Genomic DNA, 139,952 nt, shown 5'->3' with positions numbered 1-139,952 from the left:
TGAGCTTGGAGCAAGGAGCCAGGAGCTTGGAGCCTGGAGCCTGAAACCTGGAAGAAGACCATGAGCCTAAAGCCCTGAGCCCGGAGCCAGGAAATAACCTCGTGCCCGAAGCCTGGAGCTTTGAGCCTGGAACCCGGAGCATGAGGAACCAGGAGCTTGGAACATACCTCGAGCCTGGAGGATCTATTCAGTAGCCTGGAGCATGGAGCCTGGAACTGACCAAGAGCCAGGAGCCAGGAGCCAGGAGCCAGGAGCCAGGAGCCAGGAGCCTGGAGAACGGAGCCTGGAGCGTGGAGCCTAGAACTTAGAGCTTAGAGCTTAAAGACTTGAGCCCAGAGCCTTAAACTAAACCGGAGCCTGGAACCTGAAGCCTTGAAATGACCCCGTGCTGGGAGCCTGGAGCCGGGAGCCGGGAGCCTGGAGCGCGGAGCCTATAGCCCGGACCTTGGAGCCTGGAGCACGAAGCCTGGAACTGACCTCGAGCATGCAGTGCGGAGCCTGGAGTCTTGAGCCTGCAGCCTGGAACCTGGAGACCTGAGCTCAGAGCCTTAAACTAAACCGGAGCCTGGAACCTGAAGCCTTGAAATGACCCCGTGCTGGGAGCCTGGAGCCGGGAGCCTGGAGCGCGGATCCTATAGCCCGGACCTTGGAGCCTGGAGCACGAAGCCTGGAACTGACCTCGAGCATGCAGTGCGGAGCCTGGAGTCTTGAGCCTGCAGCCTGGAGACTGGAGTCTGGAGCCTGGAGCAGGGAACTGACCCCAATCCCAGAGCCTGGATCCTTGATTCCGGAGCCCGGAGCCCGGAGGCAGGATCTGACCAAGAACGAAGAACCTGGAGACTTTAGGCCATAGCCTAGAACTGATCAAGATCCCGGAGCCTTGAGCGCGGAGCCTGGAGCCTGCAGAACGGAGCCTGATGCCTGGAGCCTGGAAGTGAACCCGAGACTGGGGCCTGGAGCCCGGAGCCTGGAACTGACCAAAAAGCCTAGAGCCTGGATTCTGGATTGTGGAGCCTGGAGCCCAGAGCTTGAAGCCTTGAACTGACCCCGAACCCAAAACCCTGAGCCTAGAGTCCGGAGCCTGGAATTGATCCCGAGCCCGGAGCCCGGAGCCCGGAGCCCGGAGCCTGGAACTAAGCCCCGAGTCTGGAGCCATGAGACACCCGGAGCCTTGAAATGACCCCGTGCCCTTAGCATGGAGCCTGGAGCCTTGAGGCTTGAGCCTTGAGCCTGGAGCCTTGAGCCCGTCGCATGGAACTGAGCCCGAGAACGGAACCTTGATCCCGGAGACTGGAACTGACCCCGATCCTGCATGGAGCTCGGAGAATAGAGCCGTGAGCCTAGAGCCTGGAGCCGGGAGCCTGGAGCCTGGAGCCTGGAGCCTGGCGCCTGCAGCCCTGAGCCTGGAACAATGGAACTGACCCCGAACCTGGAGGACTGAGCAAAGAGTCTTGAACCTGGAGCCAAGAGCCTTGTATACGTAGCTTTGAGCCTGGTTCCTTACCCCGGAGCCAGGAAGTGAACCCGTGACATGAGCCTGGAGCCTGGAGCCTGGAGCCTGGAGCCTGGAGCCTGGAGCCTGGAGCCTGGATCCCTGAGCCTGAAGCCTGGAGCCTGGAGCTTGTAACTGACCAAGAGCCTTGAGCCTGTAGTCTGGAACGTCTGAAGCATGGATCTGACCCCGAGCCCGGAGCACTGAGACCGGAACCAGGAGCTTGGACCCTGGAGCCTGGAGCCTGGAGCCTGGAGCCTGGAGCCTGGAGCCTGGAGCCTAGAGCCTGGAGCCTGGAGCCTGGAGCCTAGAGCCTAGAGCCTAAGGGCCCTGAGCATTGAGCTTTCCCTGGAGGTTTCCCCGAGCAGAGAACCTATAGGCTTGAGCCCATAGCCTGGACTGACCCCAAGCTTTGAGCCTGGAGACCAGAGCCTGGAGCTCGGAGCCTTGAGCCTTGAAATTGGAGCCTGAAGAAAAGAGCCTGGAGCACGGAGACCAGAGACTTGACCTGACCACGAGCTCGGAGCCTCGAGCCCAGAGCCTGAAGCCAGGAGCCTTGATAATGGAACTGACCCCAATCCCTGAGCCTGGATCTTTAAGCCGGGAGCCTGGAGGCTGGAGCCTTGAGCCCGCACCCTGGAGCCTCAAGCCAGGAGCCTGGATTCTGGATCACAGAGCCTGGGGCCAGGAGAACGGAGCCTGGAACTGACCCCAAACCAGGAACCTTGAGGCTTGAGCCCGGAGCCAGGAACTGACCCTGTGACTGGAGCCTGGAGCCTGGTGCCCAGAGCCTGGAACTGACCCCGAGCCTGGAGCCTGGAGCCTGGAGCCTGGAGCCAAGAACTTGAAGCATGGCACCTTGAGCCCGGAGCCCGGAGCCCAGTGACTTCAGCCTGGAATTGACCTCAAGCCTTGAGCTTGGAGCCTTTACCCTGGAGAATGGAACTTGCCCTGAGCCTGGAGCCTTGAGCTTGGAGCCTTCAGCCTGGAGCCTGGTGCTGGGAGCCTTGAGCCTCGAACGCGTAGCATTGAACCTGGACTATGGGGCCTGTAGCCTGGAACTGACCTCGAGCCCGAAAAGTGGAGCCTGGTGACTGGAGCCATGAACTGACCCTGAGCCTTGAGCCTGGAGTCTTGTGCCCGGAGCATGGAACTGACCCAGAGGCTGGAGCCTGGAGACTGGAGCCAGGTGCCTGGAGCCTGTAACGGGTAGTCACGAGCCTGGAGCATAGAGCCTGTAGCCTGGAACTGAGCCCGAAATATGGAGCCTAAAACCTGGAGCCCAGAGCCACGAACATACTCCGAGCCCAAAGCCTTGATCCCTTAGGAAGGAGCCTGGAGCCTGGAAATGACCCTCAGCAAGGAACCTGGAGCCTTGAGTTTGGGTCATGGAGCCTTGGGCCCGATGCGCAGTGCCTGAAACTGACTCCGAGCCTAGAGGATGGAGCTTGGTGCCCGGAGCATGGAACTGACACCAAGCCCGGAGCCCTGTGCCTGGAACCAGGAGCGTGGAGCGCGGAGCCTGGATCCTTTAGCCCGGAGCCTGGAACTGATCCCGAGCCTGCAGTCTTGAGCCTGTAGATTGGATAACTGACCCTGGAGCCTGGAGCCTTGAGCCGTGAGCCTGGAGCCTTGAGCCTGGAGCCTGGAGCCTTGAGCCTAGTGTGCGGAATCTAGAGCCCAGACCTTAAAGAATGGAGCCCGGAAACAAGATACTCGAAGTGACCCTGAGCCCGGAGAAAAGAACCCGGAGTCTTGAACTGACCATGAACATTTAGCCTTAATCCCTGAGTCTGGAGCCTGAACCCTGGAAATAACCCCAAACCTGGAGCCCGTAGCATGGAGCCATGAGCTTGGAGCCTGGAGCATAGAGCCTGGAACTGACCTTAAGTCCGGAACTTGGAGCCTGGAGCAAAGAAATGACCCTGAGCCCGGAGCCCTGAACATGGAGCGTGGAGCGCGGAGCCTGGAACTGACCCCGAGCAAAGAACCTTGAGCTTGGAGCCTGGGGTCCGGAGCACGGAGCCATGAGCCTCGAGCCGTGAGCCCAAAGCCTTGTACTGACCCCGAGTCCAGAGCCTGGAGCCTGGAGTCTTGAGCCAGGAGCCTGGAAATGACCCTGTGCTAGGAGCCTGGATCCCGGAGATTAGAAGTAACCCACGAGAACGGAACCTTGAGGTCGGAGCATTGAGCCGGGAGCCTGGAGGCTGGAGCCTTGAGCCCGCACCCTGGAGCCTCAAGCCAGGAGCCTGGATTCTGGATCACAGAGCCTGTGGCCAGGAGAACGGAGCCTGGAACTGACCCCAAACCAGGAACCTTGAGGCTTGAGCCCGGAGCCAGGAACTGACCCCGTGACTGGAGCCTGGAGCCTGGTGCCCAGAGCCTGGAACTGACCCCGAGCCTGGAGCCTGGAGCCTGGAGCCAAGAACTTGAAGCATGGCACCTTGAGCCCGGAGCCCGGAGCCCGGAGCCTAGAGCCCAGTGACTTCAGCCTGGAATTGACCTCAAGCCTTGAGCTTGGAGCCTTTACCCTGGAGAATGGAACTTACCCTGAGCCTGGAGCCTTGAGCTTGGAGCCTTCAGCCTGGAGCCTGTTGCTGGGAGCCTTGAGCCTCGAACGCATAGCATTGAACCTGGACTATGGAGCCTGTAGCCTGGAACTGACCTCGAGCCCGAAAAGTGGAGCCTAAAACGTGGAGACCAGATCTTGGAACTGACCCCATGCCAAGAGCCTGGAGCCCGGAGCCTGGAGCCTTGAGGGGGGAGCAAAGAGCCTGGAACTGAGACTGAGCCCGGAGCCTTGAGCCCAGAGCCTGAAGCATGGAGCCCAGAGTCTTGAACTGACCTCGACCCTGGAGCCTATAGCCTGGAGCCCAGAGCAGGAAGCACGGAGCCTTGAGCCTGGAGTGTAGAGCCTGGTGACTGGAGCCATGAACTGACCCTGAGCCTTGAGCCTGGAGTCTTGTGCCCGGAGCATGGAACTGACCCAGAGGCTGGAGCCTGGAGACCGGAGCCAGGTGCCTGGAGCCTGTAACGGGTAGTCACGAGCCTGGAGCATAGAGCCTGTAGCCTGGAACTGAGCCCGAAATATGGAGCCTAAAACCTGGAGCCCAGAGCCACGAACATACTCCGAGCCCAAAGCCTTGATCCCTTAGGAAGGAGCCTGGAGCCTGGAAATGACCCTCAGCAAGGAACCTGGAGCCTTGAGTTTGGGTCATGGAGCCTTGGGCCCGATGCGCAGTGCCTGAAACTGACCCCGAGCCTAGAGGATGGAGCTTGGTGCCCGGAGCATGGAACTGACACCAAGCCCGGAGCCCTGTGCCTGGAACCAGGAGCGTGGAGCGCGGAGCCTGGATCCTTTAGCCCAGAGCCTGGAACTGATCCCGAGCCTGCAGTCTTGAGCCTGTAGATTGGATAACTGACCCTGGAGCCTGGAGCCTGGAGCGGTGAGCCTGGAGCCTTGAGCCTTGAGCCTGGAGCCTGGAGCCTTGAGCCGAGTGTGCGGAATCTAGAGCCCAGACCTTAAAGAATGGAGCACAGAAACAAGATACTCGAAGTGACCCTTAGCCCGGAGAAAAGAACCCGGAGTCTTGAACTGACCATGAACATTTAGCCTTAATCCCTGAGCCTGGAGCCTGAACCCTGGAAATAACCCCAAACCTGGAGCCCGTAGCATGGAGCCGTGAGCTTGGAGCCTGGAGCATAGAGCCTGGAACTGACCTTAAGTCCGGAACTTGGAGCCTGGAGCAAAGAAATGACCCTGAGCCCGGAGCCCTGAACATGGAGCGTGGAGCGCGGAGCCTGGAACTGACCCCGAGCAAAGAACCTTGAGCTTGGAGCCTGGGGTCCGGAGCACGGAGCCATGAGCCTCGAGCCGTGAGCCCAAAGCCTCGTACTGACCCCGAGTCCAGAGCCTGGAGCCTGGAGTCTTGAGCCAGGAGCCTGGAAATGACCCTGTGCTAGGAGCCTGGATCCCGGAGATTGGAAGTAACCCACGAGAACGGATCCTTGAGGTCGGAGCATTGAGCCGTGAGCATGGAGCTGTGAGCCTGGAGCCTGGAGCCTGGAGCCTGGAGCCCGGAGCCTGGAAATGACTCCGAGTCCGGAGCCTGGAGCCTAGAGACTGGAGCCTGGAGCCTGGAGCCTGGAGCCTGGAGCCCGGAGCTCGGAGCAAAGAACTAACCACGAGGCCGGATCCTGGATCCTTGATCACGGACCCTTGACCCCGTAGCCTGGAGCCTTGAACTGACCTCGAACCCCGAACCTAAAGCCTGGTGCCTGGAGCCTGGAACTGGAGCCTGGAGCCTGGAGCCTGGAGCCTGGAGCCTGGAGCCTGGAACTGATCACGAGTCTGGAGCCTTTAGTGCGGAGCCTGGCACTTGGAACTAACCCTGAGCATGGAGTCTAGAACCTATAGCATGTCGCACTGGGCCTGGAACTGAAAAAGAGTCTGGAGCCTGGAGCATCGAACCTAGAGCTTGGAGCCAGGAGCCGTGAGCCTGGAGCCCAGATCCTGGTGCACGGAGCTGAGAGCCCAGAGCTTAAAGACTTGAGCCCGGAGCCCAGATCCTCGAACTGATCACGAGCCAAGAGCCCGGAGCGCGGAGCCTTGAGTCTGGAGCTTGGAAGAAGAATCCGAGCCCAAAGCCTGGATCGCGGAGCCTATAGCCTGGAGTGAGGAGCCAGGTATAAAGAGCCAGGAGCCTGAAACGGACCCCAAACCCTGAACCTGGAGCCTGGAGCCTGGAGCCTTGAGCCCAGAAACTAAAACTAATCACGAGCCCATAGACTGGAGCACGGAGCCTGGAGCTTGGAGCTTGATGCCTGGAGCCTGGATTCTGGAGCGTTGAAGAGGACCCCGAGCCCAAAGCCTGGAGCCAGGAACCTCGAGACTGGAACTGAACCCGAGAATGAAACCTCGAGCCCAGAGCCTGGAGTTGAGCCAAGACCCGGAGCCTGGATCCTGGATTGCGGAGCCTTTAGCCCGGAGCTTCGAATCCGGAACCTTGGGCCTGGAGCCCGGAACTCGGAAGTGATCCCGAGCCTGGAGCAATGAGCTTTGAGCCAGTAGCATGGATCCTGGAGCCTGGAAGAAGACCCAAAACCCAAAGACTGGAGCCCGGACACTGGAAAGAACCAAGTGCCTGGAGTCTTGAGCCCAAGGTGTGGAACCTGGAGCCTGGAACTTACCCAAAGCCCGAAGCCTGGTGCCTGAAGCCTGAATCCAAGAACTATGAACTGACCCCATGCCAGGAGCCTGGAGCCTGGAGCCAAGAGCCCGGAACCCGGAGCCCGGAGCCCGGAGCCCGGAGCCCGGAGCCCGGAGCCCGGAGCCCGGAGCCCAGAGCCTTGAGCGCGGAGCCTGGAGACTGGAGCCTGGAGATTGGAGGTACAAACCCGGAGACCGGAGCCTGGAGCCCGGAGCTTGAAGCCTGGAAATGAAACTAAGCCCGAAGCCTGGAGCCCGGAGCCTGAAGCCATGGACCCGGAGCCTGGAACTGACCCTTAGCCTTGAGCCTGGTTCCTGGAGTCAAGAGCTTGAAGCGTGAACCTGGAGACTAGAGCCTGGTGCCTGGATTCTGGAAGTTACCCAGAGCCTTGAGCCTTGAGCATGGAGCTTGGAGTCTTGAGCCTGGAGCCTGGAGCCTGGAGCCTGGAGCCTGGAGCCTGGAGCCTGGAGCCCGGAGCTTGAAACTGAAACCCAACATAGAGCCAGGACCCTTGACCCTGAGATTGGACCCTGGGGCCTTAAGCCTTGACCCATTAGCCCGCAGCCTGGAGTGTGGAGCCCGGTGCCGGGATCCTGGAACTGACCCCGAGTCTAGAGGCTTAAACCCAGAGAATTGCACTGACCCAAAATCGGGAGCCCTGAGCCTGGATCAAAAAGCCTAGAGCGCAGATCCTGTATCACTGAGCCCGGAACCTGGAGCCCAGAGCCTGGAACTGAACCCGAGCCCGGAGTCTTGAGACTGGAAGAAGACACCGAGCCCAAAGCCTGGATCGCGAAGCCTGGAGCCAAGAGCCTGGAACTGACCCCGAACCCTGAACCTGGAGCCTTGAGCCTGGAGCCTGGAGCCTGGAGCCTGGAGCCTGGAGCCTAGAGCCCGGACCCTGAAGCCTTGAGCCTGGAGCCTGAAGCCTTGAGCCGGGAACCTCGAGAGTGGAACTGAAACCGAGAATGGAGCTTGGAGCCCGGGGCCCGGAGCCTGGAAATGACACCAAGCCCAAAGACTGGATCCTGGATTGCGGAAAATGGAGGCTGGAGCTTCGAGCTTGGAACTGACCCCGAATCCAGAACCTAGGGCCCGGAACCCAGAGCATAGAACTGACACTGAGCCTGGAGCCTGAAGCCTGGAGCCCGGAGACAGGAAATGACCCTGAGAAAGGAACCTGGAGCCTTGACCCGGAGTATTGAGCATGGAGCCTGGAGCCGTGATCATTTAGCCTGGAGCCTTGAACTTACCACGAGCCCTTAGCATGGAGCACGGAGCCTAGAGCCTGGAGCCTGGAGCCCGGAGCCCGGAGCCCGGAGCCCGGAGCCCGGAGCCCAGTGCCTGGTGCCCGGAGCCTGGAACTTACCCTGAGCCTGAGGTTGGAGCCTGCAGCCCAGAGCATGGAACTGACCCCGAGCCCCGAGCCCTGAGCTCGGAACCAGGAGCCTAGAGCCCGGAGCCAGAAATTGACCCCAATTCCAGACCTCTGAGACTGGAGGCTAGAAATGACCCCGTGTATTGAGCCTTGAGCCTTGAGTGCAGAGCTTAGACGCAGGAGGCTGGAACCCAGAGCCTGGAACTGACTCCGAGCCTTGAGCACGGAGCCAGAAGTACAGAGCCTGGAACTGACCCTGAGCCTGGAGCTTGAAGCTTGGAGCCCGGAGCCCGGAGCCCGGAGCCCGGAGCCCGGAGCCCGGAGCCCGGAGCCTGGAGCCTGGAGTATGGAGCCTTGAATCTGGAGCCTTCAGCCCGGTGTCCGGAGCCTTGAAATGACCCTGAGCCCAGAGCTTTGAGCCTGGAGCGTGGAGTCCTGAACCTTGAGCCTGGAGCCTTGAACTGACCCAAAGCCTGGAGTCTGGAGCCTGTAGCCTTGAGCCTCTAGCCTGGAAAAGACCAAAAGCTGGGATTCTGGAGCCCGGAGTGCGGAGCCTTGAGCCCGGAGACTGGAACTGACCCACAGCCGACGGTGCAAGGAATGTGGAGCCTGCAGCCCGGAGCCCGGAGCCAGGAGCATGGAGCCCGGAACCCGGAACCCGGAGCCCGGAACCCGGAGCCCGGAACCCGGAACCCGGAACCCGGAGCCCGGAGCCCGGAGCCTTGAGCAGGGAGCCCGGAGCCTGGAGCCTGGAACTGACACTGAGCCCGGAGCCTTGAGCCTGGACCCTGAAGCATGAAGCCCGGAGCCTGGAACTGACCCCGAACCTGGAGCCTATATTCTGGAACCAAGGGCTTGAAGCATGGAGCCTGGAATTTAGAGCCTGGTCACTGGAGTCATAAACTGACCCTAAGCCTTGAGCCTCGAGTCTTGAGCCCAGAGAGTTTTACTGACCCCGAGGCTTGAGCCTAGAGCCTGGAGCCTTGAGCCTGGAGCCAGGTGCCTAGAGACTAGAACGCAGAGCCACGAGCCTGGAGCATAGAGCCTTTAGCCTGGAACTGAGCCTGACATGTGGAGCCTAATACCTGGAGCCTGGAGCCAGGAACTGACTTTAAGTCTGGACCGTGGAGCCAAGAAATGACACCGAGCCCAGAGCCCTGTGCCCGGATCATGGAGCGTGGCGCGCAAAGCCTGGAACTGACAAAGAGCACAGAACCTTGAGCTCAGACCCTGGAACCCGGAAGCAGGGAGCCCGGAGCCAGGAGCTTGGAACCGGGAGCCCAAGGGAGTACGAGGGTACTGACCCCGAGTCCAGAGCCTGGAACCTGGAGTCTTGAGCCTGGAGCCTGGAAATGACCACGAGCACGGAACCTTGAGCCAGGAGCCCGGACACTGGAACTGACCCCAAGCCTGGAGCCTGGAGCTACGTGCTAAGAGCATTAAACCGTGAGCATGGAGCCTGGAGCCCGGAGCCTGGAAATGACCCCGTTCGAGGAGCCTGGAGCCCAGGGCGTGGAACCCTGAGCATGGAACTTACTCCGAGCCCGAAGCCAGGAGCCTGAAGCCTGGAGACCGAAACTTGGACCTGACCCAATTCCCAGAGCCTGGAGCCTGGAGCCTGGAGCTTGGAGCCTGGAGAATGGAGCCTGAAAGAAGACCCCAAGCCCAAAGCCTGGAGCCTGAAGCCTTGAGCCTTGAACCTGGAGCCTGGAACTGAACCCGAGACTGGAGCCTGGAGCCTGGAGCCTGGAGCCTGGAGCCTGGAGCCTGGAGCCCCAAGCCCGGAGCCTTGAACTGACCAAAAAGTCCGGAGCCTGGAGCCTGGATCCTGGATCGTGGAGCCTGGAGCCCAGAGCTTGAAGCCTGGAACCCCGAACCCAAAACCTGGAGCCTGGAGTCCGGAGCCTGGAATTGATCCCAAGCCCGAAGCCTGGAGCGCGGAGCCATGAGCTTGGAGCCTTGAGCCTGAAACCTGGAAGAAGACCCTGAGCCAAAAGCCCGGAGCCTGGAAATAACCCCGTGCCCGAAGCCTGGAGACAAGGGCGTGGATGCCGTAGCCTACAACATACCCAGATCCCGAAGCCTTGAGCCTTCAGCCTTAAGCCTTGAGCCTGGAACTGACAACAAGCCCGAAATGTGGAGCCTAAAACCTGGATCCTGGAGCCTGGAACATACTCTGATCCTAGATGAAGGAGCACAAAGCCTTGGGCATTGAGCTGGAGCCCGAAGCCCGGAGCCTGAAACTGACCCCGATCCTGGAGCCTTGAGCTTGGAGTCTAGAGAGCCTTGAAATGACCCCGTGCCCTGAGCATGGAGCCTTGAGCCTTGAGCCTTGAGCCTTGAGCCCGTCGCATGGAACTGAGCCCGAGAACTGAACCTTGTACCCGGAGACTGGAACTGACCCCGATCTTTGAGCATGGAGCTTGGAGAATAGAGCCATGAGCCTTGAGCCCCGAGCGTTGAACGGATTCTGAGCCTGGAGCCTGGAGCCTGGAGCCTGGAGCCTGGAGCCTGCAGCCCTTAGCCCGGAACCATGGAACTGACCCCGAACCTGGAGGACTGAGCGCAGAGTCTTAAGCCTGGAGCTAAGAGCCTTGTGTACGTGGCTATGAGCCTGGATCCTGTAGCCCGGAGCCTCGAACCTAACGCGGAACCTGGAGCCTGGAACTGATCAAGAGCCCGGAGCCTTGAGTGTGGAGCCTGGAGCAATGGCCCTTGAGCCTGGAGCCCGGAACATGGAGCCATGAGCATGGAGTTGTGATCCTGGAGCCCGGAACCTGGAACTGACCCCCGAGTCCAGAGTCTGGACCGTGGAGTATGGAGCCTGGAGAGTGGAAATGACCCCGTGCCTTTAGCCTGGAGCCCCTAGCCAAAGCCTGGAGCCTAGAGCCTAGAGCCCAGAGCCTAGGCCTCGAGCCTTGAGCCTTGAGCCTTGAGCCTTGAGTCTTGAGCCTTGAGCCTGGAGCCTGGAGCCAGGAACCTAGATTCTGGAGCCTGGAACTGAACTCAAGACTGGAGTCTGGAGCCCGGAGCCTGGAATTGACCCAAAGCCCGGAGCCTGCATCCTGGATAGCGGAGCCCGGAGCCTTGGGTGCGGAGTCATAACCTTTGAGCCTGTACCCTGGAGCCTGGAGCCCTTAGTCTGGATCCTGGAGCCTAGAGACTTGAGCCTGAAGCTTGGAAGAATATCCGGAGCCCAAAGCCCTGAGGCCGGAGCCTCGAATTTACACCATGAAAGGAGCCTAGAGCCGGAGCCTGGAACTGACCCCGAGCCCAGAGCCCGAAGCCTGGAGCCCGTAGTCCGAAGACCTGACCATGGAACTGACACTGAGCCGGAAGCCTGGATCCTGAAGCCTGAAGCCTTGAGCCCGAAGCCTGGAACTGACAGCGAGCATGTCGCCTTGAACCTGGAGCTTGGAGCCTGGAGCCCGGACCCTTGAGCATGGAGCCTTGAGCCTGGAGCCTGGAACCCTGAGCCTGGAGCCTGTAACTGACCATGAGCTTAGAGGCTGGAGCCTGGAACTCGGAGCATGGAGCATGGAGCATGGAGCCTGGAGCTCGGAACTTGGAGCCTTGAACTGAACTCGAGATTTGAGCATGGAACCCTGAACTGACTCCGAGGCTTGAGCCTGGATCCTTGATCACGGAGCCTGGACCCCGGAGCCCGGATCCTTTAACTGACCCGGAAACTGGAGCCTGGAAACTTTAGTCTGGAACTGACCACAAGCCTGGAGCCTTGAGCCTGGAGCCTGGAAATGACCCCGAGCACGGAGCACTGAGCGCAGAGTCTTGACCCTGGAGCCTAGAGCCTTGTGCACGGAGCCTTTAGCCTGGAAGCTTGAGGCCGGAGCCTCGAACTGACCCGGTGACTGGAGCCTGCAGCCTGGAACTGACCCCAAGCCCAGAGCCTGAAGCCTGGAGCCCGGAGACCAGAGCCTGGAACTGACGCTGAGCCTGGAGCCTGGAGCCTGGAGCCTGGAGCCTGGAGTCTGGAGCCTGGAGCCTGGAGCCTGGAGCCTGGAGCCTGGAGCCTGGAGCCCGGAGCCTGAAACTGACCCTGAGCATGTAGCCTTGAGCCCTGAGCCTGGAGCCAGGACCATGGAGCCTGGAGTCCGGAACTTGGAGCATGGAGCCATAAGCATGGAGTTGTGATCCTTTGAGCCTGGAACCTGGAGACTTGAGCCCTGAGCCTGGAACTAAACCCCAAGCATGGAACGTATAGCCAGGAGCACGGGGCCTGGAACTGACCGAGAGCCTTGATAATTGAACCTGGAGCTTGGAGCCTTGAGCTTGCAGTACGGAGACTGGCGCACAGAGCCTAAAGCCCAGACATGAGCCCAGAGCCCAGATCCTCGAAGTGACCCAAAGCCTAGAGCCATGAGCCCAAAGCCTGGAGCCTGGAGCCCAGGCCCGTCTGGCTAATCAGGAGGACCAGGACAATTCCCGGTGGGCCGGTATAATATTTAGGCCGCGAGGGCTGGCGTTCACTTTAAATATTTATTTAATATTTTATTTATTTATTTTTTGGGGGCCGGTGTTCAGTCATAGCACTGAGTTGATCATGTAATCTGCAGCTGCTGTTCCTGGGCCCCACCCTCTCTACTAGCAAACTGTTTGTTTTCTTCCTCTTATTTGCGGACGCACCGTGACCTGGCATAACATGTCCTTGCATTCGGTTAGTAGCTCTGTACTGTAGCTGTGGAGCATATACTGTGCTCCTTAGGTCAGGTGTGTTTGCGGTTTGAAACATGGATAATAGAAAGAGCAAGGGTGGTGTGGAGAAGGCAAGAATTAAAAAGAGGAAAGCTCTGGAAGCAAACGCAGCCAAATGTGACAAAATCTGCAACTTTTTCACAAAACGACCTCCCGGTTGGAAACAACTAATGAGGACGATGAACCGGGTAAGGTGAGCTGTTGGAACAGACTGTGTGAACAAGCATTAGTTCCAGTAAAACCACTTTCTATACCCAAACGATAGTACTGGCCTATTTTAATTTTTATTATTAAAAGTGAGACAGTAAATACACAAAGCCCACAAATGAAAGGCAATAGCATAAAGTAATATTAAATAAGCCTGCATATTTTGCCAATGTAAATATCTTAATTAGTTAAGTAAGTCCAAATGTCTGTAGATATTATTTTTTATGGTGATCCAGGTGCAGGCAAGTCCAGGGAAACTGGAGGAAGTGTGAAAGGGAGAGCAGAGTCTACTGATGACAGAGGAGCAGCTCAGCAGCACAACCCTGAACCACTAGGCACAAATGAGACAAATGAAGATGAGTCTGTTGTTAGCTTTGATTGCTTTGCTCGCCCTAAGTCACAGGATACACATATATTTTTTTCTTATCATCCTCATCAAACCCCTAATATATACCAAAAGTTTTCAATAGCAACGATGGAACAAATCGCAAGTAAGTTGTGATGGAAATCTTTTGTTGCAGAGGATACAAAAATAATAGTTATTAGAAAGTGTAGCAAGCTTTTTTTTATGTTTTTATTATTTTTTTATTTAATATTTTTATATATTCTTTCATTTGAAACATTTTAAAGGTTTGAAAAATGTTAACACTTATAAGAACAAAAATATAGATTCTGTTATTGTTGTGTTGTGAGGAATAATAATGTTGGAGATGTCGATGTGCATTCACTGTTGAAATAAATCCACACTGTGAAGCAACCTTTACTTGCACTGAATTGGAAATATTTTAGAAAATACACTGAATTGGAAGGCTTTGTAGAACAGTTTGTAGACCTAACATGTAAGGTTAGAATTGCATGATTTTAATATTAATCGGTCGCGATCTAAAGTGGGCCGGTCTGAGGTATGAAACTCCAGGGCTGAAAATGAGTCTAAGTCCGGCCCTGCTGGAGCCTGTAAATGACCCTGAGCCTTGAACCCGGAGCATGGAGCCATGAGCATGGAGTTTTGAGCCTGGAGCCTGGAGCCTGGAGCCTGGAGCCTGGAGCCTGGAGCCTGGAGCCTGGAGCCTGGAGCCTGGAGCTTTGAGCCTCAAGCCTGGAGCCTGGAGCCTGGAGCCTGGAGCCCAGAACCTAGAGTCTTGAACTGAACCCGAGACTGGAGTCTGGAGTCTAGAGCACGGAACTGACCCCAAGCCCGGAGCCTCTATCCTTGATTGCGGAGCCTTGACCCCGGAGCCCGGAGCCTGGAACTGACCCAGAACCCAGAACCTGGAGCTTTTAGCCCATAGCCTAGAACGTATCAAGATCCCGGAGCCTTGAGTGCGGAGCCTATAGCTTTGAGCCGGGAGCCTGATTCCTGGAGCCTGGAACCTGGAGCCTGAAAGAAGACCCTGAGCCCAAAGCCTGGAGCCCGGAGCCTTGAGCCTTGAGCCCGTAACCTGGAGTCTGGAACTGAACCCGAACCCTAATCCTGGAGCCTGGAGGCCTGGAACTGATCATGAGCCAAAAACCTGGAGCGCGGAGCCTGGAGCTTAGAGCCTGGAACTTGGAGCCTGGAGTCTGGAACCTGGAAGAAGATCCTGAGCCCAACGCCGGGAGCCTGGAGCCTGGAGCCTGGAGCCTGGAGCCTGGAGCCTGGAGCCTGGAGCCTGGAGCCTGGAGCCTGGAGCCTGGAGCTGACCCTAAGCCAAGACCCTGGATCCTTGATTGTGGAGCCTTGAGCCCGGAGCTTCGAGCTTGGAACTGACCCCGACCCCGGAACCTGAGGCCTGGAACCCGGAGCCTTAAACTGATCCCGAACCCGGAACCATGAGCTTTGAGTCGGAAGCTTTGAGCCAGGAGAATGGAGCCTGGAGCCTGGAAGAAGACCCAAAGTGTGGAGCCCGTAGACTGGAAATGACCCTGTACCCGGAGTCTTGAGCCCAGGGTGTGGAACCCGAAGCCTGGAGCCTGAAGCCTGGATCTCAGAACTTTGAACCTACCCCATGCCCAAAGCCTGGAGCCAGGAGACTAGAGCCTGGCGCCTTGAGCGCAGAGCCTAGAGCCTTGAGCCTTGAGCCTTGAGCCTTGAGCCTGGAGCCTGGAGCATGTAGCCTTGAGCCTGGAACTTGAAGCTTGGAGCCTGGAGCTCTGAGCCTGGAGTCCGGAGCCTGGAACTAAAACTGAGCCCGGAGCCCTGAGCCCGGAACCAGGAGCCTGGAGCCTAAAACTGACCACATATCCGGACCTTGGAGACCGGAGCCTAGAAATGACCCTGTGCCTTGAGCCTGGAGCCCGGAGCTTTGAGCATGGAGCCTGGAGCCCGGCACCCAGAGCTTTGAACTGACCCCGAACCAAGAGCTTTGAGCCTGGAGCCTGGAGCCTTGAGCCCAGAGCATGGAAATGACCCCGAGCCTGGAGCCTGGAGCCTGGAGCCTGGAGCCCGGAGCCCGGAGCCTGGAACCTGGAATCTGGAGCCTTGAGCCCGGAGCCTTCAACTGACACCAATCCTGGAGTCAGGAGCCTTTAGCCTGGAGCTCGTAGCCTGGAAAAGACCAAAAGCTGGGATTCTAGAGCCCAGAGCCTGGAGCCTGGAGCCTTGAGCCTTGAGCCCGGAGTCTGGAACTAACCACAAGCCCGGAGCAAGGAATGTGGAGCCTGGACGAAAGAGTGGGAGAGAGACAGAAAAAAAGAGTAAGACCAGGGCAAGGAGGAGCAGAGTTCTGAAAAATGGCCACAGACGGTTTGAGTTTTACCGTTATCAAGCTCCACGTGAGAAAAGCACCAGAGGTCAAAAAGGGGTTAGGCTTACAGGGGTTGTCTCTGGAAAAATAACAATGTCCCACACGGGCTGGAAAAAAGATATAGTCCACACCGTCCACCAGCTGTCCCGGTCTAACCCTGAGAAGGGTCAGTGCGACATTTCCCAGTGCTCTTCCTCGTCCATGCACGCCAATGTGCAGCTATAAGGGGGTCTAATCAGGACCATGGACAGAGTTCTCCCACTAGAGAGTGGCTGCAATGTGAGGCAGTTTTCCATCTCCACGGGGCGGTTTGAGAAATGCCAGAACTAAGTGTGAAGCTTTACGTTCTGCTTGAGACAAAAGTTCTTTGTCTCAAAAGTGACCGAATCAGCTTCTGCTTGCGTGAAACGCTCAAAAATTACATTTTTACCAATATAGTCAGAAAAGCATGAAAACACTAAAAAACAAGTCAAAAATATGTGTGTTTTATGGCTATTTTGTCCAATTCTTTTCAGGTCTTGAAAAAACGTCCATGTCTCAAAGTGACAAAAAAAAGCTTCTTTTCGCGTGAAACGCTCAAAAATGACATTTTGTCCTCTTCTACTCAGAAAAGTAGAAAAACGATAAAAACAAGCCAGAAATGTGAGGTTTATGGCTTTTTTGGTCGAGTCTTATCAGTTCATTGACGTTTTGCTTTAGAAAAAAAATCCATCCTTATCTCAAAGTGACAAAAACTGCGTCTTATCTCGTGAAACGCTCAAAAATGACATTTTTTCCTGTTCTACTCAGAAAAGAAGGAAAACACTGAAAACAAGTACGAAATAATTGGTTTATGGCTATTTTGTTAAAATCTTATCAGGTCATGAAGTTTTGCTTGAGAAAAAACTACTTTGTCTCAATGTGACCAAAACAGCTTCTTTTCCCCTGAAACGCTCAAAAATGAAATTTTTGCCTGTTCTACTCAGAAAAGCAGGAAAAATCCTTAAAAAGAGTCAGAAATAATTTGTTTATGGCTGTCTTGTCAAAATCTTATCAGGTCATGAAGTGTTGCTTGAGAAAAAAACAACCTTTTCTGAATGTGACCAAAACAGCTTCATTTCGCGTGAAACGCCCAAAAATGACATTTTTTTCCTCTTCTAGTCAGAAAAGTAGGGAAACACTAAATACAAGTCAGAAATAAGTGTTTTATGGCAGTTTTGTTAAAGTCTTATTAGGTAATGAAGTTCTGCTTGAAAAAGAAAAAAAACTTGTCTGAATGTGACCAAAACAGCTTCTGTTCGCGTGAAACGCTATAAAATGACATTTGTGCCTTCTCTACTCAGAAAAGCAGGAAAACACTTAAAACAAGTCAGAAAAAAAATGGTTTATGGCTGTTTTGTATAAGTCTGATCAGGTCAATTAAGTTCTCCTTGAGAAAAAAAACTTTGTCTCAATGTGTCCAAAATTGCTTCTTTTTGCGTGAAACGCTCAAAAATGACATTTTTTTCCTGCGCTACTAAGAAAAGTAGTGTAACAAGTCAGAAATCAGTGTTTGGCGGCTGTTTTCTTAAAATCTTATAAGGGCATGAAGTTCTCCTTAAGACAAAAATACCTTGATAAAAAAATACTTTGTCTCAATGTGACCAAAAGGGCTTCTTTTCGCGTGAAACGCCCAAAAATGAAATTTTTGCCTGCTGTACAAGGAAAAGCAGGAAAACAATTAAAACAAATCAGAAATTTTATGAAATGGTGAAATAATCTTTTTTGAAATAGCTTTATGGCTGTTTTGTATGAGTCTTATCAGATCATGAAGTTCTGCTTGAGAAAAAAACATCCTAGTCCCAAAGTGACCAATAAAGGTTCTTTTCGTGTGAAACATCAAAAAATTAAATCTGAGTCAATTTCATCTCAGTCTTCTTTCAAATTTATTTATTTTTCCCAATGGTTATCCAAAAAACGCAGGTCATCCGCTACCGGGGATTTCACCGTTCTCGGTTTCACAGCGAGCAGTGCTGAAAGTGTGTGGTCCATGGGTTCACCGAGAGGTCTGGGCATTGGGGTGAGCCTTGAGCCCAGAGCCTAGAGCCCGACGCCTTAAGCCCTTTAGCCTGTAGCCCGGAGAAAGGAGCCCGGAGCCTGTATTGAAAACGAGCTTGGAGCCAGGAGCCTGGAGCCTGGAGCTCTGAACCTTGAGCCTGGAACTGAACCCTAGACTGGAGCCTTGCAGACTGGAGCGCAGAACTGACCCCTTGGCTGGAGCCTGGATCCTTGATCGCGGAGTCTTGACCCTGGAACTGATCAAGAGCCTGGAGCCTTGAGCGCGGAGCCTGGAGCAAGGACCCTTTAGCCAGGAGCGTGGGGCCTGGTGCCTTCAGCCCTGAGCCTGGAACCATGGAACTGACCCCGAACCTGGAGGACTGAGCAAAGAGTCTTGAGCCTGGAGCCAAGAGCCTTGTGTATGTAGCTTTGAGCCTGGATCCTGGAGCCCGGAGCCAGGAACTGAACCCGCGACTGGAGCCTGGAGCCTGGATCCCTGAGCCTGGAGCCTGGAGCCTGGAGCCTGGAGCCTGGAGCCTGGAGCCTGGAGCCTGGAACTGACCCCGAGCCTGGAGCCTGAAGCCTAGAGCCTGGAGACATGGTTCTGGAACTGACACAGAGCCTGGAGCCTGGAGCCTGGATCCCTGAGCCTGAAGCCTGGAGCCTGGAGCTTGTAACTTACCAAGAGCCTTGAGCCTGTAGTCTGGAACATCTGAAGCATGGATCTGACCCCAAGCCCGGAGCACTGAGACCGGAACCAGGAGCTTGGACCCTGGAGCTTGGAGCCTGGAGCCTTTAGCCTGGAGCCTGGAGCCTGGAGCATTGAGCTTTCCCTGGAGGTTTCCCCGAGCCAAGAACCTATAGGCTTGAGCCCATAGCCTGGACTGACCCCAAGCTTTGAGCCTGGAGACCAGAGCCTGGAGCTCGGAGCCTTGAGCCTTGAAACTGGAGCCTGGAGAAAAGAGCCTGGACCAGAAACTTGACCTGACCACGAGCTCGGTGCCTCGAGCCCAGAGCCTGAAGCCAGGAGCCTGGATCATGGAACTGACCCCAATCCCTGAGCCTGGAGCTTTAAGCCGGGAGCCTGGAGGCTGGAGCCTTGAGCCCGCACCCTGGAGCCTCAAGCCAGGAGCCTGGATTCTGGATCACAGAGCCTGGGGCCAGGAGCACGGAGCCTGGAACCGACCCCAAACCAGGAACCTTGAGGCTGGAGCCCGGAGCCAGGAGCTGACCCCGTGACTGGAGCCTGTAGCCAAGAATTTGAAGCATGGCACCTTGAGCCCGGAGCCTAGAGCCCAGTGACTTCAGCCTGGAATTGACCTCAAGCCTTGAGCTTGGAGCCTTTACCCTGGAGAATGGAACTTACCCTGAGCCTGGAGCCTTGAGCTTGGAGCCTTCAGCCTGGAGCCTGGTGCTGGGAGCCTTGAACGCGTAGCATCGAACCTGGACTATGGAGCCTGTAGCCAGGAACTGACCTCGAGCCCGAAAAGTGGAGCCTAAAACGTGGAGACCAGGGGCCTCATGTACAAAGACTTGCGTGGATTTCATACTGAAACCTGCCGTACGCCCAAATCCAGAAAAGTCCGAACGCACAAAAAAATCCAGATGTATAAAACTGCGTACGCCCGAATCCAAGTACATTTCCTTTATACATCTCAATCAGCGTGGAATTGAGCGCATATTTTGGAGTGCCTGACTCCTCCCTCTCCACGCCCATATTTAAATATGCAAATTAGTATAAACAGGGTCTGCAGGTGGGGTTCCCTCTGGGATTCCCCTGTCTGCAGGATTAGACGATGACGTCAAGGTGGACGCGAAGCGGAGACCGAAACAGGCGGAAGGAGAAAAGAGACGAACTGAGACTGTTTGAGGAAAGAGTCGCCGATATTGTGACACTTTCCTTACAGGGCTGATGCGGATCACCCCCAAGATAAATATATATTTAGTCTTAGTGTAAGTCACACATTACTTCATTCTACAGGTCATCCAACAGTCTGATCGCAGACAAACTAGATAAAGGTTCATGTGTGATCATGTCAGGAAATCAAAGAGGAAATCATAGACTTTGACTCATGTTTAATCACTCAATTTATTATTTTCCAACAATGAGAAAGAAGACAGTCAGACCCAGTATCATCCTCCTGTCACAGAGGTTTCTTGTTGACTCCCCAGCGTTAGCCGGTCCTCCGGTCCGCTACAGCCTACTGCTGATGCCCGTCCGACCGGCATGGGCCTGTACTGACCCGAGTCACATTAGGACATCGTGAGGACAATCGGTGGAGTCAATGAGCGACTGGACCGACTAAAAAATGTTCTCACAGACATGAACACTATATTTATCAACCTATGAATTTTATGTCCTTGTCTCTTTGCTGTTGCTGAATGTCCATCTGGACAGGATTGGCATTGATGGATACAGGGTCTAATTGGTTCTGGTTCTGGTTCTGTTGGTGGATGTGCTGCTCTGACAGTAGGATCTCATGCCGGTGTGTTCATTGTTCTTCTGTGTATCTCCGACGTGCACATCAATCGGAGGAATGACCTTTTTCGCATTACTAACAGTTTCTCAGTGTCACCTCTAAGTGTCGCCAATGGTTCCAAAGCACTGGAAACGTGCGTACGCCAGCTGTGGACTTGGCGTGAAGGACCGCACATTTCCACGGTCACTTCACTCTTTATACATCTGAACGTGAGCGTGGAAAAGGGTGTACGCCAGGTTTTTGTGCGTACGCACGCTTTATACATGAGGCCCCTGATCTTGGAACTGACCCCATGCCAAGAGCCTGGAGCCTTGAGGGGGGAGCAAAGAGCCTGGAACTGAGACTGAGCCCGGAGCCTTGAGCCCAGAGCCTGAAGCACGGAGCCCGGAGCCTTGAACTGACCTCGACCCTGGAGCCTATAGCCTGGAGCCCAGAGCCTGGTTACTGGAGCCATGAACTGACCCTGAGCCATGAGCCTGGAGTCTTGTGCCCGGAGCATGGAACTGACCCCAAGGCTGGAGCCTGGAGACCGGAGCCAGGTGCCTGGAGCCTGGAACGGGTAGTCACGAGCCTGGAGCATAGAGCCTGTAGCCTGGAACTGAGCCCGAAATATGGAGCCTAAAACCTGGAGCCCAGAGCAACGAACATACTCCGAGCCCAAAGCCTTGATCCCTTAGGAAGGAGCCTGGAGCCTGGAAATGACCCTCAGCAAGGAACCTGGAGCCTTGACCTTGAGTTTGGGTCATGGAGCCTGGGGCCCGATGCGCAGTGCCTGAAACTGACCCCGAGCCTAGAGGATGGAGCTTGGTGCCCGGAGCATGGAACTGACACCAAGCCCGGAGCCCTGTGCCTGGAACCAGGAGCGTGGAGCGCGGAGCCTGGATCCTTTAGCCCGGAGCCTGGAACTGATCCCGAGCCTGCAGTCTTGAGCTGGTAGATTGGATAACTGACCCTGGAGCCTTGAGCCGTGAGCCTGGAGCCTTGAGCCTTGAGCCTGGATCCTGGAGCCTGGATCCTGGAGCCTGGAGCCTGGAGCCTTGAGCCTAGTGCGCAGAATCTAGAGCCCAGACCTTAAAGACTGGAGCCCGGAAACAAGATACTCGAAGTAACCCTGAGCCCGGAGAAAAGAACCCGGAGTCTTGAACTGACCAAGAACATTTAGCCTTAATCCCTGAGCCTGGAGCCCGAACCCTGGAAATAACCCCAAGCCCATAGCATGGAGCCGTGAGCTTGGAGCCTGGAGCATAGAGCCTGGAACTGACCTTAAGTCCGGACCTTGGAGCCTGGAGCAAAGAAATGACCCTGAGCCCGGAGCCCTGAACATGGAGCGTGGAGCGCGGAGCCTGGAACTGACCCCGAGCAAAGAACCTTGAGCTTGGAGCCTGGGGTCCGGAGCACGGAGCAATGAGCCTGGAGCCGTGAGCCCAAAGCCTTTTACTGACCCCGAGTCCAGAGCCTGGAGCCTGGAGTCTTGAGCCAGGAGCCTGGAAATGACCCTGTGCTTGGAGCCTAGATCCCGGAGATTGGAAGTGACCCCGAGAACGGAACCTTGAGGTCGGAGCATTGAGCCGTGAGCATGGAGCTGTGAGCCTGGAGTCTGGAGCCTGGAGCCCGGAGCCTGGAAATGACTCCGAGTCCGGAGCCTGGAGCCCAGAGACTGGAGCCCGGAGCCCGGAGCTCGGAGCAAAGAACTAACCACGAGGCCGGATCCTGGATCCTTGATCACGGACCCTTGACCCTGGAGCCTGGAGCCCTGAACTGACCTCGAACCCCGAACCTATAGCCTGGAGCCTGGAGCCTGGAGCCTGGAGCCTGGAACTGATCACGAGTCTGGAGCCTTGAGTGCGGAGCCTGGAGCTTGGACCCAGGAGTCTGGAACTGACCCCGAGCACGGAGCGCAGAGTCTTGAGCCTTGAGCCACGAGCCTTGAGCCTGGAGACTTGAGCCCGGAGCCTGGCACCTGGAACTAACCCTGAGCATGGAGTCTAGAAGCTATAGCATGTCGCACTGGGCCTGGAACTGAAAAAGAGTCTGGAGCCTGGAGCATCGAACCTAGAGCTTGGAGCCAGGAGCCGTGAGCCTGGAGCCTGGAGCCTGGAGCCCAGATCCTGGTGCACGGAGCTGAGAGCCCCGAGCTTAAAGACTTGAGCCCGGAGCCTAGATCCTCGAACTGATCACGAGCCAAGAGCCCAGAGCGCGGAGCCTGGAGCCTGGAGCCTGGAGTCTGGAGCTTGGAAGAAGAATCCCAGCCCAAAGCCTGGATTGCGGAGCCTGGAGCCTGGAGTTAGGAGCCAGGTATAAAGAGCCAGGAGCCAGGAGTCAGGAGCCAGGAGCCTGGAACAGACCCCAAACCCTGAACCTGTAGCCTGGAGCCTTGAGCCCAGAAATTAAAACTAATCACGAGCCCATAACCATGAGCACGGAGCCTGGGGCCTGGAGCTTGGAGCCTGATGCCTGGAGCCTGGATTCTGGAGCCTTGAAGAGGACCCCGAGCCCAAAGCCTGGAGCCAGGAACCTCAAGACTGGAACTGAACCCGAGAATGAAACCTCGAGCCCGGAGCCTGGAGTTGAGCCAAAACCCAGAGCCTGGATCCTGGAGCCTTTAGCCCGGAGCTTCGAATCCGGAACCTTGGGCCAGGACCCCGGAGCTCAGAAGTGATCCCGAGCCTGGAGCAATGAGCTTTGAGCCAGTAGCATGGAGCCTGGAGCCTGGAAGAAGACCCAAAACCCAAAGACTGGAGCCCGGAGACTGGAAAGAACCAAGTGCCTGGAGTCTTGAGCCCAAGGTGTGGAACCTGGAGCCTGGAACTTACCCAAAGCCCAAAGCCTGGTGCCTGAAGCCTGAATCCAAGAACTTTGAACTGACCCCATGCCAGGAGCCTGGAGCCAAGAGCCAAGAGCCAAGAGCCAAGAGCCAAGAGCCAAGAGCCAAGAGCCAAGAGCCAAGAGCCAAGAGCCAAGAGCCCGGAGCCTTGAGCGCGGAGCCTGGAGCCTGGAGCCTGGAGCGTGGAGCCTGGAGCCTGGAGCTTGGAGGTTGGAGCCCGGAGACCGGAGCCTGGAGCCTGGAGCTTGAAGCCTGGAAATGACACTAAGCCCGAAGCCTGGAGCCCGGAGCCTGAAGCCATGGACCCGGAGCCTGGAACTGACCCTTAGCCTTGAGCCTGGTTCCTGGAGTCAAGAGCTTGAAGCATGGAGCCGTGAACCTGGAGACTAGAGCCTGGTGCCTGGATTCTGGAAGTTACCCAGAGCCTTGAGCCTTGAGCATGGAGCTGGGAGTCTTGAGCCTGGAGCCCGGAGCTTGAAACTGACCCCCAACATGGAGACAGGACCATTAACCCTGAGTTTGGACCCTGGGGCCTTAAGCCTTGAGCCTGTAGCCCGCAGCCTGGAGTGTGGAGCCCGGTGCCGGGAGCCTGGAACTGACCCCGAGTCTAGAGGCTTAAGCCCAGGGAATGGAACTGACCCAAAATCGGGTCCTGATCCCGGATCCAAAAGCCTGGAGTGCAGATACTGTATCACTGAGCCCGGAGCCAAGAGCCCGGAGCCCGGAGCCCGGAGCCTGGAACTGAACCCGAGCCCGGAGTCTTGAGACTGGAAGAAGACACCGAGCCAAAAGCCTGGATCACGGAGCCTGGAGCCAAGAGCCTGGAACTGACCCTGAACCCTGAACCTGGAGCCTGGAGCCTAGAGCCCGGACCCTGGAGCCTGGAGCCAGGAACATCGAGAGTGGAACTGAACCCGAGAATGGAGCTTGGAGCCCGGAGCCCAGAGCCCGGAGCCCGGAGCCTGGAACTGAAACCAAGCCCGAAGACTGGATCCTGGATTGCGGAGCCTGGAGCTTCGAGCTTGGAACTGACCCCGAATCCAGAACCTGGGGCCTGGAACCCAGAGCATAGAACTGACACTGAGCCTGGAGCCTGAAGCCTGGAGCCCGGAGAAAGGAAATGACCCTGAGAAAGGAACCTGGAGCCTTGACCCGGAGTATTGAGCATGGAGCCTGGAGCCGTGATCCTTTAGCCTGGAGCCTTGAACTTACCCCGAGCCCTTAGCATGGAGCACGGAGCCTAGAGCCTAGAGCCTGGATCCTGGAGCCCAATGCCCGGTGAAAAAGCCTGGAACTGACCCTGAGCCTAGAGGTTGGAGCCTCAAGTCCAGAGCATGGAACTGAACCCGAGCCCCGAGCCCTGAGCTCGGAACACGGAGCCTGGAGCCCGGAGCCAGAAACTGACCCCAAGTCCAGACCTCTGAGACCGGAGGCTAGAAATGACCCCGTGCATTGAGCCTTGAGCCTGGAGCCTTGAGTGCAGAGCTTAGACGCAGGAGGCTGGAACCCAGAGCCTGGAATTGACTCCGAGCCTTGAGCACGGAGCCAGGAGTACAAAACCTGGAACTGACCCTGAGCCTGGAGCTTGGAGCCTGGAGCCCGGAGCCAGGAGCTTGGAGCCTGGAGCCAGGAGCCTGGAGCCTGGAGCCTGGAGCCTGGAGCCTGGAGCCTGGAGCCTGGAGCCTGGAGCCTGGAGCCTGGAGCCTGGAGCCTGCAGCCCAGTGTCCGGAGCCTGGAACTGACCCCGAGCCCAGAGCTTTGAGCCTGCAGCCCGGAGCATGGAAATGACCCTGACCCCGCACCTACAAAACCTGGAACTGACCCTGAGCCTGGAGCGTGGAGGCTGGAGCCTGGAGCCTTGAACTGACCCCAAGCCTGGAGTCTGGAGCCTGTAGCCTTGAGCCTCTAGCCTGGACAAGACCAAAAGCTGGGATTCTGGAGCCCGGAGAGCGGAGCCTATAGCCTGGAGACTGGAACTGACCCAAAGGAACGTGGAGCCTGAAGCCCGGAGCCCGGAGCCCGGAGCCCGGAGCCCGGAGCCTGGTGCCCGGAGCCCGGAGCATGGAGCCCAGAACCCGGAGCCCGGAGCCTGGAGCCTGGAACTGAGCACGAGCTCGGAGCCCTAAACTTGACCCTGGCAAAAGCCTTAACCCTAACCCTGGAACTGAGCCTTTGCCCGGAGCCCAAACCCTGGTCTTGGAACTGAGCCCAAACCCTAACCCTTGAACTTAGCCCGAGCCTGGAGTCCTAACCCTGGCCTAAACCCTAACCTGAACACTGGAACTGAGCCTCAGCCCGGAGCCCAAACTTTGGCTCTTAGAGCCAAGAGCCTGGAGCCCGGACCTTAGAGCCCGCAGCGCAGAACCTGGAGAGAAGAGCCTTGAGCCTGGAGCCTTGAGCATGGAAGCCGGAGCCTGTAGCCTTGAGCTTTGAGCCTTGAGCCTTGAGCATGGAAGCCGGAGCCTTGTGCCTGGAGCCTGGAGCCTGGAACTGACCCTGAGCCCGAGCCCCGAGCCATGAGCAAAGAGCTTGAATCATGGAGTCTTGAGCCTGGAGCCCGGAGCCTGGAACTGACCCCGAGCCCCGAGCCCCGAGCCCCGAGCCCCGAGCCCCGAGCCCCGAGCCCCGAGCCCCGAGCCTGGAGAAAAGAGCTTGAAGCATGGAGCCTTGAGCCTTGAGCCTGGAGCCTGGAGCCTGGAGCCTGGAACTGACCCCGAGCCCCGAGCCCCGAGCCCCGAGCCCCGAGCCCCGAGCCCCGAGCCCCGAGCCCCGAGCCTGGAGAAAAGAGCTTGAAGCATGGAGCCTTGAGCCTGGAGCCCAGAGCCTAGAGCCCGGTGACTTGAGCATGGAACTGACCCCAAGCCATGAGCTTGGACCCTTGAGCCCGGAGCATGGAAATTATTCCCAGCCTGGAACCCAGAGCTTGAAGCATGGAGCCTGGAATCTAGAGCCTGGTTAGTGGAGTCATAAACTGACTCCACTAACCAGTGGAGTCAGGAGGTGAAATTCTTGGACCGGCGCAAGACGGACGAAAGCGAAAGCATTTGCCAAGAATGTTTTCATTAATCAAGCCTTGAGCCTCGAGTCTTGAGCCCGGAGAGTTTAACTGACCCCGAGGCTTGAGCCTAGAACCCGGAGCCTTGAGCCTGGAGCCAGGTGCCTAGAGACTGGAACGCAGAGCCAAGAGCCTGGCGCATAGAGTCTGTAGCCTGGAACTGAGCCCGACATGTGGAGCCTAAAACCTGGAGCCCGGAGCCAAGAAATGACACAGAGCCCAGAGCCCTGTGCCCGGATCATGGAGCGTGGAGCGCGAAGCCTGGAACTGACAAAGAGCACAGAACCTTGAGCTCAGACCCCGGAAGCAGGGAGCCCGGAGCCAGGAGCTTGGAACCGGGAGCCCATGAGAGTACAAGGGTACTGACCCCGAGTCCAGAGCCTGGAACCTGGAGTCTTGAGCCTGGAGCCTAGAAATGACCACGAGCACGGAACCTTGAGCCAGGAGCCCGGACACTGGAACTGACCCCGAGCCTGGAGCTTGGAGCTAAGAGCATTAAACCGTGAGCATGGAGCCTGAAGCCTGGAACCCGGAGCCTGGAACTGACCCCGAGTCCAGAGCCTGGAGCCTAGATTCTGGAGCCGGGAGCGTGGAAATGACCCTGTTCCAGGAGCCTGGAGCCCAGGGCGTGGAACCCCGAGCGTGGAACTTACCCCGAGCCCGAAGCCTGGAGACCGGAACATGGACCTGACCCAATTCCCAGAGCCTGGAGGCTGGAGCCTGGAGGCCAGAGCATGGAATACACCCCGACCCCGAAACCTGGGTCCTGGAACCAGGAGCCTTGAATTTGATCCCGAACCCAGGGCCTGGAGCTTTGAGCCTGGAGGTTTGAGCCTGGAGCCTGGAGACTGGAGCATAGAATCTAGAGACCAGAGCTGAAACACTGGAGCCCGGAACCCAAATGCAGTGTGCAGCTCTTTTGGAGGAAAGAGGGAGAGAGAGAGAGCAAAAGAGAAAGAAAGACAAAGAATCAGGACCATGGACAGAGTTCTTCCACTAGAGAGTGGCTGCAATGTGAGACAGTTTTCCCTCTCCACGGGGCGGTTTGAGAAATGCCAGAACTAAGTGTGAAGCTTTTACGTTCTGCTTAAGACAAAACATCCTTGTCTCAGAAGTGACGGAATTAGCTTCTACTTGCGTGAAACGCTCAAAAATGACATTTTTACCAATATAATCAGAAAAGCATAAAACACTAAAAAAAAAAAAAAAAAGAAAAAAAAAGGCAAAAATAAGTGTTTTATGGCTATGTTGTCATAATCGTCTCAGATCTTGAAAAAACGTTCTTGTCTCAAAGTGACAATAAAAATTCTTATCGCGTGAAACGCTCAAAAATGACATTTTTTCCTATTCTACTCAGAAAAGCATGAAAACACTTAAAACAAGTCAGAAATGAGTGTTTTATAGCTGTTTGTTCAAAGTCTTATCAGTTCATGAAGTTTTGCTTGAGGGAAAAACATCCTTGTCTCAACGTGACAAAATCAGCTTCTTTTCGTCTAAAGGATCAAAATCACATTTTCTACACTTCTACTCAGAAAAGCATGAAAAAAATAAAAAGAAGTCAGAAATAAGTGTTTTATGGCTGTTTCTTAAAAGTCTTCTCAAATCATGAAGTTCTGCTTGAAACAAAAATATCTTTGTCTCAAAGTGACAAAAATAGCTTCTTATAGCGTGAAACGCTCAAAAATGAAATTTTTGCCTGTTCTACTCAGAAAAGCAGGAAAACACTTAAAACGAGTCAGAAATAATTGGTTTATGGCTTTTTAGATAAGTCTGATCAGATCATGAAGTTCTGCTTTAGAAAAAAACATCCTAGTCTCAATGTGACCAAAACAGCTTCTTTTCGCGTGAAACGCTCAAAAATGACATTATTGCCTGTTCTACTCAGAAAAGCAGGGAAACACTTAAAATAAGTAAGAAATAATTGGTTTATGGCTGTTTTTTTTAAATCTTAACAGGTCATGAAGTTTTCCTTGAGAAAAAAAAACCTTGTCTCAATGTGACAAAAAAATAGCTTTTTTTCACGTGAAACGCTCAAAAATGAAATTTTTGCCTTCGCTACTCAGAACAGTAGTGAAACAAGTCAGAAATCAGTGTTTGGTGGCTGTTTTGTTAAAATCTTATCAGGGCATGAAGTTCTGCTTGAGACAAAAATACCGTCTCTAAATTTAACCAAAACAGCTTCCTTTCGCGTGAAACGCTGAAAAATGACATGTTTTCCTGTTCTACTCAAAAAAGAAGAAAAACTCTTAAAACAAGTCAGAAATAATTGGTTTATGGCTTTTTTTTTTTATAAGTCTGATCAGATCATTATCTGAACTCTACTCTAGAAAAAAACATCCTAGACTCAAAGTGACCAAAACAGCTTTTATTCACGTGAAACGCTCAAAAATATTTTTTTTTTCTTTTCTACTCAGAAAAGAACGAAAACACTTTTAAAAAGTCAGAAAAAATTGGTTTATGGGTGTTTTGTTAAAATCTTATCAGGGCATGAAGTTCTGCTTGAGAAAAAAAAAACCTTGTCTGATGTGACCTTCCTATCGCGTGAAACGCTCAAAAATGACATTTTTTCCAGCGCTACTCAGAAAAGTAGTGAAACAAGTCAGTGGTGGCTGTTTTTGTTACAATCTTATCATGGCGTGAAGTTCTGCTTGAGACAAAAATACCTTCTCTTAATTTAACCAAAACAGCTTCTTTTCGCGTGAAACGCTCAAAAATGACATTTTTCCCTTCTCTATTCAGAAAACTACGGAAACACTAAAAAAAAAACTAAGAAATAAGTGTTTTATGGCTGTTTTGTTAAAATCTTATCAGGTCATGAAGTTCTGCTTGAGAAAAAAAAAATACTTTGTCTCAATGGTACCAAAACGGCTTCTTTTCACGTGAAACGCCCAAAAATGAAATTTTTGCGTGCTCTATAAAGAAAAGCAGGGAAACACTTAAAACAAATCAGAAATTTTATGAAATAGTGAAATAATTTTAAAAAAAAATATATCTTTATGGCTGTTTTGTATGAGTTTTATGAGATCATGAAGTTCTGCTTGAGAAAACTACATCCTTGTCCCAAAGTGACAAAAAAAAAGGTTCTATTCGTGTGAAACATCAAAAAAATTCAATCTGAGTCAATTTCATCTCAGTCTTCTTTAATATTTATTTATTTTTCCCAATGGTTATCCAATGGTCTTCCGCTACCGGGGATTTCACCGTTCTCGGTGTCACAGCGAGCAGTGCTGAAAGTCCATGGGTTCACCGAGAGGTCTGGGCATTGGGGTGAGCCTTGAGCCCAGAGCCTAGAGCCCAAAGCCTGAAGCCTGTAGCCCGGAGCAAGGAGCCTGGAGCCTGTATTGAAAAGGAGCCCGGAGCCTGGAGCCTGGAACTGACCCCGAAACTGGTTCGTGGAGCCCGGAGCCATGAGCATGGAGTATTGAGCGTGGAGCTTGGAGCCTGGAGCCTGGAGCCTTGAGCCCGGAGCCAAAGCCTGGAGCCTGGAGCCTGGAGCCTGGAGTATGGAGCCCGGAACATGGAGCCTTGAACTGAACCCTAGACTGGAGCCTGGAGCCTGGAGCCTTGAGACTGGAGCGAAGAACTGACCCCGAGGCCGGAACCTGGAGCCTGGAGCCCAGAGCCTAAGCCTGGAGCCTAGAGACAGGAACATGGAGCATGGAACTTAACCCTAGACTGGAGCCTGGAGACTGGAGCGCAGAACTGACACCGGGGCCGGGGCCGGGGCCGGAGCCTGGATCCTTGAGCCCGGAGCCTTGAACTGACACCTAACGCGGAACATGGAGCTTGGAACTGATCAAGAGCCCGGAGCCTTGAGTGTGGAGCCTGGAGCAATGGCCCTGGAGCCTGGAGCCCGGAACATGGAGCCATGAGCATGGAGTTGTGATCCTGGAGCCTGGAACTGACCCCGAAACTGGTTCCTTGAGCCCAGAGCATGGAGCCATGAGCATGGAGCATTGAGTGTGGAGCTCGGAGCCTGGAGCCTGGAGCCTGGAGCCTGGAGCCCAGAGCCAAAGCCTGGAGCCTGGAGCCTGGAGCCTGGAGCCCGGAACATGGAGCCTGGAACTGAACCCCTGACTGGAGCCTGGAGCCTGGAGCTTGGAGCCTGGAGACTGGAGCGAAGAACTGACCCCGAGGCCGGAGCCTGGAGCCTGGAGCCTGGAGCCTAAGCCCTGAGCCTTGAGACCGGAACATGGAGCATGGAACCGAACCCAAGACTGGAGCCTGGAGACTGGAGACTGGACCCGAGAATTGATCTCGAACTGACCCCGGGGCCGGAGCCTGGATCCTGGAACTGATCAAGAGCCCGGAGCCTTGAGCGTGGAGCCATGAGCAATGGCCCTGGAGCCTGGAGCCCGGAACATGGAGCCATGAGCATGGAGTTGTGATCCTGGAGCCTTGAGCCCGGAACCTGGAACTGACCCCCGAGTCCAGAGCCTGGACCGTGGAGTATGGAGCCTGGAGAGTGGAAATGACACCGTGCCTTAAGCCTGGAGCCCCTAGCCAAAGCCTGGAGCCTAGAGCCCAGAGCTTAGGCCTGGAGCCTTGAGCCTTGAGCCTGGAGCCAGGAACCTGGATCCTGGAGCCTGGAGCCTGGAGCCTGGAACTGAACTCGAGACTGGAGTCTGGAGCCCGGAGCCTGGAATTGACCCAAAGCCCGGAGCCTGCATCCTGGATAGCGGAGCCCGGAGCCCGGAGCCTGGAGCCTAGAATTGATCTCGAGCCCGGAACCTTGGGTGCGGAGTCATGAGCTTTGAGCCTGTACCCTGGAGCCTGGAGCCCTTAGTCTGGATCCTGGAGCCTGAAGCCTTGAGCCCGAAGCCTGGAACTGACAGCGAGTGTGTCGCCTGGAACCTGGAGATTGAAGCCTGGAGCCCGGACCCTTGAGCATGGAGCCTTGAGCCTGGAACCCTGAGCCTGGAGCCTGTAACTGACCACGAGCTTAGAGGCTGGAGCCCGGAACTCGGAGCATGGAGCATGGACAATGGAGCATGGAGCCTGGAGCTCGGAACTTGGAGCCTGGAGCCTGGAGCCTGGAGCCTGGAGCCAGGACCGTGGAGCCTGGAGCCTGGAGCCTGGAGCCTGGAGCCTGGAGCCTGGAGTCCGGAACTTGGAGCATGGAGCCATAAGCATGGAGTTGTGATCCTTTGAGCCTGGAGCCTGGAGACTTGAGCCCTGAGCCTGGAACTAAACCCAAGCCTGGAACGTATAGCCAGGAGCACGGGGCCTGGAACTGACCAAGAGCCTTGATCATCGAACCTGGAGCTTGGAGCCTTTAGCCTTGAGCCTTGAGCTTGCAGTACGGAGACTGGCGCACGGAGCCTAGAGCCTAGACTTGAGCCCAGAGCCCAGATCCTCAAAGTGACCCAAAGCCTGGAGCCATGAGCCGTAAGCCTGGAGCCTGGAGCCTGTAAATGACCCTGAGCCTTGAACCCGGAGCATGGAGCCATGAGCATGGAGTTTTGAGCCTGGAACTGACCCCGAGTCCAGAGCCTGGACCGTGGAGTATGGAGCCTGGAGCTTTGAGCCTGGAGCCTGGAGCCTGGAGCCTGGAGCCTGGAGCCTGGAGCCTAGAACCTTGAGCCTTGAGCCCGGAGCCCGGAGCCTGGAACATAGAGCCTGGAACTGAACCCGAGACTGGAGTCTGGAGTCTAGAGCACGGAACTGACCCAAAGCCCGGAGCCTGTATCCTTTATTGCGGAGCCTTGATCCCGGAGCCCGGAGCCTGGAACTGACCCAGAACCCAGAACCTGGAGCCTTTAGCCCATAGCCTAGAACATATCAAGATCCCGGAGCCTGGAGTGCGGAGCCTTGAGCTTTGAGCCGGGAGCCTGATTCCTGGAGCCTGGAACCTGGAGCGTGAAAGAAGACCCTGAGCCCAAAGCCTGGAGCCCTGAGCCTTGAGCCCAAAACCTGGAGTCTGGAACTGAACCCGAACCCTTAAACCTGGAGCCTGGAACCCGGAGCCTGGAATTCATCCCGAGCCCGGTGTCTGGAGCACGGAGCCATGAGCTTGGAGCCTGTAGCCTGAAACCTGGAAGAAGACCCCAAACCTAAAGCCCTGAGTGGAGCCTGGAGCCAAGGGCGTGGATCCCGGAGCCTACAACTCACCCCGAGCCCGAAGCCTGAAGCTTAGAGCCTGGAACTGAAAAATAGCCCTAAATGTGGAGCCTCAAACCTGGATCCCGGAGCCAGGAAAATACTCTGAGCCCAGAGGAAGGAGCACAGAGCCTGGGGCATTGAGCCCAGAGCCTGGAAACTGGAGCCCAGAGCGTGGAACGTGAAGCTGACCCCGATCCCGCAGCCTGGAGCCTGGAGCCCGGAGCCCGGAGCCCGGAGCTCGGTGCCCGGAGCCCGGAGCTCGGAGCCCGGAGCCCGGACCCTGGAACTGACCCCGAGTCTGTAGCCATGAGCCTGGAGTGTAGAGCTTGGAGCCTTGATTCCGGTGCATGGAACATTGCCCGAGACTGGAACTTATCCCAGTCCTTGAGCATGGAGCTCGGAGAATTGAGCTGTGAGCCTTGAGCCTAGAGCCTGGAGCCTGGAGCCTGGAGCCTTGAGCCCTGAGCCTGGAGAAAGGAGCCTGGAGCCCAGAGCAAGGAACTGACCCTTAGTCCGGAGCCTGGAGCCTGGAGCCTGGAGCCTGGAGCCTGGAGCCTGGAGCCTGGAGCCTGGAGCCTGGAGCCTGGAGAATGGAACCCGGAGACTGGAGCCTGGAGCCCGGAGCCTTGAACTGAATCTAAGACCGGAGCCTGGAGCCTGGAGCCTGGAAATGACCCCGAGCCTTGAGCCCGGAGCCCAAAGCTTGGAATCCAGAGCCTGGGAATGACCCTAAGCCTGGAGCGCAGAGCCTGGATTCTTGAGTGTGGAGCCTGGAACCCACATCAAAGAGCCAGGAACTTACCCGTAGCCCGGTGCCAGGAGCCTGGATTAAACCCTGAGCCAGGAATCTCTTTCCTGAAGCGTTGAGCCCAGAGCCTGGAACTGATCCCGAGGACCAGAACAAGGAGTGCAGAGCCTGGAGCCCTGAGACTTTAGACCGGAGCCAAGAACCTGGAGCCCAGAGAACGGAGATGGAAGCCTGGCACTGACACTGAGCCTTGAGCTCAAAGCCCGGAGCCTGGAGATGTGAGCCCGGATCCTGGAACTGACCTCGAGTCCTGAGCCTGGAACATGGAGCTTGGAACCTTTGGCGTGGAGCCCAGAGCCTGTAGCCTGCATCCTCTAAACCAAAGCCCAGAGCTTGACACATACCTGAAGCCTGGAGCCTGGAGCCTGGAGCCTGGAACTGACCCCGAGTCTGGAGCCATGAGCCTGGAGTCTAGAGCCTGGAGCCTGGAAGAAGACACCAAGCCCAATGCCTGGATCACGGAGCCTGGAGCCAGGAGACTGGAACTGACCCCGAACCCTAATCCTTGAGCCTGGAGGCCTGGAACTGATCATGAGCCAAAAACCTGGAGCGCGGAGCATGGAGCTTAGAGCCTGGAACTTGGAGCCTGGAGTCTGGAGCCTGGAAGAAGATCCTGAGCCCAAAGCCTAGAGCCTGGAGCCTGGAGCCTGGAGCCTGGAGCCTGGAGCCTGGAGCCTGGAGCCTGGAGCTGACCCTAAGCCAAGACCCTGGATTCTTGATTGTGGAGCCTTGAGCCCGGAGCTTCAAGCTTGGAACTGATCCCAACCCCGTAACCTGGGGCCTAGAACCCGGAGCTTTAAACTGATCCCGAACCCGGAGCTATGAGCTTTGAGTCTGAAGCTTTGAGCCAGGAGCATGGAGCCTGGAGCCTGGAAGAAGTCCCAAAGCCCAAAGCGTGGAGCCCGTAGACTGGAAATGACCCCGTGCCCGGAGTCTTGAGCCCAGGGCATGGAACCCGGAGCCTGGAACTTACCCCAAACCCGAAGCCTTGAGCCTGAAGCCTGGATCTCAGAACTTTGAACCTACCCCATGCCCAAAGCCTGGAGCCAGGAGCTTAGAGCCTTGAGCCTTGAGCCTGGAGCCTGGAGCCTGGAGCCTGGAACCTGGAGCATGTAGCCTTGAGCCTGGAACTAGAAGCTTGGAGCCTGGAGCTCTGAGCCTGGAGTCTGGAGCCTGGAACTTAAACTGAGCCCGGAGCCCTGAGCCTGGAACCAGGAGCCTGGAGCCTAAAACTGACCACACATCCGGACCTTGGAGACCGGAGCCTAGAAATGACATTGTGTCTTGAGCCTGGAGCCCGGAGCCTTGAGTGTGGATCCTAGACGTAGGAGGCTGGAACCCAGAGCCTGGAACTGACCCTGAGCCTTGAGCACGGAGCATGGAGTACGAAGCCTGGAACTGACCCTGAGACTGAAACCTGGAGCCCGGAGCCTGGAACTAACCCTGAGCCTGGAGCCCGGAGCTTTGAGCATGGAGCCTGGAGCCCGGCACCCAGAGCTTTGAACTGACCCCGAACCAAGAGCTTTGAGCCTGGAGCCTGGAGCCTTGAGCCCAGAGCATGGAAATGACCCCGAGCCTGGAGCTTGGAGCCTGGAATCTGAAGCCTTGAGCCCGGAGCCTTCAACTGACACCAATCCTGGAGTCTGGAGCCTTTAGCCTGGAGCTGGTAGCCTGGAAAAGACCAAAAGCTGGGATTCTGGAGCCCAGAGCCTTGAGCCTGGAGCCTGGAGCCTGGAGCCTGGAGCCTGGAGCCTTGAGCCTTGAGCCCGGAGCCTGGAACTAACCACAAGCCCGGAGCACGGAATATGGAGCCTGGACGAAAGAGTGGGAGAGAGACAGAAAAAAAGAGTAAGACCAGGGCAAGGAGGAGCAGAGTTCTGAAAAATGGCCACAGACGGTTTGAGTTTTACCGTTATCAAGCTCCATGTGAGAAAAGCAACAGAGGTCAAAAAGGGGTTAGGCTTACAGGGGTTGTCTCTGGAAACAAAATAACAAAGTTCAACATACGGTTCATGTTTTATCATTATGCAGCTCCAGATGAGAAAAGAACCGGAGCTTAAAAAAGGGGTTAGGCTAACCGGTGTTCTGTCTCTGGAAAAATAACAATGTCCCACACGGGCTGGAAAAAAGACAGAGTCCACACCGTCCACCAGCTGTCCCGGTCTAACCTTGACAAGGGTCAGTGCGAAGTTTCCCAGTGCTCTTCCTCGTCCATGCACACCGATGTGCAGCTATAAGGGGGTTGGAGGACAGAGGGAGAGAGAGAGCAAGAGAGAAAGAAAGACAAAGAATCAGGACCATGGAAAGAGTTCTGCCACTAGAGAGTGGCTGCAATGTGAGGCAGTTTTCCATCTCCACGGGGCAGTTTGAGAAATGCCAGAACTAAGTGTGAAGCTTTACGTTCTGCTTGAGACAAAAGTTCTTTGTCTCAAAAGTGACCGAATCAGCTTCTGCTTGCGTGAAACGCTCAAAAATGACATTTTTACCAATATAGTCAGAAAAGCATGAAAACACTAAAAAAAAACAAGTCAAAAATAAGTGTTTTATGGCTATTTTGTCCAATTTTTTTCAGGTCTTCAAGAAACGTCATTGTCTCAAAGTGACAAAAAAAGCTTCTTTTGGCGTGAAACGCTCAAAAATAAAATTTTGTCCTTTTCTACTCAGAAAAGTAGAAAAACGATAAAAACAAGCCAGAAATGTGAGGTTTATGGCTTTTTTGTTCGAGTCTTATCAGTTCATGACGTTTTGCTTTAGAAAAAATCCATCCTTGTCTCAAAGTGACAAAAACTGCGTCTTATCGCGTGAAACGCTCAAAAATGACATTTTTTCCTGTTCTACTCAGAAAAGGAGGAAAACACTGAGAACAAGTAAGAAACAAATGGTTTATGGCTGTTTTGTTAAAATCTTATCAGGTCATGAAGTTTTGCTTGAGAAAAAACTACCTTGTCTCAGTGTGACCAAAACAGCTTCTTTTCGCCTGAAACGCTCAAAAATGACATTTTTGCCTGTTCTACTCAGAAAAGCAGAAAAAAAAACCTTAAAAAGAGTCAGAAAGAATTGGTTTACGGCTGTTTTGTATAAGTCTGATCAGATCATGAAGTGTTGCTTGAGAAAATAAAACCTTTTCTGAATGTGACCAAAACAGCTTCTTTTTGCCTGAAACGCTCAAAAATGATATTTCTACTCAGAAAAGCAGGAAAACACTTGAAACAAGTCAGAAATAATTGGTTTATGGCTGTTTTATAAAAAATCTTATCAGGTCATGAAGTGTTGCTTGAGAAATAAACAACCTTTTCTGAATGTGACCAAAACAGCTTCTTTTTGCGTGAAACGCTCAAAAATGACATTTTTGTCCTCTTCTAGTAAGAAAAGAAGGGAAACACTAAATACAAGTCAGAAAAAAGTGTTTTATGGCAGTTTTGTTAAAGTCTTATCAGGTCATGAAGTTCTGCTTCAAAAAAAAAAAAAACCCTTGTCTGAATGTGACCAAAACAGCTTCTTTTCGCGTGAAACACTATAAAATGATATTTTTATCTTCTCTACTCAGAAAAGCAGGAAAACACTTAAAACAATTCAGAAAAAAATGGTTTATGGCTGTTTTGTATAAGTCTGATCAGGTTATTAAGTTCTCCTTGAGAAAAAAAACTTTGTCTCAATGTGTCCAAAATTGCTTCTTTTTGCGTGAAACACTCAAAAATGACATATTTTCTTTCGCTACTAAGAAACGTAGTGAAAAAAGTCAGAAATCAGTGTTTGGCTGCTGTTTTCTTAAAGGCATGAAGTTCTCCTTGAGACAAAAATACCTTGAAAAAAATACTTTGTCTCAATGTGACCAAAAAGGCTTCTTTTCGCGTGAAACGCCGAAAAATGAAATTTTTGCCTGCTGTACAAGGAAAAGCAGGAAAACAATTTTTAAAAACTCAGAAATTTTATGAAATGGTGAAATAATCTTTTTTGAAAAAGCTTTATGGCTGTTTTGTATGAGTCTTATCAGATCATGAAGTTCTGCTTGAGAAAAAAACATCCTAGTCCCAAAGTGACCAAAAAAGGTTCTTTTCGTGTGAAACATCAAAAAATTAAATCTGAGACAATTTCATCTCAGTCTTCTTTCAAATTTATTTATTTTTCCCAATGGTTATCCAAAAAACGCAGGTCATCCGCTACTGGGGATTTCACCGTTCTCGGTTTCACAGCGAGCAGTGCTGAAAGTGTGTGGTCCATGGGTTCACCGAGAGGTCTGGGCATTGGGGTGAGCCTTGAGCCCAGAGCCTAGAGCCCGAAGCCTGAAGCCTGTAGCCTGTAGCCTGAAGGCCGGAGAAAGGAGCCCGGAGCCTGTATTGAAAACGAGCCTTGAGCCTGGAGCCTGGAGCCTGGAGCTCTGAACCTCGAGCCTGGAACTGAACCCTAGACTGGAGCCTTGCAGACTGGAGCGCAGAACTGACCCCGTGGCCGGAGCCTGGATCCTTGATCACGGAGTCTTGAACCTGGAACTGATCAAGAGCCTGGAGCCTGGAGCCCGGAGCATGGAATTGACCCCGAGTCCAGAGCCTGGACCATGGAGTATGGAGCCTGGAGAATGGAAATGACCCCCTGACTTAAGCCTGGAACCCGTAGCCAAAGCCTGGAGCCTGGAGCTTGGACCTTGGAGCCTGGAACGGACCCCAAGCCCAGAGTCTGGAACCTATAGCCTGGAATGTGGAGCCTGGAAATGAGCCTGGAGCCTGGAGCCTGGAGCCTAGAGCCTGGAGCCTTAAGCCTTAAGCCTTGAGCCTGGAGCCTTTAGCCCAGAACCTGGAGCCTGGAACTGAACCCAAGACTGCAGTCTGGAGCCTGGAGTAGGGAACTGACCCCAATCCCGGAGCCTGGATCCTTGATTCCGGAGCCTGGAGCCCAGAGGTAGGAACTGACCAAGAACCAAGAACCTGGAGACTTTAGCCCATAGCCTAGAACTGATCAAGATCCCGGAGCCTAGAGTCCGGAGCCTGGAATTGATCCCGAGCCCGGAGCCCGGAGCCCGGAGCACGGAGCACGGAGCCCGGAGCACGGAGCCCGGAGCACGGAGCCCGGAGCCTGGAGCACAGAGCCATGAGCGGGGAGCCAGGAGCCAGGAGCCAGGAGCCAGGAGCTTCAAGCCTGGAGCCTGAAACCTGGAAGAAGACCCTGAGCCTAAAGCCATGAGCCCGGAGCTTGGCAATAACCCCGTGAAGGGAGCCTGCAGCCAAGGGCGTTGATCCCAGAGCCTACAACTTACCCAGAGCCCGAAGCCTTGAGCCTGGAACTGACCACAAACCTTAAATGTGGAGCCTAAAACCTGGATCCCGGAGCCTGGAATATATTCCGAGCCAAGATGAAGGAGCACAGAGCCTTGGGCATTGAGCCAAGAGCCTAGAAACTAGAGCCGAAAGCCCAGAGCCGGAAACTGACCTCGATCCCGGAGCCCGAAGCCTGGAACTAAGCCCCGAGTCTGGAGCCATGAGCCTGGAGTCTAGAGCCCGGAGCTTTTAAATGACCCCGTGCCCTGAGCATGGAGCCTGGAGCCTTGAGCCTTGAGCCTTGAGCCTTGAGCCTGGAGCCTTGAGCCCGTCGCATGGAACTGAGCCCGAGAATGGAACCTTGACTGGAACTGACCCCGATCCTTGAGCATGGAGCTCGGAGAATAGAGCCTGGAGCCTGGAGCCTGGAGCCTGGAGCCTGGAGCCTGGAGCCTGGAGCCTGGAGCCTGGAGCTTTCCCTGGAGGCTTCCCCGAGCCAAGAACCTTGAGGCTTGAGCCCATAGCCTGGACTGACCCCAAGCTTGGAGCCTGGAGACCAGAGCCTGGAGTGTGGAGCCTTGAGCCTTGAAACTGGAGCCTGGAGCCTGGAAAAAAGAGCCTGGAGCATGGAGACCAGAGACTTGACCTAACCACGAGCTCGGAGCCTCGAGCCCAGAGCCTGAAGCCAGGAGTCTGGATCATGAAATTGACCCCAATCCCTGAGCCTGGAGTTTTAAGCCCAGAGCCTGGAGGCTGGAGCCTTGAGCCCGCACCCTGGAGCTCATCTCAAGCCAGGAGCCTGGCTTCTGGATCACAGAGCCTGGGGCAAGGAGCACGGAGCCTGGAACCGACCCCAAACCAAGAACCTTGAGGCTAGAGCCCGGAGCCAGGAACTGACCCCGTGACCAAAAGGGCTTCTTTTCGCGTGAAACGCCCAAAAATGAAATTTTTGCCTGCTGTTCAAGGAAAAGCAGGAAAACAATTAAAACAAATCAGAAATTTTATGAAATAGTGAAATAATCTTTTTTGAAGTAGCTTTGTGGCTGTTTTGTATGAGTCTTATCAGATCATGAAGTTCTGCTTGAGAAAAAAAATTCCGAGTCACAAAGTGACCAAAAAAGGTTCTTTTCGTGTGAAACATCAAAAAATTAAATCTGAGTCAATTTCATCTCAGTCTTCTTTCAAATTTATGTATTTTTTCCAATGGTTATCCAAAAAACGCAGGTCATCTGCTGCCGGGGATTTCACCATTCTCGGTTTCACAGCGAGCAGTGCTGAAAGTGTGTGGTCCATGGGTTCAACGACAGGTCTGGGCATTGGGGTGAGCCTTGAGCCTTGAGCCTAGAGCCCGAAGCCTGTAGCCTGTAACCCGGAGCAAGGAGCCCGGAGCCTGTATTGAAAACGAGCCTTGAGCCTTGAGCCTGGAACTGATCACAAAACTGGAGCTTGGAGCCCGGACGATGGAGCCCGGAGCCTCAGCCTGGAGCCTGGAGCCTGGAGCCTGGAGCCTGGAGCTTTGAGCCTTGAGCCTGGAGCCCAGAGCTAAAAGACCCGGAGCCCAGATCCTCGAACTGACCCCGTGTCTTGAGCCATGAGCTCAAGTTACGAGCCTGGAAATGACAGAGAGCCTTTAGCCTGAAGCCTGGAGCTTGGAGCCTGGAGCCTTAAGCCTGGAGCCTGGAGCCTGGAGCCTTGAGCCCAGAACCTGGAGCCTGGAACTGAACCCGAGACTGGAGTCTGGAGCCTGGAGCAGGGAACTGACCCCAATCCCGGAGCCTGGATCCTTGAGTCCGGAGCCTTGAGCCCAGAGGTAGGAACTGACCAAGAACCAAGAACCTGGAGACTTTAGCCCATAGCCTAGAACTGATCAAGATCCCGGAGCCTTGAGCGCGGAGCCTGGAGCCTGGAGCCTGGAGCCTGATGCCTGGAGCCTGGAAGTGAACCCGAGACTGGGGCCTGGAGCCCGGAGCCTGGAACTGACCAAAAAGCCTAGAGCCTGGATTCTGGATCGTGTGGCCCAGAGCTTGAAGACTTGAACTGACCCCGAACCCAAAACCTGGAGCCTAGAGTCCGGAGCCTGGAATTGATCCTGAGCCCGGAGCCCAGAGCCCGGAGCCCGGAGCGCGGAGCGCGGAGCGCGGAGCCCGGAGCGCGGAGCCATAAGCGGGGAGCCAGGAGCCAGGAGCTTTGAGCCTTGAGCCTGAAACCTGGAAGAAGACCCCGAGCCTTAAGCCCTGAGCCCGGAGCTTGGCAATAACCCCGTGCCCGGAGCCTGGAGCCAAGGGCGTTTATCCCAGAGCCTACAACTTACCCAGAGCCCGAAGCCTGGAGCCTGAAGCCTTGAGCCTGGAACTGACCACAAACCTGAAATGTGGAGCCTAAAACCTGGATCCCGGAGCCTGGAACATATTCCGAGCCAAGATGAAGGAGCACAGAGCCTTGGGCATTGAGCCCAGAGCCTAGAAACTAGAGCCCGAAGCTCAGAGCCTGAAACTGACCCCGATCCCGGAACCCGGAGCCTGGAACTAAGCCCCGAGTCTTGAGCCATGAGACACCCGGAGCCTTGAAATGACCCCGTGCCCTGAGCATGGAGCCTGGAGCCTTGAGGCTTGAGGCTTGAGCCTTGAGCCTTGAACCTTGAGCCCGTCGCATGGAACTGAGCCTGAGAACGGAACCTTGATCCCGGAGACTGGAACTGACCCCGATCCTTGAGCATGGAGCTCAGAGAATAGAGCCGTGAGCCTGGAGCCTGGAGCCCTGAGCCTGGAACCATGGAACTGACCCCGAACCTGGAGGACTGAGCAAAGAGTCTTGAGCCTAGAGCCAAGAGCCTTGTGTACGTAGCTTTGAGCCTGGATCCCTGAGCCTGGAGCCAGGAACTGAACCCGTGACTGGAGCCTGGAGCCTGGAGCCTTGAACTGACCCCGAGCCTGGAGCCTGAAGCCTAGAGCCTGGAGACCAGGTCCTGGAACTGACACGGAGCCTGGAGCCTGAATCCCTGAGCCTGAAGCCTGGAGCTTATAACTGACCAAGAGCCTTGAGCCTGTAGTCTGGAACGTCTGAAGCATGGATCTGACCCCGAGCCCGGAGCACTGAGACCGGAACCAGGAGCTCGGACCCTGGAGCTTGGAGCCTGGAGCCTGGAGCCATTAGCCTGGAGCCTGGAGCATTGAGCTTTCCCTGGAGCCAAGAACCTATTGGCTTGGGCCCATAGCCTGGACTGACCCCAAGCTTTGAGCCTGGAGACCAGAGCCTGGTGCTCGGAGCCTTGAGCCTTGAAACTGGAGCCTGGATCCTGGAGAAAAGAGCCTGGAGCACGGAGACCAGAGACTTGACCTGACCACGAGCTCGGAGCCTCGAGCCCAGAGCCTGAAGACAGGAGCCTGGATCATGGAACTGACCCCAATCCCTGAGCCTGGATCTTTAAGCCGGGAGCCTGGAGGCTGGAGCCTTGAGCCCGCACCCTGGAGCTTACCTCAAGCCAGGAGCCTGGATTCTGGATCACAGAGCCTGTGGCCAGGAGCACGGAGCCTGGAACAGACCCCAAACCAAGAACCTTGAGGCTTGAGCCCAGAGCCAGGAACTGACCCCGTGACTGGAGCCTTGAGTCAGGTGCCCGGAGCCTGGAACTTACCCCGAGCCTTGAGCCTGGAGCCAAGAACTTGAAGCATGGCACCTTGAGCCCGGAGCCTAGAGCCCAGTGACTTCAGCCTGGAATTGACCTCAAGCCTTGAGCTTGGAGCCTTTACCCTGGAGAATGGAACTTACCCTGAGCCTGGAGCCTTGAGCTTTGAGCCTTCAGCCTGGAGCCTGGTGCTGGGAGCCTTGAGCCTTGAACGCGTAGAAACGAACCTGGACTATGGAGCCTGTAGACTGGAACTGACCTTGAGCCCGAAAAGTGGAGCCTAAAACGTGGAGACCAGATCTTGGAACTGACACCATGCCAAGAGCCTGGAGCCCGGAGCCCGGAGCCTGGAGCCTTGAGGGAGGAGCAAAGAGCCTGGAACTGAGCCTGAAGCATGGAATCCAGAGCCTTGAAATGACCTCGACCCATGAGCCTATAGCCTGGAGCCCAGAGCATGAAGCACGGAGCCTTGAGCCTGGAGTGTAGAGCCTGGTGACTGGAGCCATGAACTGACCCTGAGCCTTGAGCCTGGAGTCTTGTGCCCGGAGCATGGAACTGACCCCGAGGCTGGAGCCTGGAGACAGGAGCTTATAACTGACCAAGAGCCTTGAGCCTGTAGTCTGGAACGTCTGAAGCATGGATCTGACCCCGAGCCCGGAGCACTGAGACCGGAACCAGGAGCTTGGACCCTGGAGCTTGGAGCCTGGAGCCTGGAGCCTGGAGCCATTAGCCTGGAGCCTGGAGCATTGAGCTTTCCCTGGAGCCAAGAACCTATTGGCTTGGGCCCATAGCCTGGACTGACCCCAAGCTTTGAGCCTGGAGACCAGAGCCTGGTGCTCGGAGCCTTTAGCCTTGAAACTGGAGCCTGGATCCTGGAGAAAAGAGCCTGGAGCACGGAGACCAGAGACTTGACCTGACCACGAGCTCGGAGCCTCGAGCCCAGAGCCTGAAGACAGGAGCCTGGATCATGGAACTGACCCCAATCCCTGAGCCTGGATCTTTAAGCCGGGAGCCTGGAGGCTGGAGCCTTGAGCCCGCACCCTGGAGCTTACCTCAAGCCAGGAGCCTGGATTCTGGATCACAGAGCCTGTGGCCAGGAGCACGGAGCCTGGAACAGACCCCAAACCAAGAACCTTGAGGCTTGAGCCCAGAGCCAGGAACTGACCCCGTGACTGGAGCCTTGAGTCAGGTGCCCGGAGCCTGGAACTTACCCCGAGCCTTGAGCCTGGAGCCAAGAACTTGAAGCATGGCACCTTGAGCCCGGAGCCTAGAGCCCAGTGACTTCAGCCTGGAATTGACCTCAAGCCTTGAGCTTGGAGCCTTTACCCTGGAGAATGGAACTTACCCTGAGCCTGGAGCCTTGAGCTTTGAGCCTTCAGCCTGGAGCCTGGTGCTGGGAGCCTTGAGCCTTGAACGCGTAGAAACGAACCTGGACTATGGAGCCTGTAGACTGGAACTGACCTTGAGCCCGAAAAGTGGAGCCTAAAACGTGGAGACCAGATCTTGGAACTGACACCATGCCAAGAGCCTGGAGCCCGGAGCCCGGAGCCTGGAGCCTTGAGGGAGGAGCAAAGAGCCTGGAACTGAGCCTGAAGCATGGAATCCAGAGCCTTGAAATGACCTCGACCCATGAGCCTATAGCCTGGAGCCCAGAGCATGAAGCACGGAGCCTTGAGCCTGGAGTGTAGAGCCTGGTGACTGGAGCCATGAACTGACCCTGAGTCTTGAGCCTGGAGTCTTGTGCCCGGAGCATGGAACTGACCCCGAGGCTGGAGCCTGGAGACAGGAGCCAGGTGCCTGGAGCCCAGACCTTAAAGACTGGAACCCGGAAAAGAGGTACTCGAAGTGACCCTGAGCCCGAAGAAAAGAACCCGGAGTCTTGAACTGACCATGAACGCCTTAATGCCTTAATCCCTGAGCCTGGAGCCCGAACCCTGGAAATAACCCCAAGCCTGGAGCCCGTAGCATGGAGCCGTGAGCTTGGAGCCTGGAGCATAGAGCCTGGAACTGACCTTAAGTCCGGACCTTGGAGCCTGGAGCAAAGAAATGACCCTGTGCTTGGAGCCTGGATCCCGGAGATTGGAAGTGACCCCGAGAACGGAACCTTGAGGTCGGAGCATTGAGCCGTGAGCATGGAGCTGTGAGCCTGGAGTCTGGAGCCTGGAGCCTGGAGCCTGGAGCCCAAAGCCTGGAAATGACTCCGTGTCCGGAGCCTGGAGCCCGGAGCTCGAAGCAAAGAACTAACCACGAGGCCGGATCTTGGATCTTGGATCCTTGATCACGGACCCTTGACCCCAGAGCCTGGAGCCTTGAACTGACCTCGAACCCCGAACCTAGAGCCTGGAGCCTGGAACTGATCACGAGTCTGGAGCCTTGAGTGCGGAGCCTGGGGCTTGGAGCCAGGAGTCTGAAACTGACCCGAGCACGGAGCGCAGAGTCTTGAGCCTTGAACCACGAGCCTTGAGCCTGGAGACTTGAGCACGGTGCCTGGCACCTGGAACTAACCCTGAGCATGGAGTCTAGAACCTATAGCATGTTGCACTGGGCCTGGAACTGAAAAAGAGTCTGGAGCCTGGAGCATCAAACCTAGAGCTTGGAGCCAGGAGCCGTGAGCCTGGAGCCCAGATCCTGGTGCACGGAGCTGAGAGCCCAGAGCTTAAAGACTTGAGCCCGGAGCCCAGATCCTCGAACTGATCACGAGCCAAGAGCCCGGAGCCTGGAGCCTGGAGTCTGGAGCTTGGAAGAAGAATCCGAGCCCAAAGCCTGGATCGCAAAGCCTGGAGCCTGGAGTGAGGAGCCAGGTGCAAAGAGCCAGGAGCCAGGAGCCAGGAGCCAGGAGCCAGGAGCCAGGAGCCAGGAGCCAGGAGCCAGGAGCCAGGAGCCAGGAGCCTGGAACGGACCCCAAACCCTGAACCTGTAGCCTGGAGCCTTGAGCCCAGAAACTAAAACTAATCACGAGCCCATAGCCTGGAGCACGGAGCCTGGGGCCTGGAGCTTGGAGCCTGATGCCTGGAGCCTGGATTCTGGAGCCTTGAAGAGGACCCCGAGCCCAAAGCCTGGAGCCAGGAACCTCGAAACTGGAACTGAACCCGAGAATGAAACCTCGAGCCCGGAGCCTGGAGTTGAGCCAAAACCCGGAGCCTGGATCCTGGTTTTCGGAGCCTTTAGCCCAGAGCTCGAATCCGGAACCTTGGGCCTGGAGCCCGGAGCTTGGAAGTGATCCCGAGCCTGGAGCAATGAGCTTTGAGCCAGTAGCATGGAGCTTTGAGCCTGGAAGAAGACCCAAAACCCAAAGACTGGAGCCCGGAGACTGGAAAGAACCAAGTGCCTGGAGTCTTGAGCCCAAGGTGTGGAACCTGGAGCCTGGAACTTACCCAAAGCCCGAAGCCTGGTGCCTGAAGCCTGAATCCAAGAACTTTGAACTGACCCCATGCCAGGAGCTAGGAGCCAAGAGCCAAGAGCCTGGAGCCTGGAGCCTGAAACCTGGAGCCTGGAGCCTGGAGCCTGGAGCCTGGAGATTGGAGGTACGAGCCCGGAGCCCGGAGCATGGAGCCCGGAGCCCGGAGCCCGGAGCCCAGAACCCGGAGCCCGGAGCCCGGAGCCTGGAACTGAACACGAGCTCGGAGCCCTAAACCTGACCCTGGCCAAAGCCCTAACCCTAACCCTGGAACTGAGCCTTTGCCCGGAGCCCAAACCCTGGTCTTGGAACTGAGCCCTAACCCTAACCCTGGAACTTAGCCCGAGCCTGGAGTCCTAACCCTGGCCTCAGCCCTAACCTGAACACTGGAACTGAGCCTCAGCCCGGAGCCCAAACTTTGGCTCTAGAGCCAAGAGCCTGGAGCCCAGACCGCAGAGCCCGCAGCGCAGAGCTTGGAGAGAAGAGCCTGGAGCCTTGAGCCTGGAGCCTTGAGCTTTGAGCCTGGAGCCTGGAGCCTGGAGCCTTGAGCATGGAAGCCGGAGCCTGTAGCCTGTAGCCTGTAGCCTGTAGCCTGGAGCCTGGAGCCTGGAACTGATCCCGAGCCCCGAGCCCCGAGCCCCGAGCCCCGAACCCCGAGCCCCGAGCCCCGAGCCCCGAGCCCCGAGACTGGAGCAAAGAGCTTGAAGCATGGAGCCTTGAGCTTGGAGCCTGTAGCCCGCAGCCTGGAGTGTGGAGCCCCGTGCCGGGAGCCTCGAACTGACCCCGAGTCTAGAGGCTTAAGCCCAGAGAATTGAACTGACCCAAAATCGGGAGTCCTGAGCCCGGATCCAAAAGCCTGGAGCGCAGATCCTATATCACTGAGCCCACAGCCCGGAACTTGGAGCCCAGAACCTGGAACTGAACCCGAGCCCAGAGTCTTGAGACTGGAAGAAGACACCGAGCCCCAAGCCTGAATCGCGGAGCCTGGAGCCAAGAGCCTGGAACTGACGCTGAACCCTGAACCTGGAGCCTGGAGCCTGGAGCCTAGAGCCTTGAGCCTGGAGCCTGGAGCTTTGAGCCAGGAACCTCGAGAGTGGAACTGAACCCGAGAATGGAGCTTGGAGCCCGGAGCCCGGAGCTTGGAACTGACACCAAGCCCAAAGACTGGATCCTGGATTGCGGAGCCTGGAGCTTCGAGCTTGGAACTGACCCCGAATCCAGAACCTGGGGCCCGGAACCCAGAGCATAGAACTGACACTGAGCCTGGAGCCTGAAGCCTGGAGCCCGGAGACAGGAAATGACCCTGAGAAAGGAACCTTGAGCCTTGACCCGGAGTATTGAGCATGGACCCTGGAGCCGTGATCATTTAGCTTGGAGCCTTGAACTTACCCCGAGCCCTTAGCATGGAGCACGGAGCCTGGAGCATGGATCCTGGAGCCTGGAGCCTGGAGCCTGGAGCCCGGAGCCCACTGCCCGGTGCCCGGTGCCCGGAGCCTGGAACTTACCCTGAGCCTAAAGGTTGGAGCCTGCAGCCCAGAGCATGGGACTGACCTTGAGCACCGAGCCCTGAGCTCGGAACCTGGAGCCTTGAGCCCGGAGCCAGAAACATACCCCAATTTCTGACCTCTGAGACCGGAGGCTAGAAATGACCCCGTGCATTGAGCCTTGAGCCCGGAGCCTTGAGTGCAGAGCTTAGACGCAGGAGGCTGGAACCCAGAGCCTGGAACTGACTCCGAGCCTTGAGCACGGAGCCAGGAGTACAGAGCCTGGAACTGACCCTGAGCCTGGAGCTTGGAGCTTGGAGCTTGGAGCTTGGAGCTTTGAGCCCGGAGCCCGGAGCCCGGAGCCCGGAGCCCGGAGCCCGGAGCTCGGAGCCAGGAGCTTGGAGCTTGGAGCATGGAGCATGGAGCCTGGAGCCTGGAGCCTGGAGCCTGGAGCCTGGAGCCTGGAGCCCGGAGCATGGAGCCTTAAATCTGGAGCCTGCAGCCCGGTGTCCGGAGCCTGGAACTGACCCTGAGCCCAGAGCTTTGAGCCTGAAGCCCGGAGCATGGAAATGACCCTGACCTCGCAGCTTGGAGCCTGGAGCGTGGAGTCCTGAACCTTAAGCCTGGAGCCTTGAACTGACCCCAAGCCTGGAGTCTGGAGCCTGTAGCCTGTAGCCTTGAGCCTCTAGCCTGGAAAAGACCAAAAGCTGGGATTCTGGAGCCCGGAGTGTGGAGCCTTGAGCCCAGAGACTGGAACTGACCAAAAGCCGATGGAGCAAGGAACGTGGAGCCTGCAGCCCGGAGCCCGGAGCCCGGAGCCCGGAGCCCGGAGCCCGGAACCCGGAGCCCGGAGCCCGGAGCCGGGAGCTGAGCACGAGCTCGGAGCCCTAAACTTGACCCTGGCCAAAGCCCTAACCCTAACCCTGGAACTGAGCCTTAGCCCAGAGCCCAAAACCTGACCCTGGCCTAAGCCCTAACCTGAACACTGGAACTGAGCCTCAGCCCGGAGCCCAAACTTTGGCTCTAGAGCCAAGAGCCTGGAGCCCGGACCCAAGAGCCCGCAGCGCAGAGCTTGGAGAGAAGAGCTTGGAGCCTTGAGCCTTGAGCCTGGAGCCTTGAGCTTTGAGCCTGGAGCCTTGAGCATGGAAGCCGGAGCCTGTAGCCTGTAGCCTGTAGCCTGGAGCCTGGAGCCTGGAACTGATCCCGAGCCCCGAGCCCCGAGCCCCGAGCCCCGAGCCCCGAGCCCGGAGCCCTGAGCCTAGAGCCCGGTGACGTGAGCATGGAACTGACCCCGAGCCATGAGCTTGCACCCTTGAGCCCGGAGCATGGAAATTATTCCCAGCCTGGAGCTTTGAGCTTTGAGCATTCAGCCTGGAGCCTGGAACGTGTAGAAATGAGCCTGGACCATGGAGCCTGTAGCCTGGAACTGACCCCGAGCCCGAAATGTGGAGCCTAAAACCTTGAGACAGGACTTTGGAACTGACCCCATGCCCAGAGCCTGCAGCCCGGAGCCTGGAGCCCGGAGCCCGGAGCCCGGAGCCCGGAGCCTTGAGCCTTGAGCGGGGAGCTTGGAACTGACACTGAGCCCGGAGCCTTTAGCCCGGACCCTGAAGCATGAAGCCCGGAGCCTGGAACTGACCCCGAACCTGGAGCCTATAGCCTGGAACCCAGAGCTTGAGCATGGAGCCTGGAATTTAGAGCCTGGTGACTGGAGTCATAAACTGACCCTAAGCCTTGAGCCTCGAGTCTTGAGCCCAGAGAGGTTTACTGACCCCGAGGCTTGAGCCTAGAGCCCGGAGCCTGGAGCCAGGTGCCTTGAGACTGGAACGCAGAGCCACGAGCCTGGAGCATAGAGCCTGTAGCCTGGAACTGAGCCCGACATGTGGAGCCTAAAACCTGGAGCCTGGAACTGACCTTAAGTCTGGACCTTGGAGCCAAGAAATGACACCGAGCCCAGAGCCCTGTGCCCGGATCATGGAGCGTGGAGCGCGAAGCCTGGAACTGATAAAGAGCACAGAACCTTGAGCTCAGACCCTGGAAGCAGGGAGCCCGGAGCCAGGAGCTTGGAACTGGGAGCCCAAGGGAGTACGAGGGTACTGACCCCAAGTCCAGAGCCTGGAACCTGGAGTCTTGAGCCTGGAGCCTGGACATGACCATGAGCACGGAACCTTGAGCCAGGAGCCCGGACACTGGAACTGACCCCCAGCCTGGAGCCTGGAGCTTGGAGCTAAGAGCATTAAACCGTGAGCCTGGAGCCTGGAGCCTGGAGCCTGGAGCCTGGAGTCCGGAGTCCGGAGCCTGGAACTGACCCCGAGTCCGGAGCCTGGAGCCTTGATTCTGGAGCCTGGAGCGTGGAAATGACCCCGTTCCAGGAGCCTGGAGCAATGGGCGTGGAACCCCGAGCATGGAACTTACCCCGAGCCTGAAGCCTGGAGCCTGAAGCCTGGAGACCGAAACTTGGACATGACCCAATTCCCAGAGCCTGGACGCTGGAGCCTGCAAGCCAGAGTATGGAATACACCCCGAACCCGAAACCTGGGTCCTGGAACCTCCTGGTTCCTTGAATTGATCCCGAGCCCAGGGCCTGGAGCTTTGAGCCTTGAGGTTTGAGCCTGAAGCCTAGAGCCTGGAGCCTGGAGCCTGGAGCGTAGAGTCTAGAGACCAGAGCTTAAACACTGGAGCCCGGAACCCAGATGCAGTGTGCAGCTTTTTTGGAGGAAAGAGGGAGAGAGAGAGCAAGAGAGAAAGAAAGACAAAGAATAAGGACCATGGAAAGAGTTCTTCCACTAGAGAGTGGCTGCAATGTGAGGCAGTTTTCCCTCTCCACGGGGCGGTTTGAGAAATGCCAGAACTAAGTGTGAAGCTTTACGTTCTGCTTGAGACAAAACATCCTTGTCTCAGAAGTGACCGAATTAGCGTCTAACTTGCGTGACGCTTGACATTTTTACCAATATAGTCAGAAAAGCATAAAACACTAAAAAAAAAAAAAAAAAAAAAAAAAAAAAAAAAAGGCAAAAATAAGTGTTTTATGGCTATGTTGTCATAATCGTCTACGATCTTGAAAAAACGTCCGTGTCTCAAAGTGACAATAAAAATTCTTATCGCGTGAAACGCTCAAAAATGACATTTTTGCATGTTCTACTCAGAAAACTATGAAAACACTTAAAACAAGTCAGAAATGAGTGTTTTATGGCTGTTTTTTTCAAATTCTTATCAGTTCATGAAGTTTTGCTTGAGGAAAAAACATCCTTGTCTCAACGTGAAAAAATCAGCTTCTTTTCGTCTAAAGGATCAAATATGACATTTTTACCTCTTCTACTCAGATAAGCATGAAAAAACTAAAAATAAGTCAGAAATAAGTGTTTTATGGCTGTTTCTTAAAAGTCTTCTCAAATCATGAAGTTCTGCTTGAAAAAAAAAAATCTTTGTCTCAAAGTGACCAAAACAGCTTCTTTTCGCGTGAAACGCTCAAAAATGACATTATTGCCTGTTCTACTCAGAAAGCAGGAAAACACTTAAAATAAGTAAGAAATAATTGGTTTATGGCTGTTTTGTTTAAAGCTTAAATGGTCATGAAGTTTTGCTTGAGAAAAAAAAAAAACCTTGTCTCAATGTGACCAAACAGTTTCTTTTCGCGTGAAACGCTCAAAAATGACATTTTTGCCTTTGCTACTCAGAACAGTAGTGAAACAAGTCAGAAATAAGTGTTTGGTGGCTGTTTTGTTAAAATCTTATCAGGGCATGAAGTTCTGCTTGAGACAAAAATACCGTCTCTAAATTTAACCAAAACAGCTTCCGTTCGCGTGAAACGCTGAAAAATGACATGTTTTCCTGTTCTACTCAAAAATGAAGAAAAACTCTTAAAACAAGTCAGAAATAATTGGTTTATGGCTGCTTTTTATAAGTCTGATCAGATCATGAAGTTCTACTCTAGAAAAAAACATCCTAGTCTCAAGGTGACCAAAACAGCTTTTATTTTGTGAAAACTCGTGAAACGCTCAAAAATGACATTTTTGTCTGTTCTACTCAGAAAAGAAGGAAAACACTAAAAAACAAGTCAGAAATAAGTGTTTTATGGCTGTTTTTTTTTTTTTTTTTTTTTTTTTTTTTTAAATCTTATCAGGTCATGAAGTTCTGCTTGAGAAAAAAAAAACACTTTTAAAAAGTCAGAAAAATTGGTTTATGGCTGTTTTGTTAAAGTGTTATCAGGTCATGAAAGTTCCTCTTCAGAAAAATAAACTTTGTCTCAATGTGTCCAAAACGGCTTCTTTTCGCGTGAAACGCTCAAAAATGACATTTTTGCCTGCGCTACTCAGAAAAGTAGTGAAAGAAAAGAAATCAGCGTTTGGTGGCCTTTTTTGTTAAAATCCTATCAAGGCATGAAGTTCTGCTTGAGACAAAAATACGTTCTCTTTATTTAACCAAAACAGCTTCTTATCGCGTGAAACGCTGAAAAATGACATTTTTTTCCTGTTCTACTCAGAAAAGAAGGAAAACACTAAAAACAAGTAAGAAATAATTGGTTTATGGCTTTTTTGTATAAGTATTATCAGGGCATGAAGTTCTTCTTGAGAAAAAATAACCTTGTCTGATGTGACCAAAAAAGCTTCTTCTCGTGTGAAACGCTCAGAAATGACATTTTTGCCTTCTCTATTCAGAAAAGTAGGGAAACACTAAAAAAAAACAAGTCAGAAATAAGTGTTTTATGGCTGTTTTCTTATCAGGTCATGAAGTTCTGCTTGAGAAAATAAGATACTTTGTCTAGATGAGACCAAACGGCTTCTTTTCGCGTGAAACGCCCAAAAATGAAATTTTTGGCTGCTCTATAAAGAAAAGAGGGAAAACACTTAAAACAAATCAGAAATTTTATGAAATAGTGAAATAATCTTTTTTGAAATAGCTTTATGGCTGTTTTGTATGAGTTTTATCAGATCATTAAGTTCTGCTTGAGAAAACAACATCCTAGTCCCAAAGTGACCAAAAAAGCTTCTATTCGTGTGAAACATAAAAAAAAAATTAAATCTGAGTCAATTTCATCTCAGTCTTCTTTCACATTTATTTATTTTTCTCAATGGTTATCCAATGGGCGAAGGTCTTCTGCTACTGGGGATTTCACCGTTCTCGGTTTCACAGCGAGGAGTGCTGAAAGTGTGTGGTCCATTCGTTCACCGAGAGGTCTGGGCATTGGGGCCCAGAGCCGAGAGCCCGAAGCCCGAAGCCTGAAGCCTGTAGCCCGGAGCAAGGAGCCCGGAACCTGTATTGAAAACGAGCTGGGAGCCTGGAGCCTGGAACTGACCCCGAAACTGGAGCCTGGAGCCCGGAAGAATGAGCATGGAGCCATGAGCATGAAACTTTTAACCAGGAGCCCGGAGCCTGGAGCCCGGAGCCTCAGCCTGGAGCTCAGAACCTCGAGCCTGGAACTGAACCCTAGACTGGAGCCTTGGAGACTGGAGCGCAGAACTGACCCCGAGGCCGGAGCCTTGATCCTTGATCTCGGAGCCTGGACCCTGGAGCCCGGAGACTTGCACTGACCCCTAATGTGGAACCTGAAGCTTGGAACTGATCAAGAGCCCGGAGCCTTGAGCGCAGAGCCTGGAGCAAGGACCCTGGAGCCTGGAGCCCGGAGCATGGAGCTTTTAGCCAGGAGCCCGGAGCCTCAACCTGGAGCCTGGAGCCATGAGCCTGGAGCCTGGAACTGAACCCTAGACTGGAGCCTTGGAGACTGGAGCATAGAACTGACCCCGAGGCCGTAGCCTGGATCCTTGATCGCGGAGCCTGGACCCTGGAACTGATCAAGAGCCTGGAGCCTTGAGCGCGGAGCCTGGAGAAAGGACCTTGGAGCCAGGAGCCCGGAACATGGAGCATGGAGTTGTGATCCTGGAGCCAGGAGCCGGGAGCCTGGAGCCTGGAGCCCGCAGCCTGGAATTTACCCCGAGTCCTGAGCCTGAACCTTGGAGTATGGAGCCTTGAGAGTGGAAATGACCCCGTGACTTAAGCCTTGAGCCCGTAGCCAAAGCCTGGAGCCTGGAGTTTGGAGCCCGGAACCTGGAGGAAAGAGCTTGGAGCCTTGAGCCATGAGCCCAGAGCTAAAAAACCCGGAGCCCAGATCCTCAAATTGACCCTGTGTCTTGAGCCATGAGCTCAAGGCACAAGCCTGGAAATGACCAAGAGCCTTGAGCTTTAAGCCTGGAGCTTGGAGCCTGGAGCCTGGAACCTGGAGACTGGAGCCCAGAACCTGGAACTTAACCAAAGACAGGAGTCTTGAGCCCGGAAAAGGGAACTGACCCCAAACCCGGAGCAAGGATCCTTGATTGCGAAGCCTGGAGCCTGGAGAATGGAGCCTGATGCCTTGAGCCTGGAGCCTGAAAGAAGACCCCGAGCCCAAAGCCTGGAGCCTGAAGCCTTGAGCCTTGAACCTGGAGCCTGGAACTGAACCCGAGACTGGAGCCTGGAGTCTGGAGCCCCGAGCCTGGAGCCTTGAACTGACCAAAAAGCCCGGAGACTGGATCCTGGATTGTGGAGCCTGGAGCCCAGAGCTTGAAGCCTGGAACTGACCCCGAACCCGAAACCTGGAGCCTGGAGTCCGGAGCCTGGAATTGATCCCAAGCCCGAAGCCTGGAGCGCGGAGCTTGGAGCCAGGAGCCAGGAGCCAGGAGCTTGGAGCCTGGAGCCTGAAACCTGGAAGAAGACCCTGAGCCTAAAGCCCTGAGCCCGGAGCCTGGAAATAACCCCGTGCCCGGAGCCTGGAGATAAGGGCGTGGATCCCGTAGCCTACAACATACCCAGATCCCAAAGCTTTGAGCCTTGAGCCTTAAGCCTTGAGCCTGGAACTGAAAACAAGCCTGAAATGTGGAGCCTAAAACCTGGATCCCGGAGCCTGGAACATACTCTGATCCAAGATGAAGGAGCAAAGAGCCTTGGGCATTGAGCCCAGAGCTGGAGCCCGAAGCCCGGAGCCTGAAACTGACCCCGATCCTGGAGCCTTGAGTCTGGAGTCTAGAGAGCCTTGAAATGACCCCGTGCCCTGAGCATGGAGCCTTGAGCCTTGAGCCTTGAGTCCGTCGCATGGAACTGAGCCCGAGAACGGAACCTTGAACCCGGAGACTGGAACTGACCCCGATCCTTGAGCATGGAGCTTGGAGAATAGAGCCATGAGCCTTGAGCCCAGAGCATTGAACGGATTCCGAGCCTGGAGCCTGGAGCCAGGAGCCTGGAGCCTGGAGCCTGGAGCCTGGAGCCTGGAGCCTGGAGCCTGGAGCCTGCAGCCCTTAGCCCGGAACCATGGAACTGACCCCGAACCTGGAGGGCTGAGCGCAGAGTCTTAAGCCTGGAGCTAAGAGCCTTGTGTCTATGGCTATGGCTATGAGCCTGGATCCTGTAGCCCGGAGCCTCGAACTGACCCCGGGACTGGAGCCTGGAGCCTGGAGCCTGGAGCCAAGAGCATGGAGCATGGAGCATGGAACTTTTAGCCTGGAGCCTGGAGCTTTAAGCCCTTAGCCAGGAGCCTGAAATTGACACTGAGCCCAGAGCCTGGAGCCCAGAGCCTTAAACCTGGAGCCCGGAAAATGGAACCGATCCCGAGCCTGGAACCTGGAGACCAGCGCTTGAAGCATGGAGCCTTGAGCCTGGAGGCTAGAATCTGGTGCCTGGAGCTTGGAACTCACTCCGAGCCTTGAGCCTGGAGCCTGGAGCCTGGAGCCTTGAGCCTTGAACCTTGTGCCGGGAGCCTAGAGCCCAATGCCTGGATCCTGGAACTGACCCTGAGCCTTGAGCCAGGAGCCTTGAGTCCAGAGCATGGAACTAACCAAGAGCCTGGAGCCTTTTGCCTGGAGTCCAGAGCCTGGAACACACACTGAGCTTGGCGCCTGGATCCCGGAGCCTGAAGGCTGGAGCCCAGAATCTGGAAATGACCCTGACTAAGGACCCTGGAGAATTGACCCTGAGTTTGGAGCCTGGAGCCTGGAGCCTGGAGCCTGGAGCCTGGAGCCCGGTGCCCAGAGACTCATACTGACCTCAAGCCTAAAGGCTGAATCCTCAAGACTGGAGCATGGACCTGACCCCGAGCCCTGAGCCCTGAGCCTGGAACTTACCTCAAGCCCGGAGTCTTGAGCCGGTAGCCTGCAGCACGGAGCCTGCAACTGACCAAGAACCTGGAGTGCGGAGCAAAGAGCCCAGAGCTTAAACATTGGAGCCCGGAGCCCGGAGCCCGGAGCCCGGAGCCCGGAGCCCAGATACTCGAACTGACCCCGAGCATGGAGCCTTGAGCCCGGAGCCTGGAACTGACCATGAGTATGGAGCCTTGATCCCGGAGCCTGAAGAATTAATCCGGTGCACTTTGACAGTATCAATCACTTATCACATCAAGAAGTTGGAATGTCAATTTGACAATTTCAAGGTTTTTTAAAATCAATATGAGTATTTTTTTAATGATTTGCGCCATAACTGAAACACCGAGAGAACTGAGAAGAGGCTTTGTCTCATTTGAGCTTGCATTTCCGACAGCACCCTTACTTTGAAGGCGGGGTAAACGCCACCGCGGAACCTACGTAACCTCATGACGTCATGGCAGCATGATATGGTAAAGCCAGCCAGTGCACAACATAAACAAGCAAGTCCTACACCTCCTCTTTAATCTTCTGACAGGGACCGTGAAACCACACAAAAAAACACACACAGCCTCCAACATGACGGCGGTTAATTTGATGACAAGGGAATAAAGAGCCGAGGTGGATTTCTTGCTGAGTTTGGCTCCGGACAACTCAGCTGACTCAGGAGAAAGGAGTGCTCACAGAGCTAACTAACATTAGCGCCGACGGTGCTAACTAATGCTAGCGGGCTAGGCTACATTTAGCTGCAGTTAGCTCTCAGTTTAGTAATGAAGCTGCAGCAGTCAGTCCACCAGGAATTACCTCGGCATATTAATGATCTCTGTCATCGTTGTTGAAGGCTGTGTGTTGCTCCTGTCCCCAGAGGTATTCATTGTAAACGTGCTGGTTGTTAGTGTGTCTGACTGCTAATGGCTAATTTAGCAAGATGTTTGCACAAGCATACTCCAAAATACTATTAAAATTAAAATGTACGTGATTGCGATAATGGCAAATAATACAGTGTATATTATCATGTTATTACATAAAGTCCGTGAAGTGACATACGCAGAAAAACCCCAAATGTCTTACCTTAAACCTGACCATTTTCTTCTTGTGTTTTGGCGGACAAATATGCGCATGAGTCCTGTATGCACGTCACAAGTCGCATGCGCGGGCTCATAAACACGCAGCACAATTAAAACCTACTTGGTATTTCTAAGTTCATTGCAATGACTATGAAACCTTTGAATATTAGGTGAAAATACATAATAAAACTTACTCTTCCTGCGTAGTTTACCTATTACATGGATGACATATATAGGATTTACTTAAATAATTCCAGTTCTCACAGTGAAACTGCGAATGGCTCATTAAATCAGTTATGGTTCCTTTCAAATTAAAAGTTAAAACTGTGAGTTAACCTAGTAAATATTACTTCACCACAAGGTCAATTTTTTCAGTGTAGTCTCAAAGTGACCAAAAAAGCTTCTTTTCGTGTGAAACACCAAAAACTTAAATCTGAGTCAATTTCATCTCAGTCTTCATTCAAATTCATTCATTTTTCCAAATGGTTATCCAAAGGGCGCAGGTCTTCTGCCACCGGGGATTTCACCGTTCTCGGTTCCACAGCGAGCAGTGCTGAAGTGTGTGGTACATGGGTTTACCGAGAGGTCTGGGCATTGCGGTGAGCCTTGAGCCCAGAGCCTAGAGCCCAAAGCCTGAAGCCTGTAGCCTGGAGCAAGGAGCCTGGAGCCTGTATTGAAAAGGAGCCCGGAGCCTGGATCCTGGAGCCTGGAACTGACCCCGAAACTGGTTCCTGGAGCCCGGAGCATGGAGACATGAGCATGGTGCATTGAGCATAGAGCTCGGAGCCTGGAGCCTGGAGCCTGGAGCCTGGAGCCAAAGCCTGGAGCCTGGAGCCTGGAGTATGGAGCCCGGAACATGGAGCCTGGAACTGAACCCTAGAGTGGAGCCTGGAGCCTGGAGCCTGGAGCCTGGAGACTGGAGCGAAGAACTGACCCCGAGGCCGGAGCCTGGAGCCTGGGGCCTGGAGCCCGGAACCTAAGCCTGGAGCCTGGAGCCTGGAGCCTGGAGCCTGGAGCCTGGAGCCTGGAGCCTGGATCCTGGTGCCTGGAGCCTGGAGCCTGGAGCATGGAGACCGGAACATGGAGCATGGAACTGAACCCTAGACTGGAGCCTGGAGACTGGAGCGCAGAACTGACCCCGGGGCCGGAGCCTGGATCCTGGAGCCCGGAGCCTTGAACTGACACCTAACGCAGAACCTGGAGCCTGGAACTGATCAGGAGCCCGGAGCCTTGAGTGTGGAGCCTGGAGAAATGGCCCTGGAGCCTGGAGCCCAGAACATGGAACTGACCCCCGAGTCCAGAGCCTGGACCGTGAAGTATGGAGCCTGGAGAGTGGAAATGACCCCGTGCCTTTAGCCTGGATCCCCTAGCCAAAGCCTGGAGCCTTGAGCCAAGAGCCTTGAGCCTTGAGCCTGGAGCCAGGAACCTGGAGCCTGGAGCCTGAAACTGAACTCGAGACTGGAGTCTGGAGCCTGGAATTGACCCAAAGCCCAGAGCCTTGGGTGCGCAGTCATGAGCTTTGAGCCTGTATCCTGGAGCCTGGAGCCCTTAGTCTTGATCCTGGAGCCTAGAGCCTTCAGCCTGAAGATTGGAAGAATATCTGGAGCCTAAAGCCCTGAGGCCGGAGCCTCGAATTTACACCGTGAAAGGAGCCTAGAGCCGCAGCTTGGAACTGACCCCGAGCCCAGAGCCCGAAGCCTGGAGTCCAGAGTCCGAAGACCTGACCATGGAACTGACACTGAGCTGGAAGCCTGGATCCTGGAGCCTTAAGCCTTGAGCCATAAGCCTGGAACTGAATGCGAGCATGTCGCCTGGAACCTGGAGCTTGGAGCCTGGAGCCTGGAGCCTGGACCCTTGAGCATGGAGCCTTGAACCTGGAGCCTGGAGCCACGAACCCTGAGCCTGGAGCCTGAAACTGACCACGAGCTTAGAGGCTGGAGCCTGGAACTCGGAGCATGGAGCATGGAGCATGGAGACTGGAGCATGGAGACTGGAGCTCGGAACTTGGAGCCTTGAACTGAACTCGAGATTTGAGCCTGGAACCCTGAACTGACTCCGAGGCTGGAGCCTGGATCCTTGATCGCGGAGCCTGGACCCCGGAGCCCGGATCCTTTAACTGACCCGGAACCTGGAGCCTGGAAACTTTAGTCTGGAACTGACCACAAGCCTGTAGCCTTGAGCGCGGAGCCTTGAGCCTAGAGCCTGGAGCCTTGATCCTTGAGCCTGGAGTCTGGAAAGGACCCCGAGCACAGAGCACTGAGCGCAGAGTCTTGACCCTGGAGCCTAGAGCTTGTGCACAGAGCCTTTAGTCTGGAAGCTTGAGGCCGGAGCCTCGAACTGACCCGGTGACTGGAGCCTGGAGCCTGCAGCCTGGAACTGACCCCAAGCCCAGAGCCTGAAGCCTGGAGCCCGGAGACCAGGAACTGACGCTGGAGCCTGGAGCCTGGATCCCTGAGCCTGAAGCCTGGAGCCTGGAGCCTGGAGCCTGGAGCCTGGAGCCTGGAGCCTGGAGCCTGGAGCCTGGAGCCTGGAGCCTGGAGCCCGGAGCCTGAAACTGACCCTGAGCATGTAGCCTTGAGCCTGGAGCCTGGAGCCAGGACCGTGAAGCCTGGAGCCTTGAGTCCGGAACTTGGAGCATGGAGCCATAAGCATGGAGTTGTGATCCTTTGAGCCTGGAGCCTGGAGACTTGAGCCCTGAGCATGGAACTAAACCCCAAGCCTGGAACGTATAGCCAGGAGCACGGGGCCTGGAACTGACCAAGAGCCTTGATCATCGAACCTAGAGCTTGGAGCCTTTAGCCTTGAGCCTTGAGCTTGGAGCACGGAGACTGGCGCACGGAGCCTAGAGCCGAGACTTGAGCCCAGAGCCTAGAGCCCAGAGCCCAGAGCCCAGATCCTCGAACTGACCCAAAGCCTGGAGCCATGAGCCCAAAGCCTGGAGCCTGGAGCCTGTAAATGACCCTGAGCCTTGAACCCGGAGCATGGAGCCATGAGCATGGAGTTTTGAGCCTGGAGCCCGGAGCCTTGAACTGACCCCGAGTCCAGAGTCTGGACCGTGGAGTATGGAGCCTGGAGCTTGGAGCCTGAAGCATGGAGCCTGGAGCCTTGAGCCTGGAGCTTGGAGCCTGGAGCCTGGAACCAAGAGCCTGGAACTGAACCCGAGACTGGAGTCTGGAGTCTAGAGCACGGAACTGACCCCAAGCACGGAGCCTGTATCCTTGATTGCGGAGCCTTGACCCCGGAGCCCGGAGCCTGGAACTGACCCAGAACCCAGAACCTGGAGCCTTTAGCCCATAGCCTAGAACGTGTCAAGATCCCGGAGCCTTGAGTGCGGAGCCTTGAGTGCGGAGCCTTGAGCTTTGAGCCGGGAGCCTGATTCCTGGAGCCTGGAACCTGGAGCCTGAAAGAAGACCCCGAGCCCAAAGCCTGGAGCCCGGAGCCTTGAGCCCGGAACCTGGAGTCTGGAACTGAACCCGAACCCTTAAACCTGGAGCCTGGAACCCGGAGCCTGGAATTCATCCCGAGCCTGGTGTCTGGAGCGCGGAGCCATGAGCTTGGAGCCTGGAGCCTGAAACCTGGAAGAAGACCCCAAACCTAAAGCCCTGAGTGGAGCCTGGAGCCAAGGGCATGGATCCCGGAGCCTACAACTCACCCCGAGCCCGAAGCCTGAAGCTTAGAGCCTGGTACTGAAAAAAAGCCCTAAATGTGGAGCCTCAAACCTGGATCCCGGAGCCAGGAAAATACTCTGAGCCCAGAGGAAGGAGCACAGAGCCTGGGGCACTGAGCCCAGAGCCTGGAAACCGGAGCCCAGAGCGTGGAACCTGAAGCTGACCCCGATCCCGGACCCTGGAGCCCGGAGCCCGGAGCCCGGAGCCCGGAGCCCGGAGCCCGGAGCCCGGAGCCTGGAACTGACCCCGAGTCTGTAGCCATGAGCCTGGAGTCTAGAGCTTGGAGCCTTGAGCCCGGCGTGTGGAACTGTGCCCGAGACTGGAACCTAGAGCCCGGAGACTGGAACTTATCCCAGTCCTTGAGCATGGAGCTCGGAGAATTGAGCTATGAGCCTTGAGCCTGGAGCCTGGAGCCTGGAGCCTGGAGCCTGGAGCCTGGAGCCTGGAGCCTGGAGCCTGGAGCCTGGAGAAAGGAGCCTGGAGCCCAGAGCGTGGAACGGACCCTTAGTCCGGAGCCTGGAGCCTTTAGCCTTGAGCCTGGAGCCTGGAGCCTGGAGCCTTGAACCCGGAGCCTGGAGCCTTGAGCCTTGAGCCTTGAGCCTGGAGCCCGGAGTCTGGCACTGAATCTGAGACCGGAGCCTGGAGCCCGGAGCCCGGAGCCCGGAGCCCAGAGCCCGGAGCCTGGAAATTACCCCGAGCCTTGAGCCCGGAGCCCAAAGCTTGGAGTCCAGAGCCTGGGAATGACCCCAAGCCTGGAGTGCAGAGCCTGGAACCTGGATTCTTGAGCGTGAAGCCTGGAACCCATATCAAAGAGCCAGGAACTTACCCGCAGCCCGGTGCCCGGAGCCTGGATTAAACCCTGAGCCAGGAATCTCTAGCCTGAAGTCTTGAGCCCAGAGCCTGGAACTGATCCCGAGGACCAGAACAAGGAGTGCAGAGCCTGGAGCCCTGAGACTTTAGACCGGAGCCAAGAACCTGGAGCCCAGAGAACGGAGATGGATGCCTGGCACTGACACTGAGCCTTGAGCTCTAAGCCCGGAGCCTGGAGACTTGAGCCCCGATCCTGGAACTGACCTCGAGTCCTGAGCCTGGAGCCTGGAACCTTTGGCGTGGAGCCCAGAGCCCTCAGCCTGCATACTCTAAACCAAAGCCCGGAGCTTGACACATACCTGAAGCCTGGAGCCTGGAGACTGGAACTGACCCCGAACCCAAATCCTTGAGCCTTGAGGCCGGAGCCTGAAACTGATCATGAGCCCAAAACCTGGAGCGCGGAGCCTGGAGCTTAGAGCCTGGAACTTTGATCCTGGAGTCTGGAACCTGGAAGAAGATCCTGAGCCCAAAGCCTAGAGCCTAGAGCCTAGAGCCTGGAGCCTGGAGCTGACCCAAAGCCAAGACCCTGGATCCTTGATTGTGGAGCCTTGAGCCCGGAGCTTCGAGCTTGGAACTGACCCCGACCCTGGAACCTGGGGCCTGGAACCCGGAGCCTTAATCTGATCCTGAACCCGGAGCCATGAGCTTTGAGTCGGAAGCTTAGAGCCAGGAGCATGGAGCCTGGAGCCTGGAAGAAGACCGAAAGCCCAAAGCGTGGAGCCTGTACACTGGAAATGACCCTGTGCCAAGAGTCTTGAGCCCAGGGCGTGGAACCTGGAGCCTGGAACTTACCCCAAACCCGAAGCCTGGAGCCTGAAGCCTGGATCTCAGAACTTTGAACCTACCCCATGCCCAAAGCCTGGAGCCAGGAGCCTAGAGCCCGGCGCCTTGAGCGAAGAGCCTGGAGCCTAGAGCCTAGAGCCTTGAGCCTTGAGCCTTGAGCCTGGAACCTGGAACCTGGAGCCTGGAACATTGAGCCTGGAGCATGTAGCCTTGAGCCTGGAACTTGTAGCTTGGAGCCTGGAGCTCTGAGCCTGGAGTCTGGAGTCTGGAACTAAAACTGAGCCCGGAGCCCGGAACCAGGAGCCTGGAGCCTAAAACTGACCACACATCCGGACCTTGGAGACCGGAGCCTAGAAATGACCCCGTGCCTTGAGCCTGGAGCCCGGAGCTTTGAGTGCGGAGCCTAGACGTAGGAGGCTGGAACCCAGAGCCTGGAACTGACCCTGAGCCTGGAGCCCGGAGCTTTGAGCATGGAGCCTGGAGCCCGGCACCCAGAGCTTTGAACTGACCCCGAACCCAGAGCTTTGAGCCTGGAGCCTTGAGCCCAGAGCATGGAAATGACCCAGAGCCTGGAACCTGGAGCCTGGAGCCTGGAATCTGGAGCCTTGAGCCCGGAGCCTTCAACTGACACCAGTCCTGGAGTCTGGAGCCTGGAGCCCAGAGCCTTGAGCCTGGAGCCTGGAGCCTGGAGCCTGGAGCCTTGAGCCTTGAGCCCGGAGCCTGGAACTAACCACAAGCCCGGAGCAAGGAATGTGGAGCCTGGAGGAAAGAGTGGGAGAGAGACAGAAAAAAAGAGTAAGACCAGGGCAAGGAGGAGCAGAGTTCTGAAAAATGGCCACAGACGGTTTGAGTTTTACCGTTATCAAGCTCCACGTGAGAAAAGCACCAGATGTCAAAAAGGGGTTAGGCTTACAGGGGTTGTTTCTGGAAGAAAAATAACAAAGTTCAACATACGGTTCATGCTTTATCATTATGCAGCTCCAGATGAGAAAAGAACCGGAGCTTAAAAAAGCGGTTAGGTTCAGGGTTTGGGGTCCGTTCCAGGCTCCTGTCTCCTGGCTCCTGGCTCTTTGCACCTGGCTCCTAACTCCAGGCTCCAGGCTCCGCGATCCAGGCTTTGGGCTCGGATTCTTCTTCCAAGCTCCAGACTCCAGGCTCCAGGCTCCCGGCTCCGCGCTCCGGGCTCTTGGCTCATGATCAGTTCGAGGATCTGGGCTCCGGGCTCAAGTCTTTAAGCTCTGGGCTCTCAGCTCCGTGCACCAGGATCTGGGCTCAAGGCTCCAGACTCACGGCTCCTGGGTCCAAGCTCTAGGTTCGATGCTCCAGGCTCCAGACTCTTTTTCAGTTCCAGGCCCAGTGCGACATGCTATAGGTTCAAGACTCAAAGCTCAGGGTTAGTTCCAGGTTCCAGGCTCCGTGCTCAAGTCTCCAGGCTCAAGGCTCGTGGTTCAAGGAAAGAGACTCTCCGGGCTCAAGTCTCCAGGCTTAAGGCTCGTGGCTCAAGGAACAAGACTCTGCGCTCCGTGCTCGAGGTCAGTTCCAGACTCCTGGCTCCAAGCTCCAGGCTCCGCACTCAAGACTCCAGACTCGTGATCAGTTCCAAGCTCCAGGCTCCAGGCTCTAGGTTCGGGGTTCGAGGTCAGTTCAAGGCTCCAGGCTCCGGGGTCAAGGGTCCGTGATCAAGGATCCAGGATCCAGGCCTCGTGGTTAGTTCTTTGCTCCGAGCTCCGAGCTCCGAGCTCCAGGCTCCAGGCTCAAGGCTCCAGGCTCACAGCTCCATGCTCACGGCTCAATGCTCCGACCTCAAGGTTCCGTTCTCGGGGTCACTTCCAATCTCCGGGATCAAGACTCCAAGGTCAGGGTCTTTTCCAGGCTCCTGGCTCAAGACTCCAGACTCAAGGCTCTGGACTCGGGGTTAGTACAAGGCTTTGGGCTCACGGCTCCAGGCTCACGGCTCCGTGCTCCGGACCCCAGACTCCAAGCTCAAGGTTCTTTGTTCGGGGTTAGTTCCAGGCTCCGCGCTCCACGCTCCATGTTTAGGGCTCCGGGCTTAAGGTCATTTCTTTGCTCCAGGCTCCAAGGTCCGGACTTAAGGTCAGTTCCAGGCTCTATTCTCCAGGCTCCAAGCTCACGGCTCCATGCTACGGGCTCCAGGCTTGGGGTTTTTTTCCAGGGTTCGGGCTCCAGGCTCAGGGATTAAGGCTAAATGTTCATGGTCAGTTCAAGACTCCGGGTTCTTTTCTCCGGGCTCAGGGTCACTTCGAGTATCTTGGTTCCGGGCTCCAGTCTTTAAGGTCTGGGCTCTAGATTCCGCGCACTAGGCTCAAGGCTCCAGGCTCCAGGCTCCAGGCTCAGGCTCCTGGCTCCAGGCTCACGGATCAAGGCTCACGGCTCAAGGCTCAAGGCTCAAGGCTCAAGGCTCCAGGCTCTGGATCAGTTCCAGGCTCCGGGCTAAGGATCCAGGCTCTGCACTCCACGCTCCTGGTTCCAGGCACAGGGCTCCGGGCTTGGTGACAGTTCCATGCTCCAGGCACCAAGCTCAATCCTCTAGGCTCGGGGTCAGTTTCAGGCACTGCGCATTGGGCTCCAGGCTCCATGACCCAAACTCAAAGACAAGGCTCCAGGTTCCTTGCTGAGGGTCATTTCCAGGCTCCTTCCTAAGGGATCAAGGCTTTGGGCTCGGAGTATGTTAGTGGCTCTGGGCTCCAGGTATTTTGGCATCATATTTCGGGCTCAGATCCAGGCTACAGGCTCTATGCTCCAGGCTCGTGACTACCCGTTCCAGGCTCCAGGCACCTGGCTCCTGTCTCCAGGCTCCAGCCTCGGGGTCAGTTCCATGCTCCGGGCACAAGACTCCAGGCTCAAGGCTCAGGGTCAGTTCATGGCTCCAGTCACCAGGTTCTAGACTCCAGGCTAAAGGCTCCATGCTTCATGCTCTGGGCTCCAGGCTATAGGCTCCAGGGTCGATGTCAGTTCAAAGCTCCGGGCTCCATGCTTCAGGCTCAGTTCCAGGCTCTTTTCTCACCCCTCAAGGCTCAGGGCTCCCGGCTTCAGGCTCTTGGCATAGGGTCAGTTCCAAGATCTGGTCTCCACGTTTTAGGCTCCACTTTTCGGGCTCGAGGTCAGTTCCAGGCTACAGGCTCCATAGTCCAGGTTCGTTGCTACGCGTTCAAGGCTCAAGGCTCCCAGCACCAGGCTCCAGGCTGAAGGCTCCAAGCTCAAGGCTCCAGGCTCAGGGTAAGTTCCATTCTCCAGGGTAAAGGCTCCAAGCTCAAGGCTTGAGGTCAATTCCAGGCTGAAGTCACTGGGCTCTAGGCTCTGGGCTCCGGGCTCAAGGTGCCATGCTTCAAGTTCTTGGCTCCAGCCTCAAGGTTCTTGGTTTGGGGTCATTTCCAGGCTCCGTGCTCCTGGCCCCAGGCTCTGTGATCCAGAATCCAGGCTCCTGGCTTAAAGCTCCAGGCTCAGGGATTGGGGTCAGTTTCATGATCCAGGCTCCTTGCTTCAGGCTCTGGGCACGAGGCTCCGAGCTCATGGTCACGTCAAGTCTCTGGTCTCCGTGCTCCAGGCTCTTTTCTCCAGGCTCCAGTTTCAAGGCTCAAGGCTCCGCACTCCAGGCTCTTGTCTCCAGGCTCATAGCTTGGGGTCAGTCCAGGCTATGGGCTCAAGCCTCAAGGTTCTTGGCTCGGGGAAGCCTCCAGGGAAAGCTCAATGCTCCAGGCTCCAGGCTCCAGGCTCCAGGCTCCAGGCTCCAGGCTCCAAGCTCCAGGCTCCAGGCTCCAAGCTCCAGGCTCCAAGCTCCTGGTTCCGGTCTCAGTGCTCCGGGCTCGGGGTCAGATCCATGCTTCAGATGTTCCAGACTCCAGGCTCAAGGCTCTTTGTCATTTACAAGCTCCAGGCTCCAGGCTTCAGGCTCAGGGCTCCAGGCTCAAGTCTCCCTGTCAGTTTCAGGACCTGGTCTCCAGGCTCTAGGCTTCAGGCTCCAGGCTTGGGGTCAGTTCCAGGCTCCGGGCTCCAGGCTCACAGCTACGTACACAAGGCTCTTGGCTCCAGGCTCAAGACTCTTTGCTCAGTCCTCCAGGTTCTGTGTCACTTCCATGGTTCCAGGCTAAGGGATGCAGGCTCCAGGCTCCAGGCTCCAGGCTCCAGGCTCCAGGCTCCAGGCTCCAGGCTCCAGGCTCCAGGCTCCAGGCTCCAAGCTCCAGGCTCCAGGCTCCAAGCTCCAGGCTCCAAGCTCCTGGTTCCGGTCTCAGTGCTCCGGGCTCGGGGTCAGATCCATGCTTCAGATGTTCCAGACTCCAGGCTCAAGGCTCTTTGTCATTTACAAGCTCCAGGCTCCAGGCTTCAGGCTCAGGGATCCAGGCTCAAGTCTCCCTGTCAGTTTCAGGACCTGGTCTCCAGGCTCTAGGCTTCAGGCTCCAGGCTTGGGGTCAGTTCCAGGCTCCGGGCTCCAGGCTCACAGCTACGTACACAAGGCTCTTGGCTCCAGGCTCAAGACTCTTTGCTCAGTCCTCCAGGTTCTGTGTCACTTCCATGGTTCCAGGCTAAGGGATGCAGGCTCCAGGCTCCAGGCTCCAGGCTCCAGGCTCCAGGCTCCAGGCTCCAGGCTCCAGGCTAACGGCTCTATTCTCCGAGCTCCATGCTCAAGGATCGGGGTCATTTCCAGTCTCCGGGATAAAGGTTCCGTTCTCGGGCTCAGTTCCATGTGACGGGCTCAAGGCTCGAGGCTCAAGGCTCAAGGCTCAAGCCTCAAGCCTCTAGACTCCAGGCTCCATGCTCAGGGCACGGGGTCATTTCAAGGCTCCGGGCTCTAGACTCCAGGCTCATGGCTCCAGACTCGGGGCTTAGTTCCAGACTCCAGGCTCCGGGATTGGGGTCAGTTTCAGGCTCTGGACTGGCTCTGGCTGTAGTTTCTAGGTTCTGGGCTCATTGCCCAAGGCTCTGTGCTCCTTCATCTTGGCTTGGAATATGTTCCAGCCTCCAGGTTTTAGGCCCCATATTTCAGGTTTTTGGTCAGTTCCAGGCTCAAGGCTTCATGCTCCAGGCTTCGGGCTCTGGGTAAGTTGTAGGCTCCGGGATCAACGCCCTTGGCTCCAAGCTCCGGGCACGGGGTTATTTCCAAGTTCTGGGCTCAGGGCTTTAGCCTCGGGGTCTTCTTCCAGGTTTCAGGCTCCTGGCTCCTGGCTCCTGGCTCCTGGCTCCTGGCTCCTGGCTCCTGGCTCCTGGCTCCTGGCTCCTGGCTCCTGGCTCCAGGCTCCAGGCTCATGGCTCCAGGCTCCAAGCTCCTGGCTCCAGGCTCCAGGCTCATGGCTCCTGGCTCCTGGCTCCTGGCTCCTGGCTCCTGGCTCCAGGCTCCAGGCTCATGGCTCCAGGCTCCAAGCTCCAGGCTCCAAGCTGCTGGTTCCGGTCTCAGTGCTCCGGGCTCGGGGTCAGATCCATACTTCAGATGTTCCAGACTCCAGGCTCAAGGCTCTTGGTCAGTTAGAAGCTCCAGGCTACAGGCTTCAGGCTCAGGGATCCAGGCTCCAGGCTCCAGGCTCCAGGCTCCAGGCTCCAGGCTCCAGGCTCCAGGCTCCGTGTCAGCTCCAGGACCTGGTCTCCAGGCTCGAGGCTTATGGCGCCAGGCTCAGGGTCAGTTCCAGGCTCCGGGCTCCAGGCTCATGGCTCCAGGCTCCAGTCACGGGGTCAGTTCCTGGCTCCAGGCTCAAGACTCTTTGCTCAGTCCTCCAGGTTCGGGGTCAGTTCCATGGTTCCAGGCTCAGGGCTGCAGGAACCAGGCTCCAGGCTCCAGGCTCCAGGCTCCAGGCTCCAGGCTCCAGGCTCCAGGCTCCAGGCTCACGGCTCCATTCTCCGAGCTCCATGCTCAAGGATCGGGGTCAGTTCCAGTCTCCGGGATCAAGTTTGCGTTCTCGGGCTCAGTTTCATGCGATGGGCTCAAGGCTCCAGGCTCAAGGCTCAAGCCTCAAGGCTCCAGGCTCCATGCTCAGGGCACGGGGTCATTTCAAGGCTCCGGGCTCTAGACTCCAGGCGCATGGCTCCAGACTCAGGGCTTAGTTCCAGGCTCTGGGCTCCAGGATCGGGGTCAGTTTCAGGCTCTGGGCTTCGGGCTCTAGTTTCTAGGCTCTGGGCTCAATGCCCAAGGCTCTCTGCTCCTTCATCTTGGCTCGGAATATGTTCCAGGCTCCGGGATCCAGGTTTTAGGCCCCACGTTTCAGGTTTGTGGTCAGTTCCAGGCTCAAGGCTTCAGGCTCCAGGCTTCGGGCTCAAGGCTGAGGCTTCGGGCTCCATCGTCCGGGCTCCAGGCTCCAGTTTCGTGATCAGTTCCAGGCTCCAGGCTCCAGGCTCGTTTTCAATACAGGCGCCGGGCTCCTTGCTCCGGGCTACAGGCTACAGGCTTCAGGCTTCGGGCTCTAGGCTCTGGGCTCAAGGCTCACCCCAATGCCCAGACCTCTCGGTGAACCCATGGACCACACACTTTCAGCACTGCTCGATGTGAAACCGAGAACGGTGAAATCCCCGGTAGCGGATTACCTGCGTTTTTTGGATAACCATTGGAAAAAATAAATTAATTTGAAAGAAGACTGAGATGAAATTGACTCACATTTAATTTTTTAATGTTTCACACGAAAATATGCTTTTTTGGTCACTTTGGGACGAGGATGTTTTTTCTCAAGCAGAACTTCATGATCTGATAAGACTCATACAAAAAAGCCATGAAGCTATTTCAAAAAAGATTATTTCACTTTTTCATAAAATTTCTGATTTGTTGTAATTTTTTTAAATAATAATTTATAATAATTTAATATTTTTTTCCCCCTGCTTTTCCTTGTACAGAAGGAAAAAATTTCATTTTGGGGCGTTTCACGCGAAAAGAAGCCCTTTTTTCACATTGAGACAAAATATTTTTTTCAAGGTATTTTTGTCTCAAGCAGAACTTCATGCCCTTATAAGATTTTAAGAAAACAGCTGCCAAACACTTATTTCTGACTGGTTTCACTACTTTTCTTAGTAGCGCAGGCAAAAAAATTCATTTTTGAGCGTTTCACGCAACAAGAAGCCATTTTGGACACATTGAGACAAAGTTTATTTTCTCATGGTGAACTTCATGACCTGATAAGACTTATACAAAACTGCCATAAAACACTTATTTCTGACTTGTATGTAGAGTTTCCCTGCTTTTCTGACTAGAGAAAGCAAAAACTTCATTTTTGAGCGTTTCACGCGGAAAGACGCTGTTTTGGTCACATTCAGAAAAGGTTGTTTTTTTCTCAAGCAACACTTCATGACCTGATAAGATTTTTACAAAACAGCCATAAACCATTTATTTCTTACTTGTTTTATGTGTTTTCCTTCTTTTCTGAGTAGAAATGTCATTTTTGAGCGTTTCAGGCGAAAAGAAGCTGTTTTGGTCACATTCAGAAAACGTTGTTTTTTCTCAAGCAACACTTCATGATCTGATCAGACTTATACAACACAGCCATAAACCAATTATTTCTGACTTGTTTTAAGGTTTTTTCCATCTTTTCTGAGTAGAACAGGCAAAAATTTCATTTTTGAGCGTTTCAGGCGATAAGAAGCTGTTTTGGTCACATTGAGAAAAGGTAGTTTTTTCTAGAGCAAAACTTCATGACCTGATAAGATTTTAACAAAACAGCCATAAACCAATTATTTCTTACTTGTTTTCAGCGTTTTCCGTCTTTTCTGAGTAGAAAAGGGGGAAAAAATGTCATTTTTGAGCGTTTCACGCGATAAGAAGCAGTTTTTGTCACTTTGAGACAAGGATGGATTTTTTCTAAAGCAAAACGTCATGAACTGATAAGACTCGAACAAAAAAAGCCATAAACCTCACATTTCTGGCTTGTTTTTATCGTTTTTCTACTTTTCTGAGTAGAAGAGGACAAAATGTCATTTTTGAGCGTTTCACGCTAAAAGAAACTTTTTTGTCACTTTGAGACATAGACGTTTTTTTCAAGACCTGAAAAGAATTGGACAAAATAGCCATAAAACACTTATTTTTGACTTGTTTTTTTAGTATTTTCATGCTTTTCTGACTATAGTGGTAAAAATGTAATTTTTGAGCGTTTCACGCAAGCAGAAGCTGATTCGGTCACTTTTGAGACAAAGAACTTTTGTCTCAAGCAGAACGTAAAGTAGTTGTTAGTTCTTGCATTTCTCAAACCGCCCCGTGGAGATGGAAAACTTCCTCACATTTCAGCCACTCTCTAGTGGCAGAACTCTGTCCATGGTCCTGATTCTTTACTTTCTTTCTCTCTTGCTCTCTCTCTCCCTCTTTCCTCCAACCCCCTTATAGCTGCACATTGGCGTGCATGGACGAGGAAGAGCACTGGGAAATGTCGCACTGACCTTTGTCAGGGTTAGAACGGGACAGCTGGTGGACGGTGTGGACGCTATCTTTTTTCGAGCCCCTTTGGGACATTGTTATTTTTCCAGAGACAGAACACCGGTTAGCCTAACCCCTTTTTTAAGCTCCGGTTCTTTTCTCATCTTGAGCTGCATAATGATAAAGGATGAACCGTATGTTGAACTTTGTTATTTTTTTTTTCCAGAAACAACCCCTGTAAGCCTAACCCCTTTTTGACCTCTGGTGCTTTTCTCACGTGGAGTTTGATAACAGTAAAACTCAAACCGTCTTTGGCCATTTTTCAGAACTCTGCTCCTCCTTGCCCTGGTCTTACTCTTTTTTTCTGTCTCTCTCCCACTCTTTCCTCCAGCCTCCAAATTCCTTGCTCCGGGCTTGTGGTTAGTTCCAGGCTCCGGGCTCCAGGCTCCAGGCTCCAGGCTCCAGGCCCTGGGCTCCAGAATCCCAGCTTTTGGTCTTTTCCAGGCTACAAGCTCCAGGCTAAAGGCTCCAGATTCCAGGCTCCAGGCTCCAGGCTTGGGGTCATTTCCATGCTCTGGGCTCAAGGCTCCAGGCTCCAGGCTCAAAGCTCTGGGTTCAGGGTCAGGGTCAGTTCCAGGCTCTGGGTTCCAGCCTCCTACGTCGAGGCTCCACACTCAAGGCTCCAGGCTCAAGGCACGAGGTCATTTCTCGGCTCCGGTCTCCAAGGTCTGGATGTGTGGTCAGTTTTAGGCTCCAGGCTCCTGGTTCCGGGCTCAGGGCTCCGGGCTCAGTTTAGGTTCCAGGCTTCAAGTTCCAGGCTCAAGGCTACATGCTCCAGGCTCAAGGTTCCAGGCTCCAGGCTCAAGGCTCTAGGCTCTAGGCTCTAGGCTCTAGGCTCTCGGCTCTGCGCTCAAGGCACCGGGCTGTAGGCTCCTGGCTCCAGGCTTTGGGCATTGGGTAGGTTCAAAGTTCTGAGATCCAGGCTCCAGGCTTTGGGTTTGGGGTAAGTTCCAGGCTCCGGGATCCACGCCCTGGGCTCAAGACTCCGGGCACGGGGTCATTTCCAGTCTACGGGCTCCACGCTTTGGGCTTTGGGTCTTCTTCCAGGCTCCATGCTCCTGGCTCAAAGCTTCCGACTCAAAGCTCATGGCTCCGGGTTCAGGATCAGTTTAAGGCTCCGGGTTCCAGGCCCCAGGTTCCGGGGTTGGGGTCAGTTCCAAGCTCGAAGCTCCGGGCTCAAGGCTCCACAATCAAGGATCCAGGGTCTTGGCTTAGGGTCAGATCCAGGCTCCAGGCTCAAGGCTTTGGGCTCAGGATCTTCTTCCAGGCTCCAGACTCCAGGCTCCAAGTTCCAGGCTCTCATCTCCAGGCTCCGCGCTCCAGGTTTTTGGCTCATGATCAGTTCAAGGCCTCAAGGCTCCAGGATTAGGGTTCGGGGTCAGTTCCAGTCTCCTGGCTCCAGGCTCCGTGATCCAGGCATTGGGCTTGGTGTCTTCTTCCAGGCTCCAGGCTTTAGACTACAGGCTCATGGCTCCAGACTCGGGGTCAGTTCCAGGCTCCAGGCTCCAGGCTCCGGGCTTAGAGCTCAAGGCTCAGTGTCAGTGCCAGGCTTCCATCTCCGTTCTCTGGGCTCCAGGTTCTTGGCTCCGGTCTAAAGTCTCAGGGCTACAGGCTCTGCACTCCTTGTTCTGGTCCTCGGGATCAGTTCCAGGCTCTGGGCTCAAGGCTTCAGGCTAGAGATTCCTGGCTCAGGGTTTAATCCAGGCTCCGGGCACCGGGCTACGGGTAAGTTCCTGGCTCTTTGATGTGGGTTCCAGGCTCCACGCTAAAGAATCCAGGTTCCAGGCCCTGCGCTCCAGGCTTAGGGTCATTCCCAGCCCCTGGACTCCAAGCTTTGGGCTCCGGGCTCCAGGCTCAAGGCTCGGGGTCATTTCCAGGCTCCGGGCTCCAGGCTCCGGTCTCAGATTCAGTTCCAGGCTCCGGGCTCCAGGCTCCAGGCTCCAGGCTCCAGGCTCCAGGCTCCAGGCTCCAGGCTCCAGGCTCCAGCCTCAGCATCAGTTCCAGGCCCTGGTCTCCGGGCTCCAGGCTTCAGGCTCTGGGCTCGGGGTCAGTTCCAGGCTGCAGGCTCCAGTCACCGGGTCAGTTCGAGGCTCCGGCCTCAAGCTTTAAGGCTAAAGGCTCCGTGCACAAGGCTCTAGGCTCCAGGGTCAAGACTCTGCGCTCAGTGCTCTGTGCTCAGTGCTCAGGGTCATTTCCAGACTCCAGGCTCCAGGCTCCAGGCTCCAGGCTCTAGGCTCTAGGCTCTAGGCTCCAGGCTTCGCGCTCAAGGCTCCAGGCTGGTGGTCAGTTCCAGCCTAAAGTTTCCAGGCTCCAGGTTCCAGGTCAGTTAAAGGATCCGGGCTCCGGGGTCCAGGCTCCGCGATCAAGGATCCCGGCTCCAGCCTCGGACTCAGTTCAGGGTTGCAGGCTCAAATCTCGAGTACAGTTCAAGGCTCCAAGTTCCAAGCTCCAGGCTCCATGCTCCATGCTCCATGCTCCGAGTTCCAGGCTCCAGCCTCTAAGCTCGTGGTCAGTTACAGGCTCCAGGCTAAGGGTTCCAGGCTCCAGGCTCCAGGCTCCAGGCTCCAGGCTCCATGCTCAAGGGTCCGGGCTCCAGGCTCCAAGCTCCAGGTTCCAGGCGACATGCTCGCTGTAAGTTCCAGGCTTCGGGCTCAAGGCTTCAGGCTCCAGGATCCAGGCTTCCGGCTCAGTGTCAGTTCCATGGTCAGGTCTTCGGACTCCGGGCTCCAGGCTTCGGGCTCTGGGCTCGGGGTCAGTTCCAGGCTCCGGCTCTAGGCTCCTTTCACGGTGTAAATTCGAGGCTCCGGCCACAGGGCTTCAGGCTCTGGATATTCTTCCAAGCTTCAGGCTAAAGACTTTACGCTCTAGGATCCAGACTAAGGGCTCCAGGGTAATGGCTCAAAGCTCATGACTCCGCACCCAAGGCTCTGGGCTCGGGATTTATTCTAGTCTCCGGGCTCCGGGCTCCGGGCTCCGGGCTCCGGGCTCCGGGCTCCAGGCTCCACTATCCAGGATGAAGGCTCCTGGCTTTGGGTCAATTCCAGGCTCCGGGCTCCAGACTCCAGTCTCGAGTTCAGTTCCAGGCTCCAGGCTCAAGGTTCCTGGTTCCTGGCTCCAGGCTCCAGGCTCAAGGCTCAAGGCTCAAGGTTCAAGGCTCAAGGCTCGAGGCCTAGGCTCTGGGCTCCAGGCTCCAGGCTCCAGGCTTTGGCTAGGTGCACAAGGCTTTGGCTAGGGGCTCCAGGCTAAAGGCACGGGGTCATTTCCACTCTCCAGGCTCCATACTCCACGGTCCAGGTTCAGGACAGTCAGTTCCAGGTTCCGGGCTCCAGGCTCCAGGCTCCAGGCTCCAGGATCAAAACTCCATGCCACTTGCTCCATGTTCCGGGCTCCAGGCTCCAGGGCTATTGCTCCAGGCTCCACGCTCAAGGCACCGGGCTCTTGATCACTTCCAGGCTCCAGGTTCCGCGTTAGGTTTCAGTTCAAGGCTCCGGGCTCCAGGCTCCGGCCCCGGGGTCAGTTCTGCACTCCAGTCTCCAGGCTCCAGGCTCCAGGCTCCAGGCTCCAGGCTCCAGTCTAGGGTTCAGTTCCATGCTCCATGTTCCGGTCACCAGGCTCCAGGCTTAGGCTCCAGGCTCCAGGCTCCAAGCTCCAGGCTCCAGGCTCCAAGCTCCAGGCTCCAGGCTCCAGGCTCCAGGCTCCAGGCTCCAGGCTCCAGGCTCCAGGCTCCAGGGTCCAGGCTCCGGCCTTGGGGTCAGTTCTTCGCTCCAGTCTCCAGGCTCCATGCTCCAGTCTAGGGTTCAGTTCCAGGCTCCATGTTCCGGGCTCCATACTCCAGGCTCCAGGCTCCAGGCTTTGGCTCCAGGCTCCAGGCTCCGACCTCCACTCTCAATGCTCCATGCTCATGGCTCCATGCTCCGGGCTCCAGGAACCAGTTTCGGGGTAAGTTCCAGGCTCCAGGATCACAACTCCATGCTCATGGCTCCATGTTCCGGGCTCCAGGCTCCAGGGCCTTTGCTCCAGGCTCCACGCTCAAGGCTCCGGGCTCTTGATCAGTTCCAAGCTCCAGGTTCCGCATTAGGTGTCAGTTCAAGGCTCCGGGCTCCAGGATCCAGGCTCCGGCCCCGGGGTCAGTTCTGCGCTCCTGTCTCCAGGCTCCAGTCTAGGGTTAAGTTCCATGCTCCATGTTCCGGTCTCCAGGCTTCAGGCTTAGGCTCTGGGCTCCAGGCTCAAGGCTCCTGGCTCCTGGCTCCAGGCTCCGGCCTCGGGGTCAGTTCTTCGCTCCAGTCTCCAGGCTCCATGCTCCAGTCTAGGGTTCAGTTCCAGGCTCCATGTTCCGGGCTCCATACTCCAGGCTCATGGCTCCAGGCTCCAGGCTCCAGGCTTTGGCTCCGGGCTCCAGGCTCCGAGCTCCACGCTCAATGCTCCATGCTCATGGCTCCATGCTCTGGGCTCCAGGAACCAGTTTCGGGGTCAGTTCCAGGCTCCAGGATCTAGGCTTCGGGCTCCTTTTCAATACAGGCTCCAGGCTCCTTGCTCCGGGCTACAGGCTTCAGGCTTCAGGCTTTGGGCTCTAGGCTCTGGGCTCAAGGCTGACCCCAATGCCCAGACCTCTCGGTGAACCCATGTACCACACACTTCAGCACTGCTCGCTGTGGAACAGAGAACGGTGAAAACCCCGGTGGCAGAAGACCTGCGCCATTTGGATAACCATTTGGAAAAATGAATGAATTTTAATGAAGACTGAGATGAAATTGACTCAGATTTAATTTTTTGGTATTTCACACGAAAAGAAGCTTTTTTGGTCACTTTGAGACTACACTGAAAAAAATTGACCTTGTGGTGTAGTAATATTTAGTAAGTTAACTCACAGTTTTAACTTTCAGTTTGAAAGTATCTGTGAGAACTTGAATTAAGTAAATCCTATATATGCCATCCATGTAATAGGTAAACTACGCAGGAAGAGTAAGTTTTATCATCTATTTTCACGTAATATTCAAAGGTTTCATAGTCATTGCAATGAACTTAGAAATACCAAGTAGGTTTTAATTGTGCTGCGTGTTTATGAGCTCGCGCATGCGCCTTGTGACGTGCATGCAGGACTCATGTGCATATTTTTCCGCCAAAACACAAGAAGACAACAGTCAGGTTTAAGGTCAGACATTTGGGGTTTTTCTGCGTATGTAACTTCACGGAGTTTATGTTATAACATGTTAATATACACTGTATTATTTGCCATTATCGCACATCACGTACATTTTAATTTTAATAGTATTTTGGAGTATGCTTGTGCAAACATCTTGCTAAATTAGCCATTAGCAGTCAGACACGCTAACAACCAGCACGTTTACAATGAATACCTCCGGGGACAGGAGCAACACACAGCCTTCAACAACAATGACAGAGATCATTACAATGCCGAGGTGATTCCTGGTGGACTGACTGCTGCAGCTTCATTACTAAACTGAGAGCTAACTGATGCTAAATGTAGCCTTGCCCGCTAGCATTAGTTAGCACCGTCGGCGCTAATGTTAGTTAGCTCTGTGACCACTCCTTTTTCCTGAGTCAGCTGAGAGTTCCGGAGCCAAACTCAGCAAGAAATCCACCTCGGCTCTGTATTCCCTTGTCATTAAATTAACCGCCGTCGTGTTGGAGGCTGTGTGTGTTTTTTTGTGTGGTTTCACGATCCCTGTCAGAAGATTAAAGAGGAGGTGTAGGACTTGCTTGTTTATGTTGTGCACTGGCTGGCTTTACCATATCATGCCACCATGACGTCACGAGGCTACGTAGCTGCCGCGGTGGAAATAACCCCGCCTTCAAAATAAGGGTTCTGTCGGAAATGCAAGCTCAAATGAGACAAAGCCTCTTCTCAGTCCTCTCGGTGTTTCAGTTATGGCGCAAATCATTTAAAAAAATATTCATATTGATTTTAAAAAACCTTGAAATTGTCAAATTGGCATTCCAACTTCTTGATGAAATAAGTGATTGATACTGTCAAAGTGCACCGGATTAATTCTTCAGGCTCCAGGATCAAGGCTCCATACTCATGGTCAGTTCCAGGCTCCGGGCTCAAGGCTCCATGCTCGGGGTCAGTTCGAGTATCTGGGCTCCGGGCTCCAGTCTGGGCTCTGGGCTCTTGGCTCCGCGCTCCAGCTTCTTGGTCAATTGCAGGCTCTGTGCTTCAGGCTAACGGCTCCAGACTCCGGGCTTGACGTCAGTTCCAGGCTCAGGGCTCAAGGATCAAGGCTCTGTGCTCCAGGCTCCTGGTTATGGGCTCAGGGCTCAGGGCTCAGGGCTCAGGGCTCAGGGCTCGGGGTCAGGTCCATGCTCCAGGCTCTAGGATTTAGCCTTTAGGCTTGGGGTCAGTATGAGTCTCTGGGCACCGGGCTCAAGGCTCCAGGCTCCAGGCGCCAGGCTCCAGGCTCCAAACTCAGCGTCAATTCTCCACTGTCTTTAGTCAGGGTCATTTCCAGATTCTGGGCTCCAGCCTTCAGGCTCCAGGATCCAAGCGCCAAGCTCAGTGTGTGTTCCAGGCTCTGGGCTCTTGGCTAAAGGCTCCAGGCTCTTGGTTAGTTCCATGCTCTGGACTCAAGGCTCCTGACTCAAGGCTCAGGGTTAGTTCAAGGATCCAGGCATTGGGCTCTAGGCTCCCGGCACAAGGTTCAAGGCTCAAGGCTCGGAGTGAGTTCCAAGCTCCAGGCACCAGATTCTAGCCTCTAGGCTCAAGGCTCCATGCTTCAAGCTCTGGTCTCCAGGTTCCAGGCTCGGGATCGGTTCCATTTTCCGGGCTCCAGGCTTCAGGCTCTGGGCTCCAGGCTCCGGGCTCAGTGTCAGTTTCAGGCTCCTGGCTAAGGGCTTAAAGCTCCAGGCTCCAGGGTCAAAGTTCCATGCTCCATGCTCCGGGCTCCAGGCTCCAGGTTCCAGGCTCCAGGCTCCAGGCTCCAGGCTCTGGGCCCCGGAATCCGGACTCCAGGCTCTGGGCTCCGGGCTCTGGGCTCCAGGCTCCGGGCTCCGGGCTCCGGGCTCCAGGCTCCGCACTGCATGCTCAGGGTCAGTTCCAGGCTTCGTGCTCCAGGCTCCCGGCTCCAGGCTCCCAGCACGGGGTCATTTCAAGGCTTCAGGTTCCAGGCTCCGGTTTAGTTTAAGGCTCTGGGCTCAAGTCTTTAAGCTCTGGGTTCTAGGCTCCACGCTCCAGGCTCCGTTCTCCAGGCTCCTGGCTCTTGGTCAGTTCCAGGCTCCGTGCTCCAGGCTACTGGATAGATCCTCCAGGCTCGAGGTATGTTCCAAGCTCCTGGTTCCTCATGCTCCGGGTTCCAGGCTCAAGGCTCCAGGCTTAAAGCTCCAAGCTCCAGGATCAGTTCCATGCTCCGGGCTCCAGGCTTCAGGCTCCGGGCTTGAGGCTCCAGTTTCCAGGCTCAAGATTCCACACTCCAGGCTCTGGGCTCCAGGCTCAAGGTTCTTGGTTTGGGGTCGGTTCCAGGATCCATGCTCCTTGCTCCAGGCTCTGTGATCCAGGATCCAGGCTCCTGGCTTGAGGTAAGCTCCAGGGTCCGGGCTCAAGGCTCCAGCCTCCAGGCTCCGGGCTTAAAGCTCTAGGGTTAAGGAATCGGGGTCAGTTCCATGATCCGGGCTCCTGGCTTCAGGCTCTGGGGTCTAGGCTCCGAGCTTGTGGTCAGTTCAAGTCTCCGGTCTCCGTGCTCCAGGCTCTTCGCTCAAGGCTCCAGTTTCCAGGCTCAAGGCTCCACGCTCCAGGCTCTGGGCTCCAGGCTCAAAGCTCGGGGTCAGTCCAGGCTATGGGCTCAAGCCTCAAGGTTCTTGGTTCTGGATCAGTTCCAGGCTCTGTGCTCCTGGCCCAAGGCAACGAGATCCAGGATCCAGGCTCTTGGCTCGGGGTTTGCTCCAGGGTAAGCTCAATGCTCCAGGCTGAAGGCTCAAGGTTAGGGCTCAGTTTCATGCTCCAGGCTCCACGCTCAAGGCTCCAGGATCCAGGATCCAGGCTCCAGGCTCCAGGCTCCAGGCTCCAGGCTCCAGGCTCCAGGCTCCAGGCTCCAAGCTCCTGGTTCCGGTCTCAGTGCTTCGGGCTCGGGGTCAGATCCATGCTGCGGGTTCCAGACTCCAAGCTCAAGGCTCTTGGTCAGTTACAAGCTCCAGGCTCCAGGCTTCAGGCTCAGGGATCAAGGCTCCATGCTCCAGGCTTAGTGTCAGTTCCGGGACCTGGTCTCCGGGCTCTAGGCTTCAGGCTCAAGGCTCGGGGTCACTTCCAGGCTCCAGGCTCCAGGCTCCAGGCTCCAGTCCCGGGGTCAGTTCGAGGCTCCGGGCTCCAGGATCCAGGCTCACAGCCACGTACACAAGGCTCTTAGCTCCAGGCTTAAGACCCTGCGCTAAGTCCTCCAGGTTCGGGGTCAGTTCAATGGTTCCGGGCTAAGGGCTGAAGGCTCCAGGCTCACAGCTCAAGGCTCCAGACTCGGAATCCGTCCGTTCAATGCTCTGGGCTCAAGGCTCATGGCTCTATTCTCAAAGCTCCATGCTCAAGGATCGGGTTCAGTTCCAGTCTCCGGGTTCAAGGTTCCGTTCTCGGGCTCAGTTCCATGCGACGGGCTCAAGGCTCAAGGTTCCATGCTCAGGGCACGGGGTCATTTCAAGGCTCTCTAGACTCCAGGCTCATGGCTCAAGACTCGGGGTCAGTTCCAGGCTCAAGGCTCCGGGATCAGGGTCAGTTTCAGACTCCGGGCTTCGGGCTCCAGTTTCCAGGCTCTGGGCTCAATGCCCAAGGCTCTGTGCTCTTTCATCTTTGATCAGAGGATGTTCCAGGCTCCGGGATCCAGGTTTTAGGTTCCACATTTCGGGCTTGTTGTCAGTTCAGGGCTCAAAGGCTTAAGGCTCAAGGCTTCGGGATCTGGGTATTTTGTAGGCTCCGAGAATGGGGTTATTTCCAGGCTCCGGGCTCAGGGCTTTAGGCTCAGGGTCTTCTTCCAGGTTTCAGGCTCCAGGCTCCAAGCTCCTGGCTCAGAGCTCCTGGCTCAGAGCTCATGGCTCCGCGCTCCAGGCTCCGGGCTTTTTGTTCAGCTCAAGGCTCCGGGCTCCTGGCTCCAGGCTCCAGGCTCGGGGTCTTCTTTCAGGCTCCAGGTATTAGGCTCCATTCTCCAGGCTCCAGGCTCTAGGCTCCAGGCTCTAGGCTCCAGCCTCTTGATCAGTTCCAAGCTCCAGGTTCCGCGTTAGGGGTCAGTGCAAGGCTCCAGGCTCAAGTGTCCAGGCTCCGCGATCAAGGATCAAGGCTCCGGCCTCGGGGTCAGTTCTGTGCTCCAGTCTCCAAGGCTCCAGTCTAGGGTTCAGTTCCAGGCTCGAGGTCCTGAGCTCCAAGCTCCAGGCTCCAGGCTGAGGCTCCGGGCTCCAGGCTCCGGGCTCCTGGCTAAAAGTTTCATGCTCATGGCTCCATGCTAATTCCTCCAGGCTCCAGTTTCGGGGTCAGTTCCAGGCTCCAGGCTCCCAGCTCTTTTTCAATACAGGTTCCGGGCTCCTTGCTCCGGGCTTCAGGCTTAAGGCTTCAGGCTTCGGGCTCTAGGCTCTGGGCTCAAGGCTCACCCCAATGCCCAGATCTCCTGGTGAACCCATGGACCACACACTTTAAGCACTGCTCGCTGTGAAACCGAGAACGGTGAAATCCCTGGTAGCGGAAGACCTTCGCTCACTGGATAACCATTGGGAAAAATAAATAAATTTGAAAGAAGACTGAGATGAAATTGACTCAGATTTAATTTTTTGATGTTTCACAGGAAGAGAAGCTTTTTTGGTCACTTTGGGACTAGGAGATTGTTTTCTGAAGCAGAACTTAATGATCTGATAAAACTCATACAAAACAGCCATAAAGCTATTTCAAAAAAGATTATTTAACTATTTCATAAAATTTCTGATTTGTTTTAAGTGTTTTCCTGCTTTTCTTTATAGAGCAGGCAAAAATTTCATTTTTGGGCGTTTCACGCGAAAAGAAGCCGTTTTGGTCACATTTAGACAAAGTATTTGTTTTCTTAAGCAGAACTTCATGACCTGATAAGATTTTAACAAAACAGCCACAAAAGACTTATTTCTGACTTTTTTTTGTGTGTGTTTCCCCACTTTTCTGAATAGAGCAGGCAAACATGTCATTTTTGAGCGTTTCACGCGAAAAGAAGAATTTTTGGTCACTTTGAGAATAGGATGATTTTTTTCTAGAGTAGAACTTCATGACCTGATAACACTTATACAAAACAGCCATTAACCAATTATCTCTTACTTGTTTTAAGTGTTTTTCTGCTTCTCTGAGTAGAACAGGAAAAAATGTCATTTTTTAGCATTTCACGCGATAAGAAGCTTTTTTGGTTAAATTAAGAGAAGGTATTTTTGTCTCAAGCAGAACTTCATGCCCTGATAAGATTTTAACAAAACAGCCACCAAACACTGATTTCTGATTTGTTTCACTATTTTTCTGAGTAGCGCAGGCAAAAATGTCATTTTTGAGCGTTTCACGCGAAAAGAAGCCGTTTTGGACACATTGAGACAAAGTTTTTTTTTCTCAAGGAGAACTTTCATGACCTGAGAAGACCTATACAAAACAGCCATAAACCATTTTTTTTCTGAATTGTTTAATAAAAAAGGAATAAGGAATAAGTTTTTTCCTGCTTTTCTGAGTATAAAAGGATTAAATGTCATTTTTGAGCGTTTCACGCGAGAAGAAGCTTTTTTGGTCACATAAGACAAGGTTTTTTTTTCTCAAGCAGAACTTCATGCCCTGATAAGATTTTAACAAAACAGCCATAAACCAATTTTTTCTGACTTTTTAAAAGTGTTTTACTTCTTTTCTGAGTAAAACAGACAAAAATGTCATTTTTGAGCGTTTCACGCGAAAAAAAAAGCTGTTTTGGTCACTTTGAGACAAGGATGGTTATTTCTAGAGTAGAACTTCATGATCTGACCAGACTTATAAAAAACAGCCATAAACCAATTATTTCTGACTTGTTTTAAGAGTTGTTCTGCTTTTCTGAGTAGAACAGGGGAAAATGTCATTTTTTTTTGCGTTTCACGCGAAAAGAAGCTGTTTATGTTAAATTTAGAGACGGTATTTTTGTCTCAAGCAGAACTTCATGCCCTGATAAGATTTTAACAAAACAGCCACCAAACACTGATTTCTGACTTGTTTCACTACTTTTCTGAGAAGCGAAGGCAAAAATGTCATTTTTGAGCGTCTCACGCGAAAAGAAGCTGTTTGGTCACATTGAGACAAGTTTTTTTTTTTTTTTCCTCAAACAGAACTTCATGACCTGATAAGATTTTAACAAAACAGCCATAAAAAAAATATTTTTTATATTATTTTAAGTTTTTTCCTGCTTTTCTGAGTAGAAAAGGCAATAATGTCATTTTTGAGCGTGGTGTCAGTTCCAGGCTCCAAGCTCCGGGCTCCGGGCTCCGGGCTCCGGGCTCCGGGCTCCGGGCTCTGGGCTCCGGGCTCCGGGCTCCGGGCTCCGGGCTCCGGGCTCCAAGCTCCATTCTCGGGTTCAGTTCCACTCTCGATGTTCCTGGCTCCAGGCTCCAGGCTCCAGGATCCGGGCTCTAGGCTCCAGGCTCCAGGTTCAGGGTTCGGGGTCAGTTCCAGGCTCTTGGCTCTTGGCTCCAGGCTCCACGATCCAGGCTTTGGGCTCTGTGTCTTCTTCCAGGCTCAAGACTCCGGGCTCGGGTTAGGTTCCAGGTTCTGGGCTCAAGGTTCCGGGCTCAGTGATACAGGATCTGCGCTCCAGGCTTTTGGATCCGGGCTCAAGGCTCTCGATTTTGGGCCAGTTCAATTCTCTGGGCTCAAGCCGCTAGACTCGGGGTCAGTTCCAGGCTCCCGACACCGGGCTCCACACTCCAGGCTGTGGGCTACAGGCTCAAGGCATAAGGCCCCAGGGCCCAAACTCAGGGTCAAGGGTCCTTGCTCCATGTTGGGGGTCAGTTTCAAGCTCCGGGCTCTATGCTCCAGGCTCAAGGCTCAAGACTCCAAGCTCCTAGCTCAAAGACTCAAGGCTCTGGGTAAGTTCCAGAATCCAGGCACCAGGCTCTAGTCTCCAGGTTCACGGCTCCATGCTTCAAGCTCTTGTCTCCAGGAACCAGGCTCAAGGCTTAAGGGTCAGTTCCAGGCTCCGGGCTCATGGCTTCAGGCTCTGGGCTCCAGGCATCGGGCTTAGTTTCATTTCCAGGCTTCAAGCCTTGGGCTCCAGGCTCCGGTCTCCGGGCTCCAACCTCCAAGCTCCAGGCTCCAGGCTCCAGGCTCCAGGTTTCAGGCTCCAGGCTCCAGGCTCTAGGCTCCTGGCCCCAGGCCCCAGGCTCCAGGCTCCGCGCTCAAGGCTCTGGGCTCTGGGCTCTTGGCTCTTGGCTCTTGGCTCTTGGCTCTTGGCTCTTGGCTCTTGGCTCTTGGCTCCAGGCTCCAGGCTCCTGGCATGGGGTCAGTTCAAAGTTCTTGGATTCAGGTTTCAGGCACCAGGCTTCGGGCTTTGGGTAAGTTCCAGGCTCCAGGTTCCACACCTTTGGCTCAAGACTCCAGGCACTGGGTTCTTTCCAGTCTCCGGGCTCCAGTCTTTGGGTTTTGGGTCTTCTTCCAGGCTCCATGCTACTGGCTCAAAGCTCATTGCTCCAGGCTCGGGATCACTTCCAAGCTCCGGGCTCAAGGCCCAAGGTTCCGGATTGGAAGCTCCGGGCTAAAGGCTCCGCAATCCAGGATCCAGGCTCCGGGTTTTGGCTCAACTCCAGGCTCCGGGCTCGAGGTTTCATTATCGGGTTCAGTTCCAGTCTCGAGGTTCCTGGCTGCAGGCTTTGGGCTCGGGGTCGTCTTCAAAGCTCCAGAATCCAGGCTCCAGGCATCAGGCTCCAAGCTCCAGGCCCCAGGCTCTGTGCTCCAGGCTATGGCCTCTTGATTAGTTTTCGTTTCTGGGCTCAAGGCTCCAGGCTACAGGTTCAGGGTTTGGGGTCCATTCCAGGCTCCTGGCTCCTGGCTCCTGGCTCCTGGCTCCTGGCTCCTGGCTCCTGGCTCCTGGCTCCTGGCTCCTGGCACCTGGCTCCTCACTCCAGGCTCCAGGCTCCGCGATCCAGGCTTTGGGCTCGGATTCTTCTTCCAAGCTGAAGACTCCAGGCTCCAGGCTCCAGGCTCCAGGCTCCAGGCTCCAGGCTCATGGCTCCGCGCTCCGGGCTCTTTGCTCATGATCAGTTCGAGGATCTGGGCTCCGGGCTCAAGTCTTTAAGCTCTGGGCTCTCAGCTCCGTGCTCCTAGATCTGGGCTCCAGGCTCCAGGCTCACGGCTCCTGGCCCCAAGCTCTAGGTTCGATGATCTAGGCTCCAGACTCTTTTTCAGTTCCAGGCCCAGTGCGACATGCTATAGGTTCTAGACTCCATGCTCAGGGTTAGGTCCAGGTTCCACGCTCCGGGCTCAAGTCTCCAGGCTCAAGGCTCGTGGCTCAAGGAAAAAGACTCTGCGCTCCGTGCTCGAGGTCAGTTCCAGACTCCTGGCTCCAAGCTCCAGGCTCCGCACTCAAGGCTCCAGACTCATGATCAGTTCCAAGCTCCAGGCTCCAGGCTCCAGGCTCCAGGCTCCAGGCTCTAGGTTCGGGGTTCAAGGTCAGTTCAAGGCTCCAAGCTCCGGGGTCAAGGGTCCGTGATCAAGGATCCAGGATCCGGCCTCGTGGTTAGTTCTTTGCTCCGAGCTCCGGGCTTCAGGCTCCAGGCTCCAGACTCCAGGCTCCAGGCTCACAACTCCATGCTCACGGCTCAATGCTCCGACCTCAAGGTTCCGTTCTCGGGGTCACTTCCAATCTCCGGGATCAAGGCTCCAAGGACAGGGTCATTTCCAGGCTCCTGGCTTCAGACTACAGGCTCCAGGCTCTGGACTCGGGGTCAGTACAAGGCTTTTGGCTCACGGCTCCAGGCTCATGGCTCCGTGCTCCGGACCCCAGGCTCCAAGCTCATGGTTCTTTGCTCGGGGTCAGTTCCAGGCTCCGCGCTCCACGCTCCATGTTCAGCGCTCCGGGCTCAAGGTCATTTCTTTGCTCCAGGCTCCAAGGTCCGGACTTAAGGTCAGTTCCAGGCTCTATGCTCCAGGCTCCAAGCTCACGGCTCCAGGCTCCAGGCTCCAGGCTTCAGGCTCAGGGATCCAGGCTCCAGGCTCGAGTCTGCGTGTCAGTTCCAGGATCTGGTCTCCAGGCTCTAGGCTTCAGGCTCCAGGCTCGGGATCAGTTCCAGGCTCCGGGATCCAGGCTCCAGGCTCCAGGATCCAGTCACGGGGTCAGTTCCTGGCTCCGGACTCCAGGATCTAGCCTCACAGCTACGAACAAAAGGCTCTTTGCTCTAGGCTCAAGACTCTTTGCTCAGTCCTCCAGGTTCGGGGTCAGTTCCATGGTTCCAGGCTCAGGGCTGCAGGAACCAGGCTCCAGGCTCCAGGCTCCAGGCTCCAGGCTCCAGGCTCCAGGCTCCAGGCTCCAGGCTCCAGGCTCCTGGCTCCTGGCTCAAGGCTCCAGGCTCCAGGCTCACGGCTCTATTCTCCGAGCTCCATGCTCAAGGATCGGGGTCAGTTCCAGTCTCCGGGATCAAGGTTCCGTTCTCGGGCTCAGTTCCATTGACGGGCTCAATGCTCCAGGCTCCTGGCTCCTGGCTCCTGGCTCCTGGCTCCAGGCTCCAGGCTCCAGGCTCCAGGCTCCAGGCTCCAGGCTCCAGGCTCCAAGCTCCAGGCTCCACGCTCCTGGTTCCGGTCTCAGTGCTCCGGGCTCGGAGTCAGATCCATGCTTCAGATGTTCCAGACTACATGCTCAAGGCTCTTGGTCAGTTACAAGCTCCAGGCTCCAGGCTTCAGGCTCAGGGATCCAGGCTCCAGGCTCGAGTCTGCGTGTCAGTTCCAGGATCTGGTCTCCAGGCTCTAGGCTTCAGGCTCCAGGCTCGGGATCAGTTCCAGGCTCCGGGATCCAGGCTGCAGGCTCAAGGATCCAGTCACGGGGTCAGTTCCTGGCTCCGGGCTCCAGGATCTAGCCTCACAGCTACGAACAAAAGGCTCTTTGCTCTAGGCTCAAGACTCTTTGCTCAGTCCTCCAGGTTCGGGGTCAGTTCCATGGTTCCAGGCTCAGGGCTGCAGGAACCAGGCTCCAGGCTCCAGGCTCCAGGCTCCAGGCTCCAGGCTCCTGGCTCCTGGCTCCTGGCTCAAGGCTCCAGGCTCACGGCTCTATTCTCCGAGCTCCATGCTCAAGGATCGGGGTCAGTTCCAGTCTCCGGGATCAAGGTTCCGTTCTCGGGCTCAGTTCCATGTGACGGGCTCAAGGCTCCAGGCTCCAGGCTCCAGGCTCAAGGCTCAAGCCTAAAGGCTAAAGCCTCAAGGCTCCAGGCTCCATGCTCAGGGCACGGGGTCATTTCAAGGCTCCGGGTGTCTCATGGCTCCAGACTCGGTGCTTAGTTCCAGGCTCCGGGATCAAGGATCGGGGTCAGTTTCAGGCTCTGGACTTCGGGCTCTAGTTTCTAGGCTCTGGGCTCAATGCCCAAGGCTCTGTGCTCCTTCATCTTGTCTCGGAATATGTTCCAGGCTCCGGGATCCAGGTTTTTGGCTCCACATTTCATGTTTGTGGTCAGTTTCAGACTCAAGGCTTCAAGCTCCAGGCTTCGGGCTCTGGGTAAGTTGTAGGCTCCGGGATCAACGCCCTTGGCTCCAGGCTACGGGCACGGGGTTATTGCCAAGCTCCGGGCTCAGGGCTTTAGGCTCGGGGTCTTCTTCCAGGTTTTAGGCTCCAGGCTCCAAACTCCTGGCTCCCCGCTCATGGCTCCGCGCTCCAGGCTCTGTGCTCCGGGCTCTGGGCTCCGTGCTGCGGGCTCCGGGCTCCGGGCTCCGGGCTCCGGATCAATTCCAGGCTCCGGACTCTAGGCTAAAGGTTTTGGGTTCGGGGTCAGTTCAAGGCTTCAAGCTCTGGGCTCCAGGCACCACGATCCAGAATCCAGGCTCCAGTCTTTTTGGTCAGTTCCAGGCTCCAGGCTCCAGGCATAAGACTCCATTCTCATGGCTCCGGGTTCCGCAATCAAGGATCCAGGCTCCGGGATTGGGGTAAGTTCCCTGCTGCAGGCTCCAGACTCCAGTCTCGGGTTCAGTTAAAGGCTCCAGGTTCTGGGCTCAAGGCTTCAGGCTCCAAGCTCCAGGCTCCAAGCTCCAGGCTTCAGGCTAAAGGCTCTTGGTCATTTCCAGGCTCGTAACCTGAGCTCATGGCTCAAGAAACGAGGGTCAGTTCGAGGATCTGGGCTCCGGGTCTTGTAGCTCTGGGCTCCAGGCTCAAGGCTCAAAGCTCCAGCCTCCAGTTTCAATGCTCAAGGCTCCAGGCTCTTGGTCATTTCCAGGCTCCATTTTCTAGGCTATAGGTTCCAGACTCTGGGCTTGGGGTCCTCTTCCAGGCTACGAGGTCCAAGCTCCAGGCTCCAGGCTTTGGCTACGGGCTAAAGGCTTAAGTCACGGGGTCATTTCCACTCTCCAGGCTCCATACTCTACGCTCTGGACTCGGGGTCAATTCCAGGTTCCGGGCTCCAGGCTCCATGTTCTGGGCTCCTGGCTCAAGGGTCCTTGCTCCAGGCTCCTCGCTCAAGGCTCCAGGGTCTCGATCAGTTCCAGGGTAAAGACTCCATGATCAAGGATCCAAGCTCCGGCCACGGAGTCAGTTCTGCGCTCCAGTCTCCAAGGCTCCAGTTAAGGGTTAAGTTCCAGGCTCGAGGTTCAGAGCTCCAGGCTTCAGACTCCAGGCTCCAGGCTCGTTTTCAATTCAGGCTCCGGGCTCCTTGCTCCGGGCTACAGGCTTCAGGCTTAAGGCTTCGGGCTCTAGGCTCTAGGCTCTTGGCTCAAGGCTCACCCCAATGCCCAGACCTCTCGGTGAACCCATGGACCACACACTTTCAGCACTGCTCGCTGTGAAACCGAGAACGGTGAAATCCCCGGTAGCGGATGACCTGCGTTTTTTTGGATAACCATTGGGAAAAATAAATAAATTTGAAAGAAGACTGAGATGAAATTGACTCAGATTTAATTTTTTGATGTTTCACACGAAAAGAACCTTTTTTGGTCACTTTGGGACTAGGATGTTTTTTTCTCAAGCAGAACTTCATGATCTGATAAGACTCATACAAAACAGCCATAAAGCTTTTTCAAAAAAGATTATTTCACCATTCCATAAAATTTCTGATTTGTTTTAATTGTTTTCCTGCTTTTCCTTGTACAGCAGGAAAAAATTTCATTTGTGGGCATTTCACACGAAAAGAAGCCTTTTTTGTCACATTGAGACAAAGTATTTTTTTTCAAGGTATTTTTATCTCAAGCAGAACTTCACACCCTTATAAGATTTTAAGAAAAAAGCCGCCCAACACTGATTTCTGACTTGTTTCACTACTTTTCTTAGTAGCGCAGGCAAAAATTGTCATTTTGAGCGTTTCACGCAAAAAGAAGCCATTTTGGACACATTGAGACAAAGTTTTTTTTCTCAAGGAGAACTTCATTACCTGATAAGAAATATACAAAACAGCCATAAACCATTTTTTCTGAATTGTTTTAAGTGTTTTCCTGCTTTTCTGAGTAGAGAAGGCAAACATTTCATTTTTGAGCGTTTCACGCGAAAAGAAGCGGTTTTGGTTCCATTCAGACAAGGTTTTTTTTTTTCAAGCAGAACTTCATGACCTGATAAGATTTTAACAAAACTGCCATAAAACACTTATTTGTGACTTGTATTTAGTATTTACCTACTTTTCTGAGTGGAAGAGGAAAAAAATGTCATTTTTGAGTGTTTCACGCGAAAAGAAGCTGTTTTGGTCACATTCAGAAAAGGTTGTTTTTTTTTCTTAAGCAACACTTCATTACCTGCTAATATTTTTACAAAACAGCCATAAACAAATTATTTCTTACTTGTTGTAAGTGTTTTTTCCTGTTTTTCTTAGTAAAAAAAAAGGCCAAAATTTCATTTTTCAGCGTTTCAGTCGAAAAGAAGCTGTTTTGGTCACATACAGACTAGGATGTTTTTTTTCTAAAGCAGAACTTCATGCTCTGATCAGAATTATACAATACAGCCATAAACCAATTATTTCTGGCTTGTTTTAAGGTTTTTTCCTTCTTTTCTGAGTAGAACAGGCAAAAATGTCATTTTTGAGCATTTCAGGCGAAAAGAAGCCTTTTTGGTCACATTGAGACAAGATAGTTTTGTCTCAAGCAAAATTTCATGACCTGATAAGATTTTAACAAAACAGCCATAAACCAATTATTTTTTACTTGTTTTCAGCGTTTTCTTTCTTTTCTGAGTAGAACAGGCAAAAATGTCATTTTTGAGCGTTTCACGCGATAAGAAGCAGTTTTTGTCACTTTGAGACAAGGATGGAGTTTTTCTAAAGCAAAACGTCAATGAACTGATAAGACTTGAACAAAAAAAGCCATAAACCTCACATTTCTGGCATGTTTTTTTTTTTTTTTAATCGTTTTTCTACTTATCTGAGTAGAAGAGGACAAAATGTAATTTTTGAGCGTTTCACGCGAAAAGAAGCTTTTTTTGTCACTTTGAGACATGGACGTTTTTTCAAGACCTGAGAAGACTTGGAAAAAATAGCCATAAAACACTTATTTTTGACTTGTTTTTTTAGTGTTTTCATGCCTTTCATACTATATTGGTAAAAATGTCATTTTTGAGCGTTTCACACAAGCAGAAGCTGATTATGTCACTTTTGAGACAAAGATGTTTTGTCTCAAGCAGAACGTAAAGCTTCACACTTAGTTCTGGCATTTCTCAAACCGCCCCGTGGGGATGGAAAACTGCCTCACATTGAAGCCACTCTCTAGTGGAAGAACTCTGTCCATGGTCCTGATTCTTTGTCTCTCTTGCTCTCTCTCTCCCTCTGTCCTCCAGCCCCCTTATTGCTGCACATTGGCGTGCATGGACGAGGAAGAGCACTGGGAAATGTCGCACTGACCCTTGTCAGGGTTAGACCGGGACAGCTGGTTGACAGTGTGGACTCTATCTTTTTTCCAGCCCGTGTGGGACATTGTTATTTTTCCAGAGACAGAACACCGGTTAGCCTAACCCCTTTTTTAAGCTCCGGTTCTTTTCTCATCTGGAGCTGCAAAACGATAAAACATGAACCGTATGTTGAACTTTGTTATTTTTTTTCCAGAGACAACCCCTGTTAGCCGAACCCCTTTTTGACCTCTGGTGCTTTTCTCACGTGGAGCTTGATAACAGCATGTAGCCTTGAGCCTGGAACTTGAAGCTTTGAGCCTGGAGCTCTGAGCCTGGAACCAGGAGCCTGGAGCCTAAAACTGACCAACCATCCGGACCTTGGTGACCGGAGCCTAGAAATGACCCCGTGCCTTGAGCCTGGAGCCCAGAGCCTTGAGTGCGGAGCCTAGACGTAGGAGGCTGGAACCCAGAGCCTGGAACTGACCCCGAGCCTTGAGCACGGAGCATGGAGTACGAAGCCTGGAACTGACCCTGAGACTGAAACCTGGAGCCCGGAGCCTGGAACTAACCCTGAGCTTTGAGCATGGAGCCTGGAGCCCGGCGTCCAGAGCTTTGAACTGACCCCGAGCCTGGAGCTTGGAGCCTGGAGCCTGGAATCTGGAGCCTTGAGCCCGGAGCCTTCAACTGACACCAATCCTGGAGTCTGGAGCCTTCAGCCTGGAGCTCGTAGCCTGGAAAAGACCAAAAGCTGGGATTCTGGAGCCCAGAGCCTGGAGCCTTGAGCCCGGAGCTCGGAACTATCCACAAGTCCGGAGCAAGGAACGTGGAGCCTGGAGGAAAGAGTGGGAGAGAGAAAGAAAAAAAGAGCAAGACCAGGACAAGGAGGAGAAGAGTTCTGAAAAATGGCCACAGACGGTTTGAGTTTTACCACTTTTAAAAAGTCAGAAAAAATTGGTTTATGGCTGTTTTGTTAAAATCTTATCAGGGCATGATGTTCTGCTTGAGAAAAAAAAAACCTTGTCTGATGTGACCAAAAAAGCTTCTCGCGTGAAATGCTCAAAAATGACATTTAATCCTTTTCTACTCAGAAAAGCAGGAAAACACTTAAAACAAATCAGAAATTTCATGAAATAGTGAAATAATCTTTTTTGAAATAGTTTTATGGTTTGCTGTTTGAAACATAGATAATAGAAAGAGCAAGGGTGGTGTGGAGAAGGCAAGAATTAAAAAGAGGAAAGCTCTGGAAGCAAACGCAGCCAAATGTGACAAAATCTGCAACTTTTTCACAAAACGACCTCCCGGTTGGAAACAACTAATGAGGACGATGAACCGGGTAAGGTGAGCTGTTGGAACAGACTGTGTGAACAAGCATTAGTTCCAGTAAAACCACTTTCTATTCCCAAACGATAGTACTGGCCTATTTATATTATATTTATATTTGTGTATACAAAGCCCACAACTGAAAGGCAATAGCATAAAGTAATATTAAATAAGCCTGCATATTTTGCCAATGTAAATATCTTAATTAGTTAAGTAAGTCCAAATGTCTGTAGATATTATTTTTTATTGTGATCCAGGTGCAGGCCAGTCAGGGAAACTGGAGGAAGTGTGAAAGGGAGAGCAGAGTCTACTGATGACAGAGGAGCAGCTCAGCAGCACAACCCTGAACCACTAGGCACAAATGAGACAAATGAAGATGAGTCTGTTGTTAGCTTTGATTGCATTGCTCGCCCTCAGAACCTTGAGCCTGGAACTGAACCCTAGACTGGAGCATTGGAGACTGGAGCGCAGAACTGACCCCGAGGCTGGAGCCTTGATCCTTGATCGCGGAGCCTGGACCCTTGAGCCCGGAGCCTTGCACTGACCCCTAACGCTGAACCTGGAGCTTGGAACTGATCAAGAGGCTTGAGCCTGGAGACTGTAGAATGGAGCTTGATGCCTGGAGCCTGAAAGAAGACCCCGAGCCTGGAGCCTGGAACCTTAAGCCTTGAGCCTTGAACCTGGAGCCTGGAACTGAACCCGAGACTGGAGCCTGGAGCCTGGAGCCCGGAGCCTTGAACTGACCAAAAAGCCCGGAGCCTGGATCGTGGAGCCTCGAGCACAGAGCTTGAAGCCCGGAACTGACCCCGAACCCAAAACCTGGAGCCTGGAGTCAAGAGCCTGGAATGGATCCCAAGCCCGAAGCCTGGAGCGTGGAGCCATGAGCTTGGAGCAAGGAGCCAGGAGCTTGGAGCCTGGAGCCTGAAACCTGGAAGAAGACCATGAGCCTAAAGCCCTGAGCCCGGAGCCAGGAAATAACCTCGTGCCCGAAGCCTGGAGCTTTGAGCCTGGAACCCGGAGCATGAGGAACCAGGAGCTTGGAACATACCTCGAGCCTGGAGGATCTATTCAGTAGCCTGGAGCACGGAGCCTGGAACTGACCAAGAGCCAGGAGCCAGGAGCCAGGAGCCTGGAGAACGGAGCCTGGAGCGTGGAGCCTAGAACTTTGAGCTTAGAGCTTAAAGACTTGAGCCCAGAGCCTTAAACTAAACCGGAGCCTGGAACCTGAAGCCTTGAAATGACCCCGTGCTGGGAGCCTGGAGCCGGGAGCCGGGAGCCTGGAGCGCGGAGCCTATAGCCCGGACCTTGGAGCCTGGAGCACGAAGCCTGGAACTGACCTCGAGCATGCAGTGCGGAGCCTGGAGTCTTGAGCCTGCAGCCTGGAGCCTGGAGACCTGAGCTCAGAGCCTTAAACTAAACCGGAGCCTGGAACCTGAAGCCTTGAAATGACCCCGTGCTGGGAGCTGGGAGCCTGGAGCCGGGAGCCTGGAGCGCGGATCCTATAGCCCGGACCTTGGAGCCTGGAGCACGAAGCCTGGAACTGACCTCGAGCATGCAGTGCGGAGCCTGGAGTCTTGAGCCTGCAGCCTGGAGACTGGAGTCTGGAGCCTGGAGCAGGGAACTGACCCCAATCCCAGAGCCTGGATCCTTGATTCCGGAGCCCGGAGCCCGGAGGCAGGATCTGACCAAGAACGAAGAACCTGGAGACTTTAGGCCATAGCCTAGAACTGATCAAGATCCCGGAGCCTTGAGCGCGGAGCCTGGAGCCTGCAGAACGGAGCCTGATGCCTGGAGCCTGGAAGTGAACCCGAGACTGGGGCCTGGAGCCCGGAGCCTGGAACTGACCAAAAAGCCTAGAGCCTGGATTCTGGATTGTGGAGCCTGGAGCCCGGAGCCTGGAACTAAGCCCCGAGTCTGGAGCCATGAGACACCCGGAGCCTTGAAATGACCCCGTGCCCTTAGCATGGAGCCTGGAGCCTTGAGGCTTGAGCCTTGAGCCTGGAGCCTTGAGCCCGTCGCATGGAACTGAGCCCGAGAACGGAACCTTGATCCCGGAGACTGGAACTGACCCCGATACTGCATGGAGCTCGGAGAATAGAGCCGTGAGCCTAGAGCCTGGAGCCTGGAGCCTGGAGCCTGGAGCCTGGAGCCTGGCGCCTGCAGCCCTGAGCCTGGAACAATGGAACTGACCCCGAACCTGGAGGACTGAGCAAAGAGTCTTGAGCCTGGAGCCAAGAGCCTTGTATACGTAGCTTTGAGCCTGGTTCCTGGACCCCGGAGCCAGGAAGTGAACCCATGACATGAGCCTGGAGCCTGGAGCCTGGAGCCCGGAGCCTGGAACTGACCCCGAGCCTGGAGCCTGAAGCCTAGAGCCTGGAGACCAGGTCCTGGAACTGACATAGAGCCTGGAGCCTGGAGCCTGGAGCCTGGAGCCTTGAGCCTGGAGCCTGGATCCCTGAGCCTGAAGCCTGGAGCCTGGAGCTTGTAACTGACCAAGAGCCTTGAGCCTGTAGTCTGGAACGTCTGAAGCATGGATCTGACCCCGAGCCCGGAGCACTGAGACCGGAACCAGGAGCTTGGACCCTGGAGCTTGGAGCCTGGAGCCTGGAGCCTGGAGCCTGGAGCCTGGAGCCTGGAGCCTGGAGCCTGGAGCCTGGAGCCTGGAGCCTAGAGCCTAGAGCCTAAGGGCCCTGAGCATTGAGCTTTCCCTGGAGGTTTCCCCGAGCAGAGAACCTATAGGCTTGAGCCCATAGCCTGGACTGACCCCAAGCTTTGAGCCTGGAGACCAGAGCCTGGAGCTCGGAGCCTTGAGCCTTGAAATTGGAGCCTGAAGAAAAGAGCCTGGAGCACGGAGACCAGAGACTTGACCTGACCACGAGCTCGGAGCCTCGAGCCCAGAGCCTGAAGCCAGGAGCCTTGATAATGGAACTGACCCCAATCCCTGAGCCTGGATCTTTAAGCCGGGAGCCTGGAGGCTGGAGCCTTGAGCCCGCACCCTGGAGCCTCAAGCCAGGAGCCTGGATTCTGGATCACAGAGCCTGGGGCCAGGAGAACGGAGCCTGGAACTGACCCCAAACCAGGAACCTTGAGGCTTGAGCCCGGAGCCAGGAACTGACCCTGTGACTGGAGCCTGGAGCCTGGTGCCCAGAGCCTGGAACTGACCCCGAGCCTGGAGCCTGGAGCCTGGAGCCAAGAACTTGAAGCATGGCACCTTGAGCCCGGAGCCCGGAGCCCGGAGCCCGGAGCCTTGAGCGCGGAGCCTGGAGACTGGAGCCTGGAGATTGGAGGTACAAACCCGGAGACCGGAGCCTGGAGCCCGGAGCTTGAAGCCTGGAAATGAAACTAAGCCCGAAGCCTGGAGCCCGGAGCCTGAAGCCATGGACCCGGAGCCTGGAACTGACCCTTAGCCTTGAGCCTGGTTCCTGGAGTCAAGAGCTTGAAGCGTGAACCTGGAGACTAGAGCCTGGTGCCTGGATTCTGGAAGTTACCCAGAGCCTTGAGCCTTGAGCATGGAGCTTGGAGTCTTGAGCCTGGAGCCTGGAGCCTGGAGCCTTGAGCCCGGAGCTTGAAACTGAAACCCAACATAGAGCCAGGACCCTTGACCCTGAGATTGGACCCTGGGGCCTTAAGCCTTGACCCATTAGCCCGCAGCCTGGAGTGTGGAGCCCGGTGCCGGGATCCTGGAACTGACCCCGAGTCTAGAGGCTTAAACCCAGAGAATTGCACTGACCCAAAATCGGGAGCCCTGAGCCTGGATCAAAAAGCCTAGAGCGCAGATCCTGTATCACTGAGCCCGGAACCTGGAGCCCAGAGCCTGGAACTGAACCCGAGCCCGGAGTCTTGAGACTGGAAGAAGACACCGAGCCCAAAGCCTGGATCGCGAAGCCTGGAGCCAAGAGCCTGGAACTGACCCCGAACCCTGAACCTGGAGCCTTGAGCCTGGAGCCTGGAGCCTGGAGCCTGGAGCCTGGAGCCTGGAGCCTGGAGCCTGGAGCCTGGAGCCTGGAGCCTAGAGCCCGGACCCTGAAGCCTTGAGCCTGGAGCCTGGAGCCTTGAGCCGGGAACCTCGAGAGTGGAACTGAAACCGAGAATGGAGCTTGGAGCCCGGGGCCCGGAGCCTGGAAATGACACCAAGCCCAAAGACTGGATCCTGGATTGCGGAAAATGGAGGCTGGAGCTTCGAGCTTGGAACTGACCCCGAATCCAGAACCTAGGGCCCGGAACCCAGAGCATAGAACTGACACTGAGCCTGGAGCCTGAAGCCTGGAGCCCGGAGACAGGAAATGACCCTGAGAAAGGAACCTGGAGCCTTGACCCGGAGTATTGAGCATGGAGCCTGGAGCCGTGATCATTTAGCCTGGAGCCTTGAACTTACCACGAGCCCTTAGCATGGAGCACGGAGCCTAGAGCCTGGATCCTGGAGCCTGGAGCCTGTAGCCCGGAGCCCGGAGCCCGGAGCCCGGAGCCCGGAGCCCGGAGCCCGGAGCCCGGAGCCCAGTGCCTGGTGCCCGGAGCCTGGAACTTTCCCTGAGCCTGAGGTTGGAGCCTGCAGCCCAGAGCATGGAACTGACCCCGAGCCCCGAGCCCTGAGCTCGGAACCAGGAGCCTAGAGCCCGGAGCCAGAAACTGACCCCAATTCCAGACCTCTGAGACTGGAGGCTAGAAATGACCCCGTGTATTGAGCCTTGAGCCTTGAGTGCAGAGCTTAGACGCAGGAGGCTGGAACCCAGAGCCTGGAACTGACTCCGAGCCTTGAGCACGGAGCCAGAAGTACAGAGCCTGGAACTGACCCTGAGCCTGGAGCTTGAAGCTTGGAGCCCGGAGCCCGGAGCCCGGAGCCCGGAGCCCGGAGCCTGGAGTATGGAGCCTTGAATCTGGAGCCTTCAGCCCGGTGTCCGGAGCCTTGAAATGACCCTGAGCCCAGAGCTTTGAGCCTGCAGCCCGGAGCATGGAAATGACCCTGACCCCGCAGCTTGGAGCCTGGAGCGTGGAGTCCTGAACCTTGAGCCTGGAGCCTTGAACTGACCCCAAGCCTGGAGTCTGGAGCCTGTAGCCTTGAGCCTCTAGCCTGGAAAAGACCAAAAGCTGGGATTCTGGAGCCCGGAGTGCGGAGCCTTGAGCCCGGAGACTGGAACTGACCCACAGCCGACGGTGCAAGGAATGTGGAGCCTGCAGCCAGAAGCCCGGAGCCAGGAGCATGGAGCCCGGAACCCGGAACCCGGAACCCGGAGCCCGGAACCCGGAACCCGGAGCCCGGAGCCCAGAGCCTTGAGCAGGGAGCCCGGAGCCTGGAGCCTGGAACTGACACTGAGCCCGGAGCCTTGAGCCTGGACCCTGAAGCATGAAGCCCGGAGCCTGGAACTGACCCCGAACCTGGAGCCTATATTCTGGAACCAAGGGCTTGAAGCATGGAGCCTGGAATTTAGAGCCTGGTCACTGGAGTCATAAACTGACCCTAAGCCTTGAGCCTCGAGTCTTGAGCCCAGAGAGTTTTACTGACCCCGAGGCTTGAGCCTAGAGCCTGGAGCCTTGAGCCTGGAGCCAGGTGCCTAGAGACTAGAACGCAGAGCCACGAGCCTGGAGCATAGAGCCTTTAGCCTGGAACTGAGCCTGACATGTGGAGCCTAATACCTGGAGCCTGGAGCCAGGAACTGACTTTAAGTCTGGACCGTGGAGCCAAGAAATGACACCGAGCCCAGAGCCCTGTGCCCGGATCATGGAGCGTGGCGCGCAAAGCCTGGAACTGACAAAGAGCACAGAACCTTGAGCTCAGACCCTGGAGCCCGGAAGCAGGGAGCCCGGAGCCAGGAGCTTGGAACCGGGAGCCCAAGGGAGTACGAGGGTACTGACCCCGAGTCCAGAGCCTGGAACCTGGAGTCTTGAGCCTGGAGCCTGGAAATGACCACGAGCACGGAACCTTGAGCCAGGAGCCCGGACACTGGAACTGACCCCAAGCCTGGAGCCTGGAGCTACGTGCTAAGAGCATTAAACCGTGAGCATGGAGCCTGGAGCCCGGAGTCTGGAAATGACCCCGTTCCAGGAGCCTGGAGCCCAGGGCGTGGAACCCTGAGCATGGAACTTACTCCGAGCCCGAAGCCAGGAGCCTGAAGCCTGGAGACCGAAACTTGGACCTGACCCAATTCCCAGAGCCTGGAGGCTGGAGCCTGAAGGCCAGAGCATGGAATACACCCCGAACCCGAAACCTGGGTCAAGGAACCAGGAATTGATCCCGATCCCAGAGCCTGTAGGTTTGAGCCTGGAGCTTTGAGCCTGAAGCCTGAAGCCTAGAGCCTGGAGCCTGGAGCGTAGAGTCTAGAGACCAGAGCTTAAAGACTGGAACCCGGAACCCAGATGCTGTGTGCAGCTTTTTTGGAGCAAAGAGGGAGAGAGAGAGAGAAAGAGAGAAGGAAAGACAAAGAATCAGGACCATGGAAAGAGTTCTCCCACTAGAGAGTGGCTGCAATGTGAGGAAGTTTTCCCTCTCCACGGGGCGGTTTGAGAAATGCCAGAACTATGTGTGAAGCTTTACGTTCTGCTTGAGACAAAACATCCTTGTCTCAAAGTGACAATAAAAATTCTTATCGCGTGAAACGCTGAAAAATGACATTTTTGCCTCTTCTACTCAGAAAAGCATGAAAACACTTAAAATGAGTCAGAAATAATTGGTTTATGGCTTTTTAGATAAGTCTGATCAGATCATGAAGTTTTGCTTTAGAAAAAAACATCCTAGTCTCAATGTGACCAAAACAGCTTCTTTTCGCGTGACATGCTCAAAAATGACATTATTGCCTGTTCTACTCAGAAAAGCAGGGAAACACTTAAAATATGTAAGAAATAATTGGTTTATGGCTGTTTTGTTAAAATCTTAACAGGTCATGAAGTTTTGCTTGAGAAAAAAAAAAAAAAAACATTGTCTCAATGTGACCAAACAGCTTCTTTTCGCGTGAAACGCTCAAAAACGACATTTTTGCCTTCGCTACTCAGAACAGTAGTGAAACAAGTCAGAAATCAGTGTTTGGTGGCTGTTTTGTTAAAATCTTATCAGGGCATTAAGTTCTGCTTGAGACAAAAAAAACGTCTCTAAATTTAACCAAAACAGCTTCCTTTCGCGTGAAACGCTGAAAAATGACATTTTTTCCTGTTCTACTCAAAAAAAGCAGAACAACTCTTAAAACAAGTCAGAAATAATTGGTTTATGGCTGTATTTTAGAAGTCCGATCAGATCATGAATTTCTACTCTAGAAAAAAACATCCTAGTCTCAAAGTGACCAAAACAGCTTCTTTTCGCGTGAAACGCTCAAAAATGACATTTTTGCCTTCTCTATTCAGAAAAGTAGGGAAACACTAAAAAACAAGTCAGAAATAAGTATTTTTTTTTATGGCTGTTTTGTTAAAATCTTATCAGGCCATGAAGTTCTGCTTGAGAAATAAAATACTTTGTCTCAATGTGACCAAAACGGCTTCTTTTCGCGTGAAACGCCCAAAAATGAAAATTTTGCCTGCTCTATAAAGAAAAGCAGGAAAACACTTTAAAAAAAATCAGAAATTGTATGAAATAGTGAAATAATCTTTTTTGAAATAGCTTTATGGCTTTTTTGTAAGAGTTTTATCAGATCATTAAGTTCTGCTTGAGAAAACAACATCCTAGTCCCAAAGTGACCAAAAAAGCTTCTATTCGTTTGAAATATCAAAAAATTAAATCTGAGTCAATTTCATCTCAGTCTTCCTCCACATTCATTATTTTTCCCAGTGGTTATCCTATGGGTGCAGGTCTTCCGCTACCGGGGATTTCACCGTTCTCTGTGTCACATTTAGCAGTGCTGAAAGTGTGTGGTCCATGGGTTCACCGAGAGGTCTGGGCATTGGGGTGAGCCTTGAGCCAAGAGCCAAGAGCCTAGAGCCCGAAGCCTGAAGCCTGTAGCCCGGAGCAAGGAGCCCGGAACCTTTATTGAAAACGAGCTGGGAGCCTAGAGCCTGGAACTGACCCCGATACTGGAGCCTGGAGCCCGGAGGAATGAGCATGGAGCTATGAGCATGAAACTTTTAGCCAGGAGCCCGGAGCCTGGAGCCTGGAGCCTGGAATCTGGAGCCTCAGCCTGGAGCTCAGAACCTTGAGCCTGGAACTGGAGCCTTGGAGACTGGAGCGCAGAACTGACCCCGAGGCCGGAACCTTGATCCTTGATCTCGGAGCCTTGACCCTGGAGCCTGGAGCCTTGCACTGACCCCTAATGCGGAACCTGAAGCTTGGAACTGATCGAGAGCCCGGAGCCTTGAGCACAGAGCCTGGAGAGAGGACCCTGGACCCATGAGCATGGAGCTTTTAGCCAGTAGCCCGGAGCCTCAACCTGGAGCCTGGAGCCTGGAGCCTGGAGCCTGGAGCCTGGAGCTCGGAGCCTGGAGCCTGGAACTGAACCCAAGACTGGAGCCTTTGAGACTGGAGCGTAGAACTGACCCCGAGGCCGTAGCCTGCATCCTTGATCGCGGAGCCTGGACCCTGCAGCCCGAAGCCTTGCACTGACCCCTAACGCGGAACCTGAAGCTTGGAACTGATCAAGAGCCAGGAGCCTTGAGCGCAGAGCCTGGAGAGAGGACCCTGGACCCTGGAGCATGGAGCTTTTAGCAAGGAGCCCTGAGCCTCAACCTGGAGCCTGGAGCCTGGAGCTCGGAGCCTCGAGCCTGGAACTGAACCCTAGACTGGAGCCTTGGAGACTGGAGCATAGAACTGACCCCGAGGCCGTAGCCTGGATCCTTGATCGCGGAGCTTGACCCTTAAACTGATCAAGAGCCTTGAGCCATGAGCGCGGAGCCTGGAGAAAGGACCCTGGAGCCAGGAGCCTTGAGCCTGGATCCCGCAGCCTGGAATTTACCCCAAGTCCAGAGCCTGAACCTTGGAGTATGGAGCCTTGAGAGTGGAAATGACCCCGTGACTTAAGCCTGGAGCCCATAGCCAAAGCCTGGAGCCTGGAGTTTGGAGCCCGGGACCTGGAGGAAAGAGCTTGGAGCCTTGAGCCATGAGCCCAGACCTAAAAAACCCAGAGCCCAGATCCTCAAACTGACCTTGTGTCTTGAGCCATGAGCTCAAGGCACAAGCCTGGAAATGACCAAGAGCCTTGAGCCTGAAGCCTGGAGCTTGAAGCCTGGAGCCAAGAACCTGGAGCCTGGAACTTAACCAAAGACAAGAGTCTTGAGCCCGGAGAAGGGAAATGACCCCAAACCTGGAGCCTGGATCCTTGATTGCGGAGCCTGGAGCCTGGAGCCTGGAGCCTGGAGCTTGGAGCCTGGAGAATGGAGCCTGATGCCTGGAGCCTGAAAGAAGACCCCAAGCCCAAAGCCTGGAGCCTGAAGCCTTGAGCCTTGAACCTGGAGCCTGGAACTGAACCCGAGACTGGAGCCTGGAGCCTGGAGCCTGGAGCCTGGAGCCTGGAGCGCGGAGCCTGGAGCCTGGAGCCCCAAGCCCGGAGCCTTGAACTGACCAAAAAGTCCGGAGCCTGGAGCCTGGATCCTGGATCGTGGAGCCTGGAGCCCAGAGCTTGAAGCCTGGAACTGACCCCGAACCCAAAACCTGGAGCCTGGAGTCCGGAGCCTGGAATTGATCCCAAGCCCGAAGCCTGGAGCGCGGAGCCATGAGCTTGGAGCCTTGAGCCTGAAACCTGGAAGAAGACCCTGAGCCAAAAGCCCGGAGCCTGGAAATAACCCCGTGCCCGAAGCCTGGAGACAAGGGCGTGGATGCCGTAGCCTACAACATACCCAGATCCCGAAGCCTTGAGCCTTCAGCCTTAAGCCTTGAGCCTGGAACTGACAACAAGCCCGAAATGTGGAGCCTAAAACCTGGATCCTGGAGCCTGGAACATACTCTGATCCTAGATGAAGGAGCACAAAGCCTTGGGCATTGAGCTGGAGCCCGAAGCCCGGAGCCTGAAACTGACCCCGATCCTGGAGCCTTGAGCTTGGAGTCTAGAGAGCCTTGAAATGACCCCGTGCCCTGAGCATGGAGCCTTGAGCCTTGAGCCTTGAGCCTTGAGCCCGTCGCATGGAACTGAGCCCGAGAACTGAACCTTGTACCCGGAGACTGGAACTGACCCCGATCTTTGAGCATGGAGCTTGGAGAATAGAGCCATGAGCCTTGAGCCCCGAGCGTTGAACGGATTCTGAGCCTGGAGCCTGGAGCCTGGAGCCTGGAGCCTGGAGCCTGGAGCCTGGAGCCTGGAGCCTGGAGCCTGGAGCCCGGAGCCTGAAACTGACCCTGAGCATGTAGCCTTGAGCCCTGAGCCTGGAGCCAGGACCATGGAGCCTGGAGTCCGGAACTTGGAGCATGGAGCCATAAGCATGGAGTTGTGATCCTTTGAGCCTGGAACCTGGAGACTTGAGCCCTGAGCCTGGAACTAAACCCCAAGCATGGAACGTATAGCCAGGAGCACGGGGCCTGGAACTGACCAAGAGCCTTGATAATTGAACCTGGAGCTTGGAGCCTTGAGCTTGCAGTACGGAGACTGGCGCACAGAGCCTAAAGCCCAGACATGAGCCCAGAGCCCAGATCCTCGAAGTGAACCAAAGCCTAGAGCCATGAGCCCAAAGCCTGGAGCCTGGAGCCCAGGCCCGTCTGGCTAATCAGGAGGACCGGGACAATTCCCGGTGGGCCGGTATAATATTTAGGCCGCGAGGGCTGGCGTTCACTTTAAATATTTATTTAATATTTTATTTATTTATTTTTTGGGGGCCGGTGTTCAGTCATAGCACTGAGTTGATCATGTAATCTGCAGCTGCTGTTCCTGGGCCCCACCCTCTCTACTAGCAAACTGTTTGTTTTCTTCCTCTTATTTGCAGACGCACCGTGACCTGGCATAACATGTCCTTGCATTCGGTTAGTAGCTCTGTACTGTAGCTGTGGAGCATATACTGTGCTCCTTAGGTCAGGTGTGTTTGCGGTTTGAAACATGGATAATAGAAAGAGCAAGGGTGGTGTGGAGAAGGCAAGAATTAAAAAGAGGAAAGCTCTGGAAGCAAACGCAGCCAAATGTGACAAAATCTGCAACTTTTTCACAAAACGACCTCCCGGTTGGAAACAACTAATGAGGACGATGAACCGGGTAAGGTGAGCTGTTGGAACAGACTGTGTGAACAAGCATTAGTTCCAGTAAAACCACTTTCTATACCCAAACGATAGTACTGGCCTATTTTAATTTTTATTATTAAAAGTGAGACAGTAAATACACAAAGCCCACAAATGAAAGGCAATAGCATAAAGTAATATTAAATAAGCCTGCATATTTTGCCAATGTAAATATCTTAATTAGTTAAGTAAGTCCAATGTCTGTAGATATTATTTTTATGGTGATCCAGGTGCAGGCAAGTCCAGGGAAACTGGAGGAAGTGTGAAAGGGAGAGCAGAGTCTACTGATGACAGAGGAGCAGCTCAGCAGCACAACCCTGAACCACTAGGCACAAATGAGACAAATGAAGATGAGTCTGTTGTTAGCTTTGATTGCTTTGCTCGCCCTAAGTCACAGGATACACATATATTTTTTTCTTATCATCCTCATCAAACCCCTAATATATACCAAAAGTTTTCAATAGCAACGATGGAACAAATCGCAAGTAAGTTGTGATGGAAATCTTTTGTTGCAGAGGATACAAAAATAATAGTTATTAGAAAGTGCAGCAAGCTTTTTTTATGTTTTTATTATTTTTTTATTTAATATTTTTATATATTCTTTCATTTGAAAAATTTTAAAGGTTTGAAAAATGTTAACACTTATAAGAACAAAAATATAGATTCTGTTATTGTTGTGTTGTGAGGAATAATAATGTTGGAGATGTCGATGAACATTCACTGTTGAAATAAATCCACACTGTGAAGCAACCTTTACTTGCACTGAATTGGAAATATTTTAGAAAATACACTGAATTGGAAGGCTTTGTAGAACAGTTTGTAGACCTAACATGTAAGGTTAGAATTGCATGATTTTAATATTAATCGGTCGCGATCTAAAGTGGGCCGGTCTGAGGTATGAAACTCCAGGGCTGAAAATGAGTCTCAGTCCGGCCCTGCTGGAGCCTGTAAATGACCCTGAGCCTTGAACCCGGAGCATGGAGCCATGAGCATGGAGTTTTGAGCCTGGAGCCTGGAGCCTGGAGCCTGGAGCTTTGAGCCTCAAGCCTGGAGCCTGGAGCCTGGAGCCTGGAGCCCAGAACCTAGAGTCTTGAACTGAACCCGAGACTGGAGTCTGGAGTCTAGAGCACGGAACTGACCCCAAGCCCGGAGCCTCTATCCTTGATTGCGGAGCCTTGACCCCGGAGCCCGGAGCCTGGAACTGACCCAGAAACCAGAACCTGGAGCTTTTAGCCCATAGCCTAGAACGTATCAAGATCCCGGAGCCTTGAGTGCGGAGCCTATAGCTTTGAGCCGGGAGCCTGATTCCTGGAGCCTGGAACCTGGAGCCTGAAAGAAGACCCTGAGCCCAAAGCCTGGAGCCCGGAGCCTTGAGCCTTGAGCCCGTAACCTGGAGTCTGGAACTGAACCCGAACCCTAATCCTGGAGCCTGGAGGCCTGGAACTGATCATGAGCCAAAAACCTGGAGCGCGGAGCCTGGAGCTTAGAGCCTGGAACTTGGAGCCTGGAACCTGGAAGAAGATCCTGAGCCCAACGCCGGGAGCCTGGAGCCTGGAGCCTGGAGCCTGGAGCTGACCCTAAGCCAAGACCCTGGATCCTTGATTGTGGAGCCTTGAGCCTGGAGCTTCGAGCTTGGAACTGACCCCGACCCCGGAACCATGAGCTTTGAGTCGGAAGCTTTGAGCCAGGAGAATGGAGCCTGGAGCCTGGAAGAAGACCCAAAGTGTGGAGCCCGTAGACTGGAAATGACCCTGTACCCGGAGTCTTGAGCCCAGGGTGTGGAACCCGAAGCCTGGAGCCTGAAGCCTGGATCTCAGAACTTTGAACCTACCCCATGCCCAAAGCCTGGAGCCAGGAGACTAGAGCCTGGCGCCTTGAGCGCAGAGCCTAGAGCCTTGAGCCTTGAGCCTTGAGCCTTGAGCCTTGAGCCTGGAGCCTGGAGCATGTAGCCTTGAGCCTGGAACTTGAAGCTTGGAGCCTGGAGCTCTGAGCCTGGAGTCCGGAGCCTGGAACTAAAACTGAGCCCGGAGCCCTGAGCCCGGAACCAGGAGCCTGGAGCCTAAAACTGACCACACATCCGGACCTTGGAGACCGGAGCCTAGAAATGACCCTGTGCCTTGAGCCTGGAGCCCGGAGCCTTGAGTGCGGAGCCTAGACGTAGGAGGCTGGAACCCAGAGCCTGGAACTGACCCTGAGCCTGGAGCCCGGAGCTTTGAGCATGGAGCCTGGAGCCCGGCACCCAGAGCTTTGAACTGACCCCGAACCAAGAGCTTTGAGCCTGGAGCCTGGAGCCTTGAGCCCAGAGCATGGAAATGACCCTGGAGCCCGGAGCCTGGAACCTGGAATCTGGAGCCTTGAGCCCGGAGCCTTCAACTGACACCATTCCTGGAGTCAGGAGCCTTTAGCCTGGAGCTCGTAGCCTGGAAAAGACCAAAAGCTGGGATTCTAGAGCCCAGAGCCTGGAGCCTGGAGCCTGGAGCCTTGAGCCTTGAGCCCGGAGTCTGGAACTAACCACAAGCCCGGAGCAAGGAATGTGGAGCCTGGACGAAAGAGTGGGAGAGAGACAGAAAAAAAGAGTAAGACCAGGGCAAGGAGGAGCAGAGTTCTGAAAAATGGCCACAGACGGTTTGAGTTTTACCGTTATCAAGCTCCACGTGAGAAAAGCACCAGAGGTCAAAAAGGGGTTAGGCTTACAGGGGTTGTCTCTGGAAAAATAACAATGTCCCACACGGGCTGGAAAAAAGATATAGTCCACACCGTCCACCAGCTGTCCCGGTCTAACCCTGAGAAGGGTCAGTGCGACATTTCCCAGTGCTCTTCCTCGTCAATGCACGCCAATGTGCAGCTATAAGGGGGTCTAATCAGGACCATGGACAGAGTTCTCCCACTATAGAGTGGCTGCAATGTGAGGCAGTTTTCCATCTCCACGGGGCGGTTTGAGAAATGCCAGAACTAAGTGTGAAGCTTTACGTTCTGCTTGAGACAAAAGTTCTTTGTCTCAAAAGTGACCGAATCAGCTTCTGCTTGCGTGAAACGCTCAAAAATTACATTTTTACCAATATAGTCAGAAAAGCATGAAAACACTAAAAAACAAGTCAAAAATATGTGTGTTTTATGGCTATTTTGTCCAATTCTTTTCAGGTCTTGAAAAAACGTCCATGTCTCAAAGTGACAAAAAAAGCTTCTTTTCGCGTGAAACGCTCAAAAATGACATTTTGTCCTCTTCTACTCAGAAAAGTAGAAAAACGATAAAAACAAGCCAGAAATGTGAGGTTTATGGCTTTTTTGGTCGAGTCTTATCAGTTCATTGACGTTTTGCTTTAGAAAAAAAATCCATCCTTGTCTCAAAGTGACAAAAACTGCGTCTTATCTCGTGAAACGCTCAAAAATGACATTTTTTCCTGTTCTACTCAGAAAAGAAGGAAAACACTGAAAACAAGTACGAAATAATTGGTTTATGGCTATTTTGTTAAAATCTTATCAGGTCATGAAGTTTTGCTTGAGAAAAAAACTACTTTGTCTCAATGTGACCAAAACAGCTTCTTTTCCCCTGAAACGCTCAAAAATGAAATTTTTGCCTGTTCTACTCAGAAAAGCAGGAAAAATCCTTAAAAAGAGTCAGAAATAATTTGTTTATGGCTGTCTTGTCAAAATCTTATCAGGTCATGAAGTGTTGCTTGAGAAAAAAACAACCTTTTCTGAATGTGACCAAAACAGCTTCATTTCGCGTGAAACGCTCAAAAATGACATTTTTTTCCTCTTCTATTCAGAAAAGTAGGGAAACACTAAATACAAGTCAGAAATAAGTGTTTTATGGCAGTTTTGTTAAAGTCTTATTAGGTAATGAAGTTCTGCTTGAAAAAGAAAAAAAACTTGTCTGAATGTGACCAAAACAGCTTCTGTTCGCGTGAAACGCTATAAAATGACATTTGTTCCTTCTCTACTCAGAAAAGCAGGAAAACACTTAAAACAAGTCAGAAAAAAAAATGGTTTATGGCTGTTTTGTATAAGTCTGATCAGGTCAATTAAGTTCTCCTTGAGAAAAAAAACTTTGTCTCAATGTGTCCAAAATTGCTTCTTTTTGCGTGAAACGCTCAAAAATGACATTTTTTTCCTGCGCTACTAAGAAAAGTAGTGTAACAAGTCAGAAATCAGTGTTTAGCGGCTGTTTTCTTAAAATCTTATAAGGGCATGAAGTTCTCCTTAAGACAAAAATACCTTGAAAAAAAAATACTTTGTCTCAATGTGACCAAAAGGGCTTCTTTTCGCGTGAAACGCCCAAAAATGAAATTTTTGCCTGCTGTACAAGGAAAAGCAGGAAAACAATTAAAACAAATCAGAAATTTTATGAAATGGTGAAATAATCTTTTTTGAAATAGCTTTATGGCTGTTTTGTATGAGTCTTATCAGATCATGAAGTTCTGCTTGAGAAAAAAACATCCTAGTCCCAAAGTGACCAATAAAGGTTCTTTTCGTGTGAAACATCAAAAAATTAAATCTGAGTCAATTTCATCTCAGTCTTCTTTCAAATTTATTTATTTTTCCCAATGGTTATCCAAAAAACGCAGGTCATCCGCTACCGGGGATTTCACCGTTCTCGGTTTCACAGCGAGCAGTGCTGAAAGTGTGTGGTCCATGGGTTCACCGAGAGGTCTGGGCATTGGGGTGAGCCTTGAGCCCAGAGCCTAGAGCCCGACGCCTGAAGCCCTTTAGCCTGTAGCCCGGAGAAAGGAGCCCGGAGCCTGTATTGAAAACGAGCTTGGAGCCAGGAGCCTGGAGCCTGGAGCCTGGAGCTCTGAACCTTGAGCCTGGAACTGAACCCTAGACTGGAGCCTTGCAGACTGGAGCGCAGAACCCTTGGCTGGAGCCTGGATCCTTGATCGCGGAGTCTTGACCCTGGAACTGATCAAGAGCCTGGAGCCTTGAGCGCGGAGCCTGGAGCAAATCCCTTTAGCCAGGAGCGTGGGGCCTGGTGCCTTCAGCCCTGAGCCTGGAACCATGGAACTGACCCCGAACCTGGAGGACTGAGCAAAGATTCTTGAGCCTGGAGCCAAGAGCCTTGTGTATGTAGCTTTGAGCCTGGATCCTGGAGCCCGGAGCCAGGAACTGAACCCGCGACTGGAGCCTGGAGCCTGGATCCCTGAGCCTGGAGCCTGGAGCCTGGAGCCTGGAGCCTGGAGCCTGGAGCCTGGAGCCTGGAGCCTGGAGCCTGGAGCCTGGAACTGACCCCGAGCCTGGAGCCTGAAGCCTAGAGCCTGGAGACATGGTTCTGGAACTGACACAGAGCCTGGAGCCTAGAGCCTGGAGCCTGGATCCCTGAGCCTGAAGCCTGGAGCCTGGAGCTTGTAACTTACCAAGAGCCTTGAGCCTGTAGTCTGGAACATCTGAAGCATGGATCTGACCCCAAGCCCGGAGCACTGAGACCGGAACCAGGAGCTTGGACCCTGGAGCTTGGAGCCTGGAGCCTTTAGCCTGGAGCCTGGAGCCTGGAGCATTGAGCTTTCCCTGGAGGTTTCCCCGAGCCAAGAACCTATAGGCTTGAGCCCATAGCCTGGACTGACCCCAAGCTTTGAGCCTGGAGACCAGAGCCTGGAGCTCGGAGCCTTGAGCCTTGAAACTGGAGCCTGGAGAAAAGAGCCTGGACCAGAAACTTGACCTGACCACGAGCTCGGTGCCTCGAGCCCAGAGCCTGAAGCCAGGAGCCTGGATCATGGAACTGACCCCAATCCCTGAGCCTGGAGCTTTAAGCCGGGAGCCTGGAGGCTGGAGCCTTGAGCCCGCACCCTGGAGCCTCAAGCCAGGAGCCTGGATTCTGGATCACAGAGCCTGGGGCCAGGAGCACGGAGCCTGGAACCGACCCCAAACCAGGAACCTTGAGGCTGGAGCCCGGAGCCAGGAGCTGACCCCGTGACTGGAGCCTGTAGCCTGGTGCCCGGAGCCTGGAACTGACCCCAAGCCTGGAGCCTGGAGCCAAGAATTTGAAGCATGGCACCTTGAGCCCGGAGCCTAAAGCCCAGTGACTTCAGCCTGGAATTGACCTCAAGCCTTGAGGTTGGAGCCTTTACCCTGGAGAATGGAACTTACCCTGAGCCTGGAGCCTTGAGCTTGGAGCCTTCAGCCTGGAGCCTGGTGCTGGGAGCCTTGAACGCGTAGCATCGAACCTGGACTATGGAGCCTGTAGCCAGGAACTGACCTCGAGCCCGAAAAGTGGAGCCTAAAACGTGGAGACCAGGGGCCTCATGTACAAAGACTTGCGTGGATTTCATACTGAAACCTGCCGTACGCCCAAATCCAGAAAAGTCCGAACGCACAAAAAAATCCAGATGTATAAAACTGCGTACGCCCGAATCCAAGTACATTTCCTTTATACATCTCAATCAGCGTGGAACTGAGCGCATATTTTGGAGTGCCTGACTCCTCCCTCTCCACGCCCATATTTAAATATGCAAATTAGTATAAACAGGGTCTGCAGGTGGGGTTCCGTCTGGGATTCCCCTGTCTGCAGGATCAGACGATGACGTCAAGGTGGACGCGAAGCGGAGACCGAAACAGGCGGAAGGAGAAAAGAGACGAACTGAGACTGTTTGAGGAAAGAGTCGCCGATATTGTGACACTTTCCTTACAGGGCTGATGCGGATCACCCCCAAGATAAATATATATTTAGTCTTAGTGTAAGTCACACATTACTTCATTCTACAGGTCATCCAACAGTCTGATCGCAGACAAACTAGATAAAGGTTCATGTGTGATCATGTCAGGAAATCAAAGAGGAAATCATAGACTTTGACTCATGTTTAATCACTCAATTTATTATTTTCCAACAATGAGAAAGAAGACAGTCAGACCCAGTATCATCCTCCTGTCACAGAGGTTTCTTGTTGACTCCCCAGCGTTAGCCGGTCCTCCGGTCCGCTACAGCCTACTGCTGATGCCCGTCCGACCGGCATGGGCCTGTACTGACCCGAGTCACATTAGGACATCGTGAGGACAATCGGTGGAGTCAATGAGCGACTGGACCGACTAAAAAATGTTCTCACAGACATGAACACTATATTTATCAACCTATGAATTTTATGTCCTTGTCTCTTTGCTGTTGCTGAATGTCCATCTGGACAGGATTGGCATTGATGGATACAGGGTCTAATTGGTTCTGGTTCTGGTTCTGTTGGTGGATGTGCTGCTCTGACAGTAGGATCTCATGCCGGTGTGTTCATTGTTCTTCTGTGTATCTCCGATGTGCACATCAATCGGAGGAATGACCTTTTTCGCATTACTAACAGTTTCTCAGTGTCACCTCTAAGTGTCGCCAATGGTTCCAAAGCACTGGAAACGTGCGTACGCCAGCTGTGGACTTGGCGTGAAGGACCGCACATTTCCACGGTCACTTCACTCTTTATACATCTGAACGTGAGCGTGGAAAAGGGTGTACGCCAGGTTTTTGTGCGTACGCACGCTTTATACATGAGGCCCCTGATCTTGGAACTGACCCCATGCCAAGAGCCTGGAGCCTTGAGGGGGGAGCAAAGAGCCTGGAACTGAGACTGAGCCCGGAGCCTTGAGCCCAGAGCCTGAAGCACGGAGCCCGGAGCCTTGAACTGACCTCGACCCTGGAGCCTATAGCCTGGAGCCCAGAGCCTGGTTACTGGAGCCATGAACTGACCCTGAGCCATGAGCCTGGAGTCTTGTGCCAGGAGCATGGAACTGACCCCAAGGCTGGAGCCTGGAGACCGGAGCCAGGTGCCTGGAGCCTGGAACGGGTAGTCACGAGCCTGGAGCATAGAGCCTGTAGCCTGGAACTGAGCCCGAAATATGGAGCCTAAAACCTGGAGCCCAGAGCAACGAACATACTCCGAGCCCAAAGCCTTGATCCCTTAGGAAGGAGCCTGGAGCCTGGAAATGACCCTCAGCAAGGAACCTGGAGCCTTGACCTTGAGTTTGGGTCATGGAGCCTGGGGCCCGATGCGCAGTGCCTGAAACTGACCCCGAGCCTAGAGGATGGAGCTTGGTGCCCGGAGCATGGAACTGACACCAAGCCCGGAGCCCTGTGCCTGGAACCAGGAGCGTGGAGCGCGGAGCCTGGATCCTTTAGCCCGGAGCCTGGAACTGATCCCGAGCCTGCAGTCTTGAGCTGGTAGATTGGATAACTGACCCTGGAGCCTTGAGCCGTGAGCCTGGAGCCTTGAGCCTTGAGCCTGGATCCTGGAGCCTGGAGCCTGGAGCCTGGAGCCTGGAGCCTGGAGCCTTGAGCCTAGTGCGCAGAATCTAGAGCCCAGACCTTAAAGACTGGAGCCCGGAAACAAGATACTCGAAGTAACCCTGAGCCCGGAGAAAAGAACCCGGAGTCTTGAACTGACCAAGAACATTTAGCCTTAATCCCTGAGCCTGGAGCCCGAACCCTGGAAATAACCCCAAGCCCATAGCATGGAGCCGTGAGCTTGGAGCCTGGAGCATAGAGCCTGGAACTGACCTTAAGTCCGGACCTTGGAGCCTGGAGCAAAGAAATGACCCTGAGCCCGGAGCCCTGAACATGGAGCGTGGAGCGCGGAGCCTGGAACTGACCCCGAGCAAAGAACCTTGAGCTTGGAGCCTGGGGTCCGGAGCACGGAGCAATGAGCCTGGAGCCGTGAGCCCAAAGCCTTGTACTGACCCCGAGTCCAGAGCCTGGAGCCTGGAGTCTTGAGCCAGGAGCCTGGAAATGACCCTGTGCTTGGAGCCTAGATCCCGGAGATTGGAAGTGACCCCGAGAACGGAACCTTGAGGTCGGAGCATTGAGCCGTGAGCATGGAGCTGTGAGCCTGGAGTCTGGAGCCTGGAGCCCGGAGCCTGGAAATGACTCCGAGTCCGGAGCCTGGAGCCCATAGACTGGAGCCCGGAGCCCGGAGCTCGGAGCAAAGAACTAACCACGAGGCCGGATCCTGGATCCTTGATCACGGACCCTTGACCCTGGAGCCTGGAGCCCTGAACTGACCTCGAACCCCGAACCTATAGCCTGGAGCCTGGAGCCTGGAACTGATCACGAGTCTGGAGCCTTGAGTGCGGAGCCTGGAGCTTGGACCCAGGAGTCTGGAACTGACCCCGAGCACGGAGCGCAGAGTCTTGAGCCTTGAGCCACGAGCCTTGAGCCTGGAGACTTGAGCCCGGAGCCTGGCACCTGGAACTAACCCTGAGCATGGAGTCTAGAAGCTATAGCATGTCGCACTGGGCCTGGAACTGAAAAAGAGTCTGGAGCCTGGAGCATCGAACCAAGAGCTTGGAGCCAGGAGCCGTGAGCCTGGAGCCTGGAGCCCAGATCCTGGTGCACGGAGCTGAGAGCCCCGAGCTTAAAGACTTGAGCCCGGAGCCTAGATCCTCGAACTGATCACGAGCCAAGAGCCCAGAGCGCGGAGCCTGGAGCCTGGAGCCTGGAGCCTGGAGCCTGGAGTCTGGAGCTTGGAAGAAGAATCCCAGCCCAAAGCCTGGATTGCGGAGCCTGGAGCCTGGAGTTAGGAGCCAGGTATAAAGAGCCAGGAGCCAGGAGTCAGGAGCCAGGAGCCTGGAACAGACCCCAAACCCTGAACCTGGAGCCTGGAGCCTTGAGCCCAGAAATTAAAACTAATCACGAGCCCATAACCATGAGCACGGAGCCTGGGGCCTGGAGCTTGGAGCCTGATGCCTGGAGCCTGGATTCTGGAGCCTTGAAGAGGACCCCGAGCCCAAAGCCTGGAGCCAGGAACCTCAAGACTGGAACTGAACCCGAGAATGAAACCTCGAGCCCGGAGCCTGGAGTTGAGCCAAAACCCAGAGCCTGGATCCTGGATTGCGGAGCCTTTAGCCCGGAGCTTCGAATCCGGAACCTTGGGCCAGGACCCCGGAGCTCAGAAGTGATCCAGAGCCTGGAGCAATGAGCTTTGAGCCAGTAGCATGGAGCCTGGAGCCTGGAAGAAGACCCAAAACCCAAAGACTGGAGCCCGGAGACTGGAAAGAACCAAGTGCCTGGAGTCTTGAGCCCAAGGTGTGGAACCTGGAGCCTGGAACTTACCCAAAGCCCAAAGCCTGGTGCCTGAAGCCTGAATCCAAGAACTTTGAACTGACCCCATGCCAGGAGCCTGGATCCAAGAGCCAAGAGCCAAGAGCCAAGAGCCCGGAGCCTTGAGCGCGGAGCCTGGAGCCTGGAGCCTGGAGCCTGGAGCCTGGAGCCTGGAGCGTGGAGCCTGGAGCCTGGAGCTTGGAGGTTGGAGCCCGGAGACCGGAGCCTGGAGCCTGGAGCTTGAAGCCTGGAAATGACACTAAGCCCGAAGCCTGGAGCCCGGAGCCTGAAGCCATGGACCCGGAGCCTGGAACTGACCCTTAGCCTTGAGCCTGGTTCCTGGAGTCAAGAGCTTGAAGCATGGAGCCGTGAACCTGGAGACTAGAGCCTGGTGCCTGGATTCTGGAAGTTACCCAGAGCCTTGAGCCTTGAGCATGGAGCTTGGAGTCTTGAGCCTGGAGCCCGGAGCTTGAAACTGACCCCCAACATGGAGCCAGGACCATTAACCCTGAGTTTGGACCCTGGGGCCTTAAGCCTTGAGCCTGTAGCCCGCAGCCTGGAGTGTGGAGCCCGGTGCCGGGAGCCTGGAACTGACCCCGAGTCTAGAGGCTTAAGCCCAGGGAATGGAACTGACCCAAAATCGGGTCCTGATCCCGGATCCAAAAGCCTGGAGTGCAGATACTGTATCACTGAGCCCGGAGCCCTGAGCCCGGAGCCCGGAGCCTGGAACTGAACCCGAGCCCGGAGTCTTGAGACTGGAAGAAGACACCGAGCCAAAAGCCTGGATCACGGAGCCTGGAGCCAAGAGCCTGGAACTGACCCTGAACCCTGAACCTGGAGCCTGGAGCCTAGAGCCCGGACCCTGGAGCCTGGAGCCTGGAGCCAGGAACATCGAGAGTGGAACTGAACCCGAGAATGGAGCTTGGAGCCCGGAGCCCGGAGCCCGGAGCCTGGAACTGACACCAAGCCCGAAGACTGGATCCTGGATTGCGGAGCCTGGAGCTTCGAGCTTGGAACTGACCCCGAATCCAGAACCTGGGGCCTGGAACCCAGAGCATAGAACTGACACTGAGCCTGGAGCCTGAAGCCTGGAGCCCGGAGAAAGGAAATGACCCTGAGAAAGGAACCTGGAGCCTTGACCCGGAGTATTGAGCATGGAGCCTGGAGCCGTGATCCTTTAGCCTGGAGCCTTGAACTTACCCCGAGCCCTTAGCATGGAGCACGGAGCCTAGAGCCTAGAGCCTAGAGCCTAGAGCCTAGAGCCTAGAGCCTAGAGCCTAGAGCCTAGAGCCTGGATCCTGGAGCCCAATGCCCGGTGAAAAAGCCTGGAACTGACCCTGAGCCTAGAGGTTGGAGCCTCAAGTCCAGAGCATGGAACTGAACCCGAGCCCCGAGCCCTGAGCTCGGAACCAGGAGCCTGGAGCCCGGAGCCAGAAACTGACCCCAAGTCAAGACCTCTGAGACCGGAGGCTAGAAATGACCCCGTGCATTGAGCCTTGAGCCTGGAGCCTTGAGTGCAGAGCTTAGACGCAGGAGGCTGGTACCCAGAGCCTGGAACTGACTCCGAGCCTTGAGCACGGAGCCAGGAGTACAAAACCTGGAACTGACCCTGAGCCTGGAGCTTGGAGCCTGGAGCCCGGAGCCCGGAGCCAGGAGCTTGGAGCCTGGAGCCTGGAGCCTGGAGCCTGCAGCCCAGTGTCCGGAGCCTGGAACTGACCCCGAGCCCAGAGCTTTGAGCCTGCAGCCCGGAGCATGGAAATGACCCTGACCCCACACCTACAAAACCTGGAACTGACCCTGAGCCTGGAGCGTGGAGGCTGGAGCCTGGAGCCTTGAACTGACCCCAAGCCTGGAGTCTGGAGCCTGTAGCCTTGAGCCTCTAGCCTGGACAAGACCAAAAGCTGGGATTCTGAGCCCGGAGAGCGGAGCCTATAGCCTGGAGACTGGAACTGACCCAAAGGAACGTGGAGCCTGAAGCCCGGAGCCCGGAGCCCGGAGCCCGGAGCCCGGAGCCTGGTGCCCGGAGCCGGAGCATGGAGCCCAGAACCCGGAGCCCGGAGCCTGGAGCCTGGAACTGAGCACGAGCTCGGAGCCCTAAACTTGACCCTGGCAAAAGCCTTAACCCTAACCCTGGAACTGAGCCTTTGCCCGGAGCCCAAACCCTGGTCTTGGAACTGAGCCCTAACCCTAACCCTTGAACTTAGCCCGAGCCTGGAGTCCTAACCCTGGCCTAAACCCTAACCTGAACACTGGAACTGAGCCTCAGCCCGGAGCCCAAACTTTGGCTCTTAGAGCCAAGAGCCTGGAACCCGGACCTTAGAGCCCGCAGTGCAGAGCCTGGAGAGAAGAGCCTTGAGCCTGGAGCCTTGAGCATGGAAGCCGGAGCCTGTAGCCTGGAGCCTGGAGCCTGGAGCCTGGAGCCTGGAGCCTGGAACTGACCCCGAGCCCCGAGCCCCGAGCCCCGAGCCCCGAGCCCCGAGCCCCGAGCCCCGAGCCCCGAGCCCCGAGCCTGGAGCAAAGAGCTTGAAGCATGGAGCCTTGAGCCTGGAGCCCAGAGCCTAGAGCCCGGTGACTTGAGCATGGAACTGACCCCAAGCCATGAGCTTGGACCCTTGAGCCCGGAGCATGGAAATTATTCCCAACCTGGAACCCAGAGCTTGAAGCATGGAGCCTGGAATCTAGAGCCTGGTTAGTGGAGTCATAAACTGACTCCACTAACCAGTGGAGTCAGGAGGTGAAATTCTTGGACCGGCGCAAGACGGACGAAAGCGAAAGCATTTGCCAAGAATGTTTTCATTAATCAAGCCTTGAGCCTCGAGTCTTGAGCCCGGAGAGTTTAACTGACCCCGAGGCTTGAGCCTAGAACCCGGAGCCTTGAGCCTGGAGCCAGGTGCCTAGAGACTGGAACGCAGAGCCAAGAGCCTGGCGCATAGAGTCTGTAGCCTGGAACTGAGCCCGACATGTGGAGCCTAAAACCTGGAGCCCGGAGCCAAGAAATGACACAGAGCCCAGAGCCCTGTGCCCGGATCATGGAGCGTGGAGCGCGAAGCCTGGAACTGACAAAGAGCACAGAACCTTGAGCTCAGACCCCGGAAGCAGGGAGCCCGGAGCCAGGAGCTTGGAACCGGGAGCCCATGAGAGTACAAGGGTACTGACCCCGAGTCCAGAGCCTGGAACCTGGAGTCTTGAGCCTGGAGCCTAGAAATGACCACAAGCACGGAACCTTGAGCCAGGAGCCCGGACACTGGAACTGACCCCGAGCCTGGAGCCTGGAGCTTGGAGCTAAGAGCATTAAACCGTGAGCATGGAGCCTGAAGCCTGGAACCCGGAGCCTGGAACTGACCCCGAGTCCAGAGCCTGGAGCCTAGATTCTGGAGCCGGGAGCGTGGAAATGACCCTGTTCCAGGAGCCTGGAGCCCAGGGCGTGGAACCCCGAGCGTGGAACTTACCCCGAGCCCGAAGCCTGGAGACCGGAACATGGACCTGACCCAATTCCCAGAGCCTGGAGGCTGGAGCCTGGAGGCCAGAGCATGGAATACACCCCGACCCCGAAACCTGGGTCCTGGAACCAGGAGCCTTGAATTTGATCCCGAACCCAGGGCCTGGAGCTTTGAGCCTGGAGGTTTGAGCCTGGAGCCTGGAGACTGGAGCGTAGAATCTAGAGACCAGAGCTGAAACACTGGAGCCCGGAACCCAAATGCAGTGTGCAGCTCTTTTGGAGGAAAGAGGGAGAGAGAGAGAGCAAAAGAGAAAGAAAGACAAAGAATCAGGACCATGGACAGAGTTCTTCCACTAGAGAGTGGCTGCAATGTGAGACAGTTTTCCCTCTCCACGGGGCGGTTTGAGAAATGCCAGAACTAAGTGTGAAGCTTTTACGTTCTGCTTAAGACAAAACATCCTTGTCTCAGAAGTGACGGAATTAGCTTCTACTTGCGTGAAACGCTCAAAAATGACATTTTTACCAATATAATCAGAAAAGCATAAAACACTAAAAAAAAAAAAAAAAAAAAAAAAAAGGCAAAAATAAGTGTTTTATGGCTATGTTGTCATAATCGTCTCAGATCTTGAAAAAACGTTCTTGTCTCAAAGTGACAATAAAAATTCTTATCGCGTGAAACGCTCAAAAATGACATTTTTTCCTATTCTACTCAGAAAAGCATGAAAACACTTAAAACAAGTCAGAAATGAGTGTTTTATAGCTGTTTGTTCAAAGTCTTATCAGTTCATGAAGTTTTGCTTGAGGGAAAAACATCCTTGTCTCAACGTGACAAAATCAGCTTCTTTTCGTCTAAAGGATCAAAATCACATTTTCTACACTTCTACTCAGAAAAGCATGAAAAAAATAAAAAGAAGTCAGAAATAAGTGTTTTATGGCTGTTTCTTAAAAGTCTTCTCAAATCATGAAGTTCTGCTTGAAACAAAAATATCTTTGTCTCAAAGTGACAAAAATAGCTTCTTATAGCGTGAAACGCTCAAAAATGAAATTTTTGCCTGTTCTACTCAGAAAAGAAGGAAAACACTTAAAACGAGTCAGAAATAATTGGTTTATGGCTTTTTAGATAAGTCTGATCAGATCATGAAGTTCTGCTTTAGAAAAAAACATCCTAGTCTCAATGTGACCAAAACAGCTTCTTTTCGCGTGAAACGCTCAAAAATGACATTATTGCCTGTTCTACTCAGAAAAGCAGGGAAACACTTAAAATAAGTAAGAAATAATTGGTTTATGGCTGTTTTTTTTAAATCTTAACAGGTCATGAAGTTTTCCTTGAGAAAAAAAAACCTTGTCTCAATGTGACAAAAAATAGCTTTTTTCACGTGAAACGCTCAAAAATGAAATTTTTGCCTTCGCTACTCAGAACAGTAGTGAAACAAGTCAGAAATCAGTGTTTGGTGGCTGTTTTGTTAAAATCTTATCAGGGCATGAAGTTCTGCTTGAGACAAAAATACCGTCTCTAAATTTAACCAAAACAGCTTCCTTTCGCGTGAAACGCTGAAAAATGACATGTTTTCCTGTTCTACTCAAAAAAGAAGAAAAACTCTTAAAACAAGTCAGAAATAATTGGTTTATGGCTTTTTTTTTTTTATAAGTCTGATCAGATCATTATCTGAACTCTACTCTAGAAAAAAACATCCTAGACTCAAAGTGACAAAAACAGCTTTTATTCACGTGAAACGCTCAAAAATATTTTTTTTTTCTTTTCTACTCAGAAAAGAACGAAAACACTTTTAAAAAGTCAGAAAAAATTGGTTTATGGGTGTTTTGTTAAAATCTTATCAGGGCATGAAGTTCTGCTTGAGAAAAAAAAAACCTTGTCTGATGTGACCTTCTTCTCGCGTGAAACGCTCAAAAATGACATTTTTTCCAGCGCTACTCAGAAAAGTAGTGAAACAAGTCAGTGGTGGCTGTTTTTGTTACAATCTTATCATGGCGTGAAGTTCTGCTTGAGACAAAAATACCTTCTCTTAATTTAACCAAAACAGCTTCTTTTCGCGTGAAACGCTCAAAAATGACATTTTTCCCTTCTCTATTCAGAAAACTACGGAAACACTAAAAAAAAAACTAAGAAATAAGTGTTTTATGGCTGTTTTGTTAAAATCTTATCAGGTCATGAAGTTCTGCTTGAGAAAAAAAAAATACTTTGTCTCAATGGTACCAAAACGGCTTCTTTCACGTGAAACGCCCAAAAATGAAATTTTTGCGTGCTCTATAAAGAAAAGCAGGGAAAACACTTAAAACAAATCAGAAATTTTATGAAATAGTGAAATAATTTTTTTAAAAAAATATATCTTTATGGCTGTTTTGTATGAGTTTTATGAGATCATGAAGTTCTGCTTGAGAAAACTACATCCTTGTCCCAAAGTGACAAAAAAAAAGGTTCTATTCGTGTGAAACATCAAAAAAATTCAATCTGAGTCAATTTCATCTCAGTCTTCTTTAATATTTATTTATTTTTCCCAATGGTTATCCAATGGTCTTCCGCTACCGGGGATTTCACCGTTCTCGGTGTCACAGCGAGCAGTGCTGAAAGTCCATGGGTTCACCGAGAGGTCTGGGCATTGGGGTGAGCCTTGGGCCCAGAGCCAAGAGCCAGAAGCCTGAAGCCTGTAAGCCAGAGCAAGGAGCCCGGAACCTGTATTCAAAACGAGCTGGGAGCCTGGAGCCTGGAACTGACCCCAAAACTTGAGCCTGGAGCCCGGAGGATGGCGCATGGAGCCTCAGCCTGGAGCTCAGAACCTCGAGCCTGGAACTGAACCCTAGACTGGAACCTGAAGATTGGAACTGATCAAGAGCCCAGAGCCTTGAGCGCAGAGCCTGGAGCAAGGACCCTGGAGCCCGGAGCATGGAGCTTTAAGCCTGGAGCCCGGAGCCTCAACCTGGACCCTGGAGAAAGGACCCTGGAGCCCGGAACATGGAGCCTTGAGCCCGGAGCCTGGAATTTACCCCGAGTCCAGAGCCTGGACCTTGGAGTATGGAGCCTGGAGAGTGGAAATGACTTAAGCCTGAAGCCCGTAGCCAAAGCCTGGAGCCATGAGTTTGGAGCCTGGAACCTGGGAGGAAAGGGCTTTGAGCCATGAGCCCACAGCCAGTGGTGCAGCTTGCCATTAGGCAAGGCAGGCAGCTGCCCCTAAGCCAGCAGGGGCCCCCAAAGGACCAACAGACTTGACACAAACAGTCTAAAGAATTAGTTCACTACAGAGCAGCAGTGAGAAGGTGCAGTAAAATCTAGCTGTTTCAAATTCTCTGAAGGGACCCCCTGAGTCCAAATTGCCCCTCCCTCACCTGTCTGTCTCTGTCAGAGTGAGATATTGCGTACAGGTTGCGTGCTATGCATATATATATATATATATATATATATATATATATATATATATAATATATAGATATATATATATATGTTTATATATATATATATATATATATATATATATATATATATATATATATATATATATATATATATATTTATTTATTTATTTATTTATTTATTTATTTTATTTTTTTTCTTCCTTTTTTTTTTTTGCTTGGGTCCCCAGGGGACCCTTTCTGCACCACTGCCCATAGCTAAAGACCCGGCGCCCAGATCCTCTAACTGGCCCTGTGTCTTGAGCTATGAGCTAAAGGCCTGAGCCTGGAAATGACCAAGAGCCTTGAGCCTGAAGCCTGGAGCTTGGAGCCTGGAGCCTGGAGCCCAGAACCTGGAGCTGGAACTTAACCAAAGACAAGAGTCTTGAGCCCGGAGAAGGGAAATGACCCCAAACCCGGAGCCTGGATCCTTGATTGCAGAGCCTTGACCCCGGAGCCCGAAGGAAGGAACTGACCAAGAACAAAGAACCAGGAGACTTTAGCCCATAAACTACAACTGATCAAGATCCTGGAGCCTTGAGCGCGGAGCCTGGAGCCTGGAGCCTGGAGCCTGGAGCCTGGAGCCTGGAGCCTGGAGAATGGAGCCAGATGCCTAGAGCCTGGAGCCTGAAAGAAGACCCCGAGCCCAAAGCCTGGAGCCTGGAGCCCCGAGCCCGGATCCTTGAACTGACCAAAAAGCCTGGAGCCTGGAGCCTGGAGCCCAGAGCGTGAAGCCTGGAACTGACCCCGAACCCAAAACCTTGAGCCTGGAGTCCGGAGCCTGGAATTGATCCCAAGCCCGAAGCCTGGAGCACGGAGCCATGAGCTTGGAGCCTGGAGCCTGGAGCCTGGAGCCTGAAGCCTGGAAGAAGACCCTGAGCCTAAAGCCCATAGCCGAAGCCTGGAAATAACCCCGTGCCCGGAGCCTGGAGACAAGGGCGTGGATCCTGGAGCCTACAACATACCCAGATCCCGAAGCCTTGAGCCTTAAGCCTTGAGCCTGGAACTGACAACTAGCCTGGAAAATACTCTGATCCAAGATGAAGGAGCACAGAGCCTTGGGCATTGACCCCAGAGCCTGGAACTTGAGCCCGAAGCCCGAAGCCCGAGCCTGACACTGACCCCGATCCCGGAGCATTGAGCCTGGAGTCTAGAGAGCCTTGAAATGACCCCGTGCCCTGAGCATGGAGCCTTGAGCCTTGAGCCCGTCGCATGGAACTGAGCCCGATAACGAACCTTGAACCCGGAGACTGGAACTGACCCCGATCCTTGAGCATGGAGCTTGGAGAATAGAGCCATGAGCCTTGAGCCCAGAGCATTGAACGGATTCTGAGTCCGGAGCCTGGAGCCTGGAGCATGGAGCCTGGAGCCTGGAGCCTGGAGCCTGGAGCCTGGAGCCTGGAGCCTGGAGCCTGGAGCCTGGAGCCTGGAGCCTGGAGCCTGGAGCCTTCAGCCCTTAGCCCAGAACCATGGAACTGACCCCGAAACTGGAGGACTGAGCGCAGAGTGTTAAGCCTGGAGCTAAGAGCCTTGTGTAATAGGCTGTGAGCCTGGATCCTGTAGCCTGGAGCCTGGAACTGACCCCGAGCCTTGAGCCTGAAGCCTAGAGCCAGGTCCTGGAACTGACACTTATCCTGGAGCCTGGATCCCTGAGCCTGAAGACTGGAGTCTTGAGCCTGTAACTGACCAAGAGCCTTGAGCTTGGAGTCTGGAACCCGGAGCATGGATCTGACCCCGAGCCCGGAGCACTGAGACCGGAACCAGGAGCTTGGAGCCTGGAGCTTGGAGCCTTGAGCCTGGAGCCTTGAGCCTTGAGCCTGGAGCATGGAACCTGAGCCCTAACCTTGAGCCTTGAGCCTGGAGCATTAAGCTTACCCTGGAGCTAACCCCGAGCCAAGAGCCTGGATCCTAGATCTCGGAGCCTGGGGCAAGGAGCACGGAGCCTGGAACTGATCCAGAACCAAGAACCTTGAGGCTTGAGCCCATAGCCTGGACTGACCCCGAGCTTTGAGCCTGGAGCCCAGAGCCTGGAGCGCGGAGCCTTGAGCCTGGAAACTGGAGCCTGGGGCCTGGAGCGAAGAGCCTGGAGCACGTAGACCGGAGACTTGAACTGACCACAAGCTCGGAGCCTCGAGCCCAGAGCCTGATGCCAGGAGCCCGGATCATGGAACTTACCTCGATCCCTGAGCCTGGAGCTTTAAGCCCGGAGCCTGGAGGCTGGAGGCTGGAGCCTCGAGCCCGGACCCTGGAGCTTACCTCAAGCCAGGAGCCTGGATCACAGAGCCTGGGGCCAGGAGCACGGATCCTGGAACCGACCCCAAACCAGGAACCTTGAGGCTGGAGCCCGTAGCCTGGACTGACCCCAAGCTTTGAGCCTGGAGCCCAGAGCCTTGAGTGTGGAACCTTGAGCCTGGAAACTGGAGCCTCAAGCCCAGAGCCTTGAGTACAGAGAATGGAAACTTGATCTTACCGCGAGCTCGGAGCCTCGAGCCAGAGCCTGAAGCCTGGAGCCCGGAGCATGAACTGATCCTGATCCTGGAGCTTGGAGCTTTAAGCCTGGAGCCTTGAGCCTGGAACCCGGAGCATGACGAACCAGGAGCTTGGAACATACCTCGAGCCCGGAGGATCTATCCAGTAGCCTGGAGCACGGAGCCTGGAACTGACCAAGAGCCAGGAGCCTGGAGAACGGAGCCTGGAGCGTGGAGCTTAGAGACCAGAGCTTAAAGACTTGAGCCCAGAGCCTTAAACTAAACCGGAGCCTTGAACCTTAAGCCTTGAAATGACCCCGTGCTGGGAGCCTGGAGCCGGGAGCCTGGAGCGTGGAGCCTATAGCCCAGACCTTGGAGCCTGGAGCACGAAGCCTGGAACTGATACCGAGCATGCAGTGCGGAGCCTGGAGCATGCTGACTGGAGCCTGGAGCCATGAGCCTGGAGCCCAGAGCCTGGAGCCCGGAGCCCGGAGCCCGGAGCCCGGAGCCCGGAGCCCGGAGCCTGGAGTCCCAAGTCCGGATTCCGGGGCCTGGAGCCCGGAGCCCGGAGCCTTTAGCCTGGAGCCCAGAGCATGGAGCATGGAACTTTTAGCCTGGAGCCTGGAGCTTGAAGCCTTTAGCCAGGAGCCTGAACTGACACTGAGCCGGAGCCTGGAACTGACCTCAAGCCCGGAGTCTGGAGCCGGTAGCCTAAAGCACGGAGCCTGCAACTGACCAAGAACCTGGAGCGCGGAGCCAAGAGCCCAGAGCTTAAAGACTGGAGCCCGGAGCCCGGAGCCCAGATACTCGAACTGACCCCGAGCATGGAGCCTTGAGCCCGGAGCCTGGAACTGACCTTGAGTATGGAGCCTTGATCCCGGAGCATGGAGCCATGAGCATGGAGTTTTGAGCCTGGAACTGACCCCGAGTCCAGAGCCTGGACCGTGGAGTATGGAGCCTGGAGCTTTGAGCCTGAAGCCTGGAGCCTGGAGCCTGGAGCCTAGAACCTTGAGCCTTGAGCCCGGAGCCCGGAGCCCGGAACATAGAGCCTGGAACTGAACCCGAGACTGGAGTCTGGAGTCTAGAGCACGGAACTGACCCAAAGCCCGGAGCCTGTATCCTTTATTGCGGAGCCTTGATCCCGGAGCCCGGAGCCTGGAACTGACCCAGAACCCAGAACCTGGAGCCTTTAGCCCATAGCCTAGAACATATCAAGATCCCGGAGCCTGGAGTGCGGAGCCTTGAGCTTTGAGCCGGGAGCCTGATTCCTGGAGCCTGGAACCTGGAGCCTGAAAGAAGACCCTGAGCCCAAAGCCTGGAGCCCTGAGCCTTGAGCCCAGAACCTGGAGTCTGGAACTGAACCCGAACCCTTAAACCTGGAGCCTGGAACCCGGAGCCTGGAATTCATCCCGAGCCCGGTGTCTGGAGCGCGGAGCCATGAGCTTGGAGCCTGTAGCCTGAAACCTGGAAGAAGACCCCAAACCTAAAGCCCTGAGTGGAGCCTGGAGCCAAGGGCGTGGATCCCGGAGCCTACAACTCACCCCCGAGCCCGAAGCCTGAAGCTTAGAGCCTGGAACTGAAAAATAGCCCTAAATGTGGAGCCTCAAACCTGGATCCCGGAGCCAGGAAAATACTCTGAGCCCAGAGGAAGGAGCACAGAGCCTGGGGCATTGAGCCCAGAGCCTGGAAACTGGAGCCCAGAGCGTGGAACGTGAAGCTGACCACGATCCCGCAGCCTGGAGCCTGGAGCCCGGAGCCCGGACCCTGGAACTGACCCCGAGTCTGTAGCCATGAGCCTGGAGTGTAGAGCTTGGAGCCTTGATTCCGGTGCATGGACATTGCCCGAGACTGGAACTTATCCCAGTCCTTGAGCATGGAGCTCGGAGAATTGAGCTGTGAGCCTTGAGCCTAGAGCCTGGAGCCTGGAGCCTGGAGCCTTGAGCCCTGAGCCTGGAGAAAGGAGCCTGGAGCCCAGAGCAAGGAACTGACCCTTAGTCCGGAGCCTGGAGCCTGGAGCCTGGAGCCTGGAGCCTGGAGCCTGGAGCCTGGAGAATGGAACCCGGAGACTGGAGCCTGGAGCCTTGAACTGAATCTAAGACCGGAGCCTGGAGCCTGGAGCCTGGAAATGACCCGAGCCTTGAGCCCGGAGCCCAAAGCTTGGAATCCAGAGCCTGGGAATGACCCTAAGCCTGGAGCGCAGAGCCTGGATTCTTGAGTGTGGAGCCTGGAACCCACATCAAAGAGCCAGGAACTTACCCGTAGCCCGGTGCCAGGAGCCTGGATTAAACCCTGAGCCAGGAATCTCTAGCCTGAAGCGTTGAGCCTGGAGCCCTGAGACTTTAGACCGGAGCCAAGAACCTGGAGCCCAGAGAACGGAGATGGAAGCCTGGCACTGACACTGAGCCTTGAGCTCTAAGCCCGGAGCCTGGAGATGTGAGCCCGGATCCTGGAACTGACCTCGAGTCCTGAGCCTGGAACATGGAGCTTGGAACCTTTGGCGTGGAGCCCAGAGCCTGTAGCCTGCATCCTCTAAACCAAAGCCCGGAGCTTGACACATACCTGAAGCCTGGAGCCTGGAGCCCGGAACTGACCCCAAGTCTGGAGCCATGAGCCTGGAGTCTAGAGCCTGGAGCCTGGAAGAAGACACCAAGCCCAATGCCTGGATCACGGAGCCTGGAGCCAGGAGACTGGAACTGACCCGAACCCTAATCCTTGAGCCTGGAGGCCTGGAACTGATCATGAGCCAAAAACCTGGAGCGCGGAGCATGGAGCTTAGAGCCTGGAACTTGGAGCCTGGAGTCTGGAGCCTGGAAGAAGATCCTGAGCCCAAAGCCTAGAGCCTGGAGCCTGGAGCCTGGAGCTGACCCTAAGCCAAGACCCTGGATTCTTGATTGTGGAGCCTTGAGCCCGGAGCTTCAAGCTTGGAACTGATCCCGACCCCGTAACCTGGGGCCTAGAACCCGGAGCTTTAAACTGATCCCAAACCCGGAGCTATGAGCTTTGAGTCTGAAGCTTTGAGCCAGGAGCATGGAGCCTGGAGCCTGGAAGAAGTCCCAAAGCCCAAAGCGTGGAGCCCGTAGACTGGAAATGACCCCGTGCCCGGAGTCTTGAGCCCAGGGCATGGAACCCGGAGCCTGGAACTTACCCCAAACCCGAAGCCTTGAGCCTGAAGCCTGGATCTCAGAACTTTGAACCTAACCCATGCACAAAGCCTGGAGCCAGGAGCCTAGAGCCTTGAGCCTTGAGCCTGGAGCCTGGAGCCTGGAGCTGGAGCCTGGAGCCTGGAGCCTGGAGCCTGGAGCCTGGAGCCTGGAACCTGGAGCATGTAGCCTTGAGCCTGGAACTAGAAGCTTGGAGCCTGGAGCTCTGAGCCTGGAGTCTGGAGCCTGGAACTTAAACTGAGCCCGGAGCCCTGAGCCTGGAACCAGGAGCCTGGAGCCTAAAACTGACCACACATCCGGACCTTGAGACCGGAGCCTAGAAATGACATTGTGTCTTGAGCCTGGAGCCCGGAGCCTTGAGTGTGGATCCTAGACGTAGGAGGCTGGAACCCAGAGCCTGGAACTGACCCTGAGCCTTGAGCACGGAGCATGGAGTACGAAGCCTGGAACTGACCCTGAGACTGAAACCTGGAGCCTGGAGCCTGGAACTAACCCTGAGCCTGGAGCCCGGAGCTTTGAGCATGGAGCCTGGAGCCCGGCACCCAGAGCTTTGAACTGACCCCGAACCAAGAGCTTTGAGCCTGGAGCCTGGAGCCTGGAGCCTGGAGCCTTGAGCCCAGAGCATGGAAATGACCCCGAGCCTGGAGCTTGGAGCCTGGAATCTGGAGCCTTGAGCCCGGAGCCTTCAACTGACGGAGCTGGTAGCCTGGAAAAGACCAAAAGCTGGGATTCTGGAGCCCAGAGCCTTGAGCCTGGAGCCTGGAGCCTGGAGCCTGGAGCCTGGAGCCTGGAGCCTGGAGCCTGGAGCCTGGAGCCTTGAGCCTTGAGCCCGGAGCCTGGAACTAACCACAAGCCCGGAGCACGGAATGTGGAGCCTGGACGAAAGAGTGGGAGAGAGACAGAAAAAAAAGAGTAAGACCAGGGCAAGGAGGAGCAGAGTTCTGAAAAATGGCCACAGACGGTTTGAGTTTTACCGTTATCAAGCTCCATGTGAGAAAAGCAACAGAGGTCAAAAAGGGGTTAGGCTTACAGGGGTTGTCTCTGGAAAAAAATAACAAAGTTCAACATACGGTTCATGTTTTATCATTATGCAGCTCCAGATGAGAAAAGAACCGGAGCTTAAAAAAGGGGTTAGGCTAACCGGTGTTCTGTCTCTGGAAAAATAACAATGTCCCACACGGGCTGGAAAAAAGATATAGTCCACACCGTCCACCAGCTGTCCCGGTCTAACCTTGACAAGGGTCAGTGCGAAGTTTCCCAGTGCTCTTCCTCGTCCATGCACACCGATGTGCAGCTATAAGGGGGTTGGAGGACAGAGGGAGAGAGAGAGCAAGAGAGAAAGAGAGAAAGAAAGACAAAGAATCAGGACCATGGAAAGAGTTCTGCCACTAGAGAGTGGCTGCAATGTGATGCAGTTTTCCATCTCCACGGGGCAGTTTGAGAAATGCCAGAACTAAGTGTGAAGCTTTACGTTCTGCTTGAGACAAAGTTCTTTGTCTCAAAAGTGACCGAATCAGCTTCTCTGCTTGCGTGAAACGCTCAAAAATGACATTTTTACCAATATAGTCAGAAAAGCATGAAAACACTAAAAAAACAAGTCAAAATAAGTGTTTTATGGCTATTTTGTCCAATTTTTTTCAGGTCTTCAAGAAACGTCATTGTCTCAAAGTGACAAAAAAAAAAGCTTCTTTTGGCGTGAAACGCTCAAAAATGAAATTTTGTCCTTTTCTACTCAGAAAAGTAGAAAACGATAAAAACAAAACAGAAATGTGAGGTTTATGGCTTTTTTGTTCGAGTCTTATCAGTTCATGACGTTTTGCTTTAGAAAAAATCCATCCTTGTCTCAAAGTGACAAAAACTGCGTCTTATCGCGTGAAACGCTCAAAAATGACATTTTTTCCTGTTCTACTCAGAAAAGGAGGAAAACACTGAGAACAAGTAAGAAACAATTGGTTTATGGCTGTTTTGTTAAATCTTATCAGGTCATGAAGTTTTGCTTGAGAAAAAACTACCTTGTCTCAGTGTGACCAAAACAGCTTCTTTTCGCCTGAAACGCTCAAAAATGACATTTTTGCCTGTTCTACTCAGAAAAGCAGAAAAAAAACCTTAAAAAGAGTCAGAAATAATTGGTTTACGGCTGTTTTGTATAAGTCTGATCAGATCATGAAGTGTTGCTTGAGAAAATAAAACCTTTTCTGAATGTGACCAAAACTTCTTCTTTTGCCTGAAACGCTCAAAAATGATATTTCTACTCAGAAAAGCAGGAAAACACTTGAAAACAAGTCAGAAATAATTTGTTTATGGCTGTTTTATAAAAAAAATCTTATCAGGTCATGAAGTGTTGCTTGAGAAATAAACAACCTTTTCTGAATGTGACCAAAACAGCTTCTTTTTGTGTGAAACGCTCAAAAATGACATTTTTGTCCTCTTCTAGTAAGAAAAGAAGGGAAACACTAAATACAAGTCAGAAAAAAGTGTTTTATGGCAGTTTTGTTAAAATCTTATCAGGTCATGAGTTTTGGTTGAGAAAAAACTACCTTGTCTCAGTGTGACCAAAACAGCTTCTTTTCGCCTGAAAACGCTCAAAAATGACAATTTTTGCCTGTTCTACTCAGAAAAGCAGAAAAAAAAACCTTAAAAAGAGTCAGAAATAATTGGTTTACGGCTGTTTTGTATAAGTCTGATCAGATCATGAAGTGTTGCTTGAGAAAATAAAACCTTTTCTGAATGTGACCAAAACAGCTTCTTTTTGCCTGAAACGCTCAAAAATGATATTTCTACTCAGAAAAGAAGGAAAACACTTGAAACAAGTCAGAAATAATTTGTTATGGCTTTTTTATAAAAAAAAAATCTTATCAGGTCATGAAGTGTTGCTTGAGAAATAAACAACCTTTTCTGAATGTGACCAAAACAGCTTCTTTTTGCGTGAAACGCTCAAAAATGACATTTTGTCCTCTTCTAGTAAGAAAAGAAGGGAAACACTAAATACAAGTCAGAAAAAAGTGTTTTATGGCAGTTTTGTTAAAGTCTTATCAGGTCATGAAGTTCTGCTTCAAAAAAAAAAAAAAACCCTTGTCTGAATGTGACCAAAACAGCTTCTTTTCGCGTTAAACGCTATAAAATGATATTTTTATCTTCTCTACTCAGAAAAGCAGGAAAACACTTAAAAACAATTCAGAAAAAAATGGGTTTATGGCTGTTTTGTATAAGTCTGATCAGGTTATTAAGTTCTCCTTGAGAAAAAAAACTTTGTCTCAATGTGTCCAAAATTGCTTCTTTTTGCGTGAAAAACTCAAAAATGACATTTTTCTTTCGCTACGAAGAAACGTATTGAAAAAAAGTCAGAAATCAGTGTTTGGCTGCTGTTTTCTAAAGGCATGAAGTTCTCCTTGAGACAAAAATACCTTGAAAAAAATACTTTGTCTCAATGTGACCAAAAAGGCTTCTTTTCGCGTGAAACGCCCAAAAAATGAAATTTTTGCCTGCTGTACAAGGAAAAGCAGGAAAACAATTTTAAAAAAAATCAGAAATTTTATGAAATGGTGAAATAATCTTTTTTGAAAAAGCTTTATGGCTGTTTTGTATGAGTCTTATCAGATCATGAAGTTCTGCTTGAGAAAAAAACATCCTAGTCCCAAAGTGACCAAAAAAGGTTCTTTTCGTGTGAAACATCAAAAAATTAAATCTGAGTCAATTTCATCTCAGTCTTCTTTCAAATTTATTTATTTTTCCCAATGGTTATCCAAAAAACGCAGGTCATCCGCTCCCGGGGATTTCACCGTTCTCGGTTTCAAAGCGAGCAGTGCTGAAAGTGTGTGGTCCATGGTTCACCGAGAGGTCTGGGCATTGGGGTGAGCCTTGAGCCCAGAGCCTAGAGCCCGAAGCCTGAAGCCTGTAGCCTGAAGGCCGGAGAAAGGAGCCCGGAGCCTGTATTGAAAACGAGCCTTGAGCCTGGAGCCTGGAGCCTGGAGCTCTGAACCTCGAGCCTGGAACTGAACCCTAGACTGGAGCCTTGCAGACTGGAGCGCAGAACTGACCCCGTGGCCGGAGCCTGGATCCTTTATCACGGAGTCTTGAACCTGGAACTGATCAAGAGCCTGGAGCCTGGAGCCCGGAGCATGGAATTGACCCCGAGTCCAGAAGCCTGGACCATGGAGTATGGAGCCTGGAGAATGGAAATGACCCCCTGACTTAAGCCTGGAACCCGTAGCCAAAGCCTGGAGCCTGGAGCCTTGAGCCTTGAGCCTTGAGCCTGGAGCCTTGAGCCCGTCGCATGGAACTGAGCCCGAGAACGGAACCTTGACTGGAACTGACCCCGATCCTTGAGCATGGAGCTCGGAGAATAGAGCCTGGAGCCTGGAGCCTGGAGCCTGGAGCCTGGAGCCTGGAGCCTGGAGCCTGGAGCCTGGAGCCTGGAGCCCTGAGCCTGGAACCATGGACCTGACACCGACCCTGGAGGACTGAGCAAAGAGTCTCGAGCCTGGAGCCAAGAGCCTTGTGTACGTAGCTGTGAGCCTGGATCCTGGAGCCCGAAGCAAGGAACTGACACCGTGACTGAAGCCTGGAGCCTGGAACTGACCCCGAGCCTGGAGCCTGAAGCCTAGAGCCTGGAGAAAAGGTCCTGGAACTGACACGGAGCCTGGACCCTGGATCCCTGAGCCTGAAGCCTGGAGCCTGGAGCTTGTAACTGACCAAGAGCCTTGAGCCTGGAGTCTGGAACATCTGAAGCATGGATCTGACCCCGAGCCCGGAGCACTGAGACCGTAACAAGGAGCTTGGAGCCTGGATCTTGGAGCCTGGAGCTTTGAGCCTGGAGCATTGAGCTTTCCCTGGAGGCTTCCCCGAGCCAAGAACCTTGAGGCTTGAGCCCATAGCCTGGACTGACCCCAAGCTTGGAGCCTGGAGACCAGAGCCTGGAGTGTGGAGCCTTGAGCCTTGAAACTGGAGCCTGGAGCCTGGAAAAAAGAGACTGGAGCATGGAGACCAGAGACCTGACCTAACCACGAGCTCGGAGCCTCGAGCCCAGAGCCTGAAGCCAGGAGTCTGGATCATGAAATTGACCCCAATCCCTGAGCCTGGAGTTTTAAGCCCAGAGCCTGGAGGCTGGAGCCTTGAGCCCGCACCCTGGAGCTCATCTCAAGCCAGGAGCCTGGCTTCTGGATCACAGAGCCTGGGGCAAGGAGCACGGAGCCTGGAACCGACCCCAAACCAAGAACCTTGAGTCTAGAGCCCGGAGCCAGGAACTGACCCCGTGACCAAAAGGGTTTCTTTTCCGCGTGAAACGCCCAAAAATGAAATTTTTGCCTGCTGTTCAAGGAAAAGCAGGAAAACAATTAAAACAAATCAGAAATTTTATGAAATAGTGAAATAATCTTTTTTGAAATAGCTTTGTGGCTGTTTGTATGAGTCTTATCAGATCATGAAGTTCTGCTTGAGAAAAAAAATTCCGAGTCCCAAAGTGACCAAAAAAGTTCTTTTCGTGTGAAACATCAAAAAATTAAATCTGAGTCAATTTCATCTCAGTCTTCTTTCAAATTTATGTATTTTTTCCAATGGTTATCCAAAAAAACGCAGGTCATCTGCTGCCGGGGATTTCACCATCTCGGTTTCACAGCGAGCAGTGCTGAAAGTGTGTGGTCCATGGGTTCAACGACAGGTCTGGGCATTGGGGTGAGCCTTGAGCCTTGAGCCTAGAGCCCAAAGCCTGTAGCCTGTAACCCGGAGCAAGGAGCCCGGAGCCTGTATTGAAAACGAGCCTTGAGCCTTGAGCCTGGAACTGATCACAAACTGGAGCTTGGAGCCCGGACGATGGAGCCCGGAGCCTCAGCCTGGAGCCTGGAGCCTGGAGCCTGTGGGCCTGGAGCTTTGAGCCTTGAGCCTGGAGCCCAGAGCTAAAAGACCCGGAGCCCAGATCCTCGAACTGACCCAGTGTCTTGAGCCATGAGCTCAAGTTACGAGCCTGGAAATGACCAAGAGCCTTTAGCCTGAAGCCTGGAGCTTGGAGCCTGGAGCCTTAAGCCTGGAGCCTGGAGCCTGGAGCCTGGAGCCTGGAGCCTGGAGCCTGGAGCCTGGAGCCTGGAGCTTGGAGCCTTGAGCCCAGAACCTGGAGCCTGGAACTGAACCCGAGACTGGAGTCTGGAGCCTGGAGCAGGGAACTGACACCAATCCCGGAGCCTGGATCCTTGAGTCCGGAGCCCAGAGTCCGGAAGCAGGAACTGACCAAGAACCAAGAACCTGGAGACTTTAGCCATAGCCTAGAACTGATCAAGATCCGGAGCCTTGAGCGCGGAGCCTGGAGCCTGGAGCCTGGAGCCTGGAGCCTGATGCCTGGAGCCTGGAAGTGAACCCGAGACTGGGGCCTGGAGCCCGGAGCCTGGAACTGACCAAAAAGCCTAGAGCCTGGATTCTGGATCGTGTGGCCCAGAGCTTGAAGACTTGAACTGACCCCGAACCCAAAACCTGGTGCCTAGAGTCCGGAGCCTGGAATTGATCCCGAGCCCGGAGCCCGGAGCCCGGAGCCCGGAGCCCGGAGCGCGGAGCCCGGAGCGCGGAGCCCGGAGCGCGGAGCCATAAGCGGGGAGCCAGGAGCTTTGAGCCTGGAGCCTGAAACCTGGAAGAAGACCCCGAGCCTAAAGCCCTGAGCCCGGAGCTTGGCAATAACCCCGTGCCCGGAGCCTGGAGCCAAGGGCGTTTATCCCAGAGCCTACAACTTACCCAGAGCCCGAAGCCTGGAGCCTGAAGCCTTGAGCCTGGAACTGACCACAAACCTGAAATGTGGAGCCTAAAACCTGGATCCCGGAGCCTGGACCATATTCCGAGCCAAGATGAAGGAGCACAGAGCCTTGGGCATTGAGCCAGAGCCTAGAAACTAGAGCCCGAAGCTCAGAGCCTGAAAGTGACCCCGATCCCGGAACCCGGAGCCTGGAACTAAGCCCCGAGTCTTGAGCCATGAGACACCCGGAGCCTTGAAATGACCCGTGCCCTGAGCATGGAGCCTGGAGCTTGAGGCTTGAGGCTTGAGCCTGAGGCTTGAGGCTTGAGGCTTGAGCCTTGAGCCTTGAACCTTGAGCCCGTCGCATGGAACTGAGCCTGAGAACGGAACCTTGATCCGGAGACTGGAACTGACCCCGATCCTTGAGCATGGAGCTCGGAGAATAGAGCGTGAGCCTGGAGCCTGGAGCCCTGAGCCTGGAACCATGGAACTGACCCCGAACCTGGAGGACTGAGCAAAGAGTCTTGAGCCTAGAGCCAAGAGCCTTGTGTACGTAGCTTTGAGCCTGGATCCTGGAGCCTGGAGCCAGGAACTGAACCCGTGACTGGAGCCTGGAGCCTGGGAGCCTGGAACTGACCCGAGCCTGGAGCCTGAAGCCTAGAGCCTGGAGACCAGGTCCTGGAACTGACACGGAGCCTGGAGCATGAATCCCTGAGCCTGAAGCCTGGAGCCTGGAGCTTATACTGACCAAGAGCCTTGAGCCTGTAGTCTGGAACGTCTGAAGCATGGATCTGACCCCGAGCCCGGAGCACTGAGACCGGAAACAGGAGCTTGACCTGGAGCTTGGAGCCTGGAGCCTGGAGCCTGGAGCCTGGAGCCTGGAGCCTTAGCCTGGAGCATTGAGCTTTCCCTGGAGCCAAGACCTATCGGCTTGGGCCCATAGCCTGGACTGACCCCAAGCTTGAGCCTGAGACCAGAGCCTGGTGCTCGGAGCCTTGAGCCTTGAAACTGGAGCCTGGATCCTGGAGAAAGAGCCTGGAGGCACGGGAGACCAGAGACTTGACCTGACCACGAGCTCAGAGCCTCGAGCCCAGAGCCTGAAGACAGGAGCCTGGATCATGGAACTGACCCCAATCCCTGAGCCTGGATCTTTCAGCCGGGAGCCTGGAGGCTGGAGCCTTGAGCCCGCACCCTGGAGCTTACCTCAAGCCAGGAGCCTGGATTCTGGATCACAGAGCCTGTGGCCAGGAGCACGGAGCCTGGAACAGACCCCAAACCAAGACCTTGAGGCTTGAGCCCAGAGCCAGGAACTGACCCCGTGACTGGAGCCTTGAGTCAGGTGCCCGGAGCCTGGAACTAACCCCGAGCCTTGAGCCTGGAGCCAAGAACTTGAAGCATGGCACCTTGAGCCCGGAGCCTAGAGCCCAGTGACTTCAGCCTGGAATTGACCTCAAGCCTTGAGCTTGGAGCCTTACCCTGGAGAATGGAACTTACCCTGAGCCTGGAGCCTTGAGCTTTGAGCCTTCAGCCTGGAGCCTGGTGCTGGAGCCTTGAGCCTTGAACGCGTAGAAACGAACCTGGACTATGGAGCCTGTAGACCTGGAACTGACCTTGAGCCGCTGAAAAAGTGGAGCCTAAAACGTGGAGACCAGATCTTGGAACTGACACCATGCCAAGAGCCTGGAGCCCGGAGCCGGAGCCTGGAGCCTTGAGGGAGGAGCAAAGAGCCTGGAACTGAGCCTGAAGCATGGAATCAAGAGCCTTGAAATGACCTCGACCCATGAGTCTATAGCCTGGAGCCCAGAGCATGAAGCACAGAGCCTTGAGCCTGGAGTCTAGAGCCTGGTGACTGGAGCCATGAACTGACCCTGAGCCTTGAGCCTGGAGTCTTGTGCCCGGAGCATGGAACTGACCCCGAGGCTGGAGCCTGGAGACAGGAGCCAGGTGCCTGGAGCCCAGACCTTAAAGACTGGAACCCGGAAAAGAGGTACTCGAAGTGACCCTGAGCCCGAAGAAAAGAACCCGGAGTCTTGAACTGACCATGAACGCCTTAATGCCTTAATCCCTGAGCCTGGAGCCCGAACCCTGGAAATAACCCCAAGCCTGGAGCCCGTAGCATGGAGCCGTGAGCTTGGAGCCTGGAGCATAGAGCCTGGAACTGACCTTAAGTCCGGACCTTGGAGCCTGGAGCAAAGAAATTGACCCTGTGCTTGGAGCCTGGATCCCGGAGATTGGAAGTGACCCCGAGAACGGAACCTTGAGGTCGGAGCATTGAGCCGTGAGCATGGAGCTGTGAGCCTGGAGTCTGGAGCCTGGAGCCTGGAGCCTGGAGCCTGGAGCCCAAAGCCTGGAAATGACTCCATGTCCGGAGCCTGGAGCCCGGAGCTCGAAGCAAAGAACTAACCACGAGGGCCGGATCTTGGATCCTTGATCACGGACCCCTTGACCCCAGAGCCTGGAGCCTTGAACTGACCTCGAACCCCGAACCTAGAGCCTGGAGCCTGGAACTGATCACGAGTCTGGAGCCTTGAGTGCGGAGCCTGGGGCTTGGAGCCAGGAGTCTGAAACTGACCCGAGCACGGAGCGCAGAGTCTTGAGCCTTGAACCACGAGCCTTGAGCCTGGAGACTTGAGCACGGTGCCTGGCACCTGGAACTAACCCTGAGCATGGAGTCTAGAACCTATAGCATGTTGCACTGGGCCTGGAACTGAAAAAGAGTCTGGAGCCTGGAGCATCAAACCTAGAGCTTGGAGCCAGGAGCCGTGAGCCTGGAGCCCAGATCCTGGTGCACGGAGCTGAGAGCCCAGAGCTTAAAGACTTGAACCCGGAGCCCAGATCCTCGAACTGATCACGAGCCAAGAGCCCGGAGCCTGGAGCCTGGAGCCTGGAGCCTGGAGTCTGGAGCTTGGAAGGAGAAGATCCGAGCCCAAAGCCTGGATCGCAAAGCCTGGAGCCTGGAGTGAGGAGCCAGGTGCAAAGAGCCAGGAGCCAGGAGCCAGGAGCCAGGAGCCAGGAGCCAGGAGCCAGGAGCCAGGAGCCAGGAGCCAGGAGCTGGAACGGACCCCAAACCCTGAACCTGTAGCCTGGAGCCTTGAGCCCAGAAACTAAAACTAATCACGAGCCCATAGCCTGGAGCACGGAGCCTGGGGCCTGGAGCTTGGAGCTGATGCCTGGAGCCTGGATTCTGGAGCCTTGAAGAGGACCCCGAGCCCAAAGCCTGGAGCCAGGAACCTCGAAACTGGAACTGAATCCGAGAATGAAACCTCGAGCCGGAGCCTGGAGTTGAGCCAAACCCGGAGCCTGGATCCTGGTTTTCGGAGCCTTTAGCCCAGAGCTTCGAATCCGGAACCTTGGGCCTGGAGCCCGGAGCTTGGAAGTGATCCCGAGCCTGGAGCAATGAGCTTTGAGCCAGTAGCATGGAGCTTTGAGCCTGGAGAAGACCCAAAACCCAAAGACTGGAGCCCGGAGACTGGAAAGAACCAAGTGCCTGAGTCTTGAGCCCAAGGTGTGGAACCTGGAGCCTGGAACTTACCCAAAGCCCGAAGCCTGGTGCCTGAAGCCTGAATCCAAGAACTTTGAACTGACCCCATGCCAGGAGCTAGGAGCCAAGAGCCAAGAGCCTGGAGCCTGGAGCCTGAAACCTGGAGCCTGGAGCCTGGAGCCTGGAGATTGGAGGTACGAGCCCGGAGCCCGGAGCATGGAGCCCGGAACCCGGAGCCCGGAGCCCAGAACCTGGAGCCCGGAGCCCGGAGCCTGGAACTGAACACGAGCTCGGAGCCCTAAACCTGACCCTGGCCAAAGCCCTAATCCTAACCCTGGAACTGAGCCTTAGCCCGGAGCCCAAACCCTGGTCTTGGAACTGAGCCCTAACCCTAACCCTGGAACTTAGCCCGAGCCTGGAGTCCTAACCCTGGCCTCAGCCCTAACCTGAACACTGGAACTGAGCCTCAGCCCGGAGCCCAAACTTTGGCTCTAGAGCCAAGAGCCTGGAGCCCAGACCCAAGAGCCCGCAGCGCAGAGCTTGGAGAGAAGAGCCTGGAGCCTGGAGCCTTGAGCTTTGAGCCTGGAGCTGGAGCCTGGAGCCTGGAGCCTGGAGCCTTGAGCATGGAAGCCGGAGCCTGTAGCCTGTAGCCTGTAGCCTGTAGCCTGGAGCCTGGAACTGATCCCGAGCCCCGAGCCCCGAGCCCCGAGCCCCGAGCCCCGAGCCCCGAGCCCCGAGCCCCGAGCCCCGAGCCCCGAGCCTGGAGCAAAGAGCTTGAAGCATGGAGCCTTGAGCCTGGAGCCTTGAGCCAGGTGACTTGAGCATGGAACTGACCCTGAGCCATGAGCTTGGACCCATGAGCCCGGAGCATTGAAATTATTCCCAGCCTGGAGCTTTGAGCTTGGAGCATTCAGCCTGGAGCCTGGAACGTGTAGCAACGAGCCTGGACCATGGAGCCTGTAGCCTGGAACTGACCCGAGCCCGAAATGTGGAGCCTAAAACCTTGAGAACGGACTTTGGAACTGACCCCATGCCCAGAGCCTGGAGCCCGGAGCCCGGAGCCTGGAGCCTTGAGCGGGAGCCCGGAGCCTGGAACTGACACTGAGCCTGGAGCCTTGAGCCCGGACCCTGAAGCATGAAGCCCGGAGCCTGGAACTGACCCGAACCTGGAGCCTATAGCCTGGAACCCAGGCTTGAAGCATGGAGCCTGGAATTTACAGCCTGGTGACTGGAGTCATAAACTGACCCTAAGCCTTGAGCCTCGAGTCTTGAGCCCAGAGCCCGGAGCCTTGAGCCTGGAGCCAGGTGCCTAGAGACTGGAATGCAGAGCCACGAGCCTGGAGCATAGAGCCTGTAGCCTGGAACTGAGCCTGACATGTGGAGCCTAAAGCCTGGAGCCAGGAACTGACCTTAAGTCTGGACCTTGGAGCCAAGAAATGACACCGAGCCCAGAGCCCTGTGCCCGGATCATGGAGCGTGGCGTGCGAAGCCTGGAACTGAAAAAGAGCACAGAACCTTGAGCTCAGACCTTGGAGCCTGGAAGCAGGGAGCCCGGAGCCAGGAGCTTGGAACCGGGAGCCCAGGGAGTACAAGGGTACTGACCCCGAGTCCAGAGCCTGGAACCTGGAGTCTTGAGCCTGGAGCCTGGACACTGGAACTGACCCTGAGCCTGGAGCCTGGAGCTCGGAGCTAAGAGCATTAAACCGTGAGCATGGAGCCTGGAGCCTGGAGCCTGGAGCCTGGAGTCCGGAGCCTTGAGCTGACCCGGAGTCCGGAGCCTGGAGCCTAGATTCTGGAGCATGGAAATGACCCCGTTCCAGGAGTCTGGAGCCATGGGCGTGGAACCCCGAGCATGGAACTTACCCCGAGCCTGAAGCCTGGAGCCTGAAGCCTGGAGACCGGAACTTGGACATGACCCAATTCCCAGAGCCTGGAGGCTGGAGCCTGCAAGCCAGAGCATGGAATACACCCCGAACCCGAAACCTGGGTCCTGGAACCAGGAGCCTAGAATTGATTCCGAGCCCATGGCCTGGAGCTTTGAGCCTTGAGGTTGAGCCTGAAGCCTAGAGCCTGGAGCCTGGAGCCTAGAGCCTGGAGCCTGGGGCCTGGAGTCTGGAGCGTAGAGTCTGGAGACCAGAGCTTAAACATTGGAGCCCGGAACCCAGATGAAGTGTGCAGCTTTTTGGAGGAAAGAGGGAGAGAGAGCAAGAGAGAAGAAAGACAAAGAATCAGGACCATGGAAAGAGTTCTTCCACTAGAGAGTGCTGCAATGTGGGTAGTTTTCCCTCTCCACGGGGCGGTTTGAGAAATGCCAGAACTAAGTGTGAAGCTTTACGTTCTGCTTGAGACAAAACATTCTTGTCTCAGAAAGTGACCCAATTAGCTTCTACTTGCGTGAAACGCTCAAAAATGACATTTTTACCAATAGTCAGAAAAGCATAAAACACTAAAAAAAAAAAAAAAAAAGGCAAAATAAGTGTTTTATGGCTATGTTGTCATAATCGTCTACGATCTTGAAGGAACGTCCGTGTCTCAAAGTGACAAAAAAATTCTATCGCATGAAACGCTCAAAAATGACATTTTTGCATCTTCTACTCAGAAAAGCATGAAAACACTTAAAAAGAGTCAGAAATGACAGTTTTATGGCTGATTTTTATAAGTCTTATCAGTTCATGAAGTTTGCTTGAGGAAAACACATCCTTGTCTCAACTTGACAAAATCAGCTTCTTTTTGTCTAAAAGGATCAAAAATGACATTTTTACCTCCTCTACTCAGAAAGCATGAAAAAAACTAAAATGAAGTCAGAAATAAGTGTTTTATGGCTTTTTAGATAAGTCTGATCAGATCATGAAGTTCTGCTTGAAAAAAAAAAAATCTTTGTCTCAAAGTGACCAAAACAGCTTCTTATCGCGTGAAACGCTCAAAATGAAATTTTTGCCTGTTCTACTCGAAAAGCAAGAAAACACTAAAAAAGTCAGAAATAATTGGTTTATGGCTTTTTAGATAAGTCTGATCAGATCATGAAGTTCTGCTTTAGAAAAAAACATCCTAGTCTCAATGTGACCAAAACAGCTTCTTTTCGCGTGAAACGCTCAAAAATGACATTATTGCCTGTTCTACTCAGAAAAGCAGGAAAAGACTTAAAATAAGTAAGAAATAATTAGTTTATGGCTGTTTTGTTAAAATCTTAAAAGGTCGTGAAATTTTGCTTGAGGAAAAAAAAAAAACCTTGTCTCAATGTGACCAAACAGCTTCTTTTCGCGTGAAAGGCTAAACAATGAAATTGTTTCCTTCGCGACTCAGAACAGTAGTGAAACAAGTCAGAAATCAGTGTTTGGTGGCTGTTTTGTAAAAATCTTATCTAGGCATGAAGTTCTGTGAGACAAAAATACCGTCTCTAAATTTAACCAAAACAGCTTCCTTTCGCGTGAAACGCTGAAAAATGACATGTTTTCCTGTTCTACTCAAAAAGAAGAACTCTTAAAAAAAAGTCAGAAATAATTGGTTTATGGCTGTTTTTACAAGTCTGATCAGATCATGAAGTTCTACTCTAGAAAAAAACATCCAAGTCTCAAAGTGACCAAAACATCTTTTATTTGCGTGAAACGCTCAAAAATGACATTTTTGTCTGTTCTACTCAGAAAAGAAGAAAAACACTTTTAAAAGTCAGAAAAAAATTGTTTATGGCTGTTTTATTAAAATCTTATCTGGGCAGGAAGTTCTGCTTGAGAAAAAACAACCTTGTCTGATGTGACCAAAAACCAAAGTTCTGCTTTAGAAAAAAACATCCAAGTCTCAAAGTGACCAAAACAGCTTTTATTCGCGTGAAACGCTCAGAAATGATATTTTTCTTCTCTACTCAGAAAAGCAGGAAATCACTTAAAACAATTCAGAAAAAAATGGTTTATGTCTGTTTTGTATAAGTCTTATCAGGTCATGAATGTTCCCCCTTAGAAAAATAAACTTTTTCTCAATGTGTCCAAAACAGCTTCTTTTCGCGTGAAACGCTAAAAAATGACATTTTTGCCTGCGTTACTCAGAAAAGTAGTGAAACAAGTCAGAGATCAGTGTTTGGTGGCCGTTTTTGTTAAAATCTTATCAAGGCATGAAGTTCTGCTTGAGACAAAACTACCTTCTCGTAATTTAATCAAAAATGCTTCTTATCGCGTGAACCGCTGAAAAATGACATTTTTTCCTGTTCTACTCAGAAAAGAAGGAAAATACTAAAAGCAAGTAAGAAATAATTGGTTTATGGCTGTTTTGTGTAAGTGTTATCAGGGCATGAAGTTCTGCTTGAGAAAAAACAACCTTGTCTGATGTGACCAAAAAAGCTTCTTCTCGCGTGAAACGCTCAGAAATGACATTTTTTTCCTTCTCTATCAGAAAAGTAGGGAAACACTAAAAAACAAGTCAGAAATAAATGTTTTATGGCTGTTTTGTTAAAATCTTATCAGGTCATGAAGTTCTGCTTGAGAAAAAAAATACTTTGTCTCAATGTGACCAAAACGGCTTCTTTCGCGTGAAACGCCCAAAAATGAAATTTTTGCCTGCTCTATAAGGAAAAGCAGGAAAACACTTAAAACAAATCAGAAATTTTATGAATAGTGAAATAATCTTTTTTGAAATAGCTTTATGGCTGTTTGTATGAGTTTTATAAGATCATAAAGTTCTGCTTAAGAAAACAACTCCTTGTCCCAAAGTGACCAAAAAAAAATTTATTCGTGTGAAACATCAAAAAATTAAATCTGAGTCAATTTCATCTCAGTCTCTTTCACATTTATTTATTTTTCTCAATGGTTATATAAGGGCGCAGGTCTTCCGCTACCAGGGATTTCACCGTTCTCAGTTTCACAGCGAGCAGTGCTGAAAGTGTGTTGTCCATGGGTTCACCGAGAGGTCTGGGCATTGGGGTGAGCCTTGGCCCAGAGCCTAGAGCCCAAAACCTGAAGCCTGTAGCCGAGGACTGAGCATGGAGCCATGAACATTAAACTTTTAGCCAGGAGCCCGGAGCCTGGAGCCCGGAGCCTCAGCCTGGAGCTCAGAACCTCGAGCCTGGAACTGAACCCTAGACTGCATTCTTGGAGACTGGAGACAGAACTGACCCCAAGGCCAGAGCCTTGATCCTTGATCTCGGAGCCTGGTCCCTGGAGCCCGGAGCCTTGCACTGACCCCTAACGCGGAACCTGAACCTTGGAACTGATCAAGAGCCCGGGAGCCTTGAGTGGCAGAGCCTGGAGCAAGGACCCTGGAGCCTGGAGCCCGGAGCATGGAGCTTTTAGCCAGAGCCCGGATGACTCAACCTTGAACCTGGAGCCCGAGCCTTGAGCCTGGAGCCTGGAGCCTGGAGCTCGGAGCCTTGAGCCTGGAGCCTGGAGCCTGGAGCTCGGAGCCTCGAGCCTGGAACTGAACCCTAGATGGAGCTTGGAGACTGGAGCGTAGAACTGCCCGAGGCCATAGCCTGGATCCTTGATCGCGGAGCCTGGACCTGGAACTGATTAAGAACCTGGAGCCTTGAGCGCGAAGCTGGAAAAAGGACCCTCGAGCCAGGACCGGAACATGGAGCATGGAGCATGAGCATGGAGTTGTGATCCTGGAGCCTGGAGCCTGGAGCCTGGAGCCTGGAGCCTGGAGCCTGGAGCCCGCAGCCTGGATTTTACCCCGAGTCCAGAGCCTGAACCTGGAGTATGGAGCCTTGAGAGTGGAAATGACCCCGTGACTTAAGCTGGAGCCTGTAGCCAAAGCCTGGAGCCATGAGTTGGAGCCGGAACTGGAGGAAAGAGCTTGGAGCCTTGAGCCATGAGCCCAGAGCTAAAAAACCCGGAGCCCAGATCCTCAAAACTGACCCTGTGTCTTGAGCCATGAGCTCAAGGCACAAGCCTGAAAATGACCAAGAGCCTTGAGCCTGAAGCCTGGAGCTTGGAGCTGGAGCCTGGAGCCTGGAGCCTGGAGCCCAGAACCTGGAGCCTGGAACTTAACAAAGACAAGAGTCTTGAGCCCAGAGAAGGGAACTGACCCCAAACCGGAGCCTGATCCTTGATTGCGGATCCTGGAGCTGGAGAATTGAGGCTGATGCCTTGAGCCTTGAGCCTGAAAGAAGACTCCGAGCCCAAAGCCTGGAGCCTGAAGCCTTGAGCCTTGAGCCCTGAACTGGAGCATGGAACTGAACCCGAGATGGAGCTGGAGCTCTGAGCCCGAGCCCCGAGCCCGGAGCTTGAACTGACCAAAAAGCCTGGAGATGGATCGTGGAGC

The sequence above is a fragment of the Sphaeramia orbicularis genome, chromosome 9, assembly GCF_902148855.1.
Source record: "Sphaeramia orbicularis chromosome 9, fSphaOr1.1, whole genome shotgun sequence".
Taxonomy (NCBI): domain Eukaryota; kingdom Metazoa; phylum Chordata; class Actinopteri; order Kurtiformes; family Apogonidae; genus Sphaeramia; species Sphaeramia orbicularis.
The sequence above is the reverse complement of the archived record's forward strand: the minus strand, read 5'-3'. Positions refer to the sequence as shown.